Source organism: Malaya genurostris, chromosome 3 (assembly GCF_030247185.1).
Source record: "Malaya genurostris strain Urasoe2022 chromosome 3, Malgen_1.1, whole genome shotgun sequence".
NCBI lineage: Eukaryota > Metazoa > Arthropoda > Insecta > Diptera > Culicidae > Malaya > Malaya genurostris.
In genome coordinates, this window is record NC_080572.1 from 194,858,559 (window position 1) to 195,002,737 (window position 144,179).

The window sequence follows — 144,179 nt, forward strand, 5'->3', positions numbered from 1 at the left end:
CGAATGAATGAAAGAAAATAATACAACAAATAACGAGAGAAAAAACAATACAACAAACGATGTTTACAATTGTTAAGTTCTATTTATTTCCATTTATTTTCCTGCAACCGAACCTGAATACTGGACATTCATTAACTGAAATTGACTTAAAGAACTAAAACGGAATCTGGATACGAACTCTGAATTCAAATTGAGGCACTGAATTGTCATGTCAAGAAACCAGTTCCAAAAATCTGATTCCAGAATCTAGAATTAGGATTCAGTTCCAGAGTCTTAGTTTAGTTTTAGAACATGTTTTCTGGAACTAAATTCTGAAACTTAATTCTGAAACTAAATTCTAAACCATAATTTGAGTTCAGAATTCAGATGGACCAAATCTAGGTTCTGAATTCAGTTGTAGAACTCAGCTCAGAATCCAATCGAAATGAGGCTTTACACCACGCAGACGACTTCTTTTAATGTAAGAGTTAGTCCAGTCTAACGTTCAGTTCCGTCTAGTGCATGGTTTACCTTTCAAGCAAGCAAGTGTGATAAGTTTTTCTCATTGTTCTCAAAAGAAGGAAAAACTATCTCATACTGTTGGAAATTTAATCATAAGTTATGGATTATATTTCTAATGGCATGGAGAAAGAACTGCGTTGTTACGTTTAGTATATCTCGAGATATTCACGATTAAGTTCTACCTATTTTTCCACAAGGCGAATTTTGAAAAAGTGCTCCATAGTAAGGTAAGACGTATTCACGTCAAAAAAATTTTAAATCATCGAATTTTTGAACCCTCTGAAATGGTCCAGGTTCGGGGGGATTCTCCCTTTTCCTCTATTGGTGGCTCTGGTTTCAACCTAGGACTTGACAATTGTTAATCCAGCTCGAGAGTCAGTTTCGGACCAGCTCGTGATTGGTTGAAATTGACATAAGCAAGTACAAGTTGTTGAAATTTTTATTACTGCAGGGCGGTAGAAAAAGTGTTGTCAGTATCGTCATCGTTCAAAAGCTAAATAATCGCATGTTACAAAGGGAGAAGATTTTCACAATGAATAATGAATAAGAAGAGAAATATTTTTTCTGGAAAAAGAAGCCAGTTGTCTGGTCCTGTCCTAGGATTCAACTAACGAATCTCGGCTGTACTCTGTAGAAAGTAACGTCATGGTATTACATTCCTGTTGTTAATTTTCAACATGTTTGGCAGCTGATTCTAGAGAGAGACGAAGTGGTTCAAAAAGATTGTCATCGAAATTAATAAATACACGGAATATTTTCCAAGTAATTTATTGCTCTATCGTTTCATATACATTCGCCGAGAATAGATATCCTAGAAATGTCCCATCGAAATTCAGCTAAGTAATAACACATGATATCTATATTGGAGTACGTAATTGACGCAGAACTTGCTAGTGGATTTTGCAAAACATTCACAATATCTGTACAATTTTCACTAGCTTTGAAGTTTATTCTGTGTAGTGCAGTGAATGAAAAGTCTGTGTTCAAGGATAAACAATTCGACTGCAGTAAACTGAAAACATACAACTTTGCTTGTCATTTTTCACAAGTTCCACTACCGTTCGCTGAGTAGATTTGAAGCCTGAACTTGTTTACCTCCGATCACTCGAATAGAAGGCAAAACGTTTTAAACGATCTCATTGTAAATATAACATATGGGAGCGAATCAAAAAGTCATTTGCATGTATGCGACCAGTCTACTACCATGGGATTAAACTTTGCCAATCAAGAAGATAAGAATATGGGTGGTTTTAACGATTTTTATTTATTTTTTCGTGAAACTTTAACTTTTTTAAACAAAGATGAAATGACATAAAATTAAAGATGGCGGTCAACGTCACACAATGGTTTTCTGTTTTTGTTAAATTAAGTTTTTTTTTGTAAATTATCTAACTTTTTAAGTTTATTTCCGATGACTACCACTCAACAAGAAGATGATGTCTCTCTTTTCAAAGTTGTTCACTTTATTTTAATAACTTATTTACAATGTTGTCTCATGTTGAAATAAAATAAAAAATTTAACTGAATTGAAATTACTATACAGTGAAACGCAAGTAGAAAATTACAAAAACTGAAAAGCTAACAAAAACTATTCTTTTGTGAAACTGTCGAACAGAACGATATCGAAACTTAAAAGTAATAAATGAGAAAAATGTCTTCAATTGTTCGTTTTCACTAGAAAAAGGTAAAAATTCGCTGTTCAGAAATGATCTATTCTACCCCAAAAGGATCGGCATATCGTTCCTCGCTCATGATCTCAGTGAATTAATAAGAAATCTTAGGCAAAACTCTATTATGTTTTGGAACACGCTCACTATTTGGTATAATTCGAATTTGTCCTTAAGTAAAACGAGAAATAGAAATGAAAGCTCTTCTGTCATTTTGAACGATTGCTGAAGAATCAGATATTTCGACTACTGCTTCGTATTGGTTTAATACTTCCTATAAGATTGGAAGAAGTCGATGCCAGTGATCTTCCCTAGGTTTAACAAATAACGATATTTCTATTATTTCTAATTGCTTTTATTGTTTCGTTCTGTATTTTATGGCATTATTACGTTGAAACATGCTGTAAGAAACTTTTCATAGTGTCGAGTTGTAGCAGTAAGTAAGCTTACTTGCTTATTCCCAGGTCTTAACAACTTCGTTGGCTATATGTGCAAGAGAAAGAAATTTACGGAAAAGGAAGAAATACAGATAATTAAGTTTGTTGTGTACTAGTTATTGTCTTTGTCTAACGAAAACCGAAGCATACTTAATCGCTAAAGTAAAACATAATACAAACAGTAACCATCGAAGGTTGAGAAAACATTTTTATTATGAAAGTAAAGGGGTCTCAAGCGACGTCCACAGGGTCTAGAAAAGCGGGTTTTGATTGAGGGTTTGAATTTAAGCTTTTCGGAGCATACTTTTGGTGTAGATGTACATCCAAATGAAATTAAGATCGAAACAAACATAGAGACGTCACAGAAGCGTTTGTTGCTTGCAAAGAACACAAAGATGTGTGTTGAAGGATTGAGATGAGTTGTTTTTCACTATCTATGAATTAAATATACTAGAATAAATTACTTTACTTGATTGTTTGGTGTGCATCAGCTTCTTAGAATTATATCACTTACTAAACCCACTAGATATAACTCTAAAATGCTGATAATAAATCAATTGCTGTCTCTTCAAGGGTAAGCAGGGATGAAAGGCTGGGGTTTATTGTTGATCACACTCTGTACTCAGTGGCACATCAGTAGGTTCTTCCAGGGGGGGAGGTGTTGGTGATTTTTGTTTTTATGGTAGCTCACAGTGACGCGAACACAGTACCGAATGATGATAACAATAAACAGAACAAACACAGGTTCGAATTGATGAGATTGTGATGACACAAAGGAAAATGTTGGCATTTGATCCGGGTACGATTCGATCATAGTAAATTCCGTTGTTTCATTTCTTTTTCCTCTTTCTCTCTCTCCATCGGTCGTTCGCCGAAAGGAAACAAATACGGTCTACATGGCCCTCGAATGACTTGCCATAATCGCAGGTTTGAAGTGCCCATTCTTTCATTGACCCAATGTCTGGCACAGCACCGTCGGACAGGGTGGTTGGATTGAAGCATGATGAACTTGGTTGGTGTTTGTTGTGGTTTGGGATTTTGGGTGCTGTGATGAGTAACATATTTTGATGGAACAATAGGAAGCTTGTATGGTGACTTAGTGGAAATCGGGGTTGGCTGTGGAAAAAAAGGTAATTATAAATCAATGGAAATCCGCGAATATTTACTAATCACTACTAGGCGCAAGATTTTTGGTATCAGGACTGCATTATCTTGTAATAAATCTATTTTACTCTACAAAGTCATTATATCCATATTCATTTGAACATGTTCATTTATCTACTTTTAAAAAATCATTACTTAGATTAAGATACATAGTTTCTTGACCTCATTAATTCAAAGAGTTGTCTGAAAATTGTTTCATTCGATTCCAGTACAATCCGAGCGTAACAACGAACGCAGGTTGCTTTTATGAAACTGAGTTGAGTTCGCATTAATCGAGTGCGAACTCGGTAAAATAGTCCGGTTCGGAACAGACCCGAGTTTCATATCAATTGCGTTGAACCAGTCACGTACCCAGAGGGAGGGAGGGTCCGAGGGGCCCTGGCCGAAATCAAAAACATATAATTATTTGGAATGTCTCGGACATATGTTATAGAAATAACAAGACAGTAAACGTAATGAAATGTAATACAATATCAGTTCCAGTGGAAAAGTTTAAAGTGTACGTTAAAACAGCCGTAAGAGGCACGCCGAGAATTAGGTACATAAGCAATCTTCAGAAACATTATTCTTTTATCTTTGGGCCCCTCCCGAAATGAAATCCTGGGTACGGGCCTGCGTTGAACCTAGGGACTAACTTCAAACAGACCCTGTCAGCTTGGAGCGGTCTCAATCTTCAGTTCAGCAACGCCATCGCACGGCGTCTCATTCAACATGTCATGTCAACTGTATGGGTGCGCAGTGCTGCTATTTTGGCGCGTACGAATTTGACATTTGTCTCCCCTTACTTCTATGTACGTGATTCGATGCGAACTCGCCCGAGGGCGCCATGGTCACAAAAAAGGATGTTGCCAAAGATTTGTTCGGGAAATGTGAGAGCTGGATATCTTGTTAATATGATGTCTTTGCTTCAAATCAACGGTTCTACAATAGTTAGGGTGGAAACTGGGGCAGACTTGACATCAAGTGGAAATGACATAAGTAAGTAGAGAAATTAAATTCGAATTTTCAGCTTCGAATTAAGCTACGGTTTTTGTAAATTACCGTGTTTAGCAGCAATCGAGCATTTTACCGAAATAAGCAAACTAAAGATATTAATTTGCTGATATCTAAGCTTTAAAACAACAGAAATTCGACAAATTATCATAGTAGCTATTTTATTTCAGTTCTAAACTGAACGGTGCTCATATCTGTAGGCAGAGATGTCTATCTCCTCTGTGTGACGAAGAGCAAGCAAAATTTCTCCCCTCGCACTGACAACTTCAACGAGAGCTCTTCTCTGTCACATTTATACACCACTGCTGTGTAAGTGTGCACGCATCATGAGTGCGTTTGTTTATTTCCTTTTACCTCTTCCACTGAATCGCACCAAAGTGCTAGAGCATTAGCTAATAAATTCTCTGAGGAGGATGCAGATACTTTCACAGAGGTGTACACGCCGGTGAGCACTCTGCTGTATGGTTTTCGTAGATGAAGCGTGGACACGCAAAATCAGCAAAATAAAACAATTTATCGTAAAATTTTCGGTTTTCCTTGCAAATTTTTCATAGCAAGGCCAGATCTACTCTCTCTTAATTGAAGTTCACAGAAGTGTTCGCTCACAATCACGCGCCAGTGGTCACTTGGGTGTATTTAGACGAGAGCGCGTGTGAGCGATTCATGCGAAGAGAATGTGTTTCACTCGCGCCAGCTGCTTTAACCACAAGCACACACTCAAATGCTGTCTATTCGACACTGAGAAGAAGTGCGCCTTCCTCTTTGTGCGGTGCTTTGTTTTTTTCATCCTCGGTGTGGCAAAAATCTGACTCTAGCGTGTATAACTCTGGTGAAATGCCATCTCTGTCTGTAGGTTGTAAAATCAATCAAGTAATGAAATTCTTGGCTTCAGTCGAGGCACGAGTTTTCGACCTGTATGCAACAGTTAGTGTTAAAAATTGTTCCGTTTTTTTGTTTTTGGTTTGTAATGTTTAGTACACTAATACTGTACAATTAATTCGTTTGGCTTAAGAGGTTCGATTTTTTATTTTATTAATAGCGATAATTTCGCTCCTTTCGGTTTTTGAAATGTTTCGGTAGTTTATCGCCCTCAAGTAACCGAAAATTTTGGTGAATGCAATTTATCAGCCAGATTAGAACAAAAAATTCAGTAGTTCTAGAGCTTCCGATATCATAACCGGGCTCTCGGCTGTTCGAACTTTGACATAGATTTGTAAAATAAAATATCAAATCGCATGGGGAAATACAGGAAAGGCGACTTTGCAAGTCATAACCGTAAAAAAATGGTACAATTCTGTCAAAGCAATTTTGATAACAACCAGTTTCTTTGTGACAATAGGATCATAATACTATCCATACAATGATTCTATACACTAAGAACCTAGCAGGTACACTACAGAGATGCTACTTTACAGATTTACATAAAAATTTTTGCTAAATTATTACGAACACTGCACCTCACATTACCATAAAAAACCGTGGTAGCGAAAAACATTCATTCAAAATTCTATGTGGAATTCAGTCTGAATTCCGAATCAATGAGGACTTCAGTGCAAATTTCGTCGCCTTTCTAGAAAATGTTTGCTCAAGAACATGTAGAATTGAATTATTTGAAAATTGCATTGAAATTGAAATTGAATGAAATAAATTCGTGCTTAATCGGTCCAAAGATCAGATTGATGCGGCTCCACAAAATGCACTGGGTTCTTTAGAAACGTTCCCGGTGGATTTTGTCGACCAGCATCGGTCCGATCATCGCGGCCCTTACACGAGAATTATTAATGTCACTTTTAATGATTACTAAAGAAATGACATTCCAAAATCTTATCGGGCCGATCGTAGCGCTTCAATCGGTCCGTCATCGGACAATTCTGCACTATTTGCATCAACCGCGTCAACCTGAAGAAAATTTTACTCTTGAACGAACGAACGAAGAGATACCAAACAAGGCATTTTCGAGCCGACGTTTCCTCGATAGGGTAATAAAGAGTATCGGACATTTATTTTATTGCGAGGCTTTAACCTTACGATCATTCGCAATGCACCATGCAAGCTTTGATCTTTCTCGAAAAGCAATCAAAAGCTTTCGAGCACGATGCGTCTGATGTTCGGGTTTATTGGGTTGGTATATATTCGAATGCAAGGTCTTCTGATTTGCTTGTAAATCTATAGGACCTTTCTTTGAAAAGGTGCGGACAGTTTTCGAAAAGCGGTGAAACGATTTTCTCCCGGGCATTCGTAGAAATTTAGACATTCCTAAAAAAACTGTTTCAACCTTGTCCGAAGATATTGGAATTGCTTCATCCCTGGCTGAAACAGATATCAAAATGTTATGTAACACTTAAAATGTCACGGGAGGGTGCTTGTAACGCTGTCAAAATTTTAAAAAATAACAATTGGAGCCAGGCCCGTGCGCAGGAATCATCCATGGGGGGGTTTCAAGGGAAGAGGGGGGTGTCCAAAAGGCGAAAAGGCGCCTCATCCACTATATTGACAATGTAAAACGAATTCTGACAGGCTCGTGTGCAGAAATCATTAAAGGGGGGGGGGGTTTAAATTATGTCAGTTTATAAATTGATAAAAAATTGACAAAAAATATGAATTGTCAAGTTATTTGCACTTTAATATAATAAGTACTCCATTGTTTATGAAACTTGATTTTAAAAAAATTCTTCATGGGGGGGGGGTTAAAACCCCCAAAACCCCCCCCTGCGCACGGGCCTGATTGGAGCACGTTGTTTCCAACCGAAAAACATGAGAAATTTATAGCGGCCATGATTGTCAATACAAGGAGTATTGAAAATACTTTTGATCGTGTAGTGTAAACTTCATCGGATTGACGAAAATATTGTCAAAAAAATCAAAACTGCTCATTAATCCAACTGAAACTGTTTAATATGTACAATTAACTCTTCTTTCAATGTTCAATATTCAGCTGCAATATTTAATGCTCAAAACGTTTGATATTTTTTAGCAAAATGCGGACACCAAGCCAATTGGATTGGCGGTATTGACAATACTTTAAATTGGTAATGGTATTGACAATACTTTGGATTAACACTAATATTGTCACGTGTTAGAGCCGCTTTTTATTGTTTCGCGTCGTGATTTCACGTGATTTGAACGTGTAATGGTGCAGTAATGACGAGATTTCTATCAAATTTGTAATACATCATTACTTAGTCATCATTAAAAATGACAAAAATAATGTTCGTGTAAAGGCCGCTTCTGGTGAGACTGTCAACGTGTGAGAACGTGGTTGCATATTTATTGTGATGAATGTTTTGAGAATTAGGCTAGATAGAATTTTTATCTGGGCTGAGGCGGTTCGAGCCAATAATCTTTGATACTGTGCCACTAACCGTTGTCATCTGACGCCTTTTAAAATGTAAAATCATTAGAATCATTAGAAAATAACCGGCAAATCATTTCCTAGCATGTAGTCGCGTTGGGAATTATCAAAATACAAGGAAATTTGTGGTGATAGGTGATGAACAGCGAATTTATCACAGCAACTAGGGATGTCGGAATGTCGATCGAATAATCGAGTAAACAATACCCAGATATCGGACTGAAATTAATTTGGTTAGTTTGAAACTAATATTCGGTAGTAAACCAACCGAATAATTCGAAAATTCAATAGTAATAACCGAATAAATAATCAACTAATTGATTAATAACCGTGACAATTTATTAGTTTGGAAATTATATTTGATTATTGAATAATCGAGTAATCAAAAAAATCCGACATCCCTAACAGGAAAGAGAGTAGAAGACGACCGGGTCATGTTTTTACGTTGTTGGTTTGACTAAATATTCACGGGGCGAAAAACGTTTCATGCATTTATCGAATCTAGGTCCGGGTGTGATTTACATTAAAATGTTGAAACTGATCTGAAAGGCATTCTACATTGAGTCGATCACTTCTCCAAAAACGGTGACACCAAGGCTGTAAACCATTTCGCAATTAATTTTAACTTTTGGTTGAAATCTGACACTCGAGTGGTTATTTTTATGTCAATAATAACTGCTCGAAAGCATGGTTTTGTTTGACAGATAGATGGTTATTTTCCGGCACTGAAAAAAAATCTTGCGAAGAAAATTCTAACATCAATTCTTTAGTTAAAATTATTTCCAGTGCAAAATAAACCCAATAACTTCTCATCGGTTAAAATTTTAAATGAGCCGCAGTTTTAGTTAAATTTAACTACTCGACACAAAATAACTCAAGTGTCAGATTTTAACCAAAAGTTAAAAGTGACCGCGAAATGGTTCACGCCTAAAAGGTTATTTTACTGCATGACAACGTTCGGTTTTATATTATCAAACCTATTTGGAACGCTCAGATGGGAAGTCCTACTCAACAGCCCATGTTTCCCTGATATAGCACCGTCCTATTTTTCCACTCATAAGAGGACCTAACGTCGTCACCGTCAATATATTCGAGCTCTGTTAGAATGATGGGAAAAGTTTTACCTAGCGAAGGACAATACTTTGCCTGATTATCATTGGTAGCCATGTTTTACTATAAAGTTACAACTTCATCAAAACCAATGCAAACTTAGTTGCGAACCTAATACGTGAACGTTAAATCGGGCTATCATTAAAGGGAATGCTAGAATAAAAGTCATATAATTATTCGCAGTCATTTCGTTGAAGTCCTGATACCATGGAATTGTACACGCATTTTACCGTAACTTAAAGAAAATAATTCAAAAATCGTCTATCAAACTTCAACTACGCATTGATCACAAATAGTATCGCTATGTACATTGAAATTTAAATGTGTTCGAAAATTACGTTAGGTATAGTAATACTGCAATATTTTTACAATGGAATGATACTTACTAAAACAGTATGGGATAAGGTGAGAAGAAAAACTGAAGCACGACAAATGAATATTCAAACACAGTGGAGAAATGCATGACATATTTGAATTGATTGTGCGAGTAAAGTCGACAGAACTTCTCCAATCCATGCACTGTTACCAGACGAAAGCATATCCACTCCGGGCTGGTGGATCACCGAACGAGAAAGTATAGTTCCGGTGGTCGTCTTTGGAGATCCGCTAGGGCTTGTTAGAGGAGGATGGTGACAGGTATGCAAGCACTCAAAATGCAAATCGAAATGGTTGATGGGGGACTTGAGGGTGTGAATGGTGCGGTCAATTGCTCTCGTGAAAGAAAACGCCGCACACAACACCCGGCGGTCATAGGCTGGGACATTCGCCAGGTTCCTACCTGCCGTTAGCCAGGGCAGTCTTCGCTAGGCTGAGGTAGAGAAGGAGAAGCTTTAGGGGGTTAACGGTTAGTGAATGAATAGTAAACACACGATCACTCAGGTTTTTTTTTGTTAATGTTTTAAATATATTTAAAATGCATTTTATTTATATTTTCTTCCATTTTTAGTTTTGTTTTTCTTTCGTCTTTACTACCGACCTTCTCTCTTAGCTAGACTTTTTGTAGTCTTTTGTTTTTTTTTAGCTACAATAATGATAATCGTACTTGTTTACTACTGCTGTTTTCCTGTTTTTGTTTTTCACTGAACAATGGGAGTAAAAAAAACTATTGTTGAACAAACTTCACACAGTCATATCTCTTTTTTCTTTACTTTAATTATGGTTATAGTTGAACGGATTTCGGTCACCACGAAAATTCGTTCACCTTGTTATTACTAGCTTGCTTTCATTTATCAACAATTGCAGGGGCTATTGATAACAATTACAACGGATATTTGATTTGTGTTCCAACTCGCTTGCTTGCTAACGCTCTTTAGACTCTCTCTCCCGACTATTCAAGTAGATTAGTTTCCGGTGTGGTTATTTATTCCTATGATTTGTTGTTTTACACCAGTCCTATTGTTAGTGTATATGTAGGTTGTATCGTCAACTGATTTTTTTTTTTGATTCTTATTCATAATCTAATCCATTTTGATGTCTTCGAATCGCAGGAAAAAGGAAGAAATCATGGGAAAAAATTTCATACAATAATTATCTAATTACGCTAATTCCGGGTTCCTTAAAGCTCAGCCCCAAATTTCGTGACACAAACAACATCCAAAGATTTTAACCGTTTGCTGCACTTTAACGCAATGCAGATTGTTGAGTTCAAATGTTGCGTCAATTTTGCATCAGTAATCAAAAGTTTACTGGATGGAATAAATTTCGTCCTGATTCTGGGTTTTGCTTCAACCATTTTTTTTCTTTTTTGGTAGCAAATCCAACTAAAAGAACCAACCACATTAGGCACACATTCGTCTAGGCAAAAAATTTGCTTTTGCATTGAATCAGTAGATAAGAAATGTAGCAAGGAAGCCCAGCCCAGCAAGGCCAGAGGCAAACTCCTTAGAACAGAGGCGATCCGGGCTGCTGTGAAGTCGTCTATCGTTTCGCAGCTGTTTTTTTTCTCAAAACGGACAAATGGATTTGTTTTGTAAATTTGGTTTATATTTGAATAATAAGTAGTAAAATTAGTTAGTCTTGGTTTCTAATAACTGTTCGCTAATCACTAGTTTTTCTTTTTCTCTCTCTCTCGAGCCATAAGAGAATGTGTAAAAATTTTCTGTGGCTGCATACAAGAGTAAAATTCTACAGTGTTTTTGTTATTCGGACGTTAAACGTGAGACAGTGAAAAGGAGAAAAGTTTTCGTGTGGGTAGATTTGCAATTGTGTAAAGATATTATGTTGTAGTAAAAAAGGGCAGGGTTGTGAGGTTCTTCAAAGTCTTCAAACAACGGTGTCAATTACGGTTCGCACTAGATGCTTGAGAAACCGGATGGAACAGGATGGTTCAAGTCGGTAGTGCAAAACACCATCAGTATGAACAAACTGTGGGAGACTGTGATAGGACACACGTTGGGATAGGTACATATTGCTAGATTTTTTTTACTGTTATTGTATTGTTTTAACTTTTCTTTCTACTGCTCAGCCCATCTCGTTCCTGTTTTGCATACTTTGATACAATGTACCAATTTGCGGAAGATAATTTTGATTAAATTTAATAGCTCTCATCAAGTCAAACTCAGATTCTGAAAGCCTAAGCTAAGTGCTCAATCGAATTAATTGGGTTAGAAGTTATGCGGGAAGCCATTGTTCGCACGTTCGCTTTTGTTCCCGGCACAACTTTGGGATGTGACCAAGCAAATTCCCCCTAATTAGTTATAAGCTTTCTAGTGCACACAGTTCTGTCTTCCTTGTGTGTGTGTATCTCTGGAATAACTACCATCCCAACGAACATGAGAAACCTTGAAATGATCAAATCAGCTAACTTGCAGCAACAAACAAACAAACAATCATTAGTTATTAGGGGTTCACCATAATCGATTACGTAGCGGGATGATGTTAAATTAAATAAGTTATTCTTTCCGGTGTGTCAAACATAAACTCAGAATTCATTCATTCAGGTGTTCAAAGTTAAATTAACGTTCTCTACTTGTAAGGTAAATTGTTCTTCGAAAAAAAAAAGAAACCCACTCAAACACACTCCACTCGCTTATCTCTTACAGTACGAAACGATTCTGTCACTAGCGATGTCATATAGTTTTACACTTTCTTACTTTGCGTGAGGGTTAATAGTGCATGCCATCAGTGTGGAGATGATGCTAATATAAGTAAAGGTGAACAGTTTGACAGTGTTGTAAAAATTTGGTTATTTTGTCGTAGTTTCAAAAATTACAAATCAGAGATATTCCTGTTTATCTTTTCTGCAGATTTGTATTTGTAACTGTGTATAATGTATTGTTGTTAATATTGCATTTCTAATTCACAATTATTTTCGTTTTTGTTTGTTTTTTTTCTCAGATGAAATGTATATAAATATATACGATTGTATAGCAACGTTGTATAATAATGATTTGCGGTTAACATGCTGATTTTTGCAGTGTGTAGAAGTAGAAGTTAATTGTAAAACAAAAGATGCACGATGGGGTCCATTATTGATTGAGATTTAAAATGGAAACGATTTCTTAGGAGAAGTACATGTATCTTACAGAGGAGGTAGGACATATAAACAGGTAACTAGGCAACTAAAAACGAAGAATCTTAAGAATAGAGATGAAAATAATAATAAAAAAAACGTTTAACAATCATTTGCAATCACAAATCACTTAAGAATTACTATCAGCTTCTAGGTTCATTTCGCTAAAATCATTCGTTCTAACTCGATCACACATGCGCGCACTTCGCGAATCACCTAAGTGTGCACTTCTTCTTTGCATTTCTAGTTGTCGTTTCGGAAGCTTTCAGATGTGCTTCTTCAGATTCTTTACTCGATGGAAAACAAACCAATCGCACACATTGCTTCCACCGATGTCGAAAAACCACATTTGAAATTTCAATTCATGTTTCTCCGAATGGACCAAATCCCATTTTTTTGTATAACTTATTACGCCTTCGCGCGAAATTTATCTTTAACTTAAATTTCATTAAATCGCCTATGTTATTTTTTGTTGTTGTATTTTCCTAACTTCTTTTGTTGCCCGCGACTGTTAGTTTCTTGTTTTTTTTTGCAAGGTTGGTTTGTTGTTTGTTTGTTTTTTTTTTAGTACGGACCCCAAAGAATGTAAGCAAAAAACACTGCCCACGCTAACACTAGCCAATGCATAGTTTTGATATAGCTCTCACCGTCACTGATCCTTCTGGCGACGAGCTTGAGAATTTCATCAAGCAGTACTACCGGCAGTGAGAACTTCATCACTGTAAGCCATTCGTCACCGTTCAGCGGGGTTACCTGGAATACGGACTGTGGAGGATGGAAGAAAAGAAAATATGAGTTGATTAGTAGTTCGCTATAATCAATAGTGGAATATCCTTCTATTCGTGATTTATTCAAGACGCCTTAAACTAGGCGTCTGTTTCCAGTACCTAACAAGAGAACAGACCAAAAAAGGCTGCAGAAAGAAAATCCCTGCTTCCATCTCTGTTCTCCCCAGTGACGCTAATAGTGCATGTGATTTTATTGTGCCTCGTTATGTCGCTTGACAAAATCCCGAATAGGAAAAGCTACGGATTTGAGTTCCGTCTATGTGCTAATTTGTTCGCAAATTTTCACTTTTGTGATTGCATCTCGTCAGCCTTTTCTGGTCTGTTTGTCCGTTATGTTCTGGTAAATTTTATTTATTGTTTTTTTTAGTAATTTGGTATACTCAGAAACTGAACACTACTAAATATTTCAGTTTCGTCTCGTTTATACATTAAAAAGTGATGTTAGACCAGCGGTTCCCAAACTGTCCTAATCGATTACTTATTCTGAATATATCTTTTTGCAATGAATTAATGTCGTATTCAAAAATTTTAAATATTGGGATATCGCGAAAAAAAAAAGCTATCACTCCAATTTTAATCAATTCTGATCTAAACATAAGATAAATCAAGATGCTATCGAGAAAACTTCTTTTTTTGAAATTTCCGGTAAAAATCACACCGGCCGTACAAAGCCTGAACAGGTACGGAGTTCCGTTTGATCGGGTTGCCTTCTGAACTGCGACATTCATAGCGTCTAGATTAGTTCAACAGACCAAAAACGATTTCCTTGGATTGGGTTCGATCAGACGCGTATCCAGAATAATTTTTGTTTGAATTTCTTCATTTTATGGTTGACTTAAATATCTCAATAAAAGAGTTTCCATAATATAGGAGAGATGGGAGCTAAACCTAACACTTTTTGACAAATGAAAAAAAGGAACATCCCTTATAACTAGGCCGTTTCGTGTGTTTTATTGCATATTTCATCAAAAATTTTTGATTTTTCGTTCGTTTGATTTCTATTTTTCAAAGCACATAAAAATGGGCAAAAAGTATAAAGAAGAGAAGTCCAATTTGAGTAACTTTATCGAACATATCGGCTGGTATCTAACCAATAACACGTGTAGTATTGTCTATTAGAGCCTGGATCGATACTGGTTTATCGGCATAAACAAGAAACATGCAAATCTTGGCATTACATTCCTTTTGTGGAATTTGGCCTTTCTGTTTCAACATTCTTCGCTGCCGATTCACAGCGAACAGAATCATTGCATAACTAGTACTACGATCCTACTGGCACTAAGAATACTTCCAGGTCAGGGTGCGAACATAAGACAATTGGCTTGTAAGACCAGCGTCCTATGCATTGAACCGACAACCCGGGCGACAAGAAATTTGACGAACTCCCCAAAAAAATAGTCCAATGGTGTCGAATTGCACGATCTAAGCGGTTGCTGGTCCAAAAGAGCGACGAATTACTCATCACATTCATTTCGCAATGTGTTCACCGTTTCGCGTGATGTGTGGCATGTGGTACCGTCTTGTTAAAACCACATGTCAACCAGATTAAGCTCGTTTAGTTTTAGATAATAAAACATCGGAAATCATCTCACGATAACGAACACCATTGACGGTAACGTTGTTCTCAGCGTCATCGCTGAAGAAGTACGGGTCAATAATTCCACGGGACTCTGGTTGCTCATCGCACCAAAAACGCTTATTAATTCAACCAAAAATGCGATAAAAATGTGGATCTTCCTCCGGCTTTTCTAAAGCTCAAAAAAAGACGACGCTGGGGTAGATCCTACGACTTTCAAGAACAAGCTGCATTTTCAAACCTTCAAACCAAGACTTTTGCGTAAAATTTTTCGCGTGATCTGTCAAAAACAAAGCACTGAAAATCCAAACTGCTAAAACATCACCCTTTATGAGATTTAGACTGAAACAGATGACTGCTGGATATATCCAATAAGTTTGCACAAATGATTCCTGATTTATTCGATCATCAAAATTTTCGGTAATCTCGCTTGAACATTTCGATTTCAGCTCGACTTGTAAATGTACATCTGTTATTTTTACCAATTTGCCAACGTATAAAAAAAATTGAACTATCTCAACTTAATTGCATGTCATCGGGAAGCTCTACGCCAGAATTTAACTGAATCTACCGGCTGTTAACACGTAAAAAATTCTTTTTTTCCCGAAAATTTCCTCACTTCTACTAATCCGATTATAATACCGAATTTAGTTTTGGAAAGGTAAGTCCTTCTACTTTCGATTGATGACACAAATTTTTGACCACAGAATAATTCTAGAATGCAAGCCTTGTAAACTTTCTCGGCACCCCTCTATCTACAGTGATATCTATAGTATCAATGAATATCCCAAACCAAACTGCTGTCAAATCCATACGTGACAGCTGTTGGGTCAAAACTGGGTTAGGTTTGACATCAAGCGAAAACGACCTTTGTTATTGAAAATCCTGAACCATACAAAACTTGTTACGCCAATAATTTTTCGTCTGACAGCCGACCCTGATGGCTGGTGTCTACTGCCGTAAAATGAGATTAGAGTTACCTCTTTAACTGGGTACAGACTGCTCTACAACCATGTATCGGTGGGGAGCGTATTTATTTCTGTTTGGTCGAACATATAGTTATTAAAACATTTATTGAATGATTACTTGCAATTGTAATCATTCGTCGAACGCAAACCACCCTTTTTTATATCAATTTCTGTGAACCTCCTATGGGTACCCAACCATTCTGATCCGAGCTTAAAATTGTCGCGTATTTCCAATGAAAAAATACAATCCAACAGTCGCAGCGTCGTTTTTTACTGCCTCATTTGTAAATAATTGCATTCAAGTCAAACGAAGAGATAGAAAGCATTTTCGTCTCTCTCCTCAACAAAAGAGAGTATCAATGCCGACGTCACTTGTTTACCTACGACAAGACGAAAGCAAGGTATCATATGCATAAAAATTTAGGTAAATTTCAATTCTTATTCTTTCTTCAATATATTGAAAATCTGTTAAGAGTCTGAAATATTATAAATCAAAGTTATTATAGATACCAGCACCAACAGGTAAAAAGCATTGTGTATCGTTTTCTGTCATTATCAATTCTCGAAGCTTCGCTAGAATATCGATACTGCACTGTATACGATTTTCACTGAAAATGTCAATAGAAGAAAGAACATAATTTCCAAATGTAAAAATCTCCCCTCCTTCTCTCTACTCTAGGCATATTTTTTGTATAAGATATTTAAAACTCAACATCGGTCACTGCAGTCGTTGACTGGCAATCCATTAGCAAGAAATCATGTTGAGTCCCGGATAAACTGTTGTCAGTGGTTGAGAATCGAACTCAGAATAACAAAACTAAGCCGCATTTTTATACGTAATGAACAAAAGTTTAGAAAATGTTTTCCTTCAATTTCTCGGATGGAAGAAAATTAGTACCCACATTTATTACACATATTGAGATTATCAGTTAGATTGAGATCTGCTATCTCTGAATAAATTCAAAAAATAAGATAAAAATTGGTTGGCATTCCCTTCGATTGTTTCATCGAAATTATGACAGAAGTAATATAATATATCATACTATACTCGCTGGTCTATAAACTGTCACTAGAAGAAAGAAAAAATCAATTCTCAAGTACTTACGGAAAGGACTTCAACATAGAGGATGACGAAGTGCAGAGCGAAGGACAGGCACATGGAAGCAATGAGCCACAAGTTGCACCATGGTGGCATGGTGGCCAGGGACTGATTCTCAGACAAGCTGTAGAACGAACGGGAAAGAAGTTTATGTTTCAGTGTAAGTTAAAGCCAAAAAAACAATCAGCACTCCAACGAACCTGTTCATGGCGTTCAACATCTCAATGGTAACCAGAACGGACAGGGCCATCGTCATCGGATGCGGATCGGTGAAGATCTTGCAATCGACTCCCTTGAACTCGTCGCCACCACCGATGCAGGACAGATGGTGAGTCAGTTGCCAGTAGGTGAGCTGTGGACCGTGATCGGAGAACATGAACCACCAGGCGGCACCTCCGACGGTAGCGGCACCAACATAACCACCAATTGCCATATAACTGTGTTGCGAAAATGATACATAAAAAAAGTCATCGATCTATAATGAACGCTTTCATCATCGTTTATCCAACTTACCGGAAGAACAGCCAGCCGGAGATGAGACCTTCATCAGACTTGCGTGGTGGTTTCTCCATAATGTCGAGATCGGGCGGGTTGAAACCAAGGGCAGTAGCTGGGAGACCGTCAGTAACCTAAGCAAAAAAGAAAAAGAATTCATTATTCATTGGCTCAGTTCGTATCACTTGTCTTCCTTACCAAGTTGACCCACAGGAGCTGAACGGGAATCAGAGCTTCTGGCAAGCCCAAAGCGGCCGTCAAGAAAATGGACACGACCTCACCGATGTTGGACGAAATCAGATAACGGATGAACTGCTTCATGTTGTTGTAGATAGCGCGACCTTCTTCAACGGCGGCCACAATGGAGGAGAAGTTATCGTCAGCCAACACCATCTCCGAGGCGGACTTGGCGACAGCGGTACCCGAACCCATAGCAATACCGATTTCGGCCTTCTTCAAGGCAGGGGCATCATTCACACCGTCACCAGTCATAGCGGAGATTTCGTTCATGCTTTGCAGGAACTCAACGATCTTGGATTTGTGAGCCGGCTCGACACGCGAGAACAAACGGGCACGGGCGCAAGCCTCACGCTGTTCACTGACTGGCAGATCATCGAATTCACGTCCGGAGTATGATTTTCCGGTGGTATCCTCATCCTCTTTGAACACACCAATACGACGGCAGATAGCCTCAGCAGTAGCCTTGTTGTCACCAGTGATGACAATAACACGGATACCAGCAGCACGGCAACGGACGATCGAATCGAAAACTTCCTTACGTGGGGGATCAAGCATACCAACAACGCCGACGAAGGTTAGGTTCACTTCATAGGTATAGAATTTGGTGGAATCGTTCAGATCCATATCATCAGGTTTCATTGGGCTATCGCCGGTGGCCAGAGCCAGACAACGGAGAGTATCACGTCCGGTACCGTACTGACGGGTCAGATCCAAAATGCGGTTCTTCAGGGTGGTTGTCAGTGGGACTTTGCTACCTCCAACACGGGCATGTGTGCAACGATCCAGGACACCTTCTGGGGCACCCTTACAGAACAATTTCGGTCCGTTTCCGAGCTTCGAAGCCTTTAGTGGGACACAGTAGCTGGACATGGATTTACGATCGCGAGAGAATTCCAGAGTAAATTCTTTCTTCCACTTGGTTTCAATTTCCTGGCGAACGCAGATAGCAGATGAGCGGCGATCAAGACCCTGTTTGGCAACGTTGAAGGGATTGAGTTTCTCAGCCAACACAATCAGAGCGGTTTCGGTAGCCTCACCGACCTTCTCGAAAACCTTCTTGACTTCATTGAAATCAATAGCGGAGTCGTTACACATGATACAGATAGTGCCCAGTTCCTGCAGAGTTTCATAATCGCTAGCCTTCACTCTCTGGCCATTCAGAGTAACCTCACCGATTGGTTCGTAGGTTGAGCCGGAAATTTCGAATTCAGTGAAGTTGCTATCGTTACCGTCAACCTTATCGAAAATGAACATACGCGAGACGGACATCTGGTTAGTGGTCAATGTACCGGTCTTATCAGAACAGATGACCGAAGTACAACCTAAGGTTTCTACGGACGGCAGCGATCGGACGATGGCGTTCTTCTTGGCCATACGACGGGTACCCAGAGCCAGACAAGTGGTGATGACAGCTGGCAGACCTTCTGGAATGGCAGCGACAGCCAGAGCGACAGCAATCTTGAAGTAGTACACGGCACCCTTGATCCACGAACCACCGTGAGCGGGATCGTTGAAGTGACCAATGTTGATAGCCCAGACAGCGATACAGATCAGCGAGATGACCTTGGACAGCTGCTCACCGAATTCGTCCAACTTCTGCTGCAGTGGGGTCTTGATTTCCTCGGTTTCCGAGATCTCAGTACGGATTTTACCGATGGCAGTGGACAGACCGGTTCCAATGACAACACCACGGGCCTTGCCAGCGGACACGTTAGTACCGGAGAACAGGATGTTTTTCTTGTCCTGGTTGACAGCGCGGGGATCCGGCACCGGGTCAGTGTGCTTGATGATCGAAACGGACTCACCGGTAAGGATGGACTGATCGATACGAATGGTGGTCGAGTAGATTTTGATCAGACGGATATCGGCCGGAATCTTGTCACCGACCGACACCTCAACGACATCACCGGGCACGATTTCCTTGGCGCGCACCTTCTGCACACCGCTCTTGTCACCTCGGACCACTTTGCCCATCTCGGGCTCGTATTCCTTCAGGGCTTCAATGGCGGATTCGGCATTACGTTCCTAGAGGGTGGTAGATTAGATAAGCATGTGTAAGTTGGTTTATTTTTTCTCCGGATACTGGTAGGGATGGAAGGAAGGTAGTACGATATGGAAGGGGGGTTTATTGACAATTGTTGTTCGGCCTATCAATTCTAATAAAAGGATTTAAGACTAACAAGCAACAAATGAGACTACTTTTGACTTATCAAATAGCCAAACATTGTCCAGTTGCTAAGGACCCTGAACATTTTGTTCTTAAAACCCGTAATATCGTAAAAATTAAACAAAAAGCTGACTGCAGAAGCTCAGTTTGTTTAAAAAATAGTGATGGCTATCCAAGACTTAGCGGTAATACTTGAACGCCAGGCAGTTCATAGTTACATTGCTACTCTCGGTAGTCGGCTGCCCAGAGTTGAAATACATGAACAAATGAATCAATTATGTTTGCTTCGATTGATCGTGTACCCGAAAATTAAACAACCATTTGACAACGAAAGTACTAAGTTACACTCAATTAATCATCGTTCGTCACCACTTCGTCTTCAAAGTTGATGTTTATGAATGATACATTTCTACGCTGCCTTGTATATTCATACTGATCGAGCAACCCACCAAGTTAGTTTTCATTACTCTCACGGTAACTATTGTGCAACACGTCATGAAGTTCTTCAGTTGATACGAATGACAACTGTAATTTGACAAATTTCATATCTTGATGTGATAATGATATTTATTGATTTTTCAGTTACGGTCAAAACGTATATGTTTTTCGAACTTCCATACGAACTTGTTAAAAACGATTGTGAAACTCTTACAAAAAGTCTTGCATTGATATTACATTGACATACAAATGTAGCAATAAAATAGCGAAGAAACGTGTGAAACTTATTGAAATTACCACGTGATTAAAAAAAGCAAATGAATTGATGTTTACAAATACAAAAACATAACAAACATAATTTATAATAAATAAGTTCAATTGTTCGTAATCCATACATGAATCGTTAAAAATATGCTGCACATGAATAAATAACACTCCTACATACTACATGGAATGAAATGTCACGGACCTCTCATAGAAAAGACGTGAATAGTTTCAAACCGTGTACAGTTTTGTTGAGAACCCAATACCAAATTTCATGACAATCTATCCACTAGTGTTTGAATAACAGCTGATCATGTCAGACGAGTTCTGGTTTTCATCAAGCTATGGAAAAAGACGAGCTTCGTGTCCTGATCAAAAACTAAACGATGAAATTAAATGATTTGCGATACGGATTGGTCCACCACCCTCCCGTATTCTCCAGACCTGGCCCCCACCGACTGTTATCTATTTCCCTATCTGAAAAGGTGTCTCCAGGGAAAGAAATTTTTGACGAATTCTGAGGCCAATGCCGAAACGGAAGCCTATTTTGAAGGCCTTAACAAGTTTTCACGGTGAAAAAATCGGTGAATTGCTTTTCAGGACCGGGGACTTCTCATTTCATGTAGTATTGTAGATTGTTTTCATTTTTCCAATATGGCTTTGAGAGTAACAGTGAGTTGAATAGAGAAAAGGTCATACAATATGGGAATTAATGTTATCCAAATAACTGTTTTATGTTACGTGGTATGCACTGTATTTGTCAGCCCATGTGTTGAAGTTGTACAAACAAGTTGCTCAAGCGGTAACATATACCTACGAAAGCAGCTTCGATGAACTTAACTTTTCGTTCAATAATTTTCGAAGTGAGTATGAAACTACTAATAAGAAACACAACTGTTACAGTCACTTGCCTTTGACCCAATGATGTGAATGTTTTTGTATAACTTCTATAACTTCTAGTGCAGTTGGTGATTTGTTGCACAATTGTTTTAGATGTTTCCAAAGCTGTTCTACAATTCAAAGTACTATTAGGAAACTTAACAGTGATCAGTTTCACGATCGACTTTAATATGCTTGAAAAAAATTTCTCAACATATCTAACATAAATAACAATTCTGCAACAATTGTACAACATCCTAAGATTTCAACAAGATTCAGCATTGTTACATGGGTTCCAATCTAACAAACAATTTGTGAATGAATTTATGAGTTTGTAAATTCGATGAAATAATAATTATTATTATTAATGTTATTTTATTTCACCCAGGTTTTAACCAATAATGGTAATTCGCCGCTATTTGCTATTTTTTCAAATTAAATTTTCTTGGAAACGGTGCAGAATATAGAAAAACCCACCTGACAATGTCTTCGAAATTTAGTTGAAAATATTCTGTGAAATTTTCAGAATGATTCATTGAGTTTAGCGGTCGTGTTGTATTTTTTTCTGACTGAAGAACTGCTGAAAATTGGAACGCTCGGAAATGCATACCTCTAATTGTTCATCGAATATCTCGGCTTTGAAGGCTTGTATCATAAATCTACCGTGACAAAGTCTAGATAATCCAATTTAGATGCGATTAGTACATAAAAACATATGTTATCGCGATAAAAATAAAGTCTTGTATTTTTCTGTGAAACAAAGTCAGTTTCAATGCATCCACCATTTTTTTTCTCTTTGGTTTCCTGATAGCATTCTGAAAAAGGAGAGAGAAATAAAATTGGCTCGACAAGGCTGCCAAACACACAGACATTCAATCTTTGTGAAAGTTGAATATTTTTTCATTGTTCATTGGAATCCATGTAATGTCCAACCCATACGATAGATTAATGTGATAAAACTTCTCATCAAAATATTTAAATGTATGCTGGCAACCCGGTGCAGTTTGCTCATATACGAGAGAGTACAAGATAAATACGATGCACAAAGGGAATTGAGCGACCACGTGGTCGATTTAAAACTCAACACGCGACCCTCTGTCCTCAGACCTTAATTGCGGTATTTGGAATTATGCTGCTGGTATTTGGAATTACATTCCGGTAATCACTTTTTAAAATTTAATCTTATTATCTTCCTCATCATTAGCATTCAAAATGAAATGGAACATGTTCGACAAATGTTGAAATTTACTGGTCTCGGTTTCTCGTGCAATTTTTCTTCATCTTCATAACTTTTTTCCTAATCCATATGAATCGTTGCTAGAACAAACTTTCGAACATTAGTGATTTGATGGGTTCCGATGATAATAATGTCGATTTATTTATTCATACACAACACTTACCTGCCACACACCGACGCAGGCGTTGGCAATCAGGATAAGCAGGATGACAAACGGTTCCACAAAGGCTTCAACGCCTTCATGCTCTTCAAAAAGGGCGAGGACCTGAAATGGTACAGAATGTGAATGTTAGTAAAAATAGCTGTAATTGTAATCGATTATGACTTTTGGTCGTCCGCATTGTCTGTTTGTGCCGTAGGTCGGTTGCTGTCTGGAAATAACTTATTTGTCATGGAAAAATTAGTGTAAGTTTGATTCTTGTTACAAAATAATCTTTTTAAAATTGACAATAGTGATTTTTGGTTTGGCGATATTGTTTAAACATAAACAGTTCTTAGATCGAAAAATGTCGAAAACATGTTCAAGGGTTTTACGATAAACGATGGAATTTGACGTATTATTGTTTTCGAACGTTAATTTTTTTTTTTGTATTTTGAAGATGTGGTTGTACTATTAAACCTACCGTTTGATTTTGATAGTACACTTCCTGTTGTGAAAATGGTTTCGAAACTAAAGGAGCAATGCGACAAAATTTGGCTCGCGCATCACGAAATTTCGAACAACTCGCACGCCAAAATTGACGAATTTTTTTAATGTTATCAAACCAACGTTTATCCATAACCAAGTGGATTGGATCGAAGGAAAATTGGAAGCCGAAGGCCGCAAAACTGTCAAAAAGATTGACCTGACGTGGAAGTCGATCCTCTCCATCCAAGATATTCTAAGTAAGCTAGGATTGGCGTCTGCAATCATGCATCGGGCTAAAGAACGAGCCGGACGACTGTCGGCTTACAAAGCCTTGTGTTTGAGTCGGTGTTGAACAGTCGTTCGCACCGCACGCGTATAGCTCTTGGCTCCTGGAATTTTTTTCTGGCTACCTAGAGTTTCATTGATTCAAGGCTTCAGTCTTTTTCAAGGCTACCTGAATCACTAACCAAGTGACTAAGTGATATTAGAGTGACTAAGTGATACAAAGAGTGATATTAGAGTGACTAAGAAATTAATCAGCCTTTTTTAAGGCTAGCTAGGAGTCTAATCGAAGACTAATTTAGCCTAGTTAATTTAATTTAAAATTTCATTAATTTCAAAAATGCCTGCGTCCAACCGGAAAGGCAACAAGCCTAAGGCTAAAAATAATTCAATACGGAATAAATCACAATCCGTTATTCAACATTTTTCTAATAACATTCACGATCTTATAGAATCTGAATGTAAAAATAAAAGACAACGGACGGATTTCCCTTCCATTGATCCTATGCCGTCTAACAATATTTACGAGATTCTTCCTGAATCCGATTGTAGCGACATAGAAGAAAATTCTTCAAAAATTCCCAAAATGGACGCTTGTCGTTCTGGGAAGAAACATCAATCTATGCCACCAGTGACGGTGATGATTTCCGACTTCAAAGCATTCCGTACTGAGCTTTCTACTTTTCTCCCGGAAGTAAAAGTCTCATTTCAAATCGGACGAAGAGGAGAATGTCGAGTCTTGGTGGATGGATTGGAAGATTACGAACGTCTTATTCGATATTTGTCCGAGAAACTTCATAAATTTTATTCATATGATATAAAATCAGACAGACCCTTCAAGGCTGTCTTGAAAGGATTATCAAATGATCAAAGTATTGATGAAATTAAAAATGAACTAAAAGAATTGCTTGGTTTTGCCCCTTCCCAAGTAATACTTATGAAAAAAAGAGCGAATGGTACTTCTAAACCACGCTCTGGAATTTCCCATGAACTTTACCTAATACACTTCAATCGAAGTGATGTAAACAATTTGAAAACTTTAGAAAAAGTACGTTTCATTTCCCACATTAAAATTCATTGGGAACATTATAAACGGCATAATCGTATTGCAAACTTAACGCAATGTCGTCGTTGCCAAGGCTTCGGTCATGGAACCAAAAATTGTCATATGGATATACGGTGTTTGAATTGTGGTAAATCACATTCGAAAGACGTTTGTCCAATGAATGAAACCACTGATAAATTTTCATGTTCAAATTGCAATGGAAATCATAAATCCAATTATTTGAAATGTCCTGTCAGGGAAAAATTTTAAACGCTCGTTCGCTTCGACAACAAGTCAAATCAACGACCTTAAATTTACAGAACATACCTGAAAAAACAGGTACGCCTGCCAATTCATCTTCTAACGAAAACAATTTATTGACAGGTAGATCGACCTCGTCATCATCTTCTTCTAATGTCAGTTATGCTGGTATATTAGGTAGAAATCTATCACCTATTTCTTCTAATGTAAATAATCAAAACACAGGACCGCCTTGCAGTTCTTCTTCTAACGAAAACAATTTATTAATAGGTAGACCGGCCAAATCATCTTCTTCTAATGGCAGTCTACCTACAAATATTCCTTCAATGCCATTCGCTTCTTTAAATGAAGTCGATTTAGGCGATATAACTGAAAATAAAATGATCTACCTACAAGATCAACTTTTTCAAATGATCATCCAAATGAATTCGACTTCATCACTTTTTGAAGCATTTCAAATCGGATGGAAATTTGCAAATAATATTATAATGAATTTAAAATTTAACAGTGATGTTAAATAATTATTTGAATATTTTAAATTGGAATGCTCGATCTTTGAAATCGAGTGAAGATGAATTTTATAATTTTCTCAAAGTTCACAAAATTCATATTGCCATTGTGACAGAAACTTTTCTTAAACCAAATGTCAAATTGAAAAGTAATCCACATTATGTGGTTCATCGATTTGACAGGTTTACTGGAATTGGTGGTGGAGTTGCCATTTTTGTCCAACGGCAAATTAAACATCGAATTTTACCTTCTTTCAATACTAAAGTTATTGAAAGCTTGGGAATCGAAGTTGAAACCATTCATGGAATCTATTTCATCGCTGGAGCATATTTGCCATTCCAATGCACCGGCGAACAATTAAATTTCTTTAAAGGCGATTTGCAAAAACTTACAAGATATCGATCGAAATTTTTCGTAATAGGGGACTTAAATGCTAAGCATGTCCAGTGGAATTGTAGGCAAAATAACAGTAATGGTAAAATACTTCATAATCAACTCTCAGCTGGTTACTTTACAGTTCTTCATCCCAGTAATCCTACTTGTTTCTCTTCCGTGAAAAACCCGTCTACAATTGATCTGGTTCTAACAGATCAAAGTCACATTTGTAGTGAACCGATTACTCATGCTGACTTTGACTCAGATCATCTTCCAGTAACATTCAGACTTTCCAACGAAGCTATAATTAATCCAATTAGTTCTATTTTCAACTATCATAGAGCTAATTGGTTGGATTACAGATCTTACATTGAAAATCATGTGGATCATGAAACTATTTTAGAAAATTCTGCGGACATTGACACAGCAATTGATAATTTGAATCATTATATTATCGAAGCTAGAAATCTTTCAGTTCCCAAAGCTCAAACTAAATTAAATTCTCCTATCATCGATGACAATCTTCAACTGCTCATTCGGTTGAAGAATGTTCGTCGACGACAATATCAACGTTCTCGTGATCCTGCTATGAAAAACATAGTTAAGGATTTACAAAAAGAAATTAAACATAGATTTACTCTTTTGCGAAATGAAAATTTCGCTAAAGAAGTTGAACAAATTAAACCATATTCTAAACCTTTCTGGAAACTTTCTAAGGTTCTTAAGAAACCTCAGAAACCAATTCCTGCTCTCAAGGAAGGAAATCAAATACTTCTTACAAATGGTGAAAAAGCTCAAAAACTTGCTCAGCAGTTCGAGAGTGTCCACAATTTTAATTTAAACGTTGTGAGTCCTATTGAAAATGAAGTCTCACTGAAATATGATCATATTTCAACCCAAGTGTTATCACACGATGACATTATTGAGACGAATTTTGATGAAATTAAATCAATTATTAGGAAACTCAAAAACATGAAGGCTCCTGGTAATGATGGAATTTTTAATATTCTTATTAAAAATCTTCCCGATGTTGCCTTGAGACTCCTGGTTAAAATTTTCAACAAGTGTTTTTCATTAGCTTACTTCCCAAAAAGATGGAAAAACGCTAAAGTAATTCTTATCCTAAAACCTGATAAAAACCCAGCAGAAACATCAAGTTATCGCCCAATTAGCTTACTTTCTTCTATCAGTAAACTTTTTGAAAAAATTATCTTGTTGAGAATGATGACTCATATAAATGAGAATTCAATTTTTTTACCAGAGCAGTTTGGATTTCGTCATGAACATCCAACTACTCATCAACTTGTCAGAGTAACGAACATGATAAAATCAAATAAATCTTCTGGGTTATCCACTGGAGTTGCTCTTCTAGACATAGAAAAAGCATTCGACAGTGTTTGGCACAAAGGTTTAATAGCAAAAATGTCTGATTTCCAGTTTCCTATTTATTTGATCAAAATGATTCAAAATTATTTAACTGATCGTACTCTTCAGGTTAGCTATCAGAATTGTAAATCTGAATTGCTACCCGTACGAGCCGGTGTTCCGCAGGGTTCGAGTGTAGCTCCAATCTTGTATAATATTTTCACTTCTGATCTTCCAAATCTACCCGTTGGTTGTCAGAAATCGCTATTCTGTGACGACACAAGTCTATTAGCCACAGGTAGAAATCTAAGAGTGATCTGCAGTCGCCTACAAAGAAGTTTAAATATTTTCAGTGATTATCTGTCAAAATGGAAAATTAAACCAAATGCAGCAAAAACGCAATTAATTATCTTTCCTCACAAGCCAAGAGCTTCTTTTCTTAAACCAAACAATAATCACATTCTCAAATTGAATGGCTTGGAATTGACATGGTCTGATCAAGCTAAATACTTAGGTTTAACGTATGACAAAAATCTCACTTTCAAGGATCACATTGAAGGAATCCAGGCAAAGTGTAATAAATATATTAAATGTTTATATCCTCTTATAAACAGAAATTCTAAGCTCTGTCTAAAAAACAAATTGTTAATTTATAAACAAATTTTCAGACCAGCCATGCTTTATGCAGTACCAATTTGGTCGAGTTGTTGTTCCACCAGGAAGAAAACGCTTCAAAGGATTCAGAATAAAATTCTGAAAATGATTCTGAAGCGTCCTCCCTGGTTTAGTACAAATGAGTTACACAGACTCACAAATATAGAACCATTAGATGTAATGTCACATAATATTATAAGCAAATTCCGACAAAAATCGATGCAATCTTCAATTGAATCGATTCGCTCTCTGTATTAGTTAGTAAGTTAGTATATAAGTTCCTTTTCCCCATTACACAATACAAGTAGGTTTAGAATTTTCCCTACACAAAAATCTCAGAATTGCGGAAGCAAATAATGTCCTCATGGTAATAACCAAATCATATATATAATAGGGCTGAAAAGTCACCACTTGTGGCTGAACACCCAATTTAAATCTTAATAATTTAATTTTAACTCATATTCCAATAAATAGTAATTAAAAAAAAAAAAGAAAAAAAAAAGCCTTGTGTTTCGACAGATTTCGAAGTCGATTCATAAGCATTGCAAGATTAGTGCTACGTACCCAACGACACTGATTCTTCCAAGTCGGAGCTTGAACATACGATAACTGCCTTGTATGGCCAGTGTTATATGTATTGAACCGCTAACCCGAGTGGTGAACTCCAAATTGTGACGATAAGCGAAACAAGTGGGTCAGAGTAAGATACCGGAAACCTACGTCAAGATAGACTTGATAAAAACGTGATTAATCCACCTAGCAGTGAGATGATACCTTTTTTTATCAATCCGCATGTGTTTTTTGCATGAATATTCTTCGGTGTTTAAGTTTTCATTACATTATTTTAATGACCGTCGTTTTAAGCGACAATTTGAGATTGTAATCACTCATTACTCTGTAATGTCGAAACTGCAAATACAATCGAATTTAAATCTAGAAGTGTGACAATCGATTAAACATGCCATGATATGTAAGTTCCACTTTAGAGTTTACGGTAATTTAATGTACTTCCAGAGCCGGTATTCAGGAACCAGCATAACCCAAACCGATTCGTATGGCCATATGACGAATAAATTACAGTTTTGAGTACAACTTTGAAGCTTAATTGGATAAAATTCATTAATTTTTGTATGTATGTATAAAACTAATTAATTTTGTATATAAGTTTAATTCAATTTGAATTTTTGTTTCTGAAATTTGATTAGGCTTTTTTGAGAAAACGATTGAGCTTTGAGAAACGATTTTATACTGGAACCGGAATTCTAGAATCGGTATGGCCGAAGTCAGATAAATTCACCTGAATAGCTGTATAGTTTACATTTGTTTCAAAATATTTGAAAATCAGTGAAGACATCTTTGAGAAATCATAGCACGAATTAAATTTTTAGGTGCCTTCTGAATCGACAACTGAATACCACTAAAACTGAAAAAAGTTAATTTTTTTATCGGCTATCCAAATCTGCTAACCCGATAAACCTGATTAATTTATGTGGAATAGACATTTTTATACCAATCACCCTGTATCCCCGAAACCGGAAAATGGATCTGACTAAAGAGCAAGATGTTTTAAAGAATCTTGAAACTTTTCATTTGCATCTTAGATGATTCTTAGATTTCATTTGAATCTTAGATCGGTTCAGCCATCTACGAGAAGAATGAGTTACACAATTTTGATTTCGTTTCATATATCATCCTGTAGTTCCGGAACCAGAGGTCGGAACCAAACATAATTCAGGAACTTTGTTTGGGAGCATACGAATTTTCGTATGAATCTGAATTTGTAGAAAAGAAATTTTCAGAGAAAACTGAGTGAAATTATTTGTCACACACGCATTTGCTGATCTCGACGAACTGATTCGAATGGTATATGGATGTTATGTTCTTCCAGCATTTATTGCTGTAAGTAGTTTAAAACAATATAATTAAAAAAAAATCTGCCATCATCTGGTTTATACATGTCATATTCGAACGATTATGTTGCCAAAAACGAGCCGTGCTAAAATCGGTCCGAGGCAAATTGTCATGAAAAAGGATGCTGTACACAGTCTTTTTGGTACTTAGAAACAATTGTATGTAACAGAATAAAAAATCGTGTTTTCCGTTGCTCCCAAGCATTGCTTTGTAATACAGCGCTCAAAACTCCTACTGTTGGAATAGGGGGAACAGTCGTTTACACAAAAATTTCGATATCTCCGTTAAAAATGGACGGATTTTAACAATCTATGGCTTGTTGAATAGGTATTATCGTGCGGAATCTAAGTCTGAAAACATATTCTGTTTTCAAGGTCAATTGTGACAGATACTGTCAAAAAACTGAAAATTTTGACATAAAACTTCGAATAATTCAAAAAGTAAACATCCGATCTCAAAACCATTCAATAGCGTTTTGGGTGACGGGGAGACCTTTCATTTGCGACTAGTTTGATCAAAATCGGTCCAGCCATCTCTGAGATCTCGACCTCTTAGTTGACAACACACATACAGACACACACACATACACACACACACACAGACATTTGCTCAGTTCGTCGAGCTGAATCGATTGGTATATGTCATTCGGCCCTCCGGGCTTCGGAAAAATTTTCGAAAGTTTGAGCGAATTCTATACCTATTTTTTATATATATAAAAAAAGGTAAAAAAACAAAACAAAATAAAACAGTAACTGGAACAGGTAAGGTAAAAGAGATGTCCAAACTACACAAGCTTTAGAAGTAAATATCTCATGTGGCAGGCCATCTGTTCCTGTGGTTTGAAGAGTGACATTGGCATCGCGAATGGGTTCCTAAACTAGAAAGCTTATGTACAAGAAAAATGCCTGTAATCCTTAATCAAGCAACACAACTATTCCGTTCTGTTTTTGGGTGGGGATTTGGCATCTTATCACTACGGAAAAGGACGTACGACGTACTATATTGGGTTACCGTCGAGTGTAACCAAGAACAGAAAAATAGCGAGAGGTGGTTCGAGACAAACTGGCGTTCTGTGGTGAGGAAAGTGATCAAGGAAGCTGTGCAATGAATGGAAAGAATGAAACGAAAAACTCGACGCTAAAAAGAAGGATTGAGTGTTTTTTGTTTTTTTTTTAATTCTGTATGAATTGAAATTTGAAAAAAAACAGCTTGACCTTAAATCGTTATCTTGTTAATGTTTGATCGTTGCATCCTCTAGGTTACTTTTGAATGCGCTTTGGCGAAACTAAAACTATGACTATATCTTGAAAAAAAAATAATAAAAAGCCAAAAGCTGCAGTATTATTTAACCCATGGATCTGATCAATCGATGAGCTACTTGGGAGATGTGAAAAAACCACACCGGAGATGTGAAGAAGTACACCGAAAAAGCATAGCGTTCAAGATTCGATGAATATTTCCGACAAATAGTGGAAGATAAAAACTCATTGTGCAAAACACAAGGTACAAGGAAATACGGAAGTACAAGGAGATACATTGAAAGCAAGTCTAACTCTTCTATAAGCATAAACTAGATGAGACGAAGTATATGAGGACGAATTTATCGTTCCGTACCAAAAAAACAGCAGTTTTACAAAAAGTTGAACTCGGTACCAAATGATCTTGTGCCACTAGTCGAAATGTGCCGGAATAAGGAAGAAGAACTATAATTAAACGGTGTTGCGCCCGAAAACAGCTGAACATGTTTGGTTTCTTCTGTTCAATTAGACTGATTCATCATGTGTTTCACATGCAGATTAGTTTAAAAGGGCAAAAAATTTATTCGGATAGCAGAAAGCTACGGGTTCGAGTCCCGTCTCTGTGGTAAATTTTTCGGAGTTTTCATTTAATAGTTGTCTTTTATCCACCCCTGTTATCCTCGTTAGATAGTGATCAAATTTAAAACTAGCTCAAAGCGACTCTACGTTCTAACAAGACTAGAATAAATCGTTGATGAGGGAGACAGTTTGAGTATTTCGACGCGTAAGCGGAAGATGATCACCAGGTAGAAGCAGCACTATGATGAACACCTTGATGAAGCGCAAGCAGAAGACCGAAACGGTAGTGATAACCATAGGGGATAACGACAGCCTTGTGCTGAGGGAGGTTGCTATCCAACAACTTAAAACTAAATAAATTAGATAGTAGTGATGATCGTGGGGTCAAACTCAACGAAACGAACCCGGACGTGTCAGCACGAGCTCAAAGGGAAGATCTGGGACACTTCTTACACGTCCAAATTCGTTTTTGGCGATCAATTCGCAAGACGGCTTATGATCTGGCAAGGTATTTGCAGCTGCATACAAAAACCCAGGTTTTCGAGATCAACAAATCTATGGATTCTTAAATGAACATACAGGAAAGTTTGAAAACAGAATTTTCTTCCGCACATTACAGCTCACAATGGACCTGTTAAGTGTTTGGCTTGGTTCGAAAAGCCGTCACTACAGGGGAGAAGCGCTACAGTAGTATTGAGCCAACTGGGTGGATCCACCCAACTACACTCAATTGAGAAACTATGGGCAATTGTAAAATGTGAAGTAAAAAGATGACTGGGGATGTGACAGATAACCAAGAGATGGAGAACAAAATGGCCGTTTAGGTTAGCCAATCAACCGAATAGAACTATGGAAGATAATGAACAACTACGACTTCCCCTAAAAGCTGACTTAATCCGTGGCGTATAAACTCTCAGATCCAAGCCAGTTGTCACATGTTCAAGCCCCGACTTGGAAGGATTCATAGTGTCAGTAGGATCGTACTACTAGCCATGCAATGATTCTATACGCTAAGAATCGGCTGCGAAGTCTGTTGAAACAGAAATGTCAAGACTTTGTTTTTTAACCCATTCGACTCACAACGGAGACTTGGATATGGTGACGGATTCCTCTGCCATTTTCATGCCCCTCTAAAAGGTATCGTGCGAAGAGCGAACGTGGACATGCGAAAAACGATTTTCAACAAATCAATACAAGTCCTCGATTTTGCTACTGCGACATTGATTTTGTCGGCAGTAGTTATGCGGCGGTAGCAGAAATGTACACCCGACTGAAACAAGAAACCGCGAAGATTTCATTTGTCATGAAGTCATCGTATACAAAATATTTTGTGATCCTCAGTATGACGTTTGACATCATCGAGGTGATTAACAAATTCGTCTACCTTGGATCTTTCATAACATTGGATATCCACAGCAGCCGTCAAATCCGAGCACGCATTGAGTGTGGAAATCGTGCATACTTTGGACTCCATAAACATCTGCCGTTTAGGAAGATACATTCTCACTCGAAATGTACGAATTACCGTACCCTGATACGGTTATGAGGTAGTTCAGTTGGTTTGTATCTTGTCATGGGTTCTTATGATTTCCCTAAAGGAGAGGCGTCTCGTGACAAAAATCCCAGGTTCTGCACTGCTTATGCAGTATGATATCAGAAGTAACAGTTAGTTGTAAGTGAAAACTAAAGATTGAGGAATGGATATTCGCTTGTGTTGTTCAATACAATGAAACAACGATATACTTTTGATTTGGACCTTTTTAATAAACGTATTTCGTATCATCGTTACAATAGAAGAATTAGGCGCTCTGCATGTCGAGTAAGTCTATCAATAACTTCATCTATAAAAGCTCTTCAACGTTGCAACTGAGACAGCAATTTGTTTTCAACTGCCATAAGCATACGCCACTGAAATGTGCATACAAGTTCTCACAGAGCAAAACGTGACAGATAACAACAAATCTCAGAACTGAGTTCTCTTCTTGAATCTGTGCAGTAGTTATGTGCACGGAAAGTACACTAACACAGCGACACGAGATACTTGAAATTTTAAGTTGGGTGTATATGAGATGGATGTAAATACACGCAATTCCGGTGCACAAAGTAAAGTGCTCTAGTTCAGAGCGCAGTGTATTGGATCCGGCAGTGCGATATGAAAAGATCTTTTGGCTGTCATTGTCCAGCAAGCATTCACAGTGAATTTGTGTTTATTGTGCTGTGCACAAAACCGCTCATTATTTTATATTCGGTACCCAAATTCTAAAATTGCGGATGGGGATGCAGTTAATTCATTCAATTTGACTGGTTGTGCAGTGCACGAGGTGCACATGAAGACAAGACGCCACTGCCCTAAAGGAAAGACAAGTAAAAAAGAACACGCAAAGGACTTTCAGCCGATTCGCAAATGCGCAGGCTTGTGGCAAGACTACGTGCTACATTCCTAATAACACTAAGTATTCTTCCCACTTGGGATTCGAGCATTAGCCATTTGACATGCGGAACCGACGTTTTATATTCTGAGTTACTGACTGGTTTGGGAAATTGGGCCATTCTAATTTAACAGATCAACCGATTCTCAGCACACTGAATCCTTTTTGGACGGGTCTTCAACACACGACAACTGGTTTGTAAGAAAAGAACCTTACGCCTTGAACCACCAACCCGGGCGACTAAGAATATTGAATAGTTCGATACAAAGATGTCGACGAATCGAAGCACTAGTGACATGTGATACCGATGTTAGTTGCGAGGAGAACTGATGCGGGCTACAAATAATAGAACTTTGGAGTTGGTTAAAATACCGTATCTTGTTGACAAGCACAAAACTTGCTCTTTACAAGAGGTGGACACTTGTTCTCCTGTAGATTTTCGAAGCCACGACATATTAGAAAGACAAATTTTGGAATCAGTCACGGCGATTAAGTGGATTTACCAAAAATATCATCTTGCTGACTTCGGGTGACAAAAAAAAACAAGGTAGATTATCTAAGGCTGGACATGTAGCACGAATGTCGGGAGAGAGAATAGTCTACGTGTTTCTTAGTAGACAATCAGAAATCAGCGGCCGAATACGGGGCAGACATCGTACTAACTGAATGTGTGCAATCAAGGAAAATTCTCGAATGAAGACTCTAAATTGAGTGTGTTAAAAATCTTCAATTCGTTCGATCGTGTTTCGAAGATGGGACGTGCATCAGTAGAGTGAATTTTTACCACAAATGCCATGGATTTTCCGATTGAAGTAATTATACATATTTTTGCAAATATTCGTCGCGGTAATAAAAAGTCATTCTTGTCGGACATGCTTTAAGTTCATAAAATGAATGTAAGGATAGCATCACCTTCATGAGAATTTACATACAATAAAACTAAACCATTCCAGCCATACATTATTTAAAAACCTATGACACACGCTACAATATAGTTTCGTATATCATATAAGCGCCCACAGTGTTCTACTTTTCCCTTGTAAAACCAAACAACGATTTACTAAACAACAGAGTACCAGTGGGAGCACAACACATCTTAAGTTTTGTTTCGCAAAAGGGACATTAAACCTGGTTTCTCTCCCCCCCTTTAGAAGATCAAACGGATCCTGCCGACACAATTACCACCGAATCGCAGATGCTCGGACAAACCTTACGACGCATATAGCTGAACTTGAACTCGGCGCGTCGTCGTCGTCGTCCCTGGGGATGACGGTTGGTCTTTTTTGGTATCGTCTGCTCTAAACGACAGACATATTTTTTGTTTCAACATTTGGCCAACTGCGCTCGAACGGCATTTCTTCTCATACCGTTTTTTCTCGCCAGCTTGGCGAACTAAGAATAGAAATTTAGTAATTTGCGGGGCGGCCAGCATTAGTGACAACGTGATTTTTCTTTTCGGTCCAAAACCTGTCAAAACGACGGCTGGTTCTGGTGATATTTTGCTTCTCTTGGTATGTGGTGCGGAGGTGATCGTGTCGTAAATTATGATCTTCTTAAAAATGATTCGCATGTGTCATTGATAGTAAAATGAAGTAGTTAAAAATTTGAGCGGCTGGTAGCGCCTGGTACGGAAATAGATTCTACGATGGATACGATAAAACTGTCAATCCAAAGAAGGTGTTAACTTATATCCGAACATCTGTGGGGTTGTCAACTGATGACATTTGTTTTTCAATTCTGCTACGAAAGAACTGTTGGAAGAGATTGCTTGGCTTGTAACTATTTCATTTCAAATAGACTACAGACGTTTTTTCGTTTTAATCAAAACCCAAGTAATACACAATCGTTTGAATGTCTAATTAAAATGAAATCTTGTTTCGGCTGTCACAGTTAAGTAGTATCAACCGGAGAAAGTTCGGCGAAAGGCGAACAAAAATTTTAAAAATAATTTCCCGAGATTTTTTCTTTTTTGACTCTGTCCCCGACAGATAGTAATGCCAGTACGAAATAGCCAAGACAAGCTTTAGCGGAATGTTACGAAACATCGACATACTGCGAATGATAGCAATCCCTAGAAGCTAATCGGCAATGGCAAATCGCCCATATATTCTCCATTTGATCGGCCTAAGAGATTATCTTTAGACACAACACGTGCAGCAATCCGGAATGGTATAAGCTTTATTTCCAACGATTCCGAGTCAGTCACAGGTCACGGTCATTGAGCGTCACCGATCGCATACTTACAAAGGAAATAATAGCAGCTAACAGCAGAATCTTAACTAACAGATCATCGAACTGTTCCAGGACTAATTGCCAGATTGTTTTACCTGTTGTGGATGAAAGAAGAGGGAGAAACGATTAGACGGTGCCAAGTTGTTTCACTAATTGATATATAGTAGAGGTACATAACCTGCTGGAATCGATCAACTCCACCAGACAGCAAGCTGCAGTAGCATTCGCAAGCCATGGAAGCGTAACTGGAACCGAAACAAAGATCTTGAATAAACCTTTCCCGTACCCGCAGATATTAGGTTACAAACGGAATAACCATGATTAATGCAATGCTGGAAGGAAATAGTGTACGGTCTATTTAAGTCGGAAAGTTTTTTTTCCATAACTCCGAAGAGTTGTTCTGTCCTATAAAACTAATCGGCAAAGTCTATTGAGACATAATTTTAACTGCTTTCGATTGGGTTTGCTTTTGATACCCGATTCATCCAAGCCTTAAATGAGGTTGCTCAGCTGATGAATCCCGTGATTCAACGCACCGTTCCGAAAGGCCTGCTGATTAGCAAGAAGTACGACCTTGTCAGCAAATACGCAACTCAATTATGCCCGCAGACAAATTCTCTTACACGACGACATGTCATGCCACTTACCCAATCACATGGCAGTAGCTATATTGCTGTATGTGTTCGATGGCGCTATTATCAGTATTTCTTTTTTGAGTCTTTTTGCGCCTATGTTGCATATATACATCGAACACGGCAGTAACCGGAATAAAGTGATTCTATTTTTGCATCCTTTCGTCGCTTATATAGTGCACAACTACTTAACGCAGATTCAACTCGATTCAATCGGCTTCGGTTGGTGGAGCTATGGATCCAACGGGAAGCCGCACAGCGACTTCTGGTTCTGGAAGCAGGTCACATTAAGACGTTACCGAGTGCAGCAGCTGTAGCGCCACGCCATGAAGCACAGCTCGAAGTAAACATAAACATGTGCTCTCACCGGTCACTACCTCTGTGTTTGTTGCCATACGACCATACGAGCGTACTCGGGCCGAGCGAGTCGTGAACTGCGAGGCTTAGTTCTGGTCATGTCTCCAGACAAAGCGTAGTAGAAGCAGCAAAAACCGCATTGATTTATACTTTGTTTATGTGCGAATCAGACTTTCGTGTTCCGGAAAGGAGAAAAAAAACGCGCAGTTGACGACTGACTACGAGTCGACGAAGACGGTCTCCGGCGAGTAAACACATCGCCACCTCAACTGCACTGCAGTTATAAAAGTGTGCACCTACAATCGGGGGTTCTGTTTACTCGGCACACTTCCTTCATAAGCTTAATCAACTGATGACGGTTGTTGATGACGTCGGAGCGGGAAGGCGCACTCGTTGTTGCAGTTTTAATCATAGCTTGGCTGCTGCTGATGCGGTCGTACGGTTGCCTTTGTTGCTCGCGATAATTGGAGCTCCGGTTTCACGAAGGTGATCAGAAATGTGAATGATTTGATAGGGTGACGAACGATTACAGATGCTTCATGTTTCTGTTGCTCTCAGACATTGTCAGTCGACAGTGCAATCTTAACCTGGAAATGTTTTTACTGTTAGTTAGAATTTAGATAGATCTGTAATCTTTCATCGATTCTTATTTGGCATGAAAATATTTGATCAAATGTGCTAAGCTTTGGATGACTTGTTTCATACAACATTCATATGCATCGAACTATAACAACCGATGATTATCTTCACATATCATGTACGCTCTTTTAAACATATGAACTCGTAAATTCTATTGTTATCGTGCCAAAAACCATACTTTTTTTACAACACCCCATTGTTTGCCAATTTGATTACCTAATGAACACAAGAAAGAAATGTCACATCTCTGTTTACGGGGATATAAATACGATTTTGTGTTCCACTGCTGTTCTATTTTCGATGGGTTGTTTACTTAATTTAATCAATACAACATGTTGCTTCGTATGGTAATATATATTGATGCCAATGCAAAGTAAACTGTGACCGCTGCATACCGGAGCGAAACCATTTCTTTGTTATAAACTTTGCTGACAGTTCTAAGTGCATAAAAACAATTACGTTTCAAGCGTTCCGATTCTGTTGATTCTAGGAATCCTTCCACATTTGTTTTCTACACACTCAACACTTGTTTGATCATTCTATGTTTTATAATGTATTTTATTATTTAAAAAAATATTCGGCAAAATTCACCGGTTGAACGGGATCATCTTGAACTTTTCAGGGAATCAAGAATGCAAGCTCAATTATCACGTGGCTACTATTTAGCGCGCTGAGTATTATTCGTGTGATTTGTGTGAATGCGATTACTGTACTTCATATCATCTGATCCCGCATTGACCCAACTACGTACCCAGGTTTTTGGTTCTCCATACATGGTTGAGTCTGTGTATACGTAGCTAAAATTGAAGGATATTCTATTGTTTCTCACCCAATGTGGTAAGAAGCTTTCTGTATTGACCTTAAATAGGTTTTAGCAGATTGTTTGGCATCCTCGTAGATACTGCGAATTGTTCTGCATTCTTCCGGGAATGCAAAATTGTGTCGCTTTTGTAAAATCTCTAAATCCCTTCGGAGGTTGGAGGTTTTATGAACTGTTCATTTTGACACAGGCAGTCCGTTCAGCATCCTTTCGGAGATGCAGAAAGCACAAATCTCCAACGGATCGTGCCATTTGAGCCAATTTTTTCTGAAATCTATCTTCTGAGTAATAGAACTACGCTAAATCCGACCAGAGTAAGGTAGGAATATTGTGTGACTTTGAAGTGGAGGTATACTTGATAAAATCGGTTCAACCGTTTCTGAAGAAATTAGGGTAAAAAAGTGCGTTCGAACGTTTACGTCTTTCATACCATTATATCTCAGGAGTAGAGCTTAAAATTGTCATGCATTCTCAATGAAAGAATCCAATCCAATATCGTCATATGTTTTATTGTATTGTCTCATTCGTAAATGACCTACACCAAAAAAAACGAAGAGAGACGAAGCATCAAATCTGTTTAGTCATTTCCGATAAAATAAAGTGGTAAAACAACTCATTGAAAGTACCTCACAGACACAGACATCTCGTCGAGCTGAGTCGAATGCTCGGAATGGCCGATTTTAACAAGCTTAGGCTCATTTGAAAGATACTATTGGATTGTGGATCATGTTCGAAGAAAAAATGATAGACACATCTGGTTCCGGAGATATGATCGTAAAAGTGACGTAACCGACAAACCGTACTTTTTTCCACACGCTCACTTTTCTTTGAGACGGCTTAACCGATTTCAACAAGTTTAGGCTCATTTAAAAGCTACTATTAGATTATTGATCAAGTTAGATGATCATATGACTAACTCTTCCTGTTCTGTAGATATAATCAAAAAGTGTAAAACCGATAAATAGCCCTATTTCCTATTTGCACAATATTATCAGCAGTGATGCCATTGTTTCCTGAAATCAAATCCGTAGATATGGCCCTAAGTCTACTTATACCCGTATAGGCTCCTTTGAGACGAGCTTGCCGTGCTGTTTCAACTGACAACTCATCGCTTCTACTATGGACAAAACAACTTAATAAATATGTTTGAAAATATGTTCCACCTAACACAAATACAACCATAAATAAAAAATTTACGCAATATTAAAAGCTTGCAATTCTAAGCAATAAAGAAAGACGTCCAGAATATTTGATTACTTTCTGTAGATATATAGAAAAATAATGCTAATATATGACGAAATACGGCAAAAACCGTCGATTTTTTAAGGTCCATCCGTAGATCCGTAGAAAAGACAGAAATTTGTAGATCTACGGATAAATCCGTAGGGTTATCGCTGATTATCAAATTTGATCAATGGTATATCCCGGAACCGGAAGTTCAAATGTATTATTTTCAATACACTTGGTTTGAGGAATGTTGCCGAATATGTGACGTAAGCGCAGTAGCATACTTTTTATTATCTACTCGAAATGAGACGGAATTCGTATTAGAAATATTATTAATAAACAAAAAGTGTTTTAATGAGACTGTGAAAATGACAAGAGAAAGGCACTATCACACCACTATGTGAATAAAGAATAGATATTTTAGTTTCGGTTTTTTCGGTTAATTCTGTAATTCTCAAAAAAGCAGGGGCTGGGTTCCACTAGAAGATTGATAGTACCTATTATCTTCCGCCGGACAGTATCAGCCTAGTTACGGTGTGGAATCCGACAAAAAAAAACTAATCCAAGAATAGATCCACTGGGTTTCTGCTTCCATGTCGTAAAAGGTAACAATTGCAGGAATTTCTTTATCCCTTCAGTTTATTTTGCGTTTTACATCTGATTACTCTACTTTACTAAAATATCTCTTCATTCAACATTAATTTCCGGCTAGCTTCTGAGAAAAGTTTTATTTGTTTTTTTCTTCCATGTTATCTTGTTATGCTTATCTTTAAAGATAATAAAAAGCAACTATTGCGTAGATCGGTTAATATTACAATGTGAATAACAGAGATAACATCGGTATATTGAAGAAATAGTAGAAAAATACTTGTTTGAAAAAAATAATAGGGAAAGATGTTCGGTTGCCGGCAGTGTTCGGTTTCCGGCACTCCACCGTAACTTTTGACAGAAAGCAGATAGCGTCATTCCGACAAATGTCATGTGTGTGTGTAATAGCAGCACGTTTTTTTGTGCCGAGCACCAAAGCAAACAGAAGCTTGTACTTTTTTCTGTGCCTAAAACAAATTTTAATTTTTAATTTTCGATCTATTCCGTGATTTAATACAGGATGCTATCAAAATTTTCGCAACCAAAGTTTTTTTTCGTCATTTTTAAAATCTACCGATTTCGGTTACCGACATTCCATTTTTTTCGACAAATCGTGAAAAATTGTCAGTGACATGCAGAGATGCCAAATCTTCAAATTTGCCTGTAAATTATCAAATTTCATAGTTAACATTTAAGTCTTCTTTCGTCTAAATACTTTTACAGACTGTTGAAACTTCGATTATTTGCAGACATTCGTCAGAAATTACAAAATTGGCGCGATCTTTTCGTTTTTGCTAGCTAAACTTATCGTATTACCTGGCATCTCGGGTGATATGCAACACGTAGACAACTTGACGGTTTCAATATATCTGTCATATAAGTAAAAACTTTGCTTCTCTGGTTCAGTTAGCCATGGTGACTTCAAACAAATCGTCCAAGTCAAGGAAAATGATCTTTAATGCACTGATTAATGCCATTAAACGTTGCTTAGTGGATAAGAAGCCATAAAATCCCGCGAAGCCGGTAAAAGCCCGGCCAAGTCAACACCAAAGGCGCCACCATCCAAATCATTGGCCAAGAGAGCCAAGGCGAAGTCACCATCAGACAATGAAGACTTTTGTCAAAAACGCGCCCAAAAAGAATAAATTCCGTTAAGATGTTATAAGCTTAAAAGAAAAGGGTGCCGGTAACCGAACACACTCCCCTAATTTTTTCTCGGTAGCCGGCTGCCCAGATCAACCAATATAAACCAATTAATCGCGGTAAATAATAAACAATCAAGACGCGCGTGAAATCTGTTGACCTTTGTTTGGTGGTTTGAAATTATTTGATATAATTTATAGAATAAAGACTGTCCCAGAAAGTATGGACGCACTTTGATTTCGCTGTAAATCATTCACAAGTGTTAGATATTCTAATTTTATTCGATATACTGATAATATTAGACTACAGCAACAGAATGTTATTCTCAACATTTGCTACTTAGCCATTGTAGACTAGCTGGCGCACCTTCTTGCGAGTGTTCCTCATTAAATTCCGTACAGACTTCTTGGCGACAAGTTTTGACACTTTTTCCAATCTTTTTCGAACTGTTGAATGGTTTCGGCTGCCGAGACATGTTTCCTAAGATGTGCCTTCGTTAATGCCCAAAATTTCTCAATTGGTCGAAGTTATGGATAATTTGGTGGATTCATGTCTTTTGGGACGAAAGTGACATTTTTGATAGTATACCATTCTACCGTTGATTTCCAGTAGTGACAAGAAGCAAGATCTGGCCAGAAGACAACCTTGTGGCTTCCATTCATGGGTAGAAGTCGTTTTTATAAACATTCCTTGATGCATATTTCGCTGTTCATTGAAGCAGTGGTGAAGAAGGGTTTCGAAATCTTACTGCAGCTAGAAAATTGCTTGCCAGACCATAGCTTTGATACCAAATTTTTCGACTTCAATCGATGTTTCGAACATCGATTAACACTTGCCCTTCTCGCACCGTATAATATGGTGGTCCCGGCAAGGATTTGTAATCGAGTTTCACGTAGGTTTCGTCGTCCATGATTATGCAGTTCAAATTTCCAGCAAGAATCGTAATGTACAGCTTTCGAACCCTCGGCCTGATCGATGCTTCTTGTTTCGGACAACGTTTTGGTTGTTTCTGCTTCTTATAGGTTCGAAGATTCAAACGTTCGTCAGCACAAAGAACATATGACTTCGAAGTGCCCACTTTTTTGGCCACATCCCGAACTGAAACCTCCTTCTTTTGCTGGAATACCTTCTGTATACATTTATCCAACTGAGGGTTAACAGGACGCTTTTTCGACCCGTTTTCGTTTCTCCTCACCGAACTTCCTGATTGCATTTCGCACGGCTTTTCATTTACTCCTTCCATGCTAACACATGGATCAATAAGTCCCGAGACTAAAGCAGAGATGGCGCTCGTAGTAAACCAGTAACCACGTCTTTCTAGAGTACTAACCTTTGCTTGAAACGGGTCAAAATTTTAAGTCGATCCGACCAGAAACAGCTGAGTTATCGAGGTTGGAGTAAAGTCGTTTTGTAGTTTGTTTAAAAAATGGAAAAAAACCGAGTTTCGTATTTTGATAAAACATTGTTTTTTAATGGGCAAAAACACCGTGCAAGCGAAACAATGGATTGAAAAATGTTATCCGGACTCTTGTCCATCAAAAGCAACGATTTGTCGATGGTTCGCTGAGTTTTAACGTGGTCGTACCGACACAAATGACGCGGAACGCTCGGGTAGACCTGTGGAAGCCGTTACACCGGATAATGTGAGTGAAGTGACAAAAATTATAATGAAAGATCCTTCATGAAAAATTGAGCATGAATAAGGTTTTTTCCAAGTGGGTGCCGCGATTGCGATTTCATCAAGACAATGCACCCTGCCACAAGTCGATGAAAACAATGGCGAAATTGAACGAATTGGGCTTTGATCTGCTTCTCCACCCCCCCATACTCGCCAGATTTAGCCCCCAGTGACTACTGGCTCTTTGCTGATCTTAAAAAATGCTCCAGGGAAAAAGATTTGGCTCAAATGAGGAGGTCATCACTGAAACTGAAGCTTATTTTGAAGCGAAAGATAATTTTTTTCATAAACATGGTATCGAAAAATTGGAAAAACGTTGGAACCATTGTATCACCCTAAAAGGTGATTATGTTGATGAAAAAAAAAAATTTTGCAAAAAAAATGTTTCCATTGTTAGTCTCAGGGCTTATTGATCCATGTGTTATCTTTCTCAGTGACAGTCCGCGTTCTGTGCACCATTTGTACACAATTTTTGACGTTGTTCTGCTGAAAGTCCACGCATTTCGAAACAAACTAATGAAAACGAATAAACAACTGCACAAGTGGTTAGAGAAGAGTGTAAACAACAGGATGCAGCCATAAAAATTGACAGATTCTGAACCATTACGAAATGGCAGCGGTTTTTGTTTGCGTCCATACTTTCTGGGACAGTCACAACAATGAATCAAATATTTTGTCTAAATCCTATTCACTCGTATGTTTTGTATTTATTTTATTTTATTTTTTAGGAGCAAGGGAAAAGCCCGCTGGAGCTGAGATCTTTGTTCTCCTTCTCCAGCAGGCATAAAACCTTCTCATCTTTGTATCAACAGATAACATTTGTCCAACTGATACATAACGAAATCTTAAATTACCCTTATTTAAACTACAAAGCTAGCTAACAACTATTGATATCGTCTAATTATCTAAATAAAACTAACGGGAAAAAAATCGGAGATAACGGGTTTTAATGGTGTTACGAGATAGATTTAAATCAAATTCATCTGAGCAAGTATTGAATACGTGACACATACTCGAAAACGGTTCGTTAAAGCCATAGTTAGTTCTAGCACGAGGAATTCTGAGAAAGGGATTAAACCGCAAATTACGCCGATGAATGTCAAAATTTAGCTGTAACAGGTGAAAAAAAGAAAAAAAATAAATATGGAAGTTTTCATTCTTATTCGCGAAAGTATTTCAAATGTTTTTTTTAAATTTCCACGGATAAGAACTATGAATCAAGATTTCCCGGGACTTCAGTATCGAATATCGTTGAAACGCTTACTCAGGAAGTCTGTGAGTTAAGTGGTAAATCCAAGCATCTTGAAACCGGAACATTCTCAGTGGTGCGCGAATACTGCCATTACTGAAATTTATATTAACAATTATCCTTCTCCCGAGACACTTGTGAAGTGCGCAGTAGTTATGTAATATACGGCCTCTAGTAATAACAAGTGTTGGACTAATATTCCTTCCCAATCGTTAGTCGATGTACGTTCGGAGCTGGCTGGCACCGGTACTGGTCGAAGAACTCTGGGGCTACCAGAAGATGTTAATTGAAAGATGATTTGTCAGTCCCAGGTCATCTAGGAATTCTCTGTACAATTTCAACTAATCCTGATCAGTAATGGAGTAGCAACCAAGGGTGGTCGCTCAACATCAAGTTTTCTAATGCTCAAAAAAGCTAATGTTTTTGAGTGTTCAATCGATTTCTTACATCTTGTTCTTCGACACTATTTTTGTTCAATTTACATTTACATTTTTCGGATTATTATGATTTGAAGAAAGTTCTTGCAAAAACACAATTGGTCTCTCCATCCATGCAAAAACAGATGGTTTGTCATACTGCAAACTTCGCTGAAGTTTCATCCAAATCGGAGTGAGTGGAGGCTAAGGACTTGTTACTATTCATTTCTGCTCTGTTTTTTTTAAAACAATTTAATTTGTGCAATTCGAAATACATAATGTCAGATACAACATTCCGTAAGAGAACTTAACATAAACTTCTGTTCCAACAGATAGTCAAGTACAGAACAAGTTGTATGGCAACAAATTCTTCTCGGGTCGGGTCTCGAACATACGACAACTAGCTTGCAAGACCAGTGCCCTATTCAGCAACAACAATTCAAAATAATCGCCAGCGCAATTCAAAAGTTCAGAAAATTTTACTAATAAACTTAGTAAATGATTATTTCAGTATTCAAACATGTTTCCTTGATTTTTCAAAGCTCTGCGGAAAAAAGCGAATGTGCTACACGAGCAATTTCGTCACCGAAACGAGTTAATTCTTGTCGCTACCTTCACTAATCAGTTACTTGAGTCGTTTGCAATCCCGTTTACCTTCCCGGTACGTTTCCGGCGATGCTGATGATGCTGCTGCTGCTTTTGCTACTGCCGCTGCTGCTGACTGGTGCGGTGCTTCTTCATCTGTGCTATCAAGCGATAAAAAATTTAATCACTTACCCTCCTCAGCTGGAAGCTCTGTAAGAGTAGATAGAAGAAGATAGTGTCAGATTAGTCGTTGCTTACGTATCACAACCGGTAAAGCAAATGCTTTACATTTTTTTTTGTCTTACTTTAGATAGATATTCGCATTTGCTGTTGTGGGTATTTTTTTCTCGGTGACCTAAATTTTAGATCCAAGAGCCATCTGGCACAGGTTGACTCACCACCATGGTATAGTATAGCAAAGCAAGTGCCAGATTTGCGTGCTGCTACAAATTCTCGATTAATCACACACACAAAAAATACAACGATTGTGGCAGCGTAAACAAAAAAAAAAGCGGGAATAATCGCACGCGACCCAGCGCGCAATTGATAGCGGGTAATGACCGATTATTTTTTAGTCGTACATAATTACAGTGATGGAGTTATTTATCATTCCGTATATCGTACTTAATTCTACACAAAACGAATGGGGGAAAAAATGCGAATTTTCGGTTACTCCTTGCAAATTTAGTTCTAAAAATACGTAACCGGTCCCAAGCGAATCGAACGGAACGATTTCTCTGCCGAGATATTCGTCAGCCAGCCAACGCAACAAAAACAACAGAAAAAAAAACATCACCCGGGAAAACTCTTCGAAAACTGTATGTAATTCTCTTCCTCTGTCGGATTTTCTCACCAATTCAACCATGCGTTCCAAGAACTGACGTTTCTGGCAATGTCGGTCGGCCAGGGGGGGAGGGGAGGACGGACTACATGTGTTTGTATATTTTTTCGGGAGATTGCCTCCGTATGTATTTCTAGGCAGAAATGAATGTTTATAAATAAATATTCAACAATATTTGGATAGAATTGGATTATAGGTTTTTTTTTATGATCGTGTAAAGTTGAAACCGATCACACAGTTGATGAATTTTAAAGTTTAAATATGAGAGGATTAGTCGTTTTCGGATATATATTCGGTGGTAATGTGAACAAAATATATTTTTTTCTAGTACTGACACTGTCCACTCAAATTACACATGAATTTTGCCAGCTAAAAACGTTCAATGCTCGTAACCTTGAAGCCGTTCTTCATCGGCTCAAAAGACTTCAAAGCGATGAGATGTAGCGCACCTTTCGCCGGTGTTCTTTGGCTCAAGTGCCGAAAATAAATATTTACTAGCTCGCATGATAGAGTACTCTGCCCCGGTCGTGATCGATCCAGTCGTCTCAGCTCAGAAACTACAAAGTCAACCAGACCTTACACCTTATTTCGGTTTGCCATCGTCGGCCCGCCCGACTGTTGCTACCAAACTATTTTCAGCCCAAAAAAGGATGGGCAGCTTGCCAAAACCACAACCACTGAAATGTAAACAAACTGACTTGGTAAAATCAGCGAACAGACCGACCGACCGACCGACCACCGCCCCCTCGCCGAGAGAAGCTAATAAATACCACCAATTTAGTCCACCCTTAATCGGCGATGTGCCCTAGTTGTCTCCAACTATTTCAGGTGGGACCATTCGCCGATCCAGATCTGTTCACGGTGCATTAGGAAAATAAAAATTTATGATCACCCGAGCGGCACGCAATCTGGGGCAACAGGTGGATTTTGTGGTCCGCGAAACACTTGCTCGTACCATCATCTAACCTTTCACTGCGATCATCGCGTGCAAGCGGTGCTAATCATTCAACCAAACCAGACCTCACCACCTACCGGAAAAATTTCACTCCGGTAGTTAACCTTAAGCTGATGTTGGTTCTACGGCTATCCGAAATACGGTACACGTGCTCGACAGAGAATACGGAACAGCAAATCGCAAACTTCATTTAAAATGTTCAAGCTCCAAACAATTACTACTCGTTTTGCCCGGGTTCTGACAGGCAGCAAGTGCAGGAGGACTACGAAGAACTTCAAACGCAATTGTCAACCTAAATTCAATCACAATAGAAACGATCAAAGTTGCGCCAGGCATTTTGTGTCGAGGCGGTTGTGTGCGCGATTCTAAATTTGCTTTCGGTGAACAAAGAGGAAAAACTGGATTAACGTCATCGTCCAGAGCACACCGAACGACGTCGACTAGCAGTGTTTCCTTTTCCAGATGCAATAAAATAAACGATCATCTGTTCGCGACCGGCTGCTCGATTTGCTGGATATCTTGATTCGCAAGTATTGAGTTTGGTCACAAGTGGCGCGCTGTAATTCTGCTAAAATCATCATTCCGACGGTGGGTTTCCAGAGGAACTTTGCTTAGGTTCCACCATATTGGGTTCAATGAGCGGGCGGGCGGTCGGCTTGGTCGGTCGTTCCGTTGAAGGATGAGTGCGAACGGTGATTTACGTCAGAGTTGACCCACCGAGTCTCGCATGCCTACCTTCGTCGTTCACTCGAAAACAGTCGAGTAGCTGACCGTTGCGAGTAGTTTCAGTAAATGCGTAACTATACTAGAGGTAGTCATTCTTCGAAGGAAGGCGGCTGGGACGCGAGCCGCAGTCTGTTTGTCGTCGAAAGCAAAAAAAAACCGGGTGAGCACGGCGCTCGGTGTGATTTTATAATTTTATTTATAACGCATGCCCTAGTCGATCGGATCGGAGGAATTACCACACGATTTATTGCTGCCGTGATCGTTAGTGAGCCTGCGTCGCCGCGCTGAGGAGGACACATCAGGATGGAACCGCATCGATTGGGTATTCGTATGGGACGCTACGCGGACGCAGTCACGCTTGTTCCGACGACCCTGACACTGACGGCTAGCAGCGGCGAAGGATCAAAACCGGTCACGGGGCCACAGCAGCCTGTTGCTGCGTAGTGAGCGGACAACCGGTAAACTTTTGTACATTTCTCACCGTTTCTCGCATTGAGGATTCTGGGTCTGGGTTATGGAACTAGCGTTCTATGTGGATCTGGCTGGATGTTTACACATGGTCGCATAAACGTGCTACGAAGCACAATACCTAATTGTAAATGACGCTGAATTTTGCGTGAAGTTCCCTTTTACGAGTAACTATGACGTAGAACACAAAGATAACAGATTGCTTCAAAAATATTGGATGCAGTCTAATTTTTACGTTTCGTCTTCGACTCAGCAGTGCATTATCAGTTTATGTTGAACTGCTAACGCCTCCTAATGGTTCAACGTAAACCTCTAAGCAGGCGTAAAGTTAATGCTATTTGCAAAACACTTTTTGCACCAAAACACTAATTTTTAAAACTATTCAAAGCATTGACCATTACTTTCTACACATCTTGACCATTTTTTTGGAAATTTATGGATCCCACACTAATAGAATTGTTTGACTTTTGAAGCAAGCCAATTCGACTTCCTCGTAGGAATCGAAGTGCTGCTCAACCAATGTGTGTTCCACCGATGAAAACAATTGTTAGTTGGAAGGGACCATTTCTGGTGAAAACGGCGGGTGGGTTAGCAACTTCCAGCCAAGTGCTCAAATTATATCCGTGTGAACTGGTTTTGCTTTGTGTGCAGGTGATTGTCGTATAACAAAATTATTTTGTCGTGTCTTCTTACCCATTTCTTTTTCATTGAATTCATGGCTCAAATTGATCATTTGTTGTCTGTGGCGGTTAGCACTAACAGTTTCACCAGGTTTTAGAAGGGGATATACCACACCTTTCTGATCCCACCAAACACACGCTTCTTTCCGAATCGATCTGGTTTCACAGTCGATGTTGATGGTTGTCCCGGATAAACTCATGATTTTTTCTATTTGGGATTCCTAAAATAAATCCAGCTTTCATCGCCACTAACAATTCGATGCAAAATTGATTTTCTTTCATGTTTTGAAGTTTTCACAAATGTTTTTTTTTTCGGTTTGTCATCTGTCTTTCATTCAATTCATGTGGCACCGATTTTCCACACTTTTGGCTTTTTCTCATAGCTTTTGAACGGTCACAAATTGTTTGTTGTGCAACATGGCTTTTGACTAGAAGTATCATTTTCATCCAATATTGCTTGCAAATCGGGGTTTGTTTTGCATGTTGCTTTTCATAGAGCATGATTACCGTAATCGATACGACTCTGCAGCGCTTTTCTTAAAATGAAAACCAAAAAATAATACTCTTCGTAAATCATCACTTTCTGGTACAAAATTCGACATTGTTAACGCGATGAACAAATATGATATTGTTTGTTCAATGACTTGATGTTTATTGAATATATTTTGTAGATGTCATACCAATCAAACTAGAAAAAAAGGCTCGTTCGCACTTAATGTTCATTACGATACATTTGTATCTTAATGCTCACTTTATTCCGGTAAACCTGGTAGTTGCTATTTAGGGGGTATTTTAGTGTTTCGTAAATAGCATTAACTTTACGTCTGCTTAGCAGTTTATGTTGAACCGTTAGGTGGCATTAGAAGTACAACATAAACTGCGTATGCACTGATAAATCGAAGACGAAACGTAAAAATAGGAAAATATGTACGAGTATGTACACTTAGCGCAAATTAACTGTAAAAACCCACAACAATGTTCGTATAAAACTGCGATGTTCTTGCGAATCGTCCGCATTCATCAGTAGATCAGGTAGTAATCTGAGTCCTCTGCTTTTTATACCGTTGATGACGTAGCTGGGTACAATTGGGAATAGTTATATGGCACATAAAAACATATAATATTTCGCAAATTCTTCCAAATTAAAAAGAAGCTATTCCTAATCCACCAATTTCTTTCTCTATTCATTGACACATACTCATTAAAATATGCTTTGCCTTTTTACTTTTTTTGTGAAAAACATTGTGTTTTACAAATAGCATTGACTTTAAATTTGCTTAGCGGTTTATGTTGAGCTACCAAGGTGGCATAACGGTTCAACATAAGCTGTTATACACTGACGAGTCGAAGACGAAACTTAAAAAAAACATGAAAAGCAACCAAATACTCAAGTCTTTTTTAAGCGGCTTTTATACGATTTTTTATTATGCGACTTTCTTATGCGAATTTTCACAGTTATGCATTTTTTAATGAAGATTTTCACAACTATGCGATTTTTAATGCAAATTTTCGCAAAGTTTTGCGAATATATTTTTAAGAATTTTTAAAGTTACGCAAATTTTTTCGAGTTAAAAATGATAACTTTCGTCTCAAGATTTTCTAAAACAATTGGCATACCAGAAAAAACATTTTCGATTTCGGAAATCTCCAAATCTGAGTTCCAAAATCAACTTTTTTCAAAAAAAAATTTTTTTTTCGAGATAACATCAGATGTTTTTTAAATTACTACGGAAACTGACAATACAAATTGTATTTGTAGTTTCGCGGTTTTTTATGCGAATTTTCGAAGTAATGGGTAGTTTGTGCGAATTTTCAAACTAATGCGGTTTTTTATGCGAATTTTCGAAGTAGTGTGCTTTTTATGCGATACGAGACTAGAATTTAGTTCCAAGACAAGAATTTTTCATTACACTAACACAACTTTTCTGAGTTGGATAAATTCTATAAAAAAAAATCTTGATTTGGTAGACCATTTGTAACTGCGGCATGACAAATCAACCGTGCAGCAGAACAGGTAATAATACCGGACAAACCTGTCGGAAAGTACCTCTAGAAACGCCTCCGTCTTGAATTTTGCTATGTTATGTGTCCTAAGCACAAAATTAGGCTAACCGCTGAATGAGTCTCCTACTTCTTCTGTGATCTCAAGGAGACGAGATAATGGTTTGATCGGAATCATCAATGTGTTTTTTGTATCAAAGGATGTCAAGCCAACGAATTTACCTCAACTTTTGTGGTTTTGAGACCTTTTTAAAACCCGGACTACGTGAAATACTAAATGTATTAGCGAACAAACAGTTTTTGAATCAATTGTAGGTATATGGTTTGAAAGAAGTCGCGTTATTGTTCATAAAAATGCAAAATTGATTAAATACAAATAGACGATCTATTTTTCACTGCGCTTTAAAAATATAGCGACACCTCTCAGTATACAGATGTGTTTGGGAGGCATCATGCTGACGATTTGATTTTGATATTTATTCTAATAAATAAAATAGAAAAGATAAAAATGAATGAAACTACGAAAAATGAAAACTTTGCGAAAAAGTATCGCCCACAGGAAGGACTCGAATCATCACCCTTCTTCCTTCCGTGGAGATGTGCTCTACCAGCTACGCTACTTTGGAACATGTGTAAAACACGCTCCAGAACGCATAGCACTTGAACTTGTGTGTGATACTGCACACCAGTCGAGTGATATTCTACTCCTGCCCTAGCTGCTGGCTGACCTATTTTCGAAATCTAACACTTGGGCAGCAGTCCTACTCAATTCCACCCTTCTCTCGTTTATCCATAGTTCGTCAGCAGGATTCTGGGATTTTTCAGTTTGTCTTTTTTGGCGGGTTCATTCATTTCAATCTTTTATAGTTAATAGTGATGAGTATACAATTAAATTCGAGACTGCTTTATGTCTCAACACAAACCTTAATAAATAGTTGTAGTTGTAAGAATTGTGTCGGAACAAAAGGGGAAAGATTTTGCTCATGCATCACGAAATTCCGGACTATTCACATGCTAAGTTGATGAAATGTTTTAATGTAATAAAATCAACAGTCATCAACATAATAAAAATGTTCGAAGAATATTTGTCGACAACCAGAATCACAGGAGTTTATGTCATAAAAACTCCCGCTTGAAGTGGCACCCAAATTGCTCCATCCGAGATATTGCAAGCAAGTGTTCTCTACAAACTAAAAAAAATGAACCGGACTCGACTCTGTCGGAGCGCAGATTTCAAATCGTTAAAATAAGCAAAACCAGTCGACCGGATTATGTTCGCGGAAACTGCACACGAAGATGCGGACAAGGTTCGATTGTGTGTACAGCGATCCCTCTAAAAATTATCCTATTGTTTATCTCAGTTATCTCGATGCATTAGTAATGTCAGGACAGTAGCAGCTACAAGAAATGAAATCTACAGACTGCATAATTTTTGGACGATAATATTGAACGGCAACTGGTAAAGAATACTTCATATTCTTTTAATTATTCCGGCGAAGTTTATAAAGAAATATCACGTATGACAGCCCATCTGTTCCTATGGTTTGAAGAGCCACATTAACAACATCACGAACGGGACCATCAACCTGGAAATTTTCATGGAAAGGGAAAGCGTCTGTTGCTGTTTTTGCAATGACTGAGTGGAAACATATATTGGAGAAATTGAATGAATGAGAAACTCTCAGAAAAGATACGTTAGAGCCAGGACTCGAACCTGCGCTCTTATGCCATCCGTGCATACGTGTTACCTTTTCACCACCCCAAGCCTGTGATAGACACGGCTCTACCACACGACCGGGTCTGGTAATCGAACATGGTCTAAATCCTAGCCACCTCACGACCGGTATCATATATCTAAACATCTTCACTGTTCATCAGACAACAAAAACTTGGCCTTCTCGCACTATACATATTCTTCCGCTCAAGCATTGGTTAGAAGAGTATATTTATATTCACTTGCTGTCTTCTCTATTGTGCCATTCGCTGGCTGGTTATCGTCAATGACGCGAAAAACTCAAGGAACCCTCCCAACACACCAAAACTTTGAGAAAATATCGGGACAAGCGGAAGGTCGAAAAAGACAGTTGGTCAATGAGATGCAGTTCGAGATCAGACAACTAACCAACGAGGCTTTTTAAAGCTTGATGAAAGAAGTCCAACGAAAAATCCAACAACTCGAACTCGTCTAAGTGAATTTTTTGTTTTAATTCTGTATGAATTGAACTTGAATTTAAAAAAAATTATTTGATTTTTCATTAAAAAGTTTGTCTGACTAACAAAAATTTTTGTTTGACCACAGCAGACAAAAAAAACGACCGAAATATGTGATCGCATACGAGTCCGTATCGCTTGGTCACACGTTGAGGGTCTTATCAAAAATTATTTTGAAAAAAGTGAATTTTTTATATGGCCCTCACCCGCTGTATACTTTTGAGTTGATTCCATCAGATTATGACGCGTGTCGATCAAAGCAGAACGCTCTTACCGTAATACGTTGCACTTCAGTCGACAAAATCAAATCAAATAATTTGTGAAATGAGAAAAAGTTTTAGCGTACAATGGACAATGAAGCCACAATATTTTGAAAAAAAGTAAACGTTTGAGACTGAATTCTAGACTCAACAAAAAAATTACTATACTATAATACAGATTAAGCTCAAAGGTCTTTGGATTTTAACGAATGCTATTGTTTAAATAACAACAAAATTGTCTGTATAACCAGGTATGTCATCTTGCTTAACAAGCGATGATTATCTTGTTGAGTTTCAAAATTAAATTGTTTTCCCAAACAACAGTATCGACAACCCTTTGACCGACATTTGCCATTATGCTCCGTTCTACAGGAACATTCCGGTCCCGGTAATGAGGGCGGTACTTCGCAACAAAACCGAGTGCCATTGAGGAAGCCTTCTGAATGTCGCTTGAGACAGTCCACTGGCAGCACACGTTCCAAAACTGGTGGGTGGAAAATCACGTTATCTGCTACGGTGCAGTCGTGTGCAGACTGACACAATCTCGGCAACGGTAGCAGTATGCGCTCCGAATGCGGGGGAGGTGCCACCACCCGGTAGCTTTTAGTACAAGTCCTTTCAAGCACCGTACTCCCTATTGTCTTTTACTGGGGTAGTGACAGCGATGACCTTGCGACTTTTTTTTTGTTTTTCTACATAAACGTGGAAGCTACAGGTCATCACATAATGTAGCTTCTTTGCGAAATAAGTTATTCGGTGGCCTACATTGACGAGTGCTGTTTGCTTACGCGGAATATACATTCATTGTCGTATGTCAGTCAAACTTGGCAACTTGGACTGTGTGCCTTTGTTGGATGCATCCATCCCACGTCTGCCATAATCATTCCGCAGACGAGCGGAGGTTTTTTGATGGAACTTTCAAAGAGTTTCCACGTTGCTTGCATCGTCTTTGCGTAGATAGATTTTCAATGGCACATATTTTATATATTATTTATTGTTCTAGCGTAAAATATTTATCGCATTCAGCTTCTAAACTTCGGAATCAATGCCAGCCAGCCACCCACCCGTGCATGTGCACTTTGTACCGAGACCGTTAAGCGTTTTGGCAGAAAACCCGGAACACGGCGGAGCTCAGGAAATACCATTATTCATATTTTCAATCCCCCTTGGGCCGTCATGCCATCAGAAGCCAATTGCGCGGGAGTGGCCGGCAGGAGTTCATAAAAGAAATTTTATTATTGTATTCTTAAAATAAAATTATTGCATGTGTTTTTCCTGGGTTGAGATATTAGTCGTCTTGAAGCGGGAATCATCCTAAATATCGACAAGCGCGTTTGTACACAATACGCAAACATTCACACACACTAACAAGAGGGTTGGGAAAAGTCTGTTTATAATTGCTGCACTCTGCTTTTAAGTAAACCCGATCAAGCGATGAGCGAGATGTGGACGAGACACAGAACGGGGTAAAACACACACAATATTTACAACGGTGCCGAAAGCGAGGATAAATAGGTAGATGAATAAATTAGGAACTCATGATTTGTAGCAGTGCTTATTATTCGATGACGTCACCCATCCGAAGCGATACCGGGGGTTCAAGGCCATTTTAGGCCACGTGCACAACCGGTAACCAGAGTACCAGAGGGCCTAATTTGCTACCTCCGTTTGGGACGGATCAATCATCGCGGAGCGACGAGGTTCGGCAAACATCGACGGGTGCAGATCTACGTACAATTTGACTGTTCTGCAGTGCGGTTTGTATCGCGGGTAATATAGTAGATGCAAACCAACCCAGAGATCCTTTGATCTTTTCGAATCCTACCAGTACCAACTAGCACAAACGGCGCACACGAGGGATGCGAACTGTTTGATCTAGATAGATAATAACTTGTGTCGGATGGACGACTGGCTGTTCGCTTGATAGAGGAGCACTTGGTGTTTGAAGAGGTTTAATATACGGAATGATATTTTAGTGCCTGGATAATGATGGCGGCAGCAGCAGCGTGTAACTTGTTCCAGGTTGATTCTGAGATTTGACATCCCTTTGGGCAGAGACGAAAAAAGGAATCCGATGTTTTAATCTACTTCAACTCTCTGCCCTGTCTGCCAATTTGAGCCATTTCTACGTTTATATTTGAAAACTACGAAAAAAAAGTGCGATAGTTTGAATCCTATTTTTTGCAAAGAATCTTCATCGCAGCTGCGAGTACGATTCGATGCGCCAAAAACTAATTACTGTTGGTCAAATTAATTTTATTGGCCATTTCACCGAAATGGTAAACATAAACCTCAGCGTGAGATTGGTAATTTCACATGACTGATTGACGGATCGTTCAAGTGATGGATCATCAAGGTTGACTTGCGGCGAACGGCCAAGGACAAAGTTACCAGGAAGTGCACTTGGAAGTGTCTGTAATTTCACTTAACTTCACGTCACTGCACGTCATTGGATGGATTGAATCCAATTTTTAGCTATTATGGCTCCCAAGTAAAATTTTTCGCAATGTCACGAATTCTGCAGGGAAGTCTTCTAGACTTTTTTACGTTTTTACTGTACTTCAATGACGTTAACTTTGTTCCAGATCAGTGATTCCCAAAGTGGTCCCTACAGACCACTGGTGGGCTCTAGCTCATTTTAGTGAGTAATAAACTCAGGTGGGCAATGGGTCGCAAATAGTGGGCTTCGATAGTTAAAAAAAATTGTCTGAGTTAGGCCCCGACTAAATGTGGAAAGCTTTTCGATGTATCATTGCGAAATACAATCCAGAATCAAGCCAATCTACTAGCTGTAGGAATGATGTGATTAGTGAATCATTAAATTCTTGTGAGATTTGTGAGAAAGAAAATGGAAGTGAGAAGGTGTTACGGCCAAAAAATGGTCAAACAAGAATGAGTATAAATAGTTTAAATGGGCCGTATGAATAAAACGTAGCATGCTTGAATTTCGGTAGTAAAAGCTACGCGTGGATCACGTTCCTGTAAAAGCATGTTACAAACTGTAGTATTTACTACAAGTTTTCGGTAGGTAGCTCTAGAGGTTGCTACTCGTGTGTTTGCTGATAAAGTGAAGTACAGAAATTAAAAAAGTGGCATTTTTATAGATGTAAGTACGTTTCTTACTTTGTGCATACTTATTCCAGCTTTTCTAGCTCTGTGTCGATACGGTATGCAGTAAATGCTTAAATTCGGAAGTAGCATTAACTACATGTTCGAACTTGTTTTTTATTCATACCAAACCGCGTTATACTCTGTGGACTTTGTTTTTGAGAAGATACTATAAACAACAGACTTTACTACATTTTATTCATACGGCCCAATGTTTCATTAGAAAATCAAATCATGTCTTTTTTTCCAAATTCAATCCTTACAAAACACAGAAAGATAATTCAGGTACAGGTTCAGAATAAGAATCCAGAATCCCCATCCATGATTCAGAATTCAGAATCCTTGGATTTCTGTTGAATTTTCAGAATTCGAGTTCAAAACCTTGTTCAAATCCAGAATTATACTTATTTATTTTGTTTGATTATGGTTTTTTTTTTTTTTTTTTAAATAACTATTTATTGGAATATGAGTTAAAATTAAATTATTAAGATTTAAATTGGGTGTTCAGCCACAAGTGGTGACTTTTCAGCCCTGTTATATATATATATATATATATATATATATATATATATATATATATATATATATATATATATATATATATATATATATATATATATATATATATATATATATATATATATATATATATATATATATATATATATATATATATATATATATATATATATATATATATATATATATATATATATATATATATATATATATATGATTTGGTTATTACCATGAAGACATCATTTGCTTCCGCAATTCTGAGATTTTTGTGTAGGGAAAATTCTAAACCTACTTGTATTGTGTAATGGGGGAAAGGAACTTATATACTAACTTACTAACTAATACAGAGAGCGAATCGATTCAATTGAAGATTGCATCGATTTTTGTCGGAATTTGCTTATAATATTATGTGACATTACATCTAATGGTTCTATATTTGTGAGTCTGTGTAACTCATTTGTACTAAACCAGGGAGGACGCTTCAGAATCATTTTCAGAATTTTATTCTGAATCCTTTGAAGCGTTTTCTTCCTGGTGGAACAACAGCTTGACCAAATTGGTACCGCATAAAGCATGGCTGGTCTGAAAATTTGTTTATAAATTAACAATTTGTTTTTTAGACAGAGCTTAGAATTTCTGTTTATAAGAGGATATAAACATTTAATATATTTATTACACTTTGCCTGGATTCCTTCAATGTGATCCTTGAAAGTGAGTTTTTTGTCATACGTTAAACCTAAGTATTTAGCTTGATCAGGCCATGTCAATTCCAAGCCATTCAATTTGAGAATGTGATTATTGTTTGGTTTAAGAAAAGAAGCTCTTGGCTTGTGAGGAAAGATAATTAATTGCGTTTTTGCTGCATTTGGTTTAATTTTCCATTTTGACAGATAATCACTGAAAATATTTAAACTTCTTTGTAGGCGACTGCAGATCACTCTTAGATTTCTACCTGTGGCTAATAGACTTGTGTCGTCACAGAATAGCGATTTCTGACAACCAACGGGTAGATTTGGAAGATCAGAAGTGAAAATATTATACAAGATTGGAGCTACACTCGAACCCTGCGGAACACCGGCTCGTACGGGTAGCAATTCAGATTTACAATTCTGATAGCTAACCTGAAGAGTACGATCAGTTAAATAATTTTGAATCATTTTTATCAAATAAATAGGAAACTGGAAATCAGACATTTTTGCTATTAAACCTTTGTGCCAAACACTGTCGAATGCTTTTTCTATGTCTAGAAGAGCAACTCCAGTGGATAACCCAGAAGATTTATTTGATTTTATCATGTTCGTTACTCTGACAAGTTGATGAGTAGTTGAATGTTCATGACGAAATCCAAACTGCTCTGGTAAAAAAATTGAATTCTCATTTATATGAGTCATCATTCTCAACAAGATAATTTTTTCAAAAAGTTTACTGATAGAAGAAAGTAAGCTAATTGGGCGATAACTTGATGTTTCTGCTGGGTTTTTATCAGGTTTTAGAATAGGAATTACTTTAGCGTTTTTCCATCTTTTTGGGAAGTAAGCTAATGAAAAACACTTGTTGAAAATTTTAACCAGGAGTCTCAAGGCAACATCGGGAAGATTTTTAATAAGAATATTAAAAATTCCATCATTACCAGGAGCCTTCATGTTTTTGAGTTTCCTAATAATTGATTTAATTTCATCAAAATTCGTCTCAATAATGTCATCGTGTGATAACACTTGGGTTGAAATATGATCAAATTTCAGTGAGACTTCATTTTCAATAGGACTCACAACGTTTAAATTAAAATTGTGGACACTCTCGAACTGCTGAGCAAGTTTTTGAGCTTTTTCACCATTTGTAGGAAGTATTTGATTTCCTTCCTTGAGAGCAGGAATTGGTTTCTGAGGTTTCTTAAGAACCTTAGAAAGTTTCCAGAAAGGTTTAGAATATGGTTTAATTTGTTCAACTTCTTTAGCGAAATTTTCATTTCGCAAAAAAGTAAATCTATGTTTAATTTCTTTTTGTAAATCCTTAACTATGTTTTTCATAGCAGGATCACGAGAACGTTGATATTGTCGTCGACGAATATTCTTCAACCGAATGAGCAGTTGAAGATTGTCATCGATGATAGGAGAATTTAATTTAGTTTGAGCTTTGGGAACTGAAAGATTTCTAGCTTCGATAATATAATGATTCAAATTATCAATTGCTGTGTCGATGTCCGCAGAGTTTTCTAAAATAGTTTCATGATCCACATGATTTTCAATGTGAGATCTGTAATCCAACCAATTAGCTCTATGATAGTTGAAAATAGAACTAATTGGATTAATTATAGCTTCGTTGGAAAGTCTGAATGTTACTGGAAGATGATCTGAGTCAAAGTCAGCATGAGTAATCGGTTCACTACAAATGTGACTTTGATCTGTTAGAACCAGATCAATTGTAGACGGGTTTTTCACGGAAGAGAAACAAGTAGGATTACTGGGATGAAGAACTGTGAAGTAACCAGCTGAGAGTTGATTATGAAGTATTTTACCATTACTGTTATTTTGCCTACAATTCCACTGGACATGCTTAGCATTTAAGTCCCCTATTACGAAAAATTTCGATCGATATCTTGTAAGTTTTTGCAAATCGCCTTTAAAGAAATTTAATTGTTCGCCGGTGCATTGGAATGGCAAATATGCTCCAGCGATGAAATAAATTCCATGAATGGTTTCAACTTCGATTCCCAAGCTTTCAATAACTTTAGTATTGAAAGAAGGTAAAATTCGATGTTTAATTTGCCGTTGGACAAAAATGGCAACTCCACCACCCATTCCAGTAAACCTGTCAAATCGATGAACCACATAATGTGGATTACTTTTCAATTTTACATTTGGTTTAAGAAAAGTTTCTGTCACAATGGCAATATGAATTTTATGAACTTTGAGAAAATTATAAAATTCGTCTTCACTCGATTTCAAAGATCGAGCATTCCAATTTAAAATATTCAAATAATTATTTAACATCACAGTTAAATTTTAAATTCATTATAATATTATTTGCAAATTTCCATCCGATTTGAAATGCTTCAAAAAGTGATGAAGTCGAATTCATTTGGATGATCATTTGAAAAAGTTGATCTTGTAGGTAGATCATTTTATTTTCAGTTATATCGCCTAAATCGACTTCATTTAAAGAAGCGAATGGCATTGAAGGAATATTTGTAGGTAGACTGCCATTAGAAGAAGATGATTTGGCCGGTCTACCTATTAATAAATTGTTTTCGTTAGAAGAAGAACTGCAAGGCGGTCCTGTGTTTTGATTATTTACATTAGAAGAAATAGGTGATAGATTTCTACCTAATATACCAGCATAACTGACATTAGAAGAAGATGATGACGAGGTCGATCTACCTGTCAATAAATTGTTTTCGTTAGAAGACGAATTGGCAGGCGTACCTGTTTTTTGTTTCGAAGAAATCAGTGCCTTAGTATAATTAGGCGTGGCATTTGTAACGGTTTTTTGATTTTCAGGTATGTTCTGTAAATTTAAGGTCGTTGATTTGACTTGTTGTCGAAGCGAACGAGCGTTTAAAATTTTTTCCCTGACAGGACATTTCAAATAATTGGATTTATGATTTCCATTGCAATTTGAACATGAAAATTTATCAGTGGTTTCGTTCATTGGACAAACGTCTTTCGAATGCGAATTACCACAATTCAAACACCGTATATCCATATGACAATTTTTGGTTCCATGACCGAAGCCTTGGCAACGACGACATTGCGTTAAGTTTGCAATACGATTATGCCGTTTATAATGTTCCCAATGAATTTTAATGTGGGAAATGAAACGTACTTTTTCTAAAGTTTTCAAATTGTTTACATCACTTCGCTTGAAGTGTATTAGATAAAGTTCATGGGAAATTCCAGAGCGTGGTTTAGAAGTACCATTCGCTCTTTTTTTCATAAGTATTACTTGGGAAGGGGCAAAACCAAGCAATTCTTTTAGTTCATTTTTAATTTCATCAATACTTTGATCATTTGATAATCCTTTCAAGACAGCCTTGAAGGGTCTGTCTGATTTTATATCATATGAATAAAATTTATGAAGTTTCTCGGACAAATATCGAATAAGACGTTCGTAATCTTCCAATCCATCCACCAAGACTCGACATTCTCCTCTTCGTCCGATTTGAAATGAGACTTTTACTTCCGGGAGAAAAGTAGAAAGCTCAGTACGGAATGCTTTGAAGTCGGAAATCATCACCGTCACTGGTGGCATAGATTGATGTTTCTTCCCAGAACGACAAGCGTCCATTTTGGGAATTTTTGAAGAATTTTCTTCTATGTCGCTACAATCGGATTCAGGAAGAATCTCGTAAATATTGTTAGACGGCATAGGATCAACGGAAGGGAAATCCGTCCGTTGTCTTTTATTTTTATATTCAGATTCTATAAGATCGTGAATGTTATTAGAAAAATGTTGAATAACGGATTGTGATTTATTCCGTATTGAATTATTTTTAGCCTTAGGCTTGTTGCCTTTCCGGTTGGACGCAGGCATTTTTGAAATTAATGAAATTTTAAATTAAATTAACTAGGCTAAATTAGTCTTCGATTAGACTCCTAGCTAGCCTTAATAAAGGCTGATTAATTTCTTAGTCACTCTAATATCACTCTTTGTATCACTTAGTCACTCTAATATCACTCTTTGTATCACTTAGTCACTTAGTTAGTGATTCAGGTAGCCTTGAAAAAGACTGAAACCTTGAATCAATGAAACTCTAGGTAGCCAGAAAAAAATTCCAGGAGCCAAGAGCTATACGCGTGCGGTGCGAACGACTGTTCAACACCGACTGTTGTTTGATTATGCTTATTTTTACTTATTAAGGTCCAGAATCCTGCTTCCTGGATCAGAATTTAGGTTCAGATCCAAAATTTCTCCAGGAATTCAGATCTAGAATCTAGGTCTGGGATAAGAATTCATGTCCAAAACTGAAGTCCAGGTCCATGTTCGGAATTCAGGTCACGGAAATCTATGAATTCCTGTCAGGAGTTCAAGTTTAGAACTCAGGTACAAACTTCAGGACCCGAATTCGGATCCCGGTTTCCACTCAGGAATCCCGGTTTATGTTCTGAAACTAGGTCCAGGTTCAGGATCTAATTTCAGGTTCCAAAACTCTGTCAGGAGTTCCGGTTCTGAATCCAAATCCGGGATCAAGATTCTGGCCCAGAACCAAAGTCCAAGTCCAGATTGAGAATCATTTTCCAGAATCCAGATCCAGAATCCAAGTTAAGGTAAAAACTCTGTCAAAAATTTTAGTCCAGAATCTGGGCCCAAGTTAAAAATTCATATTCATAGGCAGTGTTGGTGATTGCCGAAAATTTGACAGAAGCTGCTATATTGCTATCTATATTGTACACAACATTTTCAATCCGGTAGAAGATGCTACAAGAAATCGTGTCTCTCAATGCACGAACCGTGAGAGAATTTTTCTACATTTCTTCGCTCCAATTTATACTCTGAGTATTACATGGCCCTTAAAAAAATACAGTCTGATAATGAACGTTGCTGTGTAGAATTTTCCAAGAGAGAATCGCAAGTTGACAATTACTAGGTTGCTATATTTCTAAACCCTTGTGTGGAGCTTTCACATATATTTTCATAGACACAACTTATACAAAGGTTATAAGCACATAATTAGAATAAGCGGCAATAGTAAAATGATTCTATCGCAATTATCAACTGCCTGTATATAATCGGATCGCGAAACGAGAATAAGCGACCGTTTGTTGCTTCAGAGAGCATCCCCACAGCAGCGTGCTAACCTTTGATTCTCAGAAATGTCATCGAGAGAAATTCGCTCTCGCACTGGTGTCTATTCTATGTGAAATGAGCCATGCCGGGTTGTTGTTGTTGCGATGATATCCGTCTCTCTTTGATGGCACTGATTCAATCGTGTGAAGAGTTGCTAGTGAGCGTTCTTTGATACGATAAAAGCCATCCTTGGTCAGAGGTTAGGTCAAGTTACTCCATTCAGGTCCAGATTCTGAATCCAACCAGAGAATACTGGTTTAGGATCAGAATACAGATCCAAGGTCAGAATCTTTATCCAGACTGCAGATACAGAACTCAGTTCCAGAATGAAAGTTCTTAATCATGCAACCAAATTTGGACCTAGAATCCAAGTCCAGAGTTCTGTTTCTGAACCCAGGTTCAGGTTCAGAATCCAAAATCAGGATCAAGTTTCAGGTTCACGATTCTAGTGTATGTTCCGGATCTCTGTCAAATTATCAAAGTAAAAAATCCTGCTTAGAATTTTGAATCCAAGGTCAGAATCTTGCTCCAGATTTAGACTCAAAATCTACGTCAGTAGTACAAGTAAAGAAACTAGGTTCAGGTCTAGAATCCGAATCTATGTTCGGAATCCAAGTGCAGATTTCACGCGTTTGTTTTTTTTTTTTTGAGAACGGCCAATAAGCCACCTGTCACCTTCCACTTTCGAAAGAAATTGCAAGCGAGCTATGAAAGATAGAGTATTAAATTTAACACCAGACGAAAGAGAAAACTGTTCTCTGCCGTTTACGTTTCATGCATTTCTAAGATATTTGGCATAAAATTTTTAGTTTGAAGGTTTTTATTTGCGCGGATTTCCGATGTTACGCGTTTTTTTTTTGCGCGGTACGTATCCCCGCGTAAAAAGAGACCTCAGTGTACTAAATCTGAACCTGGATACCTGGATTGAATCAGAATTCAGTACTTGGATTCGGAAAATGGATCTGGATTCAAGACCTGGACCGAGATTGTTAACCTGAACTCCTGACAGAAACCTTAACCTAGATTGTGAACCTGAACCTGAATTCGAAACATAGGCTTGGACTTGGATTCTGGCCCAGAGTTCTCTTTTCCGAATTTTTGATAGAACTTCTGAAACTAAACTTTGAACCTAACATAGACTGTGGACGTGAGCTCTGTTCCTGGTTTCTTAACCAGTATTTTGCCTTTGGACTGTGGATTTGGACTGGATTCTGGACCTGAGTTCTCTAGGATTCCTCAATTCCCTCAACTCGAACCTGGTTTATTGACAGAGATTCTAAACCTAGACCAGGATTCTGAGCTTCAGGCCCCGACCAGTTATCTGAATCTTGATAATGAATTTGGACATAAATGTTGAACCAGAATTCTGACAGAAAAAATCTGAACCTGAAGCAGAAATCACGCCTTTCTTTGAGAACGGCCAATAAGCCATCCATCAACATTCACTTTGAAGAGTAATTTCGAATGACTCGGCACTCGCTGAGAGTAAGTCATAATAGTAAACGGCAGAAAAAGGTTTTCTCTTTCGTCTGGTGTTAAATTTAATACTCTATCTTTCATAGCTCGCTTGCAATTTCTTTCGAAAGTGGAAGTTGACAGGTGGCTTATTGGCCGTTCTCAAAAAAAAAAAAAAACGCGTGATATGCACTCACGAAATTGAAAATTTTTCACTTATCATCCTGTAATACTGGAACCAAAAGTCGGATCTGGATCAATTTTTCTGAAAACTTTTAAAGAATTTCAAGACCTTTTAATTTGCCCTCGGCATCTTAGAGCTTAAGCAGTGTGCCTTCAAAATTAGATTATTGAATATAAAAAAACCTTTTATTAACATCTTAGTTTGTATAAATCGGTTAAGAAATTTCCGAGAAAATTGAGTGCGCATTTTCTCATTGATTTGCACATATTGCCTTGTAGTTCCGAACTCATCAGTGATTGCACCAAATTTTCGTGAAGCCAGATATCTTAGAAATGCATAAGACGTCGAAATTTTAGAGAAATTCATAGATGACCTTTTGTTGGCAACCCTAGCGTGCGTGTAGCATCATACCAGCTGTTTGATATTGACCTTTGCTCTACACAGTTATGATAATGACATCAAAGCAAAAATTTTGCTCGTACATCGCGGAAATCCGAACTACTCGCACATCAAGTCGAAAAAATGATATCCTACTTAATAAAAGTGTTCGGAAAACGTTTGTCGACTGCCAGAAAGACTGACGACCAAAGAAATCTGGTTCTCTTAGGTTACCGACGTTTTTAGTAAGTACAAACTACTCAATACAAATAATATCAGCCTTGATAACTTTGAAGAACAAGAAGACATTTTTTAAAGTACTAGGAATCAAATACAATCGATTTTCGATCAAATATTTTAGTTTCATTGTAAAAATTGTTCCTTCAGGCTTCCGATCATTTGAAGTTTTCGGTAAATTCGGCTTTCGAATATTATCTATTTGATTTTCAAGCGTTTTAAGCCTTGGTATTGCATTCATTTTGTGGAATTTGACTATCTGTTTCAAAAGATTTCGCAGTCGATGCATAGCGAACCATTGCATAGGTTGGTTGCTACGATCCTCCGGACACTAAGAATCCATCCAGAATCGGAACTCGAACATACGACAACTGGCTTGTAAGTAAGACCAGCGCCAATCTGGCGCATCAGGCGTTTCAAGCAATTTACTCATGTGAAATTCCCATTCAAATTAGCAGGTCTAAAAATAAATTCTCATCAATCTGAACTTGATTAGAACGAAAATCGCATAGCGAGTCGGAGCTGAAATCAGAATTTTAATCTTCCCTAGCGGTTATATTTCGATAGATGAGTCACGTCACCAAAAAATTGCTAATTAGAATACAGTTTTACTCGATCAGCTAAATGTTAAAGGGCGGCCTTCCTTTAGCGAGTAGGCACTCAGTCAGGAAGCGCCAATTCTTACATCCTGAATTCGCAGTTTATTCTAAAGCAGGATGCAATTACCGTCGTTTTTTTTTTCATTGAAACGACTATGAGTTACCCCCGACAAATAGATCATCTCCAGAGAAGGATGTTTGAGTAAAGATTAAGATCGTGTGTTTAATGGAGAGCGTCTGGCTCGGATGCCTTGTGTTTCCTTGCTACACTATCTGTGACTCGAATGATAACCCACTTTTGTGTCGTGCCGAAATCAGCTGTTTGAAATGCTCTGCCGAAACACGTGTCTTTCAGCAGTCAGGTGTTCGGTAACCCCGTGGAATGAATTTCATCGTTCATTAAGCATTTTCAATTAGCACTTGGGATCACAGTCGTCCACATGATAATTTATCATGTCGCCTGTCTGTTTTCCGTTTATCAGCGGGAGAGTTTAGGCTTCATGTACTTTTTATTTTGTGTCCTACCGAGATCTACAGAACCGCGAAATAGTCTTATCAATTGTGCAAATACTTGGTCGCTACACTGATAAGGGCATTTGAATTACCAATAATGTGGTCGGTTAATGCGGTGTGAAAATTACGTTCCGTAGCGCTATGGGTGAATCATGTGCTTTCATTGTGTAGCTGCTGATTTTGCGGCGTATCTCGGCGGAACAACGTTCGGGAGTGGCTATCTCGATCCTTGGCGCAGACTTTGCTGTGTGATCTGATTGTAACAATTTGGTTGTAGGTGTAGTAGAATGTGACGAAGGCACGTTTGAAATGGAAAATATTGTATTCGCCGAAAAAAAGCGCAACTGTAAATAGCTTGGAATTCAAGTCAAGCAGTAACTATTCGGATCGCATTGAACTACTAACAAGAAACCCGTTGGTGGGCGTTGGGGGTGGAACAAATATTTACATTTCACCGAGGTCATTCAGGAAATACCGAAGCAGAATGTAGATCGGTGAAGGAGATGGTGACATTTTAGATTAGCACCACTGACAGATGCACTTTGGAGCAGGTATAAATCATTTTCTTACAAAAAAAAGAAACACAATAACTGCCAAAGCTACTTCGTTAGGTGCAAGATCCGAGAGCTGAACGAAAATCTAACCAAAGTGACACAGTTTGGCGCTGCGAAAACATTAAAATTCTCACGACAGCGCGTTGGTGGCATTCAATCACTCACCAAGTAAAACGCTACCATTTCACAGCTAATAAAACGCCCCCCGGTCGGTTCCGCAAAATGTACTTCACCGCCCCCGCCGCCACGATACGTGTGACCCGAAAGTAGGATCGATTTCCAGTGTAAATCGTACGTGACTGTTGGTAATAGAACATTATTAATAGTGCATATAAGACTCAAGGTCAGCCACGATGGTACGGTGCTGCCATTTTTGTCAATGCTGTCAGTTTTGTTTAGCGATTAATCCAGTGATCGGTTTATCGTTCTGACAGTTGCCTATCAAAATTTAGTACAAATGTTTGTTTTCTTTTTTCATTTCGTTCAAACAACAAGCAGATACGATATATTTCACGACGACAGTGACGTTGTACCTCGTTTGATAGAGGATAGTCCGTGCGGACTAATTAATTAAGAAGCAGACTGGGGACTGAGTTCTGGACATTATTCATAGCAATTTGTGTGGTTTGATGGCTATATCGCATTGGTCATTAACGATGTATTGATCGCAACACGATTTCCTAATTCTCCAACGTGATATCACAAGTGAAAGGTGATGGAGAGGAACTATGACTTTACACAAATGTCATTCCAACGAATTGAGTTTGATAACGGTTGACCGCCCGTGAGTTGCAACTTTGTTCTTATCTAGGACAATTTGTCGCGGTGGAGTTTGAAAATTGCCTGAGAGATGGGAAAAACAGTAGTTAGTGATGGACGATACTTCGATTAATCTTTAAATTATTTTTTTGGAGTAAATGCTTTTTTGACCCAAAAAAAAACATATCGAATTAATTTGTACTTTCATTATTAATTGCTTTGTACTCGTCCGTTACAGAGTTGTATGTGTACAACATTATTAGTTTTGTTTAATTGAAGCAAATACACAAGATTTTAATCGTGCTGCCCTTGCTTTCTAAGCAAAGTTTTAAGTTCTTTTATCGAAGGTAGCATTTTAGACTGGATGAAGTCAATGGCGATTGTAATTTCTTTCACACACTGAAAGGCCAAAATCAGCATTTTGGCGAAAAAATTAGTTGATTTTCTGATTTAAGGTAGTTATTTTTTGAGACAACTAAAAAATCTTACTTTTGCTAATTTAGATTTTTTATTTTCATTCCCTAAATAATAATAAAATATTAGTTGAAATGGCTATTTTTTTAGTTGAATTCACCAATTAAACGTGCTGTCATTTCTTAGCTAAGGCACACTCCATTTTCATTCAACTAATTTTTAAGTTGAATTAGAAAAATAAAATGCTGTTTTCAAGCAACATGAATGGTTGAATTGGCTTCTGCAATCTGCAGTTATATGGCGCACAGTCACCGAAAAAACGTTAACACCATAATGACTACTAGCCACTAGATGGCACACTACTACGGAAAAAAATGTAACTAATCTGTACTTTAGTTTAGAAGTATCGTTCAAATTCTAGTAGTGAAAAAGAGAAAAACTTGCACAATTCACACAATCGATCAACTAATTGACATTCGGAAAAATAAAGAAAGAGTATCAGTTTTATTCGTATTCAAGACATCCAGTTATGTCTTTGACATTACACACCCGTACTTTTTTAGATGCGATGTTGTATTGGAGGAAAAGACATAAACGAAACATAAACTTCTTTATAAAAATTTTTCTTCTAAATCGCTGTTTTCTTCATTTGACTTCGCGAAATCGACTCTCTCACTGAAAACTTTGAGAACTCGGAAAACAAAAACCGAATACAAGTAGTACACCAGACGGCGAAGCCCGGAAGGTGGGAAGAAACAAAAAACTTCGTTTGACATATACAAATAAAGTGCAACATTCGAAACTCACTTCACTGTTCCACGTAAAAACATTATTATGCATAAATTCTGAATAAATACGTCATTTTTAGATATCGGTTTAGAAATCGAAATATGGATATATAGTAACAAATGCGAAAAACATCAAAACAATTTACTAACAGCTTCAACAAAACTATCATTTTTAGCTTTTTAATAGATTATTTTGCTTTGACACTTCTAATGAGTCTTTTGCTAATAAACTTGTTAATAAAACCAATTTCATTTTTGATTTCTTTGTGCTGTCTTTCAGCAATGATGGTGATAGATAAATAGAGTCAAATTTCCTGATTTTAATCACAAAATTAGTTATCAATGAGAATTTCGTGTTGGATTGAAATATTGCTGGTTTGTGTCCAGGATATTCGCCCACTAAACACATTCTCTGAAAACAATAGTTTTTTTGCAGCAAAGTTAATTCTGAATTTCAAATAATTCAATAGTTATTTTGGAAATTTTGTTGTTAAAATCGACTAGTTCAAAAACAGTAATACGAATTAGGCGCAAAGCTAATTTCGGTCGTTCCGTGCGCGGTGACCCCTGTACCGGTGCATTTCGTTCACAAGATTTGCTTATTTTGAAATCGTCTTATTGTTCACAGCATCGGCTTTCTATTAAAACCGCGAGGTCGCATTAGCAGATCAACATAAACTGTTAACGCACAAATAAGTTGGTGATGAAACGTAAAACAAATGGAAAAAGTTATATGCGCTTAGCACAAATCGGTACCCTTGAGGTAGCCAAACTCCTAACCTCGTTTTGAGGTGATCAACGTTTGAAGCCATTCTTCGATTTCTGCGAAAGAAGTAAACCGATAATCAGAAAGAGCAATGTCAGGAGAATACGACCGGCTCGGAAAAAATGTCCCACTTCAGCGTTTCCGAATAATCTGTTCTCTACTTTCTATCCGTAAAAGTATCGCCTGGTTGTAGTAGTTTATAGAACACAAAACCCTTTCGGTTCCACCAAATGCACAACATGACCTTCGAACCATGAACATTCGGCTTTGGAGTTGATGTTGAGGTCGATGGCAACAATGTATTTTATCAATCAATTGTAAATTATCATAGAATATACATTTTTAATCCCCAGTAACAATTCGATGTAAAAAAACCGTTTCTTTGTTACCTTTGAATCAGCTGCTCGCAAGTGAAAAATTGCCTTACAATGTCTCTGCTTTTGAATCATTCCAATGGATTTTAATCGCACAGAAACTGCTTGTTGCGTCACTTCCAATGATTCTGCAAGCTCCTTTTGCGTTTGACTCGGATTTTTCATTGAGTAATGCCTTCAACTGTTTATCTTCGATTTTTTTTATTGTTCAGAGCGAGGCCTGTTTTCAATGCTGAAATCTCCGTTCTAGAAACGTCGAAACCATTCCCTACAAGATTTATCAGTTGAAGCATTATCACCATAAACATCCACAAGCATTTGATGTGCTTCAGTTGCGCTTTTCCTCCAATTAAAACATAAAACTAAAAAATCCCAAAAATGTTAACACAAAATTGCTGATAGATAACACAGTGAAGAACACGATTTGATGCTATAGCACTACCTGTGCACGATCTTCCTTCAGCCACTATCGAAGAATTGATTCCAAAAACCATGTCGCAGTACGGAGTGATTCCTTCAATTAAAAAAGATAATATGGAAGAAATTCTTCCCCGGTATACAAAGTGGTAAGCTAACCCTTATGTGACTTTCGATCAAGACATCAGGTTCCCGTGGAAATCGCTGACACCTACGACAATCAACAGGCAAAGCAAAGTCTCGAGATTACATTCATTTTGTGGAATTTGACCTTTCCGTCTCAACAGAATTATAACAACGAACCCTTGAACGCTTGACAGCTAACACCGAACCAAACGCTTGAACAAATAACAGCAATAGTACAAAAAACCCCACGGTGTTTTTTTTTTTCAACAATAGCGTCGCTGAACCAATGCACCAGTGGGGCAAAATGGAACCAAAACGCAACCTTTTTGTCGTGAATACGACTTACTTTACTAGGGGACGCCTCCGAGCGTAATTTGCACTCGGCTACCAAGTGTCGTTGTATGGATTTATATGTATCAATTATTTAACAAATCTGCTTGCTGAATGTGCTTCTGTGGTTCAGCCGATTAACCGATGTGCTCTATGATCTAATATTTCTTGGTTCAAGTCGTGCTGTTGCTATCGATCTTTTGTTTTTTATTTCATTTTACTTCAAGCCACGTAATTTTCAAATTACACAATTTTACATGTTCTTGAATATAAATTCGTGTGAAATTCGACACTCCATTTATGTGCACCTAATAAGATGTATAATCACAAGATTTTTTCGAACTGTGTAGAAATGTCTTGGTTATTTAAAAAAAAACACCAATCAGAAGAGCTATTTGTTTGTAAATTTATAGTAGAAGATTTGGGGTAAAACAGAATACAGATGTTGGTGGTCGTTCTGATTAACTGCAATACATTCATTGAACTTACGAACATATGAGAAGTACCTGTTGGTTAGATAAATTTATTTTTTTAGTTTTACGGTCAGTATTCGAATTGTTAAAGCGCATGATAGTGAATGCTGATAGTTTTCGCTTAAGAAAAACCCACTTTGGAAATATTTACTTGGATTTCTAGGAAACTATAACGTCGTATTTTTACCTACTGTGCAATGGACGAAGCCATGATTAGTGAACCGATATTCCCCTTTAATTCGCTGGGCAGCAATGCGAGCGCGTCTCTTTCAAGGGAACGGATGAAATACGTATTAAAACTAGAAGGATTAGCCCCATGTGGTTGTTCGAGCTATTGATGTGGAACAAGGCAACCAAATGATCTACAATCAAACAGTTCAATCAATCGTCACACTTTTAAATCCGCTATTGCAAGAGAGTCTGCCTAGATTTATCTTGATTAGGAACCAACACCGAACATTGTTTGTTTTATAGCCGACGAAATTATACCAATATCCCAAATGTATGCAATTATATCTTTGTACATACTTGCGATACGGATTTTGATATTAAAGCTTCTCTTCGTCAAGCTTGTATGCAAGCAGTGAATTTTATAGCGTTAAGTTTCTTTACTATTCTGCGATTTCGGTTGAGGCGATAAACTATTTCTCATTATCAATCGAGTTCATCTTATATAAATTAGAAATTAATCTTACGCACTCAACATTTACCCTGGGATAGTTGTCAATTTCTCAGGCAAAATTACATAACATGGAATTTCATCCGTGCTTGCATGACACAAGATCAGAGCATACCAATTAAAGCTTCAAATCGTTTTATGGCACTTTTTGTCTTGCTGTCTAGCAACAACATACCTCTAGCATGCTAAGCGTAGGACTGAAACCTTTGCTATAATTTCGCTTCTAGGTATAGATTCGCGTGCTTCTAACAGCTTCGCTTTTGCACCGATTGACCAATCAGAGCGATGCTTTCCCTTTGATATATTGCTTTTTCCTTCAAAATCGTCGTGTATGGCAGGGAAATCTGATATGCCGGAGATTTTTAGCAGACAAAATAGGACATTGCTCGCTACTAATCAAAATTTCAATCATTCACAATTGAAAATACGTGGCTTGATACATTCAAATCGAATCGTAGAAATATTTCCAATCAAATGATGTAATAATATAAATAATTGATACAAAATATACTGAGCTGTAGTTGTTCAAAACCTGACCACATGGCTACGTGTATTTTTCTTGAGTTTCTAATTTGCACCCCTATATAGAAAACAAAAATGTGTTCCACATTAAAATCGAACGGTTGTCGTATAGTCGGTTGTCGGGCTCAATTATCTGTAAACAAACCCAACGGATTCGGGCCAGGTTTAAGTAGAGATTAGATAAAAATCGGATAGAGTTTGAGTCGGGTTCAGGTTCAGCGAAAAAAATCTAGTTTTAGTCGGGTGAATATTTGTATTTTTAGTCAGTTCAGGTTTTAGAACTTTTATACTCTACCATGCTGCAGAAGTAGTAGCAGTAGTACATTTATTAGTGATCATATCTGAATCTTTCAAACACAGTTCAGATATTCCTCAAGGAAGTACATTATAACCACTACTTTTTTCGTTGTTTGTGAACGACATTATCTTTGTATTAAGACAAGGAGGAAAACGATTTTGTTGTCGGTGTCATTGTCATGAGTTGCAAAAATCTGCAAAATTAAACGATGTGTAGGAAACATGATGGTTTCCTTTGTAGCAAAATATCATCGCACGAGAAGCATGTTAAGTTTAAATTACATCACGATGGCACTCAATTACAACACGTTGGTTAAGTCAAAGATCAAGACAGCTTGATGACAAACTAACGATTTGACAAAGCCAGTCGTCTACTCGGATTCATATTCGAAATCTCAAGAGAACCGTAATCCACTCTCCTTTAAAACGCTTCATTGTTCATTGGATCGATCCCAGCTAGAATTTAGCCACCGTTTTTTGGTATTCATATAATGTTACATAGATTCAAAGACTGGAAGCAGTCCATCGAAAATTCGTAGGGCCTACATTAAATGAACTACCGTTAAAAAGCTCGTACAACCTATCACTATCAGAGCTAATAAAAGTCATTTTCATTGACTGAAAAATAAACGAAAATGACAAGAAATTATTGTCACTCTCAGTTTCGCTTGCAAACTATGAGAACGAAATCCATGTCCAGTCAATGACATAAACGGGAAAGTAGTTTCAAAATTGTGTTTTTTTCTTTCATTTGCCCTTTCAGTCATTTGCAGTTTTCAGTGAAAATCCTATAGTATTCAGTGTCGATATTCAACCAAAGCTGCGAGAATTGAAAACGACAGAAAATGGTTTCACAATAAGTTTTAACTGTTGGTGCTCGAATTTGTAGTAGTTTTGGTTTCCAAAGAAGTTCTGGGATGTAATTACTTCGATTTGCCATATTTTAGTCACTTTTTATAGCCAAGCGTCACATATTTTCAGTACACCGATGCAAGAATGAAAATTTCAGTTCTGCTGTTGCTACCTGAAGACGTTAGTTTGGTTTCGTCTTGTCATAGAGGAAAGAGTGACGTTGGCAATTATGCTCTCTCATTTTTTCGATGTGAAACTAAAATGATTCGTCTCTCTTCGTTTGTTCTGGTGTCGGTCATTTGCGAATGAGACAGTAAAACATTGAAAATGAGACTGCTGAAATGGTTTCTTTCATTGAGAATGTGTGACAATTTTAAGCTCTGATCACTATACGAGAGTCGTTTTATTTTTATTTAAAAACTTTTTGTCCCGACCCATTTGCTGGTAAGCTTGACGCATGGCTGATTGTACATGATTGGAAAAAACTTGTCGATTATCGTAGGTAACCAACGATTCCCATGGGAACATTGTGTTCTTAGTGAACATCAGATAAGAAGGTATAGGCTTCCTGAAGGTGGTTATCTCAAGTATCAGATTTTTCGAGATTTGAAGTGGCTGAAAAGCTACATGCGCAGGTATATGGAGGCGTGCCTATTCCACTGATTTGCACAACACCAAGTATGTTACCAGCTTTGACACTGCTTCAACGAGTTCAGCGAATTGTTAGACTTCATCACATTGTCGTCGTCAGTTGCGCTAACACTAGGTAGACTATAATTAGTTTTATTTAGTCAAGTTCATGAGAACTTGCTGTCAGATGAGCTTCCATAACGCAAATAATATTTCAAACAATATGCAAGTTTTCCTGCAAATCCTGCAAAAGTTCAAACGGTTAAAAAAAAAATTGGAAATTGTAGACAAGGAGCTCTTTGTAACAGCGGCTGTTATACAAGACAAGGAACTGGAGGCTTTGCTGCAAGATGAAAACGAAATGCCATCTCCCTACATGATTTCTGGATTCTTCCAAAGGGTTGGAAATTGAGAGCCGTACGAATTAGTCCCGAGAAATGTTAAATGTATGAAATTTTATTGGAACAGCTAAAAATAAGTCATTTTTAGTTTCTTTCGGAGCCAACCACATCTTGAATCACAAGGGAAATAGAATTTTTCCACAACATTAACGTTGTCAACTCTCTCGCAATCTAACAAGAGTTAACTTCTGTTTTGTCAAATTCATGGACAAACTAGTAAACGTTCCTAAAGAAATAGAAGGCGCTAAATTTGATATTGGAATTGCAGAATCTAGCATGCTTGGAGCACCGCGCAGAATTTAGCATGCTCGTTTACCGGCGCAATCCAAATCACGACTGCAAACCAAAATATGAATATTCATCTCATTTTAAGAACACGAACCAAGTGCGTGTAAAAAACTCGTTTGTTTACTGTTTCGATGTTCCACATACGACACAGACACAGGTATGAACCTCCCGCGAACTAGAATTATGCATTCTGCTGGACGGGTGCGACATCTAATAAAGTGGGGGTGTGAATATTTGAAGATTTTCTAGCAGCAACGTTCGGATACGATGGGTTTTTAGCATAAGCTTGGTTCCAGAAACCTACTTTTTTCATTAATTGGACAAGCGGTAGGATAAAAAAAAATGAAGTATGCAATTTTGCAAGCATTTTAGTTTAGCAATTCAAAAATCGTTAATCAACCACCATTCGAAGACTAATTGCCACCTGAACGTCGATAAATAGCAATCATTTTCGTATCTGTCGGAAACGCAAAACCACGCGACTTACGCATTGGGCCTGCTGACATGAAGCAATGTTGTATTTCATTTTTTTTTTAATGTAACTGGCCTTACCCATCAAGTTGCTTTTTTTCGCAATCATGATCACGACAAGCGCGAACAAGTGAGACCTATCTATAGCCGCTACTCTCGGAATAGAGCAACACGCTTGCGGTGCCCCAGGAGGATAGTAATCTGAGACAGTGCCGGCGCGAAACCGATTACGAATGACGTAAATCGGTTTTGCGCTGCGTTATTGCTGCCGCCTATTGAGGTTTAGACCACGTAAACCTTGCGACTCCCATCGGGCAAGGTGAGTCACCATACCAGATTTGTACTTAGCAAATTTGCGAATATCTAACATCGACGGAATGTTTCACAATTTAATTCAAGGTTACTTACCATTGAGGCCGTATTTTTTCTGATATTCCTTAACCTGGTCAAGGCTGAGACCTCTCTCGGGATCCACTCGGAAGTATGTTAGCACTTCGTCGACGGACTTGCAATGGCCGTCCTCCATGGTGAATTAGTTAGTAACCGGCAGTTCTGAAATAGGAGACACAACAAGGCACAACTGGTTAGTCGAGTTTGGGAATTGGAACACATTCACACTTTGACACTTGTTCGGGGAGGAGATCGCACTTGGGTGTTGACGATTTTTCTCTACGCTGTGTTCTATGCTAATCAGGGTGCATTTCGTTAATTCCTTGGAGGTATCCGTGAAATCGAAGCACTTTTGTTCTGAGGTTGAGTTTGTGACGCACACGAGATCGCCGGGCGCGACAGGTTCTAGTATTTTATCATGAAATGTCTATTTTACAGAACAATCACTTACACAGATGTTTAAAATTTCAACTAGTCAATAGGAAAATTTTGTCGAGATACTTTTATAGATGTAGTATTTTAATTTAATTCTGATTCGGTGATCGAGTTATTCTCGTATTTCAATCAAATGTCAACGTATGTGGTCAGTGTTACATCAATGCAGTTCTTTGTAACGTAGATGTTACAGAGTTCAATTTCTATACTTTATCTGAATGGTTTATTTTATTATTATATTAAATGTAACATTCCTAGTACAAAATAAAAATCTGCCAGCATACTGTGTTTAAAACTAACCAAACATGTAATTTTTTCCAAACATTCCAGGATTATTAAAAAACTATGGCAATAAGATGAATTTTGAACTTAAAATTCAACCTCAAACCTCGCAGAAATCGGTCAACGGATGACAATAGAGATGTTCTTATCAGAGATTCGCAAATTGAGCACACGGAAACAACTTTCCAGTGACGCTCTCTCTCTGCCTCTCTCCATCGCCAGTAAAAAAAAACGCAACGTGTGCCGTATTTTGACAGCGATTTGTTTACTGGCAGCTTTCGCCAATCGGCCAGCCAGCTGACGAGTGGAAGCACTGACGAAGGCCCACAATCAGTCGTCTGTTTTCTGTTTCGCGATTGGTGCGTGTTTGGGCCAACAGCGTATCGTTGTATTGGTTACGTTGTTCCCCGTTGTAAAGCAAAAAGGCTACACGCAAGCATGTACAGAAAAAAATGTAATTGACGAGAGTATGTGACCATAACCTTAAAATTGTCGGTAGCACAGCACCTCCGACAAGCACTAGAAATGCACTTTTGTACAATCTTTCAGAGCAATTTTTCTAGCGTTTTATGTCAATAATTGAAAGAAAAGAATGTTGCAATTCTCGTTAGCTTTAGGCAATTTACGGTTACGAGTAAACATGAACAAGATATCTCTCCTCTCTTGATTGGACCGTAAACACTTACGTGGTGATTCGAATGTCGCGTTCACGTTGACGTAGTGAACTAAAAAAAGTGACTCCACTCTTTCCCTATTCAGCGCTCTGGGCTTCCGTTCTATGGCTTATTTCACTTAAACTATTTTCTGGATTTAATATAAAATTCCACCTATTTCAACGGAAACAAATCACACCTTTCTAATAAACTTGAGCAGGCAAACTTTGCAGTCTTCTGTTAGGAAAACCTTAATTTAGAACAGCACTTCTTTGTTTTGGAAGATGAAAGAAATCCTCGGAATGGATCACGATTCCTTTGAACGCAGACACTGTATATCCTTTAGCAACTCAATTTTCGCGTTGACCACCCGTGTAAACTAGAGCGAAGAAGCACTTCACACTTTCGATTGAAAACTTTCCAGCTTATCCTATCATAACGTTTTCCAACCGAACGAAATCTTGGCCATCGAAAACGCGAACGTCATTTTAGTAGAGCAAATGTTGCTTCATTTTGCAAACTCCATTAAAATACACAAAAAGGAACTAGCAAGGAACAACAACAACTACAGTGTAACGGCAAGGTGGCGTTTTCGGCAACGGCAGCGGTGACGAGTGTGCGGTTAACGTACTACACCACGACGGCGAGTGTGTGACAGAGAAGAGAAGAGCGCACAGCGAGCGAAATACACGGTTGCTTGGCGATATATCTGAAGTTAAACTGAACCGAACCGACCGAACACTGCCAGCTGCCCGCTGCTCAGATGACGAAAGAACGAAGTATTTCGAGTTTATGAGCGAAAGAGAGCGAGAATGACTGAAGGCGAAAGCAGGTCATCCAGTCAGCAAAAGAACGAAAGGAATCGCGCCACGCCAGCGATGAGCAATACACACACATTCAAAAGGGAATGATACGATGACGGTGTGTAAACTATTCGACATAAACCCATAAAGTTTCTGGGTATGACATTCATTATGCAAATTATTACTGATATGATTATAACAATTATCTTTTACTTAGCCGCAGATTAAACCAACCATCCATGAATCGAGTTGAATGAAGACGCCCCCTGTATACAGCAGAGACACGCGTGGTCTACGACTGAAAAAGTAAGAGTAAGTAAATTTTTACCGAGGGTATATTATTCAAAACATGCAAATAAGTTATTGTTTGAATTTCAGTACTTTGAATTAAAAGATTTTTTCCAAATATGGCTTCTACAGATTTTACACAAATTCTACAAATAACATTAAAAATTCTTTGTTCACTTAATTAGAGTTAAAAGATCGACTATGCAATTTCTCTCTTTAATTTTTAAAACTGATAGATTTTGATACACGCTAACATTTCTGCAAAACGATAGCGTATGAAGAATTTCTCGAATAACTACATCCGAATGGGTGCCTTCATTTATCGATGTGTGCATTTCGAGTCATTGTCGATGATAAATTTAAAATGACGAAGCCTAATGCAAGATTTTTAGAGCTATTCCCGTTAGGCATTGCTTGGCAAGAAAATTTACTTTAAAACGGGAATTCGTTTTGTCAACAATACGCCACGTTATCTTATTCAGTATATTATGATTAAACTACTTCATGACTTAAATTAATGAAAAAAAAATCGTATTATTACTTGATCACGTTGACAGTATAAACTGGTACCAATTTCAAAACAAAACTATTGACTTCACCCAAGGAATGCTGTTATATATAACAATTTTGTGCACAGTTTCCATTAACCATTTACTATTTTGTTTCAGTTTGTCTTCGATCCGTTGGTTTGAAGCGTGTTTTCTAATATACATAGAGCACCATTTCGTTGCAGATCGCATTATGTTTAACAAATTTCCTCGATGAGTTTCAATAATACGATCAAGGGTGAGTCGCTCGACACAAACGGTGTTGTGCTCCAATGATAAACTGGGCACTTGATTGTGCCATCATCGCATAAATTGTGTATGAGAACGAAAACAATTGTGTTCTGAAGTAACATACAGCTTGTAAGGCGACCGTCTAATGCTCTGAATCAACCCATGTTTTCAAAATCACACTAATTTTAAATGAGAAAACTGATTCATGAAAAAAAACACTTCAAAAAGACCTCCAAACATTAACAAAACCTATTAGTAGGACCAAAAATCCATCTATCAGAAATAACTTTAAATATAGATTTCAGAAAAACCGTTACACTATTATCGCTAGTGAAGCATCCTCTGCGATATATTAGGATCTATTTTTCTCATGGTAAGTTTTTATATTGGACTATTAAGCACTTACTATAAGTTTGAAAAATATCTTTCGAGAAAAATTATTTTCTCAAACTTTTAGTCTTCATTCTCCGTTAGCGTATTTCCAACTTTATTCTATGGATTGTTGAATGAACCTGTAGACCTACGATTTGCTATCTCTATCCTCACTCTCTGGACAGCCGGTCAATTGTCAGCACACACACAACATCGACGAGGTCCGTTATCGGAACAGAAAAAAATTAACTGTCGCAATCAGAGATGCCATTTATACAGATTTATCTGTGTTATACAGATTTTTACATGCTCATACAGATTTAATACAAAGTACAGATTTTATGCTGATTCCCTCAATTAAATACAGATTTAAACAGATCTCACAAAAAGTAAGAAAGAAATAAATTTTACTTTTTTGTCTGAGCTATCTTTTAGTATTTGATTCCAGAGATAAAAGTCTATCAATCAACGGACAAATCACAAATTAATATGAAAATCTCTTGTGAAATCCATTTATATTATAATTTGAAACCAATTTGAACTGATATTCAAGGAAGTAATGGCATCGTGAAACTTTACTGCCAAACTGAGAGTTGTATGACCTGACTTGACATCAAACCTTTCAAACTAGATAAATATATGGAATTAGAGCAAATTCAGCAGCTGCAAGATTCATATGGGTGGTTTATAATGTAAATGAAACTGAAACAAACGCATCCCCAGCAAACCGTTCTAGTTTTATTTATTCGACCAGTTCTACTGTCAAATTTAAAACTGGTATACATTGCCGTTCTATTTTTTCTATATTTGAAACGCAGATAAAACGCTGTTGAGGCTGCCAGTTTATTTTGTTATAATTTCTAGATATAAATTTTAAAACTGACATAAATTATGCATCTAGAACTACTACACTACTGAATATGCCCTTACAATTCAATTTTTGTGGATATAAAAACTATGACATATCGTTGTTGAATATTCTTGTGAGTGCGGCAATGACTGAATGAATCTACCATCCTACAACCACAATCTTTTGAAACAAAATCTTTTAGAATCATTTTGTTGTAAGAATTTAATTTTATTGTGAATACAGATTAATACAGATTTTTTATACAAAGCAATACAGATTTTCTATGAAAATATCTGGCATCTCTGGTCGCAATGATGTTTCGAAATTAAACGATAGAGAGAGACAAAACAAGAGCGATAGACTGCTGTCAGCAGCAGGGTTGGAGTACGTTGCCATAGGATTACTTGGTATCAGGTAATTTTTAACCCAAAGCGCTATCCCGTGCGTGAAGTCAAGAGGATTTTTAGCTAACGGTGTAACAACTAAATCCCATTTGTGCCTTACATGCGAATACGATGCAGCCTACAGCCTACAACATCCGATCTATATTAGGCTTTATGACAGTTCATTTACAACTACAACTGCAAATGGTTTGTTTTCATCAGGAAATGCTGGAGTTAGAAACGATTCAGACGATTAAACAACTTCGGTCGACACCAAGAATAATTTAAGAATTTCTTTAGCCTGATATTATTCACGTACCGGACGTCAAAGTGTTCCGTAACGTTGATGTTGTGTGTATCCATGAAAATTGCTTACAATTAATGTTGTCGTTTCTGTAACCGTTCCGTTATAGCGTGATCGTTATCTGATGCCACGTGTGAATCGCTCGTACACATTGTTTTGTTTTTATCATGAATCACATTAGGCACCAATTTTTCACCGGAATTGTCATTCTTTTTTTACCGGGAATAGAAACTTCAATAGGCGCTAGATTTTGATGTCGAATTTTCAGGCACAAGATTTTCAATTGCCTTGTTGCAACATTGATTATATATTGATATTCATCTTTTATACAGTAAAATATAGAATAAAGATAGAAATACTGTGTGAAAATAGAGATCAACATGATAGACAAATAATGAGCAAGATTATACTGGAATGTGGAAAAAGGTATCCAGACATGTGACCAAATATTTTATGTGACCATCGACATTGTGCAGAACTTAATTAACGGAATCAAACGAAAACTTTCTTCAAATAATTGTAATCCAAAAATCGGCACTTGTTCAAAATGGTGCTCAGGAAGAAGTTATTGGAAACCTGTTTGGCACAATAACAATATACACATGAAATAAACTACAATTTTTGCGTTGTTTGTCTTTTAAACTATAGTTATAAAATCCAGAGTTTGTCGTAAATTTGATTAGTGTCTTTTTGAAAGCAAGGAGGTTTCAGCTGAAATCATATGTAGGCGTTTCTAATCTTTATATTTTCGATAAATAATGACCAACAAAACTCCAGAATATGATTTTACAGTTTAGTAGACATAAATTTACCCATTGTAACCTGTCTTCTATATAAAGCCGTGGTCGAGGTATTCAGACCCGAAATTTAAATTATAAATTTTCGTTGAATTTTTTTCATTTTTCATAAAAATTTGCAGATTATCAACTGCGCAGAAACGGTTTACAAGAAGTAGTTGTAGGGAACTAAACTTCACTCTAAAAATTCTTATGCACTGAGAAAAAAAGACAAGTGCTAAGTTTTGTACAAATCAGGGAAAGTCGTTCCTACTGTTTTTTTATGCATAATTTATCTTAGTTCTAAATTAAAAAAAAAAAACTGATATTTTCAGTAGTGCTTTATATTACTGAAACCGAAAGCTAGATCCAGATAAAATTTCAAATGTATTCAAAGTAACGTCAGAAGCTGGGACTTTTATATGGGCGATCTATAATTGAACTAAAACTGAAAGAAACGTATCCCCAGCCAGCCGTTTCAGTTTTATTTATTCGAACAGTTTTACGGTCAAATTTAAAACTGGTATACTCTGTCGTTCTATTTTTTTATATTTTTAAAGCACAAGTAAAACGCTGCTGAGGTTGCCAGTTTTTCTTGCTATAATTCCCCGAATTAAATTTTAAAACTGACATTAGAGCTGGAACACTCCTGAACATGCCCTGAGAGCAAATTCAGTAGCTGAAATCGTTATATGGAAGTTCTATAATAGAAGTGAAACTGAAACAAATGTAATCCCAGTAAGCCGTTCTAGTTTTAATTATTCGAACAGTTCTACTGTCAAATTTAAAACTCGCATACGCTGCCGTTCTATTTTTTTCTGTATTTGAAACACGAGTAAAACACAGCTAGTGCTGCCTAGAACGCTACTGAATATGACCTGAGAAAGACAAAATATAGAACAGCCCTGTATCCAGTTTTAAATTCGACAGCAGGACTGTTCAAACAAATAAAACTAAAACGGCTTGCTGGTGATACACTTGTATCAGTTTCAGCTCTAGTTATAGATGCATAATTTATATCAGTTTTAAATCTGGAAATTATGAAAAAAAAACTGGCAACCCCACCCACATTATCGAAATAACGGAATGCGCAATGAATTCTTACTCGACAGCATGATTTTTCAGTGCTAGAATTTTCACCTGAGTGTGACATTATAAATATCATTGATATTTCGCTCATTTTATGAATGTGTTAGTGTGAAAGTTAAGCGACTTATGCCATTTCTTTACACTCCAGCTTGGGATGTCGGATTTGTTTTTTAATTATTCGATTATTCAATAATCGAGTATAATTTTAAAACTATTCGATTAAATTTTAATTGATTATCTGGGTTATTAATAGATTACTCGAATAATTGTTCGATTATTGTTATTGAATTTTTCAAACTATTCGGTTAGCCTAATAATCGAACATTGGTTTCAGACTAATCGATTAAAAACACTCAATTATCTGAGTTATTAATCGATTACTCGATTAATCGATCGATATTACGATATCCCTAATTCCAGGTAGAGGAATGGATGATGCTGACTAAAATAGGCCTTTTTGCTAATTTTCAGCGAATTTCAACAGTTTATGCTGGAATTCTAAGAAGAGCTGGTTATTTACTAGTTCTGTGAATTCGAAAAACTGGATTTAAATTTATATATTAATAACGTTCAAAATCGGGAAAAATAAGAAGAAAACGAATTGACAATTCAGTTCGCAGCAACGTTGCCAGGTACATCGGTATTTATACAGATATTTGACCTCTATACCACAATGCACACAATAAGATCCTTTGTTCGGTAATATTTTTGACGAGAAATTTCGGTAATCTATAGAAATGACCGATAATTTTGTATCACTTGTTCACTTGCTGCCTACACAAATTCGAGGGTAATTTCTAGTGGAGTCGACGGATTGTGCAGTGTTTCGGAAGGCGCTCATAATTCCGGTCAGCCGGAACATTTTACCTTTTTTGTGGAATAAAACCATAGCCACAACAGGTTGGAATTTCCTTCATTCGTTTTTGTGAATTTGTGTTGTTTTTTTAAATCCGAAAATCCAGAATTTTAACCAAAGGAAAACAAACAAACAATAAATTACCGAACAATCAGTTAGATCCAATTGGTTTACAGTGTATGGTAGTTGTTTGACAGTTCAGCAATTACTGAACGATCGGTAATCAATTTAATTACCGAAGGTTCAGCTGTTGAAAATTCGGTAAAAAATTACCGAATTCTGCGAAATTTTCTAAGTGTGCAGATATGTATCCCAAAATACCGATAATTCACGGATCGTACAGATAAATACCGATTTTCGTTGATATCATAGATATACAGGCGAAAAGGTTGCTACGAGACCTTTTGTTTTGCTCACTAAAATGAGCTTTGGTGACATTTCCGTGAACTTGGAATACGTTTTTAACAGGCACTTTTTCGCAATTTTTTCAATTTTTAACTTACAGTGGCATAACAAAACAAGTACACGGCAACTGTCAAAGATGAACTTGATTCATCGGCAGTTCATTTGTGTCGTCATCGTGCAAAACCTAATTACGAATGAAAATTTCTCATTGATTCAGAACTGATTCGGAATCCATTCAGATCTGATAATGTGGGCAGCAGCAGAACAAAAAAAAATAGAACGGTTTTAAATTTGACAGTAGAACTAGTCTAATAAATAAAACTAAAACGGCTTGCTAGGGAACGTTTGTTCCAGTTTCAGTTCTATTGAAGAATTCCCATATGAATCTTTCAGCTGCTGAATTTACCCTCTAGGCTATTTACTATGCTGTGATGGACATCTGTTCTAAAATGACAGGCTGTCGTATAATTTGAAACTGTCAAGAATAAAACTCGAGCTTGATGATCTCAACGCGAAGATGTAAAATCAGTTTTATATTCCGCTGTAAATATATTGGTGTTGTGTCTATTCACTGTGATATTTCGAATCAGAAACGAACAAACAAAATAAATGATTTCGAAATCGATATGAATATTTGGCACAAACTTCCAGAAGAATTTCCTGATGATAGTAAGATGAAACTGTATTATTCAGTGCAAAACATTTACAGTTTATATTGACAATTTCTGAAACGTCATTTGACACTTTGACATTTCGTTTGTCTGGTTTCATGTTGTGAAATGTTTTTGTAAAAATAAGTAAATTCCGTGTCAAAACATTTCTCCGTGATTATTGCGATGATTTATTTCAATTATTGATTCTTTGAAATTATCAAAAATTGTTTTAAAAATTATTCTCTTTGTTGAAAAACACATTCAAATTCGTGATTCGTCGGTTTGGAACAAGCACGTTAGTTGGGAACATTTATTTTTCGTTTTTATTTATTAATTTGAATTAGTTTAGCCTGAGTACTTTAAATGTTGATTCAGACACTGAAAACGCTTGAAGCCCTCATATGCATTTTATTGCCGATTTTTTGAAAAATAGAAATTACAAAATTTTCTTAGAACCCTACTAATTAATTGACCAACTAATGGCCTAACTAACTAGTCGAACAGTTAAGCTAGTCTGAAGCAATAACCTCACCTAACAGTAGGTTCGAATTGAGTTCATGCCAACGTTTTGCGGCCATGGGAGCAGTTCGTTCGAGATCAGCAATACACCTCCGAACAGATGTCCTAAATTTAAACGAAACCGATATTTTGTATCACGAGAGTAGAACGATAGCGGCGATTTACGTCAAAACTGTTGATAGCTACCTTTGTGAATCAAATATAGATTGTTAAACAAACGATGTAAGAACACATCTGTGAGGTACATAAATATTGTTGCCTTTGCTTGCTCAACATGCAATAAAACATTCGCTCATATCACCGTTGAAGGAGGAAGAATACCGGACTATTCGAAATTTGAAAAATAAATACACCAAACAGTAATTGGTTATTTGTTTATGAATCATGACTCGAATATTGACAGCTTTTCCATCATCTATTTTCCGCTTTTCTTTCGGTCGTATTTCTCCGGCCATTACGTCAAATATAGACCATTCATCTTTCCATCTGCGTCGGAACCAACGGCATGCGTATGAATGTGCGAGAGAATTTCGGCCAAAAATAAAATCCGAGAAAAATGAAGTTATTTAGCATAAATCAATAACATTTGAAAAGAGAGAAAAAAATAACATCTTGAGCGGGGTGGCGCGAAAGGCAGCAAATTGCCGGAACAAGCCGAGCAGTAAACAAGCTAAAGTGCGCATTTAAATGGCAATGATGGTTCCATGAATTAGATTGGCAATGGTCTAATTACATTATTTTATTGAGCAATATTTCTCTCACCAACTTTACCATATCGGCAAACGGTTGAGCGATTTTGGGAGGAAATTTAGCGGTAATTTTGCGCAAATCCTAGCTAACTTCAGTGACAGCTTTTGGTGATCCGCGTCGGTGGTGTAGGCACTAGACTGCAAAAGTGCAATTCGCGGATCAGTGTTCGGAATTTTGACGAAAATCGCGATAGTGTGAGAACTACGTAGCCACCGATGATTGGTGTATATAAATGGAACGATCACCTGGTCAGTTCTATTTCTAGACGCTCATGCAGAGAAGATGCTTATGGTAGGTTACTTTTTTTTTGCTTTCGATTGTGGGTAAATTGTAAATACATTTTCACTATTTTGCGCTGGTCGACATGTCCGTTGTTGATCGTCCTTCACTCGAGTGCCGGAGGGAAGTTTGCATCTTCTAGAGCTAGTGTCCAGTGAGAGGTTTTCCGACAGACAGCAGACCGGAGTTGCCATTCCCGGCTACACGCCGATACATACAGACATACGCTTGCTGGGTGATCTGTGATCCCGTAGCTTGAATTTATTTAGAGCACTTCTGTTATTTTTCCTGGGTGACCAGTGTGCTTTGCCCGGATATCACTTGAGTGGTTGAAAGCTATTTATAAATTTATGAATTTAATTCCTCTTGATTTACTGTCGAACTGCTGTGGACACTTAAACGTTCGTTTTCTTGTCAAAGTCACATAATTTTCCGTTATTCGTTCGATTTATCCTGACACACTTTGGACTGATTATGGATTGCACGTCCCTAGTTCCTAGCGTTCTTCAAAAAAAAAACCAAAACTGCCTCAACTTTTCACGGATTCCTGCAAGTTTGACCCAATCACTCTATGCACCCAAATAACCTTCTCAGCAGTCAAAGGTTCCAGCAGAAGACAAAAACTTACACCGTTCGGATGGCACTATGCTCCTGGCACCGTTAAACACCACTAAACTTTCCAAAACTGAAACAAAGAGTAACTACAGAATAATAGTGCGATTATATAATAGACCTTAGGCCTAGCCAGTTGCGAGCCAGGCTAAGGCTGTTATACAATGGTTAGTTGCGCACCAAAGAAAAGATCGTGAACGACTGAGCATTCGTCCCCGTATGTAGCAAGGATCGCTGCGGAAACAGCTACTTGCGCAGTAAACAGTTTTCCCTACCCAACATTGGTGGGTGCCGTGGAAAATAGCGGCGCGCGCAGTTCACTTTTTCTTTCTCTTCGGGGAGAGCTTGTGAGTGCAGCCGCGCAAGCTCTCCGAGCGGTGAGTTCCTCCTGCAAGAGGTGAAAAATAATAATAAAAAAAAAACATTTTTTCCTGCCAAGATAAAATTTCGACAATCCCAGATGGCCTGCCTGAAGCAGTGCGGTGCGGTGTCCCGGGGACGAACGCCCAAGAAAACCACTACGACCGGAAAACCTGCTGCTCATCATATGTGAGTGTGGGCCCCAAGCTTGCGAGAAGATCCACTCACCACTTTGCGCCGTGAGCTTGTTTGCGTATGTCGTCGCTCAGTCCGCTTGTACACGCGTTCAATTATTTTTACGCGAGCCCAGGGTCGCTCATATAATATTAGATTGAACGTTATATTATTTTCAAAATAAATAATATCTTCACATTGCAATAGTGGCTGTAAAAAGGGTTTTTTTTGTAGCGTTCGAGTTACTCTCACTCTCCGTCTCGTAGGCCCGTGCGACGACAAGCAGTGGTTTATGAAAATTTTTAAAAATAAATCCTTAGTTTTGCCGCCAACAGAAATTGCAAATAACGAAGGTACACATCATATTTATTACAACGAACGCATCAATACATATAAATGACATATAAAATCCAGTTTCAAGGTAGTCTAACCGGCATCTTAGTTTTACCATGGTATCTTTGAATTCAACAGAAATTGTTTGGATTTTGGAAAACAACCGGCTATAGTCAGAATACTGACAAAAGTACAACAGAATGCATCCCACGGAAGTAACCTTTACTGTTAACAAATGTGGTCACATGTGACAGTGATTTATTCGGTTGCGACGTTAGATGCTCCGTACTCCTTTCAACCATGGTATTCAAAATGTAAAAATATCGTACTCTTTTGATATTTAGCCAGTTACACTTTTTGGGTGTCCGTCCGGATAATAATGGTACTATTTATAAATACGTTTATAGTATATAGTCATGTAAAGCATAACAGATTTGAACAACTGAATCTCGATTGCAATGAGAACTCTCGACATTTTATATCGGCCAACTGAACTTTCATAGCTATGCACAGCAAGGTAATTTGAAATAAGATTTTCCGTTCAATTTCAATATTATTGAAATGCGATTTGTCAAACTCTTATAATAGACGTTGTAACATTTCAGTGCAATTTTGTTCACTCAATCCACATTGTATTCCAGTCACACTGAGTAATGAATTCTGCCCGATTTTAGTGCTCGACGGCATTGTGCAAGTCATTGAGTTTTTGCTTTCTTTATAAAAGTGTAGGTGTAAAAGTCTGTCTAATTTAAGAGAGACTGATCTTTAACTAATATCATAAATTCGAAAAACTTTAAAGGTTTTCAAAATAACAGACTACATAGAACAACATTTTCATCCGAACTTAAATACAAACCAATAAACGAGCAATATACGAATGGTATTCATTCGGAATCGATTGTTGCACTGGAGTTCGCAGTGATTCGGAATCCGTACTAAATTCCACATGGAAATAAAAATGAAAACACAGCAATCTGGCAGAATTCCAGCAGAATTTTGGCAGTCGAGTCGACAAAGTACTGCAGAGTGTCGGGTCAAAGTTGTTTCTTGTTTTGCTATTTTTTCCCATTTTCTTCTCCAGTGAGACACAATGTAAACGTCAAACGTCAGACGAGGCAAATGACTAGATATTAATGTTTTTTTTCCATCCGGATTTCTCATTATCTCTGAGAATTATTGTTTGACTACTCGTTTCAGCGAGCTTGACATTGACATTTTAAATGTCATTGAATTTTCACTCTCACCATTTGTAGTATATGTTATATGGTATGGCGGTATAAAATTCATGCGTCATTTTCCTTCCTAATACACTTCAGTTGAAAAAATCGACGACGCTATGCAGGTGGGCCAAATGGAAACAAATGGTTGATGGTTTACGTGAAAAACATGATTTTTAAACTAATGATTTATTAAAAAAAAACTGAGAAATTGTAATGAAAAATTTTACACAAAGTGAAGAAGATGAGACCATCCACCCATCAGTTTAGTTTGCTCTTTTTATCGCGATTCTTACAGATTATTGAGGCGGTTGACATTTCACATTGTTTCGGAATTCATTCCGAGCTAAACGATTAGTAAATTGGGACATTCGTTTGCCGTTTTCGAAACAGGCTATTGAACCGCGAGTAACCGGGAAACAACTAGACAGCTCCCATTATTGTTCTCAAGCGTAATCAAAATTTTTGTTCTCTGGTTCTGTCAACACGATTAGTTGTTAAATGTTCAAAAACTGCTTCCAATTTATTCATTTCGTAACCAAATTAGCTTAGGGAGTTTTAAGAAATAACCGACACATAGTTTTAATCACTGACAAGACAAGACAGCTCACGTTACGATTTCGGAGCTAAGACTGGGAGCAGCAGAGATGCCAGGTAAAAATTTCAAATATCTTCAGACAGGGTTGCAAAAGTCTGTATATCCGAAAAAAATTGCAGTTGGAAAGTATGTCTTTATTTCTGTATAAAGTATGATATGCTAAACTGACTTGGCGAGCAAAAAAAAAGATCGTGGCAACTTCAAAAGCCTGTAAATTTGGACGAAGGTCTGCGAAAAACTAGATTTTCAAAACTGTGCATAACCAAAAATGTCTGCAATACTATGTACGAAATCTGCAGTTTTACAGGCAGATCTGGCATCTCTGGGGAGCATCGTTGCCAGGTCATTTTTCCAAAAATCTGTATTCGACGCAAAAATTTATCTGTACCATATCGGTACCAAAATCTCTTCTACATAAGTTCCAGGAAAATGTCACGAAGACTCATTTAGGTGAGCAAAAAAAGGTCCCGCGACAACCGCGGTATTTATCTGTATGATCCGTGAATTATCGGTATTTTGGAAGTACATATCTGTATTGCGGTATAGAGGTAAAAAATCTGTACAAATACCGAGAAATCGGTATACCGGTATACGTTGACTGGGAGCCACTTTGACGTTTTTGGTCAGCCATCTGACACCGGTTGTGAGCACCAGCCATTTGAAAGTGTACCGATTACGTTGAGCCCCTCGCGTTTCGAGCCCTAAACACTGCGATGTTTTGATACTCATCGCGACTCTCAAATTGTGAAAATTATCTCCACTTGATGTCCCAAAACACTGTCTGCTGTATTTTTGGTAAACCGACAAGTTATTGTGAGAGAGTCGACCCAAAATTCACTAATTTTCTTGCACTAAACAAGGTAAACGCGTTAAATAAATGCATTACTGTTTGTTTGTTTATGTTGCAATCAGCTGATTATGAAGTTCCGATTTTGATCTCATCAAGATGGTGTCGTGACAGGAGGCCGATTTTGGTGTTGTACTGTTTTCTCTACCACAGGGTTATTCTCATAGTATTTCGCAGTGTTCGCAGCAAGATTAATGAAAAAAACGTGATTAGTCCACCTAGCAGTGAGATGATACCTTTTTTTATCAATCCGCATGTGTTTTTTTGCATGAATATTCTTCGGTGTTTAAGTTTTCATTACATTATTTTAATGACCGTCGTTTTAAGCGACAATTTGAGATTGTAATCACTCATTACTATCTACTTAGAGCAAGATGTTTTAAAGAATCTTGAAACTTTTCATTTGCATCTTAAATGATTCTTAGATTTCATTTGAATCTTAGATCGGTTCAGCCATCTACGAGAAGAATGAGTTACACAATTTTGATTTCGTTTCATATATCATCCTGTAGTTCCGGAACCAGAGGTCGGAACCAAACATAATTCAGGAACTTTGTTTGGGAGCATACGAATTTTCGTATGAATCTGAACTTGTAGAAAAAAATTGCTTTGTCATACAGCGCTCAAAACTCTTACTGCTGGAATAGGGGAAAAAGTCGTTTACACAAAAATTTCGATATCTCCGTTAAAAATGGACGGATTTTAACAATCTATGGCTTGTTGAATAGGTATTATCGTGCGGAATCTAAGTCTGAAAACATATTCTGTTTTCAAGGTCAATTGTGACAGATACTGTCAAAAAACTGAAAATTCTGACATAAAACTTCGAATAACTCAAAAAGTAAACATCCGATCTCAAAACCATTCAATAGCGTTTTGGGTGACGGGGAGACCTTTCATTTGCGACTAGTTTGATCAAAATCGGTCCAGCCATCTCTGAGATCTCGACCTCTTAGTTGACAACACACATACAGACACACACACATACACACACACACACACAGACATTTGCTCAGTTCGTCGAGCTGAATCGATTGGTATATGTCATTCGGCCCTCCGGGCCTCGGAAAAATTTTCGAAAGTTTGAGCGAATTCTATACCTATTTTTTATATATATAAAAAAAGGTAAAAATACGACGGAATTTTTATTAACATGACAATTATTATTCTTTGAATAATGGAATGTAAATAACATTCATTAATACATAAAAGAAATTGGCTACACTGCCAATGTCGCTAATCACATACAGCCAACTATAATTAATAATTCAGTAGGGCCCATGGAAAGCCAACAAAATATGAGTAAGAACCTTATAACGCTCTCGCGGGAATGATTCATACCCCAGTATTATTTAAAATATATAGTATGTAATATATAATATAATTTATTTTAAATAAATTACGTGAAACTTAGCTAATGTATCATGTTGTTCCCCGGTCCCCGGTTGATCGCGAGCAATTTTTGACAGCTCGATTCATTCAATAAATTCCACAGAGGGAGGTTCGTTGAATTATTTTAAATGGGTATTGTAGGGTTAATGTTACGAGAGAAATTAAAAGTTTCGCAAGAATAACTTTTTGTCGTGAATACGACTTACTTTACTATGGGGTGCCATTTCAAAATTTACCCTCTGAGAGAGTGATAAGTTTTTGATCGTGAATATCTCTTGTTGTATCTAACAAATCAACATAATTCTTGCTACATGCCATCGGAAATATGATCACAATTTTATGATAAAATTTTCAGTTGTGTTGACATAATCTCAAATAATTCAAAATTAAACTTTTCTGAAATGTTTGGTATAAACGAGTATCAAAGTGGATAATTCATAAGGCGCGTTTGCCATTCTCGTATTTTGAAAGCTCAGTGATCTGTGAAAGGATTTATATTATCTAACTACCAATTGGAATCGAAATTTCTCAACTTGAGCGTGTATAGAAAAAGCATTGAAATATTTCAGTAGTACACTATTGAAAAACCTGTCTCATTTGACCCATGTCAACACCAGCCAATCAGAACGCGTTCAGAGGAAGAGAACAAAATATCTGCTGCTGTACAACAAATCGTTCGAGAAAATGTTCCGAATAGTGGTTACTATCGAAGCGAGTTCCACAATTTGGTCCTTCTTAGTTTTCTAAAGAACTATTAGGATTTGTTGTTCGCAAATCGAAGGTAAAAATCCTCAGTTTAATGCAAATCTATAACAGTTTGGTTAGATTTGTGCATTTTTCACTGTGTGAAATTCACAGTAATCGAGATCAAGTGAAGCATAATTTATACAATTGATCAACTAATTGATATTCGGAAGTGTTAAGGAACATGTCAGTTGTTTTCGTATTCACGACATCTAGTTATGTCTCTGACATTACCAGGGCTTGCAAATTGAAGCAACGAATATGAACGAAAGGGTTTCACCATCTGTGCTATTCACACACATTCGTATGTCAGGTAGAATTCACAGCGCAACCCAAGCCAGGAGAGCTGCTTCGTTCGTTCATTAGTTCATGAATATGCCCGCTTGCTGAGACCTATGCTTCATGAGGTTAGCATTTGATGAATGGTTCTCATATTGTAGATGCCTATGAGGAAACTAGTTTCATAACTTTTAGTTCCGATGAATGTTAATTTAAAGAACATTGCTTTTAGTGTTTCTAGGATATATACACAGTGTAAACTGCCAAGAAACAAATTGATCGTTTTGAAAATGGGCTCAAATGCAAAACTTCTGCTATAAAATGTTTAAAGTATGTTTGAAATGTGATCAAATTTGGTCTTGGAATGCGAACATTATGTTAAAAATGATTTCTGTAAACCTACTTTTTAAAAATAAACCGTAAACATTGCCTATATGACTTTGCTTCGCGTCTTGTAGCACACCGCGAGGCAAGGTCTTCTTTCTCGTACAATACTAACGAGAGCGAACCCTTCATTTCATTACATTGTCATGGATTGCTTAGTTCATGTGTTAACTGAGACTGAGAGCACAGACAGTTTACTTGGCAAGGGAAATTGGTCTGCTCAGTAGCATATACTCTCACGCATCCAGTTTCTCTCTAATATAGGTCTCTCATTCAGCTATGTTAAGCAAAGTGTTCACAGCAGATATTTTTTGTTGCTTCGTTCGTTTGAGGATTCACAATACAAGCCCTGGACATTACCCACCCGCCTTTTTCTCATTCGTAGAAGAGACACATTTTTTACTTCAAGTTGGCAAGTAAAACCCATAATGCAAACCGTTTGAATAGTAATCCTACATCCAGAGACCAGCAGAAAGAAAACCCGTTGATTTGACAACGAGATAAACATGGAAAAAGTTCTGGCACCGCTTGAATTTGTATTTGCGTTCGAGTGACTTTTCGAATGTTCGGGTTTGTTTGCTTCTAAAATATCATACTTGTAGTAAAATTTTATGAATATTCAGTTTTGCTTAAATTTATTGAAGAAACAACATACTTAATTCGGGAATTTCGTTTGCCGGTTTTGAAACAGAGCCTTGAACTACGAGTGATTTTTCTGTTCAAAAAATTCAGCAGACAGAGCTTCACTGCAGGGTTTTGGGAGTTTCTAGTTACTCATTTTGTCAAATCAAGATTACATTTCTGTAGAATAATTGTGTTTGGAGTAGAAAAACAACTTTATTTCTTTACATAGAAAAGACACAATATTTACATTAATCCTGTTACGTCAAGAAACATCTATCAAAAGTAACTTTCAATAAGAATTGCACACAAACGATGCCCAATCGAGTATTAATTTTAACACCAGATGAAAAAGAAAAAGAAATATCTCTTCTACACGTTTTTAAATAACTCTTCAATACGAATGTTGACAGATAACTTCTGGGTCATTTTCACAAACAATGCGAGAATTCAACAGACATTCACTGCTCATACTCGCATAACAGTCCCATATCGATTTTCGCTAATTTTTAGTTAACTTGATGAATGAAATCTATCCTCAATATACTCTCAGAAATTGCAATAAAAGTTTAGGGTTTGTTCAGTAAAATGTGAAAAAATATCAACTCATGTCTGTCTCATATGCAAAGTTTCAATTTCAATTTCAATAATTCCATTTGTTGCAATATTGGAATAGCAAAGGTGTATTACCGATATTTCTTGTAATAATACCATGATTTAGCATTAAGTATCACAATAAATGAAAAAATTCGGAAATAAAATTTTGATCGTCTTTTTCTCTACATATGGGACAGATATGCAAGTATGAGCAGTATTTGTGGATAACAATGTGACATTCATGAAGAAGAAGACTACAGAATACAGAATATAGAGGTAACGATATATATCATAGTTTTGATGTGCATTTCAAATAAATGTAGCATGCTTTTAATTAAATATGTACTGCTTTTACACTTAATTTGAGAGTCAAGTGGAACACGTTATTGGCGAAAATCGATATGGGACTAATATGTTTAAATTGTTTTCAGTGTACTCACATTGTCTCAAAGACGGACTGAGTAATGAATTCTTACTCGACTGCTCGATTAGGATTGATACAGGCATTATATATGTCAATCATGAATGTTACTCACTTCATGATTGGGCTAGTGTAAAGGGGAGGGCGAAACATTACCATTCAGAATTCCATGTGGAATTTAGAATGAAATCCTACACGGGTAAAAATCCATTACCGGTACCATAATTAAAAATCATGCAATCATGAATCATGTCTATCATGAACAAAAAGTCATGATTTCATGAGTAAAATGATTAATATCATGAACAATAACACATATTTCATGAACATTTTCATGATATCAATCATTATGCTTATGAAATTTCATAAGGATGAATCTTCAAGTTCTTCGGATATGTCCTTGTAAATGCCCAGTTCTTCTTAAAATTTCACCATAAACTGTTTAAATTTGCTGGGAACCAACGAAAGGCTTACTTTAGTCAGCAGCGTCCATTAATTATAGCTGAAGTGTGATGGACTGAATTGCCTGATTTTTACACTCATAAAGTGATCAATCAATCAGAAACGAGCAGTAAATAACTTGTTCTTAGACTTCCAGCAGAAACTGTTGAACGAAAAAGCTTACCTTAGTTAGCATCATCCATTCCTTTAACTAGAATGTAATGAAATGGCGTAAGTCGCCTAACTTTTACACTAACAAATTCATAAAATGAGCGAAATATGAAAGGCGTTTATAATGTCACTGTCAATCGGATTGATCGAGCACCCAAAAACGAGCAGTCGATTAAGGTTGTGAACCATTTTGCGGTTAATTTTAATTTTTGGTTGAAATCTGACACTTGAGTGGTTATTTTGTGTCGAGTAGTGAAATTTAATTAAAACTGCGACCCATTTAAAAATTTGACGGACGGAAAGTTATTTGGGTTTATTTTCCACTGGAAATAATTTCAATATTAGAATTTTTATTGCAACATTTTTTTCAGTGTCGGGAAACATAATTCACAGTTTAAGTCATTGCTCCTTCCGTAATTACGATAATGTGGAATTTAGAATGAAAAAAAATTGCTCATAAACCGCGAGTTTGTTTAAAAAAAGTAAATGTATGCCCCGAAATGGCCACTCGTTCTGTGGTCATTGGATCAACGAAGGACTCCTGTTGGACGTTTTCTATGTTAACGGCTAAGAAATGAGTCATGAGTCACTTTCAATGCGGGTAAATATTATACATTTTTCGGATGGGTAAATATTATACTTTTTTGAATTCAATTACTGTTATTTCTCAATGGAGAACAGTTTAGAGTACCAGTAAAATTAATTTAATGTGAACCTTGATTGTTCTTAAAAATTTCATTTCAAATCCTGTCTCTCAGTGTTTTTTTTCTTAAATTTCCATTTCTTCTGTTTCATTCCCCACTGCATTTCATTTCTTTTCCCCACTGCATTTCATTGGATACTGATGCGTATAGAAGTTTCAAACCAAAATGTATTCCAACAAAATTCAAATGAGTAACATTTTTGCAGCATGTTTACCTTGTTAGCTTTGAACACTACATCAGAATTACAACGAAATAGTTTATTCAAAATTCATAGTGGAATTGAAGGGAATTTTTTCAAAACCGGTTTAGTTTCATTCCACTAACCGCTCAAACCCCAAACATTTATCTATTCGATAGTTTCGATGACGTATAAATACAAGAATACATTTGGAATTTTAGACAAACTATTGATAAATGTAAGCAAATATCCTTAGACTCCAAACTGAGCTCATCTGCTCTGTTTTTAACTTCCCCTGTGACCACGGTTGTTTTTTTTTTTTTTTTTTTTTTTTTTTTAAATAACTATTTATTGGAATATGAGTTAAAATTAAATTATTAAGATTTAAATTGGGTGTTCAGCCACAAGTGGTGACTTTTCAGCCCTGTTATATATATATGATTTGGTTATTACCATGAAGACATCATTTGCTTCCGCAATTCTGAGATTTTTGTGTAGGGAAAATTCTAAACCTACTTGTATTGTGTAATGGGGAAAAGGAACTTATATACTAACTTACTAACTAATACATAGAGCGAATCGACTCAATTGAAGATTGCATCGATTTTTGTCGGAATTTGCTTATAATATTATGTGACGTTACATCTAATGGTTCTATATTTGTGAGTCTGTGTAACTCATTTGTACTAAACCAGGGAGGACGCTTCAGAATCATTTTCAGAATTTTATTCTGAATCCTTTGAAGCGTTTTCTTCCTGGTGGAACAACAGCTTGACCAAATTGGTACCGCATAAAGCATGGCTGGTCTGAAAATTTGTTTATAAATTAACAATTTGTTTTTTAGACAGAGCTTAGAATTTCTGTTTATAAGAGGATATAAACATTTAATATATTTATTACACTTTGCCTGGATTCCTTCAATGTGATCCTTGAAAGTGAGTTTTTTGTCATACGTTAAACCTAAGTATTTAGCTTGATCAGACCATGTCAATTCCAAGCCATTCAATTTGAGAATGTGATTATTGTTTGGTTTAAGAAAAGAAGCTCTTGGCTTGTGAGGAAAGATAATTAATTGCGTTTTTGCTGCATTTGGTTTAATTTTCCATTTTGACAGATAATCACTGAAAATATTTAAACTTCTTTGTAGGCGACTGCAGATCACTCTTAGATTTCTACCTGTGGCTAACAGACTTGTGTCGTCACAGAATAGCGATTTCTGACAACCAACGGGTAGATTTGGAAGATCAGAAGTGAAAATATTATACAAGATTGGAGCTACACTCGAACCCTGCGGAACACCGGCTCGTACGGGTAGCAATTCAGATTTACAATTCTGATAGCTAACCTGAAGAGTACGATCAGTTAAATAATTTTGAATCATTTTGATCAAATAAATAGGAAACTGGAAATCAGACATTTTTGCTATTAAACCTTTGTGCCAAACACTGTCGAATGCTTTTTCTATGTCTAGAAGAGCAACTCCAGTGGATAACCCAGAAGATTTATTTGCTTTTATCATGTTCGTTACTCTGACAAGTTGATGAGTAGTTGAATGTTCATGACGAAATCCAAACTGCTCTGGTAAAAAAATTGAATTCTCATTTATATGAGTCATCATTCTTAACAAGATAATTTTTTCAAAAAGTTTACTGATAGAAGAAAGTAAGCTAATTGGGCGATAACTTGATGTTTCTGCTGGGTTTTTATCAGGTTTTAGGATAGGAATTACTTTAGCGTTTTTCCATCTTTTTGGGAAGTAAGCTAATGAAAAACACTTGTTGAAAATTTTAACCATGAGTCTCAAGGCAACATCAGGAAGATTTTTAATAAGAATATTAAAAATTCCATCATTACCAGGAGCCTTCATGTTTTTAAGTTTTCTAATAATTGATTTAATTTCATCAAAATTCGTCTCAATAATGTCATCGTGTGATAACACTTGAGTTGAAATATGATCATATTTCAGTGAGACTTCATTTTCAATAGGACTCACAACGTTCAAATTAAAATTGTGGACACTCTCGAACTGCTGAGCAAGTTTTTGAGCTTTTTCGCCATTTGTAAGAAGTATTTGATTTCCTTCCTTGAGAGCAGGAATAGGTTTCTGAGGTTTCTTAAGAACCTTAGAAAGTTTCCAGAAAGGTTTAGAATATGGTTTAATTTGTTCAACTTCTTTAGCGAAATTTTCATTTCGCAAAAGAGTAAATCTATGTTTAATTTCTTTTTGTAAATCCTTAACTATGTTTTTCATAGCAGGATCACGAGAACGTTGATATTGTCGTCGACGAACATTCTTCAACCGAATGAGCAGTTGAAGATTGTCATCGATGATAGGAGAATTTAATTTAGTTTGAGCTTTGGGAACTGAAAGATTTCTAGCTTCGATAATATAATGATTCAAATTATCAGTTGCTGTGTCGATGTCCGCAGAATTTTCTAAAATAGTTTCATCATCCACATGATTTTCAATGTGAGATCTGTAATCCAACCAATTAGCTCTATGATAGTTGAAAATATAACTAATTGGATTAATTATGGCTTCGTTGGAAAGTCTGAATGTTACAGGAAGATGATCTGAGTCAAAGTCAGCATGTGTAATCGGTTCACTACAAATGTGACTTTGATCTGTTAGAACCAGATCAATTGTAGACGGGTTTTTTACGGAAGAGAAACAAGTAGGATTACTGGGATGAAGAACTGTGAAGTAACCAGCTGAGAGTTGATTATGAAGTATTTTACCATTACTGTTATTTTGCCTACAATTCCACTGGACATGCTTAGCATTTAAGTCCCCTATTACGAAAAATTTCGATCGATATCTTGTAAGTTTTTGCAAATCGCCTTTAAAGAAATTTAATTGTTCGCCGGTGCATTGGAATGGCAAATATGCTCCAGCGATGAAATAAATTCCATGAATGGTTTCAACTTCGATTCCCAAGCTTTCAATAACTTTAGTATTGAAAGAAGGTAAAATTCGATGTTTAATTTGCCGTTGGACAAAAATGGCAACTCCACCACCAATTCCAGTAAACCTGTCAAATCGATGAACCACATAATGTGGATTACTTTTCAATTTTACATTTGGTTTAAGAAAAGTTTCTGTCACAATGGCAATATGAATTTTGTGAACTTTGAGAAAATTATAAAATTCATCTTCACTCGATTTCAAAGATCGAGCATTCCAATTTAAAATATTCAAATAATTATTTAACATCACTGTTAAATTTTAAATTCATTATAATATTATTTGCAAATTTCCATCCGATTTGAAATGCTTCAAAAAGTGATGAAGTCGAATTCATTTGGATGATCATTTGAAAAAGTTGATCTTGTAGGTAGATCATTTTATTTTCAGTTATATCGCCTAAATCGACTTCATTTAAAGAAGCGAATGGCATTGAAGGAATATTTGTAGGTAGACTGCCATTAGAAGAAGATGATTTGGCCGGTCTACCTATTAATAAATTGTTTTCGTTAGAAGAAGAACTGCAAGGCGGTCCTGTGTTTTGATTATTTACATTAGAAGAAATAGGAGATAGATTTCTACCTAATATACCAGCATAAGTGAAATTAGAAGAAGATGATGACGAGGTCGATCTACCTGTCAATAAATTGTTTTCGTTAGAAGACGAATTGGCAGGTGCCTTAGAAGAATTTTCAGGTATGTTCTGTAAATTTAAGGTCGTTGATTTGACTTGTTGTCTAAGCGAACGAGCGTTTAAAATTTTTTCCCTGACAGGACATTTCAAATAATTGGATTTATGATTTCCATTGCAATTTGAACATGAAAATTTATCAGTGGTTTCATTCATTGGACAAGCGTCTTTCGAATGCGATTTACCACAATTCAAACACCGTATATCCATATGACAATTTTTGGTTCCATGACCGAAGCCTTGGCAACGACGACATTGCGTTAAGTTTGCAATACGATTATGCCGTTTATAATGTTCCCAATGAATTTTAATGTGGGAAATGAAACGTACTTTTTCTAAAGTTTTCAAATTGTTTACATCACTTCGATTGAAGTGTATTAGGTAAAGTTCATGGGAAATTCCAGAGCGTGGTTTAGAAGTACCATTCGCTCTTTTTTTCATAAGTATTACTTGGGAAGGGGCAAAACCAAGCAATTCTTTTAGTTCATTTTTAATTTCATCAATACTTTGATCATTTGATAATCCTTTCAAGACAGCCTTGAAGGGTCTGTCTGATTTTATATCATATGAATAAAATTTATGAAGTTTTTCGGACAAATATCGAATAAGACGTTCGTAATCTTCCAATCCATCCACCAAGACTCGACATTCTCCTCTTCGTCCGATTTGAAATGAGACTTTTACTTCCGGGAGAAAAGTAGAAAGCTCAGTACGGAATGCTTTGAAGTCGGAAATCATCACCGTCACTGGTGGCATAGATTGATGTTTCTTCCCAGAACGACAAGCGTCCATTTTGGGAATTTTTGAAGAATTTTCTTCTATGTCGCTACAATCGGATTCAGGAAGAATCTCGTAAATATTGTTAGACGGCATAGGATCAGCGGAAGGGAAATCCGTCCGTTGTCTTTTATTTTTACATTCAGATTCTATAAGATCGTGAATGTTATTAGAAAAATGTTGAATAACGGATTGTGATTTATTCCGTATTGAATTATTTTTAGCCTTAGGCTTGTTGCCTTTCCGGTTGGACGCAGGCATTTTTGAAATTAATGAAATTTTAAATTAAATTAACTAGGCTAAATTAGTCTTCGATTAGACTCCTAGCTAGCCTTAAAAAAGGCTGATTAATTTCTTAGTCACTCTAATATCACTCTTTGTATCACTTAGTCACTCTAATATCACTCTTTGTATCACTTAGTCACTTAGTTAGTGATTCAGGTAGCCTTGAAAAAGACTGAAGCCTTGAATCAATGAAACTCTAGGTAGCCAGAAAAAAAAATTTCAGGAGCCAAGAGCTATACGCGTGCGGTGCGAACGACTGTTCAACACCGACTGCGACCACGGTTGTTATTCTTCCGCACTCGTTGCGTCCAAATCTGATAAGTTTTCGAGTGTTATTCGTCAAACCGCTCGTCTAACATATTGACCGATTCCGAAGGGCACCAACGGGCGGATCTGGTTCAGCGCCAAATCATCCATCGATTGAGCAAATTTTCAGGAAAATTTAATATTTCACACACCACTTCGGTTTGCCCTGGTCGAGATCGATTTTCGCGGTTCGGTGAATTCATTCTGCCGGGATTAGACGGCACCAACGCTTACAGTCTGCCCCGAGAGCTGCACGTGTCCCTGTGTTGAAAGACGGCTGCTCTGAGTGGCAATAAGAAGGAAAACACATTTGTAGCTGCATACGCCAGCATCCTGATTAAAAGCGGGATCGTGATCAGCGATAATCTCTTTACCCCCTCGCATCGTCCCACTAAAAATAGGTTCCGTGATGCAAAACTGTTTTTGGCAACGTTTCTAGTTTAAATGTCATGCAATATTTGAACTAACAGCACAAAGGAATGTCCGTAGCTGTAGAAGATTTCGCTAGCTCATGATCCGATGCTGTATTATTAGGGACCAAAGTGCCCTTCCGATGGATCAGGACTTGTTCGTGTGGATATTAATTAGTCTTAATTAGAATGCTACAAACGACCGGGCGTTTTCGTGACATTCGATCGGCAATAAAGAAATTTTATCGCTGGAAAATCCTCACTACTCTTAAATCCCTTCCGTCAATCCATAAAACAGAACTTCAACATTGCCTATTCGTCCGAAAATTGAACGATATTTTAATGAGCAAAGTTAAAATTATAATTAGCTTTTAAATTTTATTCATGTCTCGTTCTCTTTCTCCGATTTGCAAAGAGAGCAATCGACGGAGCTCTAATGATTTCCATATGGAAATGTTCCATCGTTCGAATGTGGAACTTCCACACAGTAAAATTGAGTTTGCCATTTCCACAGCGGCACTGTTCGGGGTGGGGGTTGCGGTGAACCAATCGTCCTCCCCCAACAACACACGGATGGGGAAAGGTCAATAAAACCAACTGCCTTCCCGACCAACGGACAGTGAATCAAATACCGCCGGAATCGGTTTCGAATGGTGGCGTAAAACAAAAAAAATGAATAGTCGTTAAAATTTCATTGGCTTAATTTTCAGGGATTGAACATTGTTAATCACTGCTACGGTTGGCACACGTAACATGCGCTAGAGGGTGTAAGCGAAACTAAAATAAAAGGCAAAAAAAACAATGATGATGATGGATAATGGATTTCACGAGTCAACTTGCCGTGAGTCATGACGCACCAAGCGTCTCCATCGGTTCTAGTTGGCAGAGAACTTTGCGATCGGTTTTCGGTTTCCATGTGATTACCCCGAGTCGTCGTTTATTGTGGGTTGTTTCAGACTAACAATATCACGTTTTGTGTACGTTCATAACCGAACAGTAATCTTAGCATAATAAACGCAATAAATGTTTGTTTTGGAAAATGTTTCCTTTGTGATTGGATTCATATGCAATTGTATCCAAGCAGTCCAAATTCATTTTTTCATTTAAAAAAGCAATAACTGCATTACGAATGGTTGGATCAGAAACAATGATTGATTTGAAAAATACCTTTCTTGTAATTCTATTATGCATCCCTCGAAATTTGGACAGATACCTATTTCGGTTACTACTTCTCCGTCTAATCTTACTATTGAAGTCTATCTTACTATTGAAGTCTATCTTACTATTGAAGCTACTGCGAAATTAATTTAGCATGGTTCCAGCAATTTTATTTGTGTTATGCATTTTTCAATCAATAGATAAATTGAGAGCAGAAAATAATTTCTTTACCAGATCCAAGTGATCTCATATTATATTCATTATTCAATATTAGTATTACAATTGGGCGAATTATGCCAAGATAATAAATACTTCACATTCAAAAATAGTTCAACTCTTTTTGAATATTATGATATTTCAAACATTCTTTTCGAGGATTATTGAATATGCTTTGGAAAAACGATACGGTCAAATTTTTTAGGAAATTACACATGTTGATTTATATGTAATTGCATATACGGTTATAATTTAATACTTGTTTATTAGTACCACAAAGACCCATTTTCTACTTCAATTCGAACTGTCAAAAGTTGAGTACTTTTTGATAGGTAAAACTAGGTGAAATACTATCCTTATCCATATTGCTGGTCAACGGAATAAATGTATCAAAAAAAACCATAGCTTGTTGAAAATTCTTGAATGAAATTAGTAAACGAGAGAATGGATTTTTGAACATCATAAGATTGTATAACTTGCCCGAAGACTCTTGTCTATTCATCCAGTTTGAATAAGTTCTAACATCATTTTAATATACATAAAGACTGTCCCAGAAAGTATGGACGCAACCAAAAACCGCTGCCATTTCGCAATGGTTCAGAATCTGTCAATTTTTATGGCTGCGTCCTGTTGTTTACACTCTTTTCTAACCTTTTGTGCAGTTGTTTATTCATTCTCATAAATTTATTTCGAAATACGTGGACTTTCAGCAGAACAACGTCGACAAATTGTGTACAAATGGTGCACAGAACGCGGAATGTCGCTGCGAAAGATAGCAAAAATGGAAGGAGTAAGTGAAAAAGCCGTGCGAAATGCAATCAGGAAGTTCGGTGAGGATAACACCTTTGAGGATAAACCCTCAGTTGGATAAACGTATACTGAAGGCGTTCGAGCGAAAGAAGGAGGTTTTAGTTCGGGATGTGGCCAAAACAATGGGCACTTCGAAATCAAATGTTCTTCGTGCTAAAGAACGTTTGAATCTTCGAACCTATAAGAAGCAGAAACAACCAAAACGTAGTCCGAAACAAGAAGCATCGATCAGTTCGTGCTCGCATCTCACACGACGCAGTCGAAAATCATTTACGGTCGCAAATCATATACGGTCGAAACAACAGAAACAAAGACAATATAGTACAGTGAACAATAGAGTGTACGGAATGGTCAAATACGATTTAACAAAGCCGGAATCTTGGCCTGCAAGACCAAATTCAATTTGTATAGATTTCACGCGTTGCAAAGTTAGGCCAGCAGCAAATGAAATTGAAATCTTACTTAAAGAACGAATGCATCTAGACGCTAATAATGTAAGTGAGATTCAATTCAACAAGGCGTCTAACTGCGTGTACATTATGTTTAAACGTGAAAGAGATCCAATTCCTTTTGCTTCGGTTAACAACGAGGTGCACAGTGTTGAGTGTGATAACATTGAATACAAAATCCCTGTGCACATGGTGGACAGTGCCATAGAAGTACGCGTGCATGACCTCCCCCCGCAGGTCACCGATCAGTACGTTCGGGAGAATATGTCGCAGTACGGTGAAGTCCATTCCATCGAAAGGGAAGTCCATTCCATCGAAAGGGAAGTATGGCGAAATTTTTTCCCCGGTATCCGGAATGGCGTGCGAGTGGTACGTATGCATCTACGTAAGGCAATTCCATCTTACATCATTTGTGATCAAAGTGGGACACGTCCGTGCAAAACGTTGATTACCTATGAAAATCAGCTGATTACATGCCAGTTTTGTGAACAGCCTGCACACTACGGTAAACCTTGCACTGAAACTGCGAAAAAGACATCTTCTACCAAAGACAACGTCAACCGTTCAACAACGAAAACTAGTGAGCGCAGTACTCATGTTTCACCATCAAACCAATCAGCAACTGTAACCATCGTACAACAAGGCGCATCTAAAGCAACTAGCAACGAGCTCAAGACTACTAACAACAAGGAAAACGAAACGAAGACGGACACCAACAACAATACAACCGATGAGGCAATGGATGACGAGACGAGCCACGAACAAAGTGCCCCTCAACCCTCGCAGGAGGGAAATGGAAGCTCTTCTCCTCCTAGAAAAAGAGTGACAACGAGATCCACTTAAAAAAAAATTCTTTATTTAAAAAATCGGCTAATTCGGCCACGTAAAGCTTGTACGCAAATAGGCCTGAATAAAAATACCTTTTAAATAAATAAAAAGAAGCATCGATCAGGCCGAGGGTTTCGAAAGCTGTACAATACGATTCTTGCTGGAAAATTGAACTGCATAATCATGGACGACGAAACCTACGTGAAATTCGATTACAAATCCTTGCCGGGACCACAATATTATACGGTGCGAAAAGGGCAAGTGTTAAACCAGTCCGAAACATCGATTGAAGTCGAAAAATTTGGTAAGAAAGCTATGGTCTGGCAAGCAATTTGTAGCTGCGGTAAGATTTCGAAACCCTTCATCACCACTGCTTCAATGAACAGCGAAATATACATCAAGGAATGTTTACAAAAACGACTTCTACCCATGATGCGAAGCCACAAGGATCCTTTTATCTTCTGACCAGATCTTGCTTCTTACCACTACTCGAAATCAACGGTAGAATGGTATACTACCAAAAATGTCACTTTCGTCCCAAAAGACATGAATCCACAAAATTGCATACAACTTCGACCAATTGAGGAATTTTGGACATTAACGAAGGCACATATTAGGAAACATATCTTGGCAGCCAAAACCATTCAACAGTTCGAAAAAGATGGGAAAAAAGTGTCAAAATTTGTCGCCAGGAAGTCTGTACGGAATTTGATGAGGAACGTTCGCAAGAAGGTGCGCCTGCTAGTCTACAATGGCTAAGTAGCAAATGTTGAGAATAATATTCTGTTGTTGAAATCTAATATTATCAGTATATCGAATAAAATTTGAATATCTAACACTTGTGAATTATTTACAACGAAATTCAAGTGCGTCCATACTTTCTGGAACAGTCTTTAATAATTTGATTCTTGTCTTAGCAGTTCACTAATTTTCGCTTACAGAAGGTTGCTTCAAAAAGTTTATCACATTTAGCGCCTCTGTGCACTGATTGCGACGTCTGCTGCAGAGCTGGATGTACGATATTACATTCAATGTATAATAATTCCAATAAATTTTCCAAATAATTTTCATGTATTTGGCTGTTTCTAAGCAATCCGAAAATAGGTTTGATTTCTAAATCTTTTTGGAAATCGGTAATTTTCTAAAAAAAATTGGTTCGTTCCCTCATTTAAATAATTTTGACACATATTCGCATTACCCATTATTGAGAAAAGGGTATTTACTCATTAAAAGAGTGTTCCCAGTTTTGTTGGAAATGGGTCTAATAGTACACATAAATGAGTACTTTATTTTAACCGCGAAGGCTAATCCTTCACATGACAAGCAAGTAAATATTGAAGTTTCTATGCCCGGTGAAGAATGAACATCGACCCTAGTGAAAAATGGGTGGCCAATACGTTTCCCGATGAAAACAAAACAATATGTAAGAACTATCACCAGCATGGAACGGTTTCGGAACAACAACATTAATTGTAAGCTTCTTATGGAGGCACACAACGTCAAGTTCACGGAACATTTTTCCTGATGAAAACAAACCAATCTCATTTGCATTTGTGGTTGTAAATCAGTTGCCAGAAAGCTCAATACGAGCTTGGAAGTATTAACAGTCACTACAGTGACAATTGAGTTGACTTTTTTTGAGGATAAATCGCTCATTGTCGATCTTTTCTATGAGTAACTCAAAATTAGGAAGGAGAAAGATTTTGATACCACCCAAATTTTAAGTACATAACCGATTACTCTTTTTGAGTTTCTAGTGGATGGTAACTGAATCACTATCTACTCAAAATTGACTTGATCGTAAACAAATAGGTAGCGAGCATTGCCGAAGTTTCCATGACAACACTTTGGGCAATCTTCCATTTATCTAGAAATTGAGGTAATCACTCGTTATGTAATACGCTAATTATCTAAAATTACTATGCAATTTAGTTGATTTTGGTTAGTTTTCTACCCAAAATTAGGTAGCGGCTGGTAAGAGTGCCGTTTTCTCCGCCGAAGCAAAACAAAAAAGGCAAGCATTCAGACCAGTGTGTGTCGAGAAAAGTGCAAACAAATTTGCGAATATTAGCGGCCCTTACACGATCATTAAAAGTGTCATTACTAAAAAGTAATGGCACTTTTAATGATCGTGTAAGGTCTACGAGTTCAGTAATGACACGAGTAATGATGGAATTCCGGATTTTCCACCATTACCAACATTATTTCTTCTTCTTATTTTTTTATTGTGGAAGTGCTGAACATCTTTAGAACTATACGCGAAAAAATGACTAAGTGTAGATTTAAATTGTTAATATTTCATTAACCTTAACGTTTCAATGGCAAATCAAATTTATTTTCAGCTAAACGAAAATAAAAACATTGCTATTGCTATTGCTGGAGTAGTTACAAATACTCATCATTAATAATGAACGTGTAATGCTAAAAAGTAATGATGTACAGTAATGCAGTAATGACGAGCGTTTGAGCAGAAGTGTCATTACTTAGTAATGACACTTTTGATGATAGCCGGTTCGGACAGTAAATGGCAAATGACCTTTGCCTTTACTTTCTGACATATCAGAGACTCGGATAACTCGTATCGCTAAGATGCCTAAGTTCGACTCCTCTGGTAGAAGGTAAAAGTTTAGATACGAGAAGCCTTCTGCTTACTTAAATGACCCTTGTCACGTCTCACTTTTCCGCACTTTATTCTTCACATCCTTGCTCTTCCTTGAGTACTATGGCTCTATGATTTCATATTCTTTCTCCTCTTATAATCTCTAGCTAGTTTGATATCGTTAAAATACCGAAAAAAGTATAATGATAGTGTAAGGGCCGCTATTGAGTGCATATCAGTGCATGATTGTCAGATTCTGGACATGTACGCTTAGAAAAAGTTACTCAGATTTTGTGTACTAGTTACTCATTTTCAAATGATACATGGAAACGTCAAAATTTGAGTGGTTACCCGTTAATATTATGAGTAATTTTTACTCTAAACTTGAGTTTTACGTATCGAATCATTTTAGGATTACTATTGCAGCGATCTGTCGAAAAATCGAACGAAAAATTTTGTGATATCATTTTCTATTTTCTATTGCTCAAATTACGTATCTGTGGTTAATTTCGTTGGAAATTTTGTGGAAAATTTTATGTCTGCAATAATACAATGCAGAAAATCGTTAATGAAATTGACGCTAAAACGGCGAGCAAATTGCGAGGTAAAGATTTAGAAATAATTTTGAAATCTAGAATAAGGAGTACGTTTTTAGGGTATTTGAGCCATATTAAAAAGGTTGTGGCATGATAATTCATGGACACGCGAAAGAATTCAAAGAGCCATAATTTGAATACCAGCTGGAAGTCAGACCAATCTTTCGTGAGCTCCGAGTGTGGTTCACGATACCAAAGATTTAAAAGCCTGAAACGTCATATAGGAAATGCCCATCGATTATTCGTGAAAGATACAAGTCACGAACCAATGATGGTTGATAATAATGAAAAACCAATTCCGGAAAACATTAATGAAGATCATTATTTATCGAGAATAACAAATCCAACGTTTTTTAAATCATAACTTTCCTTGGCAGGAATCAATAAAAAAAATGAATTCCCGCAAATTTACGGAGGGATGTCTCACTTCCAGAGGTAGAAGTAATAAAAGGTCCCAGAGATAAAAAAGTAAATTAGTAGCAATAACACAATTTGCGATTCGTCTTGAGTTATTCATATTGTACTTATATTTAGCGTAAATGCTACAATTAATTAAATTAAATTTAATCAATTTGAAATAAATTTTTTTTAAAAATTTGAGTACTTATTACTCTATTTTTGGCACATGTACAAATAAAGCATTACTCAGTAAATGAGTAGATTTTACCCAAACATCGTTTTCAGTGGAAAAACTCAAATTTGAGTATTTAAGAAGTTACTCTAAATTAGAGTTGTTCCACTTTTTCTGTAGTTGAGTGAGATCTTACTCATTTTTGAGTAACTATTTTTAAGCGTGTGTAACACGGGCCACGGACAGCCGAGCTAACAGGCAGTCCGTTGTAAACTCACATCCAGAGTTGCCAATGTTCCAGATTTATTTGGCATTTGGCAGATTTTTCTCATTTCGACAGACACTCGAAAAACCAGATCTTCTGCCAGATTTGTTTCGACAGATTTTCAAATTTTGTGCATATGAAATGCCAGTTTTCTTATTTTTATTTCAGTAATAGGAAACAATCAACACAAATGCCTGCAATTACAGGGTGCTGCAAACGAAATATTAAGAAGAAAATGGAACTTTTGTGGACATAGATGATGCCAGATTTTTCCAGACGTTTTTTTCGGAAAGGACCAGATTTTATTTTTTAGCACTTGGCATCTCTGCTCACTTCACAATCTTCAGCAAGTATAGGGATGTCACAATGTCGATCGATTAATCGAATAATCGATCAATAACTTAGATAATCGAATAACCTTTAATCGGTAAGTTTGAAATAGAAAATTCGAGTAATCGATTAACAATCCTGATAACCGATTACCGATCCTGATAATCGAGTTTGAAAATTTTAATCGATTATTAAATGATAAAAAAAATCCGACATCTCTAGCCGGCGAACAAATAAGAGAGAATATAAAGGCAAAATTCTCGGTTGATTTTTCATTAGGGCGTATAAGCAAGTGACAGTTTCTCTTTGTTTACTCTCTCTCTTCTATTATTTACCAAGCGGTTTCCACGTTTATCCCTCAATTCTTTGCATAAAATGATACCCGGAACTTTCGACTTTCAAACAGAGTAGTGAAATCAAAGAAAATCTTATTAATCGTATCAAAATAATCGAAAGAGAGAGTGATTAAAGAGAAACTGTCACTTGCTTATACGCCCTAATGAAAAATCAGCCGAGAATTGTTAAAGTGGGAAACGCCGTAAACTAAGCCAAACTGTATTGTAGTCACCGGCAGGAATTGAGTACAGCCATGACGATCAATTATGATAATAGTAAGAAGAAGAAATAGAAACAGAAAGAGGCAAAGAAGAGACGGATAGTTAAAACACCGCAAAATAAGGAACGAAGACAAAAATTAAGTAGTTGATAGAGTAGAATGGTAAATGAAGGAAGAGAAGTGAAAAAATATGTGCAAGAAAGGAAAGCACTTGAAATAATGCCAGAATGCAAAAAACATAAGTTATATTTATTGTAAAATTTTACATGATTTTTTTCTAGGTGTGTAGTTACGCTGATATTTGTTTTGTGCAAGCCAAGAAAATTTCAGAAGAACTGAAGAACGATTCAGAAGAAATCACACTTAGAAAACAAGGTGTAAATTTACGTCGTTATAGATGAAAGGAATTCACTTTAATTTTCAATTCAAAGCATGTAAAGATAAATCCTATCATTAACTTCACATTTAATTTAGCTGAAGTTTACATCGACACGAACATACAAACTATTTTTACTTGTTAATAGCAATACTATTGTATCATAAACGAACAAATTGCGGCACGCTACGTCAAGTGTAAAGGCATAACTATTAAGTTCTGAATGGATCTTTGGTAGCGCGCTGCAAAAAAAAAGCAACCTGATCAAGCAGCACAAAAAAAACGTGCGAAGGATACTTGGCTCGCATCGGTTGAATTTCATCCTGTATCACTAGCTTCTGTTGTCCGTCTCCATCTGAAATAGTCAAAGCAAGATTTACGATGCGAGTTCAGCAAGTGATAGATGATGAACCTCAACCGGTGCGTGCAAAGTGTTATGGATGTACATGGCTGTCTTCTGGAACATGATCCCACATGTTGGCAGAGGATCTCCACGGGGGGGAGTAGGTTGGAGGTTCGAATTCCGTGTCTGGCCTTTCTTTTTTCGTATTTTTTTGAGTTTTAGAACTTCTATCTTCCCTCTCGTTCTGTTTCTCGTTGGCAGTGACGAAAAGTGAAAACTTAGTTCTGGAAAGCTTCTAGTACGTTTACTGAAAAACCAAAATTAATCACTAAAATCGCCATGTTTAACTATTACGATACTACTGAAGTTGAGAGCCTATCCGGATTGGTGTTTGGAAGGCCATCGTCCTAGCGTTTCTACCACCTTTCCTCCAGCGCATGATTACTACAAAGCAAAAACTATATCCTACTGTTCACTTCTGCTTGCTGGCAGTACTTTGAAGTACTTTTAGTGTCACCTGCTGAAAACACTATTCTATTTTTTTACACCACCGTAATTAGGTACAATTAACTAAAGCATTCTTGGCCTAATTACTTGTGGTAGAATATTTTTGAGACTCGAAATCACCTGAGTTAAAATGTAAGTATTCGGATTCGGAAGTTGACTTCATCGACATTCTCCAATAGGCGGTATTTTCAAAATAGCACTTGGTATATTATCCAAATGCTTTCAGCTGATCAATTGTCAACCAAGATGCGTCGCCGTTTTTTCCAATCATTGCCACCAAACCTACTAAATTTGAGCAACTACTAGAACTTGTTTGGAGTGGTGTCGTTTCTGTTCACCACCAGCTAGACGCTCACTTCTCGGATCCGGGAACGGAGAAAACGTCGCAAAATGTCTTCCCAGCAACCAAGTTACGGTAGCTCACCGGCGTTGCGTAATAATTTACGATGTGAATAAATGACTAAAAATAGTGCGGGGAGGGCACATTATGCCATTCTTTGCGCCGTTGACCGCTGCCAAGATTTTCTGGTGTCTTCTTGTTTTGCACAAAAAGAAAAAAGGAAAAAAAACCCGAGCAAAATGAAGAAAACCGTTTCCCCAACCGAGAGGGCACTAACGGACGCGGGAGCATCTTTTTCTTTTTTTTCTTTGGGCAACCCCGAACTCGACTGAAGTTGACAAAGGACCTGCCTGAGAGGCTAAAAATAGTACCGCGCAACGGACCATAGTTTTCGGTTGACCAGTTTGTGATCTGTGTTTGTGTGTATGTGTGCGCGTCGTACAGGACCGGTTTGAGGTTCGAGGGCACTTGGGAGGAAAATGTGAGTGAGAAAATATTTTGAGCTTGTTGTTATCTCAGGCCGTTGTGTTTTTTATTAAAAGAAGTGCGCGTAGCAAAAATTTTCATATTTCACGGTTTGCGCTTCAAGTTGGAGACGCCCAATGGTCGGCTTCGAGTGGACCGCGCATAATGGGAAATATCGCGCGAGACGCGTCAAACCGCCTATTTCGCTAACGAGGGAGGGGACCAGGGAAGGCGGCACATTACTGTCAAGATGGCAAAACTTTGTTGGCTGCCGTTGCATAATTTCCATTTCTTTTGTAGAAAATTGAAAAGCAGTAGATATTTTCGCACTTATATTCTTAGACGTGTGAAGATCATTTCAGTGATCGGTTGCGTAGTTGTTTAGAGCATTTTAGACTTGTTTTTCCATCGGTTGAAAACTGTCCGTTACACGAATCGCCATTATGCGGCGCACCTGTTGACAAGTCAATTCACGCTGATGGGATATTAAAGAGTTTTCCATACGGTCCCTCATTATGGGAACTCTGGTCGCTCGTCCTAAGGTTAAACCAATGTCAGGAGATGTACGGACGATCACTTCGGTCAGAACGGGCCATTGGCAGAATAGTTCATAAATTGATTTTGTAATCTCGGTTCTCAGAATCGGTCAAACTAACAACCGAGAGGGCTATATTTAAAGTATTCTTTTTTTTCACAAAATTGTTGCATTCCACTGTACTATGTAAAACATTTAGTCATACATACGGTTCGACGGGAGAATTTCTAAATTTACATATTTCCACTAGAAGATGAGATTATCATCGTTAGCTATCGGTGTTGTCAAGAGCCTCCTGACGTATTCCGATTTATTTTCGGATTATTTGCTGCCGGTGTGCGTTCGACGAGGTGTCGCGCAGTTGTCCTGAATCGGCCACAAACTCAACACTCAGTTCTAGGACTATCAAACACTGTTACACCATATGATTTGCAAACAACTTAAGCTTCTTCGTTTTTTTCGAAAAACAAACGTTTCGTTTTATTTTTGTTCCAAAATCACGGATATCTCCACCCCCTTCATGCACTGATTCCGACTGTTATTTTATTTTTCGTAGAAATGCACCCAAAGAAAATCGTTAACCACTACCACGTGCTCGAATCTCCTCCAATCGACACGATTTCCACTCAAAAAGTGCTACCGAACTAACGGAGCAAATCAAATCGAACAACTGACCTGTTCTGAAAGGTCGAGACAATCGGCGGAGGTTTACTGTGCGCGAGTCCTTATATAAATTTTCGAACCACTGCGCTCCCGTTCAAAGGAACCCCACCAACATTCCGCCATCAGTCCGTCGGTTGCTGCCCGGCGGGTACTCCGAGAAGAGCACACAAAGACAGCCGGCTGTTTGCAAATCGAAATTGTTCACCACTACATTCGTGAATAGAGAATATTTTTCAAAATGTTGTAGCATTTCAGGAACGGTCGCACAGGGGAAAAATTTAAAATCCTTCGGTAGCACACCAGTCGGAAGAAATTCGCAGACATTTTGTTGTTTTAGATTATCGTGACGTTTCAGGGATGCTTTGTAGTCTAGAAACAGGTGTTTGGTGCCCTAGGGTGGCACTTAGTTGGGTGGCATTCGTCCAAATATAGTAAAGTCAATGCTGACGTGGATCGGCGGTTTCAATCCATTTCCCATAGTAGAAATTAGCCAATAGAACAGTTTTACCTTGCTTTGCAGGATCTTAGATTTCAATATTCGAATAAGAAAACTGCGCGCCTATATCTCGAACGAATTTTGTAACATTCTTCATGTATGAAATTTGGAATGAAAGTTGCAGATCGTTTTTGCCGTTCTCGTACAAAAAGTTTTTGCAATCACTGTAAAAATTGAGATCCGGAGTGACGAGTGTCATATACCGTTTGAAACAGTTCGTCGAGATGGTCCGTGTGCGTAACAAGAATTTGCACTCGATTTTCTTGGATCGATTCTAGCAGGAAGGTCACAGGATTTTTTTGGATTTTGATCCCGATCCGGTTGCGAAACCGAAGAGCGAAAAAGGGCCCTCAAAAAAAACTCACCTTTCCCTGAGAGTGCTATATCGATTTTCACGAAGTTTGGTTCAAATGGATGTCCTGGTGATACCATACAAAGTTCTATTCGCAGTTTCAAAACTACAAGATATTGTTTATGTTAATAAATCGTAATTTAGTATAAGTACACCGTTTCAAATTCTGAACGCAAAGTAATGAATGTTTGCACAATTCACACAATCAAACACATGAGCTGAGAAGTCCCAGGCCTAACAAAGAGAACACGATTTTTTTGGTTCAAAATTAACTTTATTTTTTAACGTAATTTCCATCAAGAGCAACGCAATCATTCCAGCGACGCTCTAACATTTCAATACCACTTTTTAAGAACAATTGATCTTCGTCCTCAAAGTAGGCCTCAGTTTCAGCGCTAACCTCTTCATTCGTGCGAGCATTTTTTCCAGGTCTGAAAACAGCCAGTAGTCGCTGGGAGCCAAATCTGGCGAATACGGTGGATGTGGGAGCAATTCGAAGTTCAATTCATGTAGTTTTGCCATTGTTTTGATTGACTTGTGACACCTTGTGTGTGTCGTTTTGATGAAACAATTTTTTTTCTTTGCCATATGTGGTCGTTTCTTTGCATTTTCAAGCCTTCAAACGCTCCAATAATGGTATATAACATTCATTGTTAATAGTATTTCCTCTCTCAAGATAGTCGTTAAATATTACACAACGCACATCCCAAAATACCGAGGCCATATCCTTTTCAGCCGGTTGTTCGCTTTGGACGAGGTTCACTAGTTGCTGTCCACTCAGATGACGATCGTATTGATTCCGGAGTGAAGTGATGAATCCATTAGTTTTCAACTAGCAATAATCGCACCTCGGTTGAACCTCATTGGTTACGATATCGCCACTGCGCAAAGCTAAGTGATGAATCCATGTTTCATCCATTGTCACATATCGATGCAAAAATTCTGGTTAGTTATGTTTAAACATGGCCAAACACTGCTCAGAGTTATCAACACGCTCTTGTTTTTGGTCAACAGTGAGCAAACGCGGCACCTTCTTTGAACAGAGCTTTCTCATAGTCAAATGCTAATGCAATATAAAGCCAATCCATTCTCTTGATATCTTTACGATGTCAGCTAACTCAGGCAACCTCACTTTTCGATCGTTCCAAACGATTTTGTGAAATTTTTTATGTTTGCTGGTGTTACCGCCTAATTTGGACGTCCACTGCTTTCTGCATCATCGGTGTCTCTACGACCACGTTTGAAATTAGCAAACCAACGTTTTATTGTTATTTCTGATGGTGCTGAGTCTCCATAGCACTTTTCAAGCCATTGCTTTGCTTGAACGGTATTTTTCTCACTAAGAAGCGCTGTAAAATTGAAACACGAATTTGTTTTTGATCCATTGTTCTGAAAATAACAAAAGTAGCGTCACTCTTAACACAATAACTAACAAACTAAGGAATAGAATAACATGAAAAAGGTGACTGCAATAAAACTAGCACCATCTATGTGTTAGGCCCGGGACTTTCGAGCCTATGTGTTATCAACTAATTCGAACGATTATCGATGGTCGGAGGTGTGATGGAGCCGTGCAAATATTATATTTGTTCGTATTCTAGCCATCAAGTTTTGTATCTGTCATTACCCACTCGCTTTTTTCCATAAATACGTTTATTTCTTAAGACAATTTACATTTACATTCCTTCGCCGTAGCATCACTTTTACATAGAATTCTTATCCTAATATAATACTAATATAGTCACAACGATTTTGGTTAAATAAAACATATTTCTCTAATTTTTAAATGTCATATTATTTGAACTAAACGATTAACTGCTATAAATTATAAAATAACATAAGCTGAAATTTTTAAACACTTTTTTGTTGATTTCCTAAACTATTTCGAGTTTGTTTCAGCACATCATTTTTATTAAAATTTTACTATTGGATGGACTAATGGACGCAGTAGGAGTCAGAACTAACCCTCAAAAGGGTCAATTATTAAATTGAAACTTCAATTGTCTTTATGAAATGATAAAGAAGTTTCATGTAAGAAAGGTTACGACAAACAAGAATGTCTCGAACTGGGACATTGGATGGTCTACCTAGGATACGCAAGGAATTTATTAGTTGAGATCTGACATCACGATACTCCACGCATGTCCAAACGACATGATCAATATCGCGATAGTCTTCGCCACAAGCACAATGATTAGGTTACGAAGTCCAATTCGAAGAAGGTGTGCATCTAACGTATAGTGATTGGACATGAGTCTGGACTTCACACGAATGAAATCCCTACTCACATCAAGTCCCTTGAACCATGCCTTTGTCGATATTTAAGGAATAATTGAGTGCATCCACCGACCCAGATCATCTCTATCCCAAGAACACTTGGCAGATGGCAAGTGTTCTTTGGCGAGACGCGCAATAGTATTCGTTGAAAGCAATCGGTCTCTCATAAATTGCACCCCTCAATAGCACCACATTTGGCTAAACTATCGGCTCTTTCATTGCCTGGAATGGAGTAAACCCGCTTTTTACTTCCTTTCTGTTTTTTACTTCAAGGCGACAAGTTGGAGCAGTTGTTATTTTTATCTATTTGTTTAACCTTTCTCTAGAGAAGGATAATAGAATTACTGGAGAAACTGTTTTTTTTATACGCACACTTTGCTCGGCTTAACCAATTTCAACAAGCTTAGGCTCGTTTGGAAGCTACTATTGGGTTGTGGATCAAGTTCGAAGATCATATGGATAATGATTTCGGTTCCGGAGATATGATCGTAGAACTTACGTAACCGACAAAACGCACTTTTTTCAAATGCACTTTGCTTCGAATATGCGACGTAAGCGTTGAGTTGTGCTTTTCCGAACTATCCGAAACAATCTGAAGTATTAAAAATCAGCCCAAATTCATATCAGAAATTATCCTAAAGATAAAAGGAAGGTATGTATCCCCTTAAGTATTCATGATTCATGCTTAAGTTCTACTTTTTACATTGCCATTATTTAGACATATTCATGTCTTTCTTACAACGAACAAGTTCCGAATTTAGTTCCAGCACGTAGGTTCGGAATTCTGAACCTAAAACTGAGTTCAGGCATTAAATTCTGAAACTGAATTTAGGAAATGATATCTGATTCAGATGTCAGTTAAAAAATTCAGGTTCAGATCTAAACCTTAGTTCCAGAATCCAGATATAAAATTTTGAACCTTGAATTTTGTTCCAGAACTGTGAAGTTGACTTTCTGAATCAGAATTCTGCATTAGAGTTCCGAATATAAATTCAGAAGCTAAATTCAGTTCCAAAATCTTGTCCAGAAACTAGTTTTATGGAATTTAGTTCCAGTTTAGAATTTAGTTCCAGAGTCATAGTTTAAAATTCTGAACCTGTATACTGGAACTAAATTCCTAAGCTGAATTCTGAAACTAAATTCTAAACCTGAAATGAAGTTCAGAGTTCAGGTGCATTGGAATTCGGTATCTGAATTCAGTTACGAATACAACTATAAAATGTAAACTTTTCCTGATTAAACTACCGTGCATGTAATATACACGAAAAAAACCTGTTTTAATCCACCTAGTGATGTAATGATAATAATGTTTTTCTCATATTACTTATATTTTCAGAAATATCATCAGAAGATTTTGTGAAGAATTTTTTTTCAATCTTGAATAAAATAAGAAACTTTCTTTGGGTATAAACTAACATAACCTTTTCAAATTGTAAACAGTTATGTCAAGTTGATAAGAATTTTTCTTTATTTTGCATCGTCGCACTAAATGATTGAACAAACTTTACCCTATAGTTCTGGAACCGGAAATCGGACCCGGATGAAATTAAACAGCATAAGACTGTAGGAACTTTTATTTGAGCCTGTTTGTGGAAATCGATCAAATCATCTCTGTGAAAATTGAGTGAGTCTCGTTTGAAACTTTTTGACTACTACTTCTGGTACTTCTAGAACCAGGAACTTGGAACCTGTATAACCAAAGTCGGTTCGTTTAGTAGCTAATATAGCCTACGAATTGAATCAGTTTTAAGGGAAATCTAGAAGAATTTTACCCTTCGTCGCTTTAAATGACGGTGTGAAATTCAAAAGCAACCTACAGGACTACGAGATTTTTTTTATAAGTGACCAAAGTAGGTTCGTTTAGTAGCTAATATAGCCTACGAATTGAATCAGTTTTAAGGGAAATCTAGAAGAATTTTACCCTTCGTCGCTTTAAATGACGGTGTGAAATTCAAAAGCAACCTACAGGACTATGAGATTTTTTTTATAAGTGACCAAAGTCGGTTCGTTTAGTAGCTAATATAGCCTACGAATTGAATCAGTTTTAAGGGAAATCTAGAAGAATTTTACCCTTCGTCGCTTTAAATGACGGTGTGAAATTCAAAAGCAACCTACAGGACTACGAGATTTTTTTTATAAGTGACATTATTAGACACATACCCACGCACCCACATACATTGCTCAGCTCGATGAACTGTGTCGAATTATATAGAACACTTAGCCTTCGGGTCAATTTCCACTGGTCAATTTTCAAGTGATTGTATAAACTTTCTTTATGAAAAAGGCAATAAGTGCACTTTTATTGAAAAGCATATTTAACAGATCGGCTGAAAAGTTCGTATCGTTTCTATGAGAGGGCGCCACTAGAATTAAATCCATACCGTTTTCAGTTAGTACCAACCTTCAAAATATACGGGTATAAATTTGACAGCTGTCTGATTATTAGTTTGTGAGATATTGCATTTTGAGTGAAGCCACTTTTGTTATTGTGAAAAAAATGAAAAAAAAAAGGAATTTCGTGTGTTGATGAAACACTACTTTTTGATGAAAAAGAGTGCCGCCGATACCAAAAAATGGCTTGGTGAGTGTTATCCAGACTCTGCACCGGGCGAAGCAACAATTCGTAAGTGGTTTGCAAAATTTCGTACTGGTCATATGAGCACCGAAAACGATGAACGCAGTGGACGTCCAAAAGAGCCTGTTACCGATGAAAACGTGAAAAAAATCCACAAAATGATTTTCAATGACCGTAAAGTGAAGTTGATCGAGATAGCTGACACCCTAAAGATATCAAAGGAACGTGTTGGACATATTATTCACGAATATTTGGATATGAGAAAGCTTTGTGCAAAATGGGCGCAGCGTGAGCTCACAATCGATCAAAAACAACAACGAATTGATGATTCTGAGCAGTGTTTGGAGCTGTTATATCGAAATAAAACCGATTTTTTTGTCGATATATAGCAATGGACGAAACATGGCTCCATCACTTCACTCCGGAGTCCAATCGACAGTCAGCTGAGTGGACTGCACGCGATGAACCGAACCCAAAGCGTGGAAAGACTCAACAATCGGCCGGTAAGGTTATGACGTCTGTATTTTGGGATTCGCATGGTATAATTTTCATCGACTACCTTGAAAAGGGAAAAACCATCAACAGTGACTATTATATAGAGTTATTAGAGCGTTTGAAGGACGAAATTTAAAAAAAAAACGGCCTCATTTGAAGAAGAAAAAAGTTTTGTTTCATCAAGACAATGCACCGTGTCACAAGTCGATGAAAACCATGCTGAAATTGAACGAATTGGGCTTCGAATTGCTCCCTCATCCACCGTATTCTCCAGATTTTACCCCCAGTGACTTTTTCCTGTTCTCAGACCTCAAGAGAATGCTCGCTGGTAAAAAAATTAGAAGCAATGAAGAGGTAATCGCTGAAACTGAGGCCTATTTTGAGGCGAAGGACAAATCGTACTACAAAAATGGTATCGAAAAGTTGGAAGATCGCTATAATCGCTGTTTCGCCTCTGATGGCAATTATGTTGAACAATGAAAACGAATTTTGGCAAAAAAATGTGTGTTTCTATTAAACGATACGAACTTTTCAGCCGAACTGTTATCATGATCTTGTAAAAACACTAACAAGTAGGTACCAATTGAATAAAAGGATTAGAAATTTACATATTTTTCACCTGGAAAATATAAATATGCACGCTATACGAACAAAGCACGCTGGAGCAAAGACGCACGTATCGTCGCGTATTAGTTTTGCATGGTCATTTTTTTCGATTACAGAGGTTTTATCATTGTTGTCATTCACCTTTTCGGGCCAGAAAAGTTTTCTGACCCTATTTGCGGGGTTGGGAATCGAACCCAGGTGAGCAGCGTGAAAGGCATCGACTTACCTATCACGCTATACCCGTTCCCCTGCATCATCATTTTGAATTTGAATGTTTTGACACTTATCGCCCTATAATTTCGGAACCGGAAGTTGGATCAGGATGAAATTGCACAGTATATTTAAAGACAATGAGAGCTTTAATTTGAATCATAAATCGTGAAAAATGGCTTAACCGTTACTGAGAAATTGACGAGAGTTCCGTTTTTGGAGATTTTCTTCACTATTACCGGTGCGTTCGGAAGCGGAAACCGAGGACTAGTAGTCCCAAAATAGTTTTATATATTCACTAACTAACAAGATCCGCCAACTAGATCAATTTAGCAGTAAGTTTTATAAAAATGTACTCATGAAATTGAAAATTTTCACCAATCGCACTGTAATACCGGAACCGGAAGTCGTATCTGGATCAACTTTTCGGAGACTTTTTAAAGAATTTCAAGACCTTTTAGTTTGTGAAAATTGGTCAAAAAATTTCCGAGAAATTGCATATTTTTTCATACATTTTCACATATTTCCTTGTAATTCCGGAACCGGAAGTGGGATCCAATTAAAACTCAGGAAAGTTGTATAAGGCTATAAGACCTTTCATTTAAATCTATGTTTGTGAAAATCGGTTCAGCCATCTTTGAGAAACGTGTGTGACTATTTTGTTGGTGCATATCACCCTGTAATTCCGGAACCGGAAGTCAGGAACTTTGTATGGGACCTCAAGACCTTTCATTTGAATCCAAGTTTGTGAAAATCGGTTCAGCCATCTCTGAGAAAATTGAGTGACATTACTTGTCACACACACATACATACATACACACACAAACACACATACACACACACATTTTGTGATCTCGACGAACTGAGTCGAATGGTATATGACACTCGGCCCTCCGGGCCTCGGTTCAAAAGTCGGTTTTCACAGTGATTGCGTAACCTTTCTCTATGAGAAAGGCAAAACAGCACAACTGATCAGAAAAAAACGGGAGCGGGTCATTGCGCCGAAAGCCATTTCGCCGAAAGTCGTTTCGCCGAATGCCATTCCGCCGAAAGTAGTTTCGCCGAATAGGTCATTTCGTCGGAAGCGGCGGCCTCTTGCATACAAACCTGTAACCGCCTCGTTTGCACGTTCTACACAAAGCTATGTTTCTTTGCTTTAGATAGGTCCGAACGAGCGGTAGCGAGGTCGGACAGCACACGAATCAAATCGATGTGGCGAAGCCGCATTAGATATTTTTTTATTTAGTAAACGGAAAATACCACATACGTTTTCGTGGTAGATACCTATGGAATTGCTTTGATGATTAGTAGTCAACAAGTTTCTTTGGGAGCTCCGTTCTGAGGTTCATCCATCAATCTTTATTCAAGAAGTACAATTCTAGGTCAACAAAACGGGCGTTAACGTTATCATCTTTAATTTGTCTTTATTTTAAATCGATTCCCATTACGATTTCAAGACAATTGCAGGAATCGGCGAAATGACCCTTTCGGCGAAATGGCTTTCGGCGAAATGACATTCGGCGAAATGACATTCGGCGAAGTGGCCCATTCGGCGGAATGACATTCGGCGAAATGACATTCGGCGAAATGACTTTCGGCGAAACGGCTTTCGGCGAAATGACTTTTGGCGACATGACCCTGTTCAAAAAAACCTGGCTTGTGCAGCTGTTCTCGGAAAACCACACAGTTCAACAGTAGTTAAATCTTTATGGTAACCACTCCGCCAAAAATGGGTCCACGTTGCCTTACCAGTTTAACTCACCTTTGTCTCTTTCGTTGCTATTTTTATGTTTCACATATTTTTTTACTCCGTTTCTAGAGGTCTTAAGGTTATAAGATCATTCGGAAAAACTTTCTGAGCTTACGGGGTTCGGAATCGAACCTAGGTGGGCTGCGAGAAAGGTATCCATTTATCCATCTCTCAGCCTTTTCTGATAATTTCTCTGTCATAGCTCATATAGAAAGGTTATGATATCACTGTGAAAACTGACCTTTGAATCGTATCCCGGAGAGTTGATTGCCATAAACCATTCGAATCAGTTCGTCGAGAACAGCAAATATCTCTTTGTGTGTGTGTGAATAATTTCATTCAATTTTCTGGGAGATGGCCCAACCGATATTTATAAACCTGAATTAAATAAAAAATTTACTTGTTTCATACGAAGTACCTGAATTTCAACTGAATCCGACTTGCGTTTCCGAAATTATAAGGTAATATTCACAAAAAAATCAAACAAATAATACCACTAACCTATCCCGAAGAGAACTGGACCAATTTCACGAAATCATATTCAAATGAAATGTGATGTAGATACATACAAAGTTCTTGAAACATATTTGGGTACGACATCCGGTTCCGAAATAACAGGGTGGCCTTAAGGGTAATATAAAATGAATCGAATGGCCCTCACATTTCTCGAATATGACCGAACCGATTTCCACTATGTTGTAATCAAATGAAAGATCTTATGGTTACATTAAAAGTTTTTGATTTTCAATCATATCCGACTTCAGATACTGCAATTAGGGGTGAAAAGCGAAAGTGAAGGTGAAATTTTATATCGTAACTTAAAACGGAAAAGCGTAAAAAAAATCAAAACTGTTCCAATTGCTAGTCGTTGTCGGAAGACGCCCAAACAATACGATTCTGGCTATACTGATTGCTGATTCCCGATTCCCGATGCATCAGAAATAGTGGTCATATACTTCAAAATGGAGCTTACCCACTTTCCTCAGAGATGGCTTGACCGCTTTCCACAAACTTAGGTTCAAATGAAAAGTCTTGTGGTCCTCATTCTTAATTTTTTCCTGAACATGACTTGCGGTTCAGGAATGATAGAGTGATGAGTGTTTAAATTTTTTTTGTTAGTTAAATTAGAGATGCATTTTTATTCATTTAATTGTTCATTATTAGTCATCTTCAAACTAATTACAATTACTTAATTAGGCTGCACAAAGAAACTACGAACTTTTGAGTTTACTATAGCCATTAGGGTCTGTGCAGATTTCTTTGCAACCGATTTCGCTGCTTTTGTGCAATATTTTCGAATTTTTTCTATATTTGTAGCTTGTTTTTTTATATTGAGAGAATTCTCTCTTCACGAGTTCCCAATACCATTCGATAGATCGCAACTACGGACAGTTATGTGGATTCGCCTCTTTCGGTACAAACATGGGCTCCATTCGCTTTATACCATTCCAAAGCATCTTTGGCGTAGTGATAAAATACCAAATCAGGTCAGAATAGCAATGGAGCGCCATGGCTGCGTAATGCGTAGGAATGGTTAAAATCGCTTCTTTAGGCAGGTATATTTCCTTGTTTATCAACATTCCGGGAAACTGCTTAAAGTCTTCGAGCACATATGTTTCATAGTCCATCATCACACAGGTAAACTTCGTGAAATATTCGCTATACAAGTTGCGAGTCCGGTTTGAGCTATAACACCTATAACAGCTATTTTCACCTTGAACGACTTCATACCCTGCCGGTGCTTGGAATTATGCACGAAAGTTGGAGAAATTTTATTTTGTAGCCACAGTACGTACCGAAAAATCTGGTGTTTTCTACAAAATTTGCTGCACTTTTGCGTCTTTCTGGTGGTTCCTAAGATTCGTTTTTGTTCCACTCCTAGCACGACTGGCTGTTGCCAAACGTGCATCGAAAGATTTAAAAACGTTATGGACACATATTTATGGACAATACTTGCATGAAAACCAAGCCATATCCGGATTTTCATTGCGACTGCACACAACCGGGTAACGGCTTGACAGCTCTCATTGTTCTCATGCGTTATACAAATTTTGGTACTCTGTTTCTGTCAAAACGATTTTTTACATTTCAAAAGGGCAATGATTTGATAGGAAATATATTTTATGTGCTTAAAAAATTTCGTCATTTCGTAACAAAATCGTGAGCTTCTTATGTATTAAGTTAAAAATTCTTGCGTTTTGTTCCTTGAAAAGTTTCAAGAAATAATCCACGTATAGTTTTAATGGTATACCTTATGATCAAAAAAGAATCGGAATTTTCATTTTAAAATTCCCGCGCTTGTTCAACCGTTAAACTTTTATTCTCTCAACGTTGGCAACACTTTTATACACATTCTGTCAAATTTTGACGCATATCGTACGATTAGTTTTTGTTTGGCGTCTATACAAAGAAGTTGAAAAATTTTCGTGTGGCGATTTTTATAATGGATGAAAATTGAGAACAACGTGCGTGCATCAAATGTTGTGTTGCAAATGGATTTGAGTGTTCCGAAATGTTGAAAATATTAGAAAAGGCCTTTGGTGAATCGTGTCTAGGAAAAACACAGGCATACGAGTGGTATAAGCGCTTCAAAGGTGTTCGTACAAGCTTGGATCATGATGAGATCCCTGGCCGCCCAACAACATCTGTTACTGAAGAAAACATTGAATCGGCGAAGCAAATCGTGTTGCAAAATCGTTCTGTACCGATTAGAGAGATTGCTGTGTTGTTGGGCATCTCTTATGGATCAGCCGAACACATTTTATCTGATGTTTTGGGTTTGGAACGCGTCTCTTCTCGGCTGGTGCCAAAAAAGTTGAATTTCATTCAAGAACAGCGTCTTGATGATGTGGCCAAAGAGATGATTTCCAACGCAGATAGTGACCCCACATTCATCGAATGCATCATAACTGGTGATGAGGTGTGGATCTATGAATATGACGTCGAAACCGCACAACAATCGACCGAATGGCGCTTCGAAGGCGAGCCGTTGTTCTAAATTTTCATCCATTATAAAAATCGCCACACGAAAATTTTTCAACTTCTTTGTATAGACGCCAAACAAAAACTAATCGTACGATATGCGTCAAAATTAGACAGAATGTGTATAAAAGTGTTGCCAACGTTGAGAGTATAAAAGTTTACCGATTGGACAAGCGCTGGAATTTTAAAATGAAAATTCCGGTTCTTTTTTTGATCATAAGGTATTATGATGATTGTTCACTGCATTTGTCTCTACTATGTTAAACACACTTGGAATATCCTTCGATACTCGGAATTACGCAGCCTTTGATGGATTTTTTTTTAAATCCATTTCCGATCCGCGATGTGGCATTAGTAGTTCAACATAATCTGCTAATGCACTGATGAGCTGAATGCGAAACGTAAATAATTCAATTTAGTCATGTGCACTTTAGCACAAACTGGAACCCAAGAGGTTCCAAACCCCCAAATGACCATTTCCGTTATTTTACAGCTTGATACTATTTCTGCATGAGTCCCCATGTTTTTGGTATTTTTGAAAATTTTGAATAAGAAATCTTCACATTTGGTGTTTGGTTTTTTTTTACATCTGCTGCTACGAAATAGTTTGAGTACGTTCGGAAATTTCATCTGAAATTGATATATTTTTTAATACGATTATTTCCACCTCTTTCCACGGATTGCAGAGAGTTCTGTGGCAAACATAGAAGTCATGAAATCTATGCATGATCAATAATTGAAAAGTAACTCAGCTAATGTGTCAAGTTGTTCTCCGGTTGACCGCATAAAAATGCTGTTCGCACTTGTTCTTCTTTGGACGCCACCTTCAATCTATAAGCTTGTTGTATCACCAAAGGTTTTACATAATGAATACAAACACGTTCATTCATCAGATTGTCAAATATTTCACGCATTGATGAAGTATTTCCAGAGATATACGTGTTTAGGGGTTTCCAGATTTTGTCGCAAACAATCCTTATTATTACCAGATGTGTAAGTTTAAATTGCAATTTTACGATTGATAGTTCATAGAATCTGTTGAAGTTTAATTCGACCCTAAAGCGCTGGTTGGACTCTCTTCTTCAGAACGTCACTTAACACACTTTTATTCCTTGTTAAACATGTTAAATTTCGAACCAAGCAAAGAGCTTTGTGATGAGTTTCCTGTTCAATCAGATGAAAAAAATATTCGAAAAATCTTGTGAGGTCTTGCATCAACAGTCAGAACTTGTGAACTTGGTTTCAACGATTCAAAAAATGCGATTCCAAACTTATTTAAAAAGAATCCGAAATAGTTTGAAGATCACGAACTGCAATTAATATTAGACAAGGATGATAAATAACAAATGATGGCATAGAAGTTGAATGTCACTCATCAAGCCATTTCCATTACCCGAGCGTCATGGAAAAAACTCAGAAGGGTGGGGTAAATGGATTCCATATAAACAGAACGAACAAAAGATGGAAATATTTTTTTACGTTACGAAAGAAAGAGGTTATTGATTCGAATTGCCTGACGACTAAAAGTGGATATATTTTGAGAATCCGTAAAGCACATGGACAACCTTCAACATAGAGTACAAGATCGTCAAACCCGGCATAACAGTTGCTATTGTCCAATTTCGTCAATAAATGATCGATTTGAAAAACGAAAATTGAAAAATGGCTCGAATACGCTGCAAAATCATCCAAAGAAACAATGTCTATGCTTGGCTGGAAACTTGTATCACATCCACCATATTCACCAGATCTGGCAACTTCTGATTATCACCTTTTTGTACCGATCGGTCCCGCGCTGACTGAGTAACACTCCCAAACTTTTAAAGATGTACGAAAATGAATGTCAAAGAAAGATTTTCCTTAGCTGGTATCACTCAGTTAGCCAAGAGATAGACAAAATGTGTTGGAAGCAAGGACCGAGGAATAAAAGATTTTTTGAAAAAAAATGACATTTTAAACCTTCGCACCTAACAATTCCCTTTCATTATGAACTTTGTTCTATGCATTGAAATAGTAGTCCGATGCCAGTGAAATCGTGTTAATTTGCTCACCATGTCTAGAAAAGTTTGAGTGCCGCCGCAGTCGCATATTTTTGCCAATTGGCGCAAGTAATGACAGTGAGAATTTTTTTTTGATGTACTATGCGCTTCTTTTTTGCTTAGCGTATCAACGAAAAGAACATATTTCGGGATGCTAATTTTAGAATGACAAAAATATGCGTCTGCATCATTACATACTTCGACGAAAACACCGTAGTCTGGTGATGGATGATAGAAATGACTCTCGCTGTCCCGTAATTACTGTATGTGCTCGAGAAAAATTTGACAAAGTGAATTTTTGAATGGCACTCCATTGTGGGCGACGGTAAATTCAAGTAACAGAAGCGTCAGGATTTCGACTTAGCCTTGATTATCAACGCCAATGAACTGAACACGCGACCAGAAATAACCCATGCTGAGAAGCCATTAATCAAGTGATCACTTTCATCCATTAATCAGCTGTAGATCAGCAGTTAAAAATATCTGAGGATGTGCTGTCCTTTTTCGTCCGAAAAGAAAGAAACCCGGTTTAAGCACTTTTTAATAACGGATCGGCAGATCGTATCACGCCTTTACGTCTGTGGCTGTGATGTCGCTAGCGTTATTCATATGTACATAATTTGCGTACAAAGCATGGTCCTCGGCCAAAGACACGGTGAGAATTACGTCAAATGAACATTCTGGCGCAGCGACGCATCAACCGTCGACCGTCAAGTGAAAATATATCTACGAACGAGAAAGAAAACAATGGATAGCTTTCGGGACATAAAGGTAGGCATCGTCGCCGATGCTACATATTTTTCCATTTTCTCATTTTCCAAAATACTTTCCGGTATACAACTTTCAACAAAGTTGCGTCAATGTAGTGGTACAGTGTTGCCTGTCACAGGGAAATGGGGAGCAATTTTTCGTTATGTTATGCAAATGTTGTGGTGGTCTATTGGATGTTTAGATTACAGAGACTTTTAAATATATTCGTCTGGTAATGCATCCGGAACTGTTGAATTAACACTCCTAATACCAAGCCTCAAAAAGTTACGCGAAGCACCAAGCCTCAAAAAAAGTTGGAACGATAACTTTGAGCTGTCATAGCTCAGCTGTTTTTCAACGGATCTCAATAAATTTTACACCCTCGAATTTTGTACAGTTCGCAGATTATTTTAAGTATGTCACTATTGATAATCGGTTAGGAGAAATTAATGAAAATGTGATTTTTCCCGTTCCAAGTTTTTTTTCACGCACAAAATATGCCCTATCTGCATTTATGCGGCACCAGCATTGTGAATAGAATTTTGAGAACTTCAACTTTCTCGCGTCACTTTGTTGTTAGTCAACCGATCTTCGAAATTTGTTCACCATTGGAATGGTACTAGTTTCAGAAATAAAATGCACTAAAACATACGTAAAATAGAGTTGTCTACCTAAAGTTATAGAGAAAACTGTAAATAGAATACCACAAAAAAGATGGGATTTTTTACAAAGGTCGTAAATATCTCTGAATTCAAAGCGATGACCTATATGTTTTTATACATTATTCGATTGCTAGTCAACCCAGCTACAATTTATGCTAAGCTGACGTTTTTGAACCATCAAAAACAACCTGAAAATATACAGTGTAAATGTAAATATTGACAAATATTACAAAAAAAATATTTTTAACATATAAATCAAAAATAAAAGTGATGACTTGTACATTTTTTGCTCTAAATAGTTATAATCATTATCATAAAGATTGTTTTGATGAATAAAATTATATATTCTCTCAAAACAACTAAAAAAAATGGTAGAAATACATTCAATTTCTATACGCGGAAATATATTGCCTAAAACTTTCAAGCCAGAGCAGTTACGTTATTGACTAATATAATTTATAATTTTTTATATTTTGAAATCAATTTATTTACAATTTATTCAAAAATGTCAATTTACGCGCAAAGTCGTGGGTGCGTAAATTAAATTACGCGTAAATTGAGATTTCATTGTATCAAAATATGTTTTCATACTTCTATCGTTTGCAATCAATAGAAACTATAATTCTTAGAGACTCATAATTTGAATTTCACCAATAGATTTTTAGTTTTTACATAAAACGGAAATTCTTCATTTTTGCGATGGCTTTGTACAATAATAAAGTAGAACTTGAACTGAGTATTTTACATACTAACCCATCGCAAAAGAAATCAACTACTATTTAGGAAAAAACATTGTTTGATTTTGTTTCAAAAAGATCTCAAGAAATTAAGTGAAATTTCATAAAAGTTTCCTGAGAGTTTTCGTCAACGAAAAAAAAATCTAAATTGATTGGTTCATGTTTTAGGAATAAATGTAACAGTTTTGGTGGTATACTATTCTGCTATTTATTTCGCATAATCAGAAAGCAGTAAGATTCCCATGGCATTGGTTCTAGCCGTTGTTGTAAACATTGCTTGATTTATATTTCGCTCTTCATGAAAGCAGTTGTGATAGCCAGAACCGGTTTATTTTATTTGTCCATTATAATTACTACCGATTGGAATAGTCACGCAGTTAGTCTAGAATTTGATTTATGTTTTTTTGTTTCGCCACTTTAAGTGACTGTATTAATTTTCAACAGACTTCACCCTATAATTCCGGAACCGGAAGTCGCATTCTGATGAAACTTTGGAGATTTAAATAGGACTATGAGACCTTTCATTTGAACCTAATTTTGGTTAAATCTGCCACGTCATCTCAGAGCAAAGTGATGAAATAATTTGAAATTGCAATTTTTATGCTAATCACCTTGTAATTTCGGAACCGGAAGTTGCATCGAAATAAAATTCAGGAACTTTGTATAAGACATTTATACCTTTCATTTGAATCTAAGTTTGTGAGAATCGGTTCAGCTATCTCTGAGAAAAGTTAGTGCACTTATTTTCATTTTTTGCACAAATCATCCTGTAATTCTGGAACCGGAAGTCGGATTCGAATAAAATTCAGGAACTTCATACGGGGTTACAAGACCTTCCATTTGAATCTAAGTTTTTGAAAATCGGTTCAGCCATCTCTGAGAAAAATGAGTACAAATAATGTTACACACATACATACATATATTTTGCCTACTCGAGGAACTGAGTCGAATGGAATATGACACTCGGCCCTCCGGGTCTCGGTTCAAAAGTCGGTTTTCACAGTAATTGCATAACCTTTCCATATAAGAAAGGCAAAAAGTTTTGAAAATTTCTGTATTTATGCCGTTTGTTTTTAGATTCTCCTTAAGAACATTGAGTTTAATTTGTTATAAATAATCGTGAATATAATTAACATCAATTAAGTGTATAAAAAGTGTATGTCACCGCTTCAATTTCTAAACATTTTGTAAAAATAACTAAAATTTGAAATTTTTTTGTGTTTTTCATTTATTTTTAGATGTTTTTGAATATAAAAAAACTGCTAGTTTAGCCTATTTGTAACTGGTTTTATTAACAATCCAATGATGTATAAAAACATATAGGTCATCGCTTTGGATTCAGAGATATTTACGACCATTGTAAAAAATCCCATCTTTTTTGTGGTCTTCTGTTTACAGTTTTCTCTATAACTTTAGGTAGACAACTCTATTTTACGTATGTTTCAGTGCATTTTATTTCTGAAACTAGTACCATTCTAATGGTGAACTAATTTTGAAAATCGGTTAACTATGAACAAAGTTATGACTCCATAAAGTTGGAGCTCTCAATATTCAGTCGCGACGTTGATGCCAAAGGAAACAAAATTAGATAGCAGATAGGGCATTTTTTGCACCTGAAAATAACCTGGAACGGCAAAAATCACATTTTCATTGATTTTTCCTAACCGATTGTCAATAATGATATACTTAAAATAATCTACGAACTGTACAAAATTCGAGGGTGTTGAGATCCGTTGAAAAACAGCTGAGCTATGACAGCTCAAAGTTATCGTTCCAACTTTTTTTCGGGCTTGGTATTTGGAGTGTTAAACGGGTCAAATGGTGCGACTGCCGTTTTTGGAACAGTGAAAAGCCCAGTGGAGTTAGTTTCTGTCAAACTTGCTCTTTAGCAGGCATAACACCTCCTCTCCTTTTGCATCAAGAGATAACAATCTTGCAAATGTTACATTTTTCCTTAATCTAGTATTTCTACAGTAACCATAACTAATTGCACAGGTTGCCCTGAGGAACAATTTCTTGACAACATTTCTTGACAAATGAAAATCGAATGTACTGGAACAGTGATTATATATGCGGTACATACTGACAAGAGTCTCGTTATACTCATCGTTAGTTCTAGCATAGCGAATCCGAAGAAAAGAAATATTTAACATACGAAATTGTAACATCGATTTGTGATCGAATGGATCTGCCACTGAAGAAGCCTTTCAAACATTGCGACGGACAGTTAACAAATCAAGATCATGGTCACTTGGACGTTCCCAAGGGGGTTTTCCAAGGAAGACAACGATGAACGAATCAGACAAATTTTCGTTGTATTTCTTCAATGAGTTGGATATCGTTTTGGTAATAAAGTGAGCAAACAACAGCGGCATATTCAAGCCTAGTGCACACTGAAGCATAAAACAGTGCTCTCTAGCAATGTGACATCATCGGTAAACGAATCCAAATAGCTTAGAGGCTCAGCAGATAGTAAACTAAATGTGCTTTTTGAAACATTTTAACTATTTAATATACTATTTTTTACCTGGTATTTAATATACATTTTATCGACAATTTTAGATCGTTGAGATAGAGTCCAACCATAAACGATTCAAAGTGGCTTCCTTGAGGAACTCCAGAGGTAACAGCAAATGGTATGGTCGTACAATCTCTTATTTTCACTATCATTCCGCGGCCAGTAAGATATGATTGAAGCTTATTCGAGAATGATCCATAAATTCCAAGTCTATTGAACTTGGAGATTGTTATTTGATGGTTGATCTTGTAGAACCCAGCAGAGAAATCGGTGTGAATAGAATCCACGTGTAGTCGTACTTGTAAGGAACGTATGAAATCGTAGCGCTTAACATAGAAAACGATCAATGAATTGAGAAAATTATACGTGTCTATTCTGGTAATTTTGAGTGGCTTTCTCGTTCTCCGGATGTAACTATACTAGACTCTTTTTTTCTGTGAGGTTATTAAAAAATAAGGTTTGTTTCATCAAGCCGAAGAACAATGGCGAATTCAAAACTAATAAAGGGTGTTAGTTCTAGAGTGTCACAAATTTTTGTGTTTTGAATAAAACTTACAAATATGTAAATTTTGCTTTCTTTGCAAGTCAGTTTTGGATTTTTTTTAAGGCGCTCAAACCATACCAAATCATATATCATTTTATTCGTGATACTTGGGGCTCCGCTTGAAATTGTAATAAAGTGAGAATCAAAAAAAAATTTTTGAAAAGCTTGATATAAAAATGTAATTTTATTTCTCTGTTTTAGAGGTTCAAGTCTTGTTTGCGACAAATTTGGAAACCTCTAAGTATGTTTATCTCTGGAAAATCGTTCATATTTTCAAGCATCGTCAAGATATGAAGTCGTTCAAGGACATGAAGTCGTTCAAGGTGAAAACTGTTTCGAGCCGGGATCGCAAGTTGTATTTTCCTGTGTGAAAATGAATGATGAAACTTGTGTGCTGGAAGACTTTTTAGCAGCTTCCTGGAATGTCCCGGATGATGAAAATAGCCAAGTTTCCCAAAAAATATTTGGTATGGCAGGCAATATGAACCTGCAGTCGAGCAAGCCAAAGCTTCATCACAAGGTAATATAACGTAAAAAATGCCTGAAAAAGCGATTGTTACAATTCATACGCAGTCATGAAGCTCCCTCGCTATTCTGGCCTGATTTGCCATCTTGTCATTACGCCAAAGATGTTTTGGAGTGGTATAAAGCGAATGGAGTTCATGTTTTCCCGAAAGAGGTGAATCCATCCAATTGCCCGGAGTTGCGACCTGTTGAACGGTATTGGGCTCTCTTGAAGAGAGAACTCTCTCAATATAAATAACAAGCTACAACTAAATCAAGAGAAGTCTCAACAAACCAATGACTGGAAATAACTCAAAAGTTCGTAGTTCCGTTACGCAGACTAACTAAGTAAATATAATTAGTTTTCATATGACTAATAATGCCCAAATAAACAAATAAAAAATGCATCTTTGATTGAACTAACAGATTGTTTTATTCAAAATTCTATTCAGATTTTGTCGCGAACAACATTCTCTACATTGAAAAAACTAACGAAGAAATTTTAATTATTTTAACACAATTGTAAGTTGCAAATTTTTTATACAGCCCAAATTGAGCAGAAACAATCAAATAGTTTTCGAGATATCATGAAAGAAGATTGAAAAATCGTGTTGTGATAAAAATGCGTCCAAAAGTTGAGCGGACTAGGCACGATCTGTACATCTGCATGTATGTTTGCGAGTTTAACTTTCCAACTATTTCAAATTCCGAAAAATCCTTTATTCTGGTCTTACATGTATGTTTTGCAATGCTTTTTAGAAAAAAAATCAATTTGCGGTGTTTTGTACATTTTTAACTTTTCTCTCTGTCTGTTACTGATTAGGAATGATGTGTACAAATTATTATTATTTTTCTCTTACTGAAGGAACTGGTAAATGAACTACAATTTATGATACACAATTTCAAACCAATTAGGAACAATAATAGTATTTTACATAAAATAGTTTTAGATAGAATCCTGATATTTGAAAAATTAGGAAATTTATATCAAATTAAGATAGGTTTGGTGTTATTTACATTATAAAATTTTTTCACAATTTTCATAATCAAATCTGATTGAGATGGTCTATAAAAATGGAATCAACTCATTCCTTAAAATTTTTATTCTGAAGATATAAAAACACTCTGGAAAGCTTATTTTTCTTTTGCAAATGGAAATTATTTGTTTAAACCTGAATCATTTATTTCGAACGTTGATCTACTGGAATAATTTACGGAAGCAATTTATTGTCTAATACACCGAAACCTCCATCTACGAACTAAACGGGGGTTCGTAAAAAGAGGTAGTTCGTAAAAAAATTTTACGTTATTTGGGATTTGGTTCGTAAAAAATGTTTACGTTATTTGGAATTTACGTAAAAAAAGTTTTGTGTGATTATTGTGGAAACCGCGCATCATATGTTTATTTTCGGAACGGATGTGAAGAGTAAGTGCAAGAAAATGATGTTTGGGCTCGTTTCAAAATCCAAGATGGCGGCTTCCGGTTTATTGAGATTGCCTAAAACCCCTAACAATATGGGTATTTTCGGAACGGGGTTAATGAGTAGACATCCGAAAACGATGTTTGAGGTAGTTCTGAAATCCAAGATGACGACTTCCGGTTTCTTAATATTTCTTGAAAACCCTTACAATATGGGTATTTTCGGAACGGGATTGATGAGTAGATTTCAGAAAACAATGTTTGAGATAGTTTTGAAATTCAAGATGGTTACTTCCGGTTTGTTGAAATTCCTTGAAAACCCTTACAAAATGGATATTTTCGGAACAGGATTGATGAGTAGATGTCAGAAAACGATGTTTGAGGTAGTTTTGAAATTCAAGATGGCTACTTCCGGTTTGTTGATATTCCTTGAAAACCCTTACAATATGAGTATTTTCGGAACGGGGTTAATGAGTAGATATCAGAAAACGATGTTTGAGGTAGTTCTGAAATCCAAGATGGCGACTTCCGGTTTCTTAATATTTCTTGAAAACCCTTGCAATATGGATATTTTCGGAACGGGATTAATGAGTAGACGTCAGAAAACGATGTTTGAGGTAGTTTTGAAATTCAAGATGACTACTTCCGGTTTGTTGATATTCCTTGAAAACCCTTACAATATGGGTATATTCGGAACGGGGTTAATGAGCAGATATCAGAAAACGATGTTTGAGGTAGTTCTGAAATCCAAGATGACGACTTCCGGTTTCTTAATATTTCTTGAAAACCCTTACAATATGGGTATTTTCGGAACGGGATTGATAAGTAGATGTCAGAAAACGATGTTTGAGGTAGTTTTGAAATTCAAGATGGCTACTTTTGGTTTGTTGATATTCCTTGAAAACCCTTACAATATGGATATTTTCGGAACGGGATTAATTAGTAGACGTCAGAAAACGATGTTTGAGGTAGTTTTGAAATTCAAGATGACTACTTCCGGTTTGTTGATATTCCTTGAAACCCCTTACAATATGGGTACTTTCGTAAAAAGATTTAAAAGTAGACGTCGCAAAATTATATTTGAGATGGTTTTGAAATGCGAAACAGTGACTTCCGGTCTATTAGTATCTTTTGAAAGTTTTTGCTACTTTCCTTTAACTTGGTATTCCTCTAAAACACTATACCGTTCCGAAAATATCCATATTGTATGGGTTCCAAGGAATATCAACAAACCGGAAGTCGCAATCTTGGACTTCAGAACCACTTCAATCATCATTTTCCGACATCTATTCATGAATTCCGTTCCGAAAATACCCATATTGCAAGGTGTTGATGCACAATTGCATGTCAGAAGACAAGTTAAGTGAGCTTCACTGTACATGAAGTAGAAATCGATCAACTTTATTATTCGATCAGTTTTATTAGTAGTTGAGAGAGTTTGCGATTACATTCGTCTGCGTTATAGGCTTTCCGGCATATTCCACGTAATATGCTTTCCGGTAGAGACAAACTTTGTTCATATAATAATGTACGCAAACTATATAAGGGCAGTGCAGATCAGATCAGGCACGATACTGTTCTTTACGGTATTACGATACCTATTACGGTATTACGGTACTACAGTACTACGGTACTTCGATAGTACATTAAGTTTACGTTATATCCGTCGTGATTGTCGTAGTCGTAATTCGATGCCGTCCAAGTGTTGTCCTAGTTCAGTAAAATATATTAGTCAGCTAACTAAGAATAAACGCGTACCAGTTTATTACATCACATCCGAAGTGTTCCGCGGTGTCCCCATCCGTGCGAAAGCCGTACCATGGCTTAATGTATTCGAAGTGTACGCAGTGTCCCAATCTGCACGAAAGCCGTCCCAGGCTTAAGTTGGAAGCCGTCCCAGACTTCATATTTCCGTACAATTTAAACACAACGTAGGGTTCAGATGATCCTCATCATAATCGTGTGGTGAGCGCCATCATAAATTTGGTGCCGTGACCAGGATTCTCCTTGCGAGACGAACAATCAGTTACCAGTGTAATGTAATGTATCGGACGCGACGGTGGAAATGTGAAAATGCAGTTCAATTTGCCATGCGGTTTTTCATTACCGTTCATAATAAGAAGAAATAAGTGCAATTCCTAAGAAGAAAACGATAATCTATGATCACCACGTGGAAGGGTACGATTGCCTGCCCGAAACCGCCATTGTTAAAGTTTTAAAACGACCTTCATTGTCGTTTACATTCTGTTCACAATGAACTGGAAGTATTCGTGACAGCGCGCAGCTGTCTTTGTTTCGATTATGCTCACTATTTGATGTGCGGCGAAAACCCTGTCGATAGAAACGATAACCAGAAAGTACTCATTTCAGTGTAAAACTATTCCGCAAAATGAAAATGCTGTTTAGAAAATGTGTGTGACATGTGCCCAAAATGCCCGTAATGACAACGTTCCCATTTTGTCTTGAAACTCATCATCGGATAATAAAATTGCATGCACGTGTAAAGTTAAATCGCCACAGATTTCCGTTGAGTAATGTAACTCTAATTGTGGTACCTATCGAATATTAAAATGTGCGCACCTTCACTCACCCATCATGAAATACGAGCAGAATCCATCTCCGCCATCTATTGTCATACGTCATGACCTCACGTAAAGAGCAAAAGCAAACTGTCAAGCTGATAATTTTGCAAAATGTCGGTTGTTAAGTTCTGCAGTATCGGATCGTTCGTGATTTGTGTCGTTCAGGCCTGCTGAGGTGTTCCAATCATCTGGATGGTTCTTTAATCCATTTTGCGAAATAAAAATGACTCAACTGCGGTGCGTGCCAGTAAGTCATTCGGGCTTGTTTCTACAACAAGCAGTGGTATTCATTCACTTCGGGTTGAATTCAGCACAATTCAACCAAGTTCTATATTGAACCACCAGCGTACTCATCCGATCAAGTACGAACTCCAAAAGCTCGAGTAGGAGATGAGTCGTCAGTCAACAAAGTTTATCATTGTATTGAAGCATTCCTTATCATACGGAGAAACAGTTTCCGGCGGTGTTCCTATCCGCTAACAAGCCGTCCCAGCTTTAATTCGCAAGCCGTCCCAGGCGTAGGTTAAAAGGACGTACCTCACTGTTAGTTTGCAAGCCGTTCCAAGCTTAAGAGTGAAAGCTGTTCCAGGCCTCAACCAGCAGTTCATCTTCTTTCGTATCATCGCGACAAAAGTACACAAAAAATTGTCATATGTTAGGAAACAGTTCAGCAAAAGTCGAAGCACTATTCTCGTCAGAGCATCAGCAATGTTTTATTGGAAATTCATAGTCATCTTTCCCGATCGTCAGCATCAACTTCATGCACCAAACAGTTCCGCCAGTTAGAGGATCATTACAGCTGCATATAATCACCATCACGTCAGAGAAGCAGTTCAACCTTAATCTTCGTCATCGATGCCTCCGATACACTCTCTCACCAGTATGCTGTACAATGTCAACAAAATCAGCGGTTGACAACCACATGCCAGAAGTGGTTTCGAGGTTCCAGCAACGAAGCAAGCAGGGATGGTTCAGTTTTTGGTCGAGGTGATCAGAACTACCATCCCAACACTATTCCAAGTTAAGTATACAATCTAAATTGAAAGCAGCAGAAACTGATCCGTCCTCCCATACAGGCAACGTTGTAATAGTCAACATTATCGCAGATCGTAATTCATCACCACCAAGGGTGAAGCAGAACTACAAAGACGGTTAACAGAAGGAATTCAACTACCAGATTTTCATCAAACCAAGTGGATCCCTGTATCAATTGTAGTCTACTAGATCATCAGCTCACTTGTCCTGCAGCAACAGTCTGTTTCCATGCAACAACACGCTGTTCGAGGAAGTTTATCCCAGTCAACAACATTGCTACGGTCATATCAATCATCGCGGCTCATCGCAGTGGTGGAACCAGCGGAGTCGCTCGGGTCTTGTCTTATCGACGCCGGCTGCATAGCAGTTGACGGAGTCGAATTCAAGTCTCCCGTCCTCGACGCCTATGGTTCGCCAAAGGATCATCGAGTACCAGCAAGCAGCATACTAAAATTATTGTGAATAGCAAATACAGAGAATTTGTAATGAACAGGCTAGTTAGGCAAATAGAACTCGTACAGTAATTTTGGATATGTAATAACAGTAGGCAGTTCAGAAATCGCATACAGTATTACACAGCAGTAATGAGTCTCAATTGTATCATGCTAAGATAGGTCAGGTCATTGACATCAGATAAAGTTTGTTGAAAGCGTAGTCTTTCAAGGCGGGCGGTATGTTGATGCACAATTGCATGTCAGAAGACAAGTTAAGTGAGCTTCACTGTACATGAAGTAGAAATCGATCAACTTTATTATTCGATCAGTTTTATTAGTAGTTGAGAGAGTTTGCGATTACATTCGTCTGCGTTATAGGCTTTCCGGCATATTCCACGTAATATGCTTTCCGGTAGAGACAAACTTTGTTCATATAATAATGTACGCAAACTATATAAGGGCAGTGCAGATCAGATCAGGCACGATACTGTTCTTTACGGTATTACGATACCTATTACGGTATTACGGTACTACAGTACTACGGTACTTCGATAGTACATTAAGTTTACGTTATATCCGTCGTGATTGTCGTAGTCGTAATTCGATGCCGTCCAAGTGTTGTCCTAGTTCAGTAAAATATATTAGTCAGCTAACTAAGAATAAACGCGTACCAGTTTATTACATCACATCCGAAGTGTTCCGCGGTGTCCCCATCCGTGCGAAAGCCGTACCATGGCTTAATGTATTCGAAGTGTACGCAGTGTCCCAATCTGCACGAAAGCCGTCCCAGGCTTAAGTTGGAAGCCGTCCCAGACTTCATATTTCCGTACAATTTAAACACAACGTAGGGTTCAGATGAGCCTCATCATAATCGTGTGGTGAGCGCCATCACAAGGGTTTTCAAGGAATATCAATCAACCGGAAGTCGCCATCTTGGATTTAAGAACCATCTCAAATATCGTTTTCCGACATCTACTCATTAACCACGTTCCGAAAATATCCATATTGTAAGGATTTTCGAGGAATATCAACAAACCGGAAGTCGCCATCTTGGATTTCAGAACCACTTCAAACATCATTTTCCGACATCTACTCGTCAATTCCGTTCCGAAAATACCCATTTTGCAAGGGTTTTCAAGGAATATCAACCAACCGGAAGTCGCCATCTTGGATTTCCAAAATACCTCAAACATCATTTTCCGGAATCTACTCTTTAAACCCGTTCCAAAAATACCCATATTGTAGTAGTTCCATGGAAATCGCTTTCGATGAATGACAAAACCTCTTTTTACGAAGTAGGTTCGTAAAAAAAGTTTACTTTATTTGGGATTTGGTTCGTAAAAAAAGATTACGTTATTTGGAATTTGGTTCGTAAAAAGAGGTACGTAAAAAGAGGTAACGTATAAAAAGTGTTCGTAAACGGAGGTTTGGGTGTAAATTTGAATCCAGTTTTCAAATCATTGTAAGTAAATTATGGTAAAGAATAACAATTTTTAAGACTTTCACGACTATTCTATCGAACTGAATTTGAAAATGAATTAGAATACATGATTTGATGTATTCAAATCATGCATTCATTGACATTTCGGAGAATTTTTTTCTATGAAGAATTGTGTACTTTAAGCGATCAATATATCATATGATAACATAACTGGAGATACAGTGCGTGAATTCGCTCGATAAAAAACTCTTTTAAACCACTTAGTGGTGTAATGACGCCTTTCTTATATTGTCGTGAATATCACTAGAAAATTCATGAAACGGATTTTTTAAGCTTTAATAAAAAAGTTTGTTTTAGAATAAACAACCTTTTCCGATTTCAATTTGTCAATAGTTATGAGTCAAATTTAGAAGAGTATTTCCGTTTCTTGCATCTTCGCTCCAAGTGATGGTTTGAAACCTTAAACACACTTCTTTAGTCCTTAGGTATAGTCCAGGTCGGCTCATGTGGCCAGCATCTACCGTAATTTACATATTTAAATTTAGAAGATTCTTTTTCGTTGTTTGCACCGTCGCTCTAAATGAAATTTCAATACACTTCTTTCTGTAGTTTTGGAACCGGAAGTAAGATCCGGATGAAATGCTATATGCTATGGGACCATAAGACCTGTCATTTGAACCACAGTTTGTGAAAATCGGTGCAGTCATCTTTGAGAAAAAAAGTGACATTATTTGACACATACACACACAGATTTTTCAAGTGATTGCATAACCTTTCTATAGGAGAAAGACAAAAAACACTGAACCCATAGACACGATTATGTATTTTTTTTATTTTGAAAGATGTTGCATATAAAAGTGAATGAATTCCTTTCTTTCTTGAAAATGAATGCATAAATGCATGCACCCCTTAGTTCACCTAACGGTGTAATGCTGCTTTTCTCTTACCATTATAAATGGTGTGAATGGAAGTGAATACCGTAATGACCAAGTACAACGAACCATGCTTGGTTTCGTCAAGTCAATTGGATTTTCTCTTTATCTGTTTTTATATGCAGGGTAGTTTAATTGGGAAAACAATTTCCCAGGTTAGGGATTAGCTAGGGGTTCGAGTCCCATTTCTGTGGTAACATTTTTGCGGTTTTCATTACATAATCGCATTCGCATGTCAATTTTCCAATCTGATTCCCCGTTAGTTACTGATCACATTTAAAGTTAATAGTAGTTTTCTTACGAAATCGGGTTAATTATCTCCGACTGCCATTTACCGACTACGAAAACTGCCATTTACCGACTACGTCAAGATCTCTCGAATAGAAAATGGTCTCAGTGATTAACCCTAAGTTCATTGAAATACGTTGAGTCATTTCCTAAAAAACTGAGCCGATATATCTCCGGAACAGAATGTATCAGCTGTTTTATTTTCAAACTTGTTAAGTGATCTTACAGTAGCTTTAGAACGAGCTTAAAAAAGTTTAAATCGGCTAAGCTATTTCTGGCAAATTTGAGTGGAATATAAGCGAAGTGCAACTGGCCTGGAACGTCACTTCTACGATATTATTTCCGAAACCAGACGCGTCATCCGTTTGATCTCCAAACTTGTTCAATAACCCTAAGGTTGTTTAAATCGGTTAAGCCTTTCAAAGCAAATTGAGTGAATACTAGACTTAGAGCGTGCATGTAGGTCACTGTGGGAAGGGGAGGGTTAGTTCATTACTTGTTGCTACTAGTGATCGAGGAATTCTCTGCACCACCACAAGTGTCACAGGAAAGGAGTGGGTTCAACTTGGTAGATTTAATCTATTTTAGATATAATTTAATTGAAAACCTACACGCGATGTTCGTAACCTGTACACATATGTGTAATAGACCTGAACACAATTATATTATATATATATATATATATATATATATATATATATATATATATATATATATATATATATATATATATATATATATATATATATATATATATATATATATATATATATTGGCGACATTTTTTTGCAACCGGATTCCACACGGACTAACATAAATTTTTTTTACGAAATAAATCCCAAATAACGTAAACTTAGAAAACGAGTTTTTTACGAACCTACTTCGTAAATAGAGGGTTTTGCATACAAGGAACATCATTTTCGGCTCATTTATCAGTTGTACAACTTTGCTTCCGCCGTTTTTTTCCAAAATTAAAAGCTTTATTGGGAAAAAGTGTTTACAGATGTATTATTCAAAGTATTGTCCGTGGCTAACGACAACTTTCTCCCATCTTTCCGGCTTTGGATACCGGCTCGAAAAAAGGAGTCCTCTTTTGACACTATCCGTGAAGCAATCCATTTTTTCAACTCTTCGAAGGATTGATAATGTTGATCTGCCAGGCCGTGTGCCATCGAACGGAATAGGTGGAAGTCAGAAGGGGCGACATCTGGGGAATATGACGAGAAAGACTTCCCATTTCAGCGTTTCCAGGTACTTTTTGACTACTTTTGCGACGTGAGGCCGAGCATTGTCGTGTTGGAGGATGACTTTGTCATGTCTTCATGACTTTGTGGCCGCTTTTCTTTTAGCGCGCAACTAAGGCGCGTTTTGAAATGGCTTGCTGGCTCACTCCCAACGATTCGGCAAGCTCTTCTGGGGTTTGGCACGAATCTTCATCAAGCAATGCTTCTAGTTGTTCATCTATGAAGGTTTTTTCTCTTCCACCACCATGTTTGTCTTCGACATCGAAATCACCATTTTTAAAACGTTGAAACCACTCCCGATACGTTTTTTTACTCAAAGCAGCATCACTGTAAGTTTCTGAGAGCATTCGTTGCGCTTCAGCTGCATTTTTTTCGAATTGTAACAGAAAAGTAAAACTTCCCGCAAATGGCGAGAATTGGGCATATAAACAGACACTTTCCAGTGTGAATAATACGAAAACAAGAACAACTGTCACTGAAACGGCGATGACAATTCTTTAGGCACTGTACACACTCACTTTAAAGGCATTATCATCTATGTATTTTGACCAGCCTCAACCGGTACAGCCACCTATCGGAAAACGGCGGAAGCAAAGTTGTACACCTGATACATTCCATGGAAATTACTACAATATGGGTATTTTCGGAACGGGTTTGATGAGTACATGTTTGAAAACGAAGTTTGAGGTGGTTCTGAATTCCAAGATGGCGAGTTCCGGTTTATTGATATTCCTCAAAACCCCTTACAATACAGTCGCCATCTTGGAATTCAGAAACAACTCAAAAATCGTAATTCTGACATCTACAAATCAAACTCGTTCAAAAATTACCCATATTGTAAAGGTTATCAAGGAATATCAATAAACCGGAAGTCGTTTTCTTGGAATTCTGAAACACCTCAAACAACGTTTTCCAACATGTACTCATCAAACCCGTTCCGAAAATACCCATATTGTAAACGTTTTCAAAGAATGTCAATGAACCGGAAGTCGCCATCTTGGAATTCAGAACCACCTCAAACATCGTTTTACAACATGTACTCATCAAACCCGTTCCGAAAATACCCATATTGTAAAGGTTATCAAGGAATATCAATAAACCGGAAGTCGTTATCTTGGAATTCTGAAACACCTCAAACATCGTTTTCCAACATGTACTCATCAAACTCGTTCCGAAAATACCCATATTCTGATGGTTTGTAACGAATATCAATGAACCGGAAGTCGCCATCTTGGAAATTCATGCGACTTAGAACATCTTTTTCCTGCAAATACTAATAGTTTTTGTTCCATAGTTATCCATTATATTATACATATCTAATAATATACATAAATAGGGAAAACTCTTTTTACGTTGAAAATTCCAAATAACGTAAACATTTTTTACGTCATAATTCGATTTGCGAAGTCCCGATTGTTACGTAAATGGAGGTTTGGGTGTAATAGGTTATATAAATCTTCTATTGGACCCCAGCTCCTTGAAAATCTGTCGATATTATTATTTCTGCCTCAAGGACGGAGGAAGGAGGAAACTTTGG

At 37.2% G+C, this 144,179-nt stretch overlaps 1 protein-coding gene and 1 pseudogene across 4 annotated transcripts; both read right to left on the minus strand.

The window, feature by feature from the left end:
• Positions 1–1,253: 1,253 nt before the first annotated feature.
• Positions 1,254–113,908, minus strand: LOC131435608 (calcium-transporting ATPase sarcoplasmic/endoplasmic reticulum type). Of its 4 annotated transcripts, none has more exons than XM_058603674.1 (11): positions 113,782–113,908; positions 76,198–76,341; positions 45,922–45,939; positions 36,408–36,490; positions 23,050–23,151; positions 17,860–19,926; positions 17,680–17,795; positions 17,367–17,603; positions 17,173–17,290; positions 13,383–13,500; positions 1,254–2,651 (listed from the first exon to the last, which is right to left on the minus strand). In XM_058603674.1, the coding sequence occupies exons 2-11, from the start codon at positions 76,313–76,315 to the stop codon at positions 2,623–2,625; spliced, it is 3,006 nt and encodes a 1,001-aa protein (XP_058459657.1). In that variant the 5' UTR covers positions 76,316–76,341; positions 113,782–113,908; the 3' UTR covers positions 1,254–2,622. The 4 variants fall into 4 exon arrangements, with proteins under 4 accessions (XP_058459657.1, XP_058459655.1, XP_058459656.1 ...); XM_058603672.1 differs by lacking the exon at positions 113,782–113,908 and adding an exon at positions 87,284–87,482; XM_058603673.1 differs by lacking the exon at positions 113,782–113,908 and adding an exon at positions 77,583–78,269.
• A 1,452-nt stretch (positions 113,909–115,360) lies between these two features.
• Positions 115,361–115,510, minus strand: LOC131439693 (U4 spliceosomal RNA; annotated as a pseudogene).
• Positions 115,511–144,179: the final 28,669 nt, after the last annotated feature.

Bases quoted from the DNA above. Each gene is read 5' to 3' on its own strand.
- LOC131435608 (XM_058603674.1), bottom strand. From the start codon at position 76,315: ATGGAGGACGGCCATTGCAAGTCCGTCGACGAAGTGCTAACATACTTC. The intron at 23,152-36,407 runs GTAAGTATGCGA...GTACCATTTCAG, and splicing joins TAGCTGCTATTATTTCCTTT to GTCCTCGCCCTTTTTGAAGA. The intron at 2,652-13,382 runs GTGAGAGCTATA...TTGCACATATAG, and splicing joins CGCCAGAAGGATCAGTGACG to CCAACGAAGTTGTTAAGACC.